Source organism: Trachypithecus francoisi, unplaced genomic scaffold (genome assembly GCF_009764315.1).
Source record: "Trachypithecus francoisi isolate TF-2019V2 unplaced genomic scaffold, Tfra_2.0 Lachesis_group17, whole genome shotgun sequence".
Taxonomy (NCBI): domain Eukaryota; kingdom Metazoa; phylum Chordata; class Mammalia; order Primates; family Cercopithecidae; genus Trachypithecus; species Trachypithecus francoisi.
Window position 1 is genome coordinate 36753271 of NW_022681462.1, and position 121896 is coordinate 36875166.

The 121896-nt window shown below is 45.9% G+C and overlaps 3 protein-coding genes and 1 pseudogene across 5 annotated transcripts; 2 read left to right on the top strand and 2 right to left on the bottom strand.

Annotated features, from left to right (window-relative positions):
* Window positions 1-28407: 28407 nt before the first annotated feature.
* On the bottom strand, window positions 28408-29321 carry LOC117062823 (annotated as a pseudogene).
* A 46510-nt stretch (window positions 29322-75831) lies between these two features.
* MAT2A (methionine adenosyltransferase 2A) lies at window positions 75832-83371 on the top strand. Its single transcript, XM_033175299.1, has 9 exons — window positions 75832-77180; window positions 78896-78973; window positions 79068-79190; window positions 79435-79547; window positions 79631-79774; window positions 79949-80167; window positions 80670-80852; window positions 81008-81141; window positions 81763-83371. Exons 1-9 carry the CDS (start codon window positions 77090-77092, stop codon window positions 81863-81865), a joined length of 1188 nt encoding a protein of 395 aa, XP_033031190.1. The 5' UTR covers window positions 75832-77089; the 3' UTR covers window positions 81866-83371.
* Window positions 83372-87074: 3703 nt separating this feature from the next.
* GGCX (gamma-glutamyl carboxylase) lies at window positions 87075-99993 on the bottom strand. 3 transcript variants are annotated; one of them, XM_033175301.1, is made up of 15 exons: window positions 99443-99993; window positions 98872-99042; window positions 96947-97105; window positions 96462-96627; window positions 94204-94282; window positions 93516-93622; window positions 92180-92343; window positions 91269-91534; window positions 90985-91116; window positions 90461-90612; window positions 89841-90010; window positions 89509-89639; window positions 88956-89103; window positions 88582-88771; window positions 87075-88163 (listed from the first exon to the last, which is right to left on the bottom strand). In XM_033175301.1, the coding sequence occupies exons 1-15, from the start codon at window positions 99483-99485 to the stop codon at window positions 87971-87973; spliced, it is 2271 nt and encodes a 756-aa protein (XP_033031192.1). In that variant the 5' UTR covers window positions 99486-99993; the 3' UTR covers window positions 87075-87970. The 3 variants fall into 3 exon arrangements, with proteins under 3 accessions (XP_033031192.1, XP_033031191.1, XP_033031193.1); XM_033175300.1 differs by having other exon boundaries at window positions 87089-88163; window positions 88582-88777; XM_033175302.1 differs by lacking the exon at window positions 98872-99042 and having other exon boundaries at window positions 87089-88163; window positions 88582-88777.
* Window positions 99994-116738: 16745 nt separating this feature from the next.
* Window positions 116739-121610, top strand: VAMP8 (vesicle associated membrane protein 8). Its single transcript, XM_033175323.1, has 3 exons — window positions 116739-116893; window positions 118255-118413; window positions 121155-121610. Exons 1-3 carry the CDS (start codon window positions 116891-116893, stop codon window positions 121293-121295), a joined length of 303 nt encoding a protein of 100 aa, XP_033031214.1. The 5' UTR covers window positions 116739-116890; the 3' UTR covers window positions 121296-121610.
* The last annotated feature ends 286 nt before the right edge of the window (window positions 121611-121896 follow it).

Sequence of the window (121896 nt, forward strand, 5' to 3'; positions counted from 1 at the left end):
CTGGCTTCACCACTCACCAGCAGGGGACAGACAAGCAGGAAGGGACAAGGAGATCAGAGGGCAGGAGTGGAAGCAGGGTGGGAAGAAGGGGGAATTGGGACCCTGGGAGCAGTGACAGGTAAGATAAGGTAGGAGGAAGGTATAGAGAGCTATGAAAAATAACTCAGGCTGAGGAATTTGGACCCAACAAAGGAAGCCTGAGAGTGGGTTGGAGACACTGCAGGTGGGGAGGCTGCTTAGGGATGATGAAGGATTTTTAGCAGAGGTAACTCAAAGAGCAATGCAGTGTGAAGGTTACAGGACCGGGAGGAGTCTGAGTTCACTCCCAAGGTGAGTGGCCAGTGACTGGGTGAGAAGTGGTGGCTCTTTGGAGGCTCAGGAAGAGGGAAAGGACAGGATGGGCTCAATTCTGGTTGTTGAGACTTGGCTGGGAACAGGTCTACGAGCTATAATGTACCAGAGGAGACTGTCAAGATTATCAAGACAGATGTTTCCATGAGGAGACGCCAGTGAGGGAAACAGAGGGTGGAGGAAGAGGCACAGGACACCTCTCCAGCGTAGACTTTCCACTGCCCCTAGACCAAGCCTGCACTCCCCGGCCAGGTGTGCAGGGCCCTCCACATCCCAGGCCTACTCACCTCTTCCTGCTTTCTCTCTCACTTGGGGAGGCCCTCCACTCCCAGGGGACTGTGCCTCCTCCAGCACTAACTCTTCAGTCACACCACTTTACTTGCCTCCATGGGCTGGGCTGCCATCTTCCCTGATGGTCTCATGCTTCCCAATCCTCAGCTGCATTGTCTGTTCTGGAGCACCTGATGCCTGGAGCCACAGCAGTGGGCACACAGCATAATCCCCACAAACAGCCCTTGACTTGACTTCCCTTTTCGGCTCTCCTCTCACCACCCAATCCTCAGCTCTGTCAGCCTCACTCCCTGCTGATGGCTGAGCTTGTCTCAGAGTTGTAGGTAACCTTAGCGTTTGTGCCACACATTGCTGACCAGGGGCAGACTCAGCTGTGTTAGGCTGGTTCAGACTCCTCCAGCAGTCACATAGATCAGCTTTAATGTGCCCACGAATCCCTGGGCTTCTTGTTTAAATACGCATTCCAGTGGGTGAGCCTGGGATAAGCTGGAGATCTGTGTTTCTAACAAGCTCCCAGGTGACACTGATGACCACACTTTGAGTAACGAAGACATGGAGGACTTTTGGCTTCAGTTTTCACATTCACCAGAGAGGGCTCTGACCACTTCACTGGGTTACCACGGAATCAAATGAATTAGTGTTTGTGAAAAGAAAACAAAAACCAAAGGTGCCGGCCAAATGTCAGATTCACCATCTATCCCATGTCTTGCTGCCAGGATGAAGGTAATAAATACACAAAAGGCCTTGATTGCTTAGCAGATGCCCAACAAATGTTAGGTTCTCCTCCCCCAGAGCCTTCAAGTTTGAACTCAGCTGCTGAATGGGCTCTCAGCTCATGACTTCATTCCTCTGCTCACTCCACTTATTGGATCTGCTGTCACTCTGGCTTGGCCTTGATCATATCTCCCCATCCCCTCCCATCAGCCCCACCATAACACCACTTTTTTTTTTTTTTTTTTAGACAGGACCTCATTCAGTTGCCCGGCTGGAGTGTGGTAGTATGATCATGGCTCACTGCAGCCTCAAATTCCCACCTCAACCTCCTGAATGTGTGGGACTACAGGCACAAGCCACCACACCTGGCTAATTATTTGTGTAATAGAAATGGGGTCTTAGCCGGGCATGGTGGCTCACACCTGGAGTTCGAGACCAGCCTGACCATCATGGTGAAACCCTGTCTCTACTAAATACAAAAAATTAGTCAGGAATGGTGGCGCATGCCTGTAATCCCAGCTACTCTGGAGGTTGAGGCAGGAGAATCGCTTGAACCTGGGAGGCAGAGGTTGCAGTGAGCTGAGATCGCACCACTGCACTACTGCAGTGAGAAATACTCTGTCTCAAAAACAAAATTAAAAAAATGTTTTTAAATAAATAAATAAAAGAAATGGGGTCTCACTATGTTGCTCAGGCTGGTCTTGAGCTCCTTGGCTCAAGTGACTCTCCTGCCTTGGCTTCCCAAAGTGCTGGGATTACAGGCATGAGCCACTGCACCCAGCCCACAGACGGTTTTTGATGTTTGTAACAGAGTTCCATGCTGACGCCAGCCTTTTCTGGGTGGGGTTTTATTCTGCCTGATTTGTGTGTCAACTTGACAGCCACAGCCCTCTCACTGCCCAATACAATAGGATAAATGTCACAGTCATTACCAGCAGCGGATGATTAAAATGGTGACTAATTGGATACCTGTGCCAAGGGAGAGGTAGGAGTTGAAAATAATTGCTAGGTTTCAAGCCTGGGAGGTACAAGAATGATGAGGTCATTTTGGAGCATTGAACCCTGGGGCCAACGTGGGTGAGACAACAGAGTGGAAGAGTTCCTCAGGCGGGTGGAAGTGTGGGACTGAAGGTGAGGGAGAGGTCGTGGGGGTTTACAGATACCCATAGAGATGTAATCGCTGGATCTGTGTAGAGAGAAAAGAGCAGAAGACTGAGGATAAGACATTTGGAAACATCTGTTTATTCATGTAGCCAAAATAAATTCCACAAGAGGGTCATTTTGGCCAGGCTCTCAAGCAGGCCATGTTTCTTCCCAGGTCCCAGATGGCTCCCATCCGGGCCCTAGCACAGAGGGGCATAGGGTGGCAGGCAGGAGGGCAGTGGGGTCTGGGCCTCACTTTCACAACAGGTCTCAAATTTAGACTCTTGATGTTATTTCCAAAAAGGATTATATCATACCTTCAGTCACAGACAGAGAGGCCCTGTCAGCTCCCTTGTCCCATCCAGGTATAGCAAGCATCAGGTTTCCTGTGAACATCAGTTCCCACTAGGAGCTGGGTAGGGTCCCTTTGCTAGGGATTGTCCTTCTCCATCTCTGTGACTGTGTGAGCCACCATGTGTGTAATGTGTCTCCACTGTCCCTGCCACACTGTCAGTCCCTCTTGGGACAGGGTCCTATTCCCACATACAATCACGGTGCTGTACTCCTCTTACCAAAATTAATTGGTAGAGGGGAACACCTGACTCAAACTGGACCAACGTGTCACTTAAAGGGGGTCAATGTGTCACTCTCCAGGGGTTTTGTTGCCCTGTTTGAGAGTCAAATGTATTTCCCTATGTAAAATTTAAAATAACAACAACAAAAAGGTGGCAGAAATCAATGAATATTTCCCCTCTGGAATCCACTAACATGCTGGTGGAGGAATTTGTAAATAGACATAAATGAATAAGAACAACGGGAACCTGTGAGGAGCTAGAGCAACAGATTTTGGAAGCTAGATATCGGTGATTACTGAGAAGACCTGAGAATGTTGAATACTGTCAGCTGCAGGAAAAAACAAGTGGCAACAAAGTAGTAACCCAAGAATCCCCTAAAAGCCTCCAGGTACCACCTGAAGCAAAGTTAAAGATGAGACTAAAAATGAAGACTCATTAAACGTCTATTTTAGAAACAGTTAGGGCTGGGCGCAATGGCTCACGCCTGTAATCCCACCGCTTTGGGAGGCCAAGGGCGGGGGGGTGGATCACCTGAGGTCCGAAGTTTGAGACCAGCCTGGCCAACATGGTGAAACCCAGTCTCTACTAAAAATACAAGAATCAGCTGGGCGCAGTAGCATGCACCTGTAATCCCAGTTACTTAGGAGGCTGAGGCAGGAGAATCGCTTGAACCCAGGAGGCGGAGGTTGCAGTGAGCTGAGATCGCGACACTGCACTCCAGCCTGGGTGACAGAGCAAGACTCTTGTCTCAAAAAAAAAAAAAAGAAGAAGAAGAAGAAGCAGTTAGACCTCAATCCCTCCCCCATTGCCCTCCAGTGAGTGACTGTCCCTCCTCCACCCCAGCAACAGACACTCGTGGCTTCTACTAGGAAAGGATAAAACTGAGGTTTTCTGTGCTAAGAGTCATCAGTTACAGTTGAGGTATTGGACTAGGATCACCCTTCACACTAAATGAAGATACCGACATCTCTTGTCCCCCACTCAGTAACCAGAATTCTGGCAGTCATATTTTTTCCATCTGGGCAGGAGATTGGAAGAAACATTTCCAGGAAATCTGACCAAGCCAATTTAAAAAAAAAAAAAAAAGAAAGAAAAGAAAAGAAAGCCGTGCAGATATCGACATCAGAGGTTTCCCAAAGAACTGGCCTAGCAGGATCATCTACTGTGAAGTCCGCAGTGGACAAGCCCCCATGTGTCCATGGGGCTTCCAACTGGTTTTTCTGCACCCCACTCTTTTCTTTTTTCTAAGTTTTATTTTTTTTAAAGACTAGTCAAATGCAGCAATGAGAAGGGAAGAAAGAGTAGAACAAGGAGTTTGATCTGTAAGTGACTATGAACAATCAATTCAGATAACTCACTACCTTCAGATCAGTCAATGTACCTCACTCTTTAAAAATGTATGCAGACAAGAAATCCCCAGGATGGTGACCAATTGAGATCCCAAAATCCTCCTAAATGGAAGGCCTAGGCCAGGTTGTGGTGGCTCATGCCTGTAATCCCGACATTTTGGGAGGCTGAGGCAGGTGGACCGCTTGAGATCAGGAGTTTGAGACCAGCCTGGCCAACATGGTGAAACCCTGTCTCCACAAAAAAATACAAAAATTAGCTGGACATGGTGGTGAGCCCAGCCCATGGCCCACCAGCCACGCTCTTGGGGCACAAACAATACTCTTAAGTCTTTATTAGTAAGGACATTTCTCCAGGCACCTGAGAAGAAGGTTCAGAGTTCATGTGGCCTAGAATAACACCTTGTGATAGTGAGGGCGTAGACAGGCAAGAACACTTCCCTGAACTGTCAGTAAGAATGTGCAACTAGGTGGGCCTCTCTGGCAAGCAACTTGGTAATACACACAAAACACTTTCAGAATTTACATTCCCTTTGACACAGCAATTCTTCTAGAAATTTCTATGGAAGAAATAATTAAAGATGCTAGCAAAACTGTTTATACTAGCAAAAAAACTAGAAATGACCTATCTAACAATAGAGAATTTGCCAACACATTTATATGATGGAATTAGAGTCAGCTGGCAACATCCACTGTAGTAGTTTTAAAACAAATTTTGAGTGGGTGTGTCAATAGGTAAAATTTATTTTTATTATGGAGTAACCATTTTGATTAAATTTTTTTTCAGGTTTTTTTTTTTTCTTTTCTTTTTTGAGACAGAGTTTCGCTCTGTCACCCAGACTGGAGTGCAATAGCACAATCTCGGCTCACTGTAACCTCCGCCTCCTGAGTTCAAGCCATTCTCCTGCCTCAGCCTCCCGAGTAGCTGGGACTATAGGCACGCGCCACCACGCCTGGCTAATTTTTGTATTTTTAGTAGAGATGGGGTTTCACCATGTTGGCCAGGCAGGCCTTGAACTCCTGACCTCAGGTGATCTGCCCGCCTCAGCTTCCCAAAGTGCTGGGCGAGATTACAGGCATGAGCCACCGTGCCTGGCCCATTTTGGTTAAGTTTTAAGAGGTACAGAAATTTAAATTAAGTTATTATACATACTGTGAAAGTTGTTGATAATAAAAGGAAATTTCAGTTTGTCACAAATACAGTAGTTTTTCTAAATTGCATGTAAATACATCTCTTCAAAGATAGAGACTGTGCTGCCCACAAATCTCCTGCAGTGCATTTGTTTCACTTTTCAAATAAACTCCGCACAGGTAGTGCATCTGCTGTTACACAGCAAATTATAATCTGCATCACACATTGCATTTTCAGGTACTGAATTACTAATGTGTCTTTACTACAGCCAATTATATTTACAAGGTACTTCAACTAGAACATACTATTATAGTATAGATATTACTTAAATCATATTCCTAAGGCTACGAACATATTAATAAAGTACATTACACATATATTTGTGAAATTCTGATACCTTTGAATAGCAATAGATTGATACAGAATAAACCAGAAAATCTAGTAATCTGGCTTATCCTATAACATAACCATGGTCTTGGTCTATGTGTCTGGTCTACACATAGATATTGAACTTTCACTGTATTATAAAAATTTGAAGCATACCAAAATTTTTCAAGGAAAAAAGTAAAAAACAAAAATAAAATAAATTTGATCTAAATTATTCCACTCAGAATAATTCACTGTTGACATTTAGTGACTATCATTCCAGATGTTTCTATGTAAATATACAGACAAAAATGAGAATGAAAGATTGTGTGTGTTTGTGTGTGTGCACATGTGTAGGTGATAAAGAGAAATAGTTTACAGAGAATGTAAACACCCATGATAGCAGTACAAAAAAATGAGATCACATTTTCTTTTTTTTTTTTTGACACAGAGTCTCTCTCTGTTGTCCAGGCTGTAGTGCAGTGGCATGATCTTGGCTCACTGCAAGCTCCACCTCCCGGGTTCAAGTGATTTCTCTGCCTCAGCCTCCCAAGTAGCTGGAATTACAGGCGCTCGCTATCATGCCCAACTAATTTTTGTATTTTTAGTAGAGACAGGGTTTTGCCAAGTTGGCCAGGCTAATCTCGAACTTCTGACCTCAGGCGATCTGCCCGCCTCAGCCTTCCAAAGTACTGGGATTAAAGGCGTGAACCACTGCGCCCAGGCCCACTTTTTTTTTTCTTTTTTTTAGATGGAGTCTCGCTGTCGCCCAGGCTGGAGTGCAGTGGCTCAATAGCTCACTGCAAGCTCCACCTCCTGGGATCAAGTGCTGGGATTATAGGCGTGAGCCACCCCGCCTGGCCACATTTTCTTAAAAAACAAAAGCATGACTTTTTTTTTTTTGAGATGGAGTCTCACTTTGTCGCCCAGGCTGGAGTGCAGTGGTGCTATCTCAGCTCGCTGCAACTTCCACCTCCCACATTCAAGCAATTCTCTGCCTCAGCCTCCTGAGTAGCTCGGATTACAGGCGCCTGCCACCAAGCCATGCTAATTTTTGTGTTTTTAGTAGAGACGGAGTTTTACCATTTTGGCCAGGCTGGTCTTGAACTACTGACCTCATGAATCACCCACCTCGGCCTCCCAAAGCACTGGCATTACAGGCATGAGCCACCGCACCTGGCCCTTTTTAATTTTTAAAATCTTTTTGACTCTTTTGTGATAACACTTAGCTTAAAACACAAACACATTGTACAGCTTTACAAAAATATTTTCTTTCTTTTCATCTTCATTTTATAAGCTTTCTGTTTTTTCTCTTTTTTTTTTTTGAGACAGAGTCTCCCTCTGTAGCCCAGGCTGAAATGCAACGGCACGATCTCGGCTCACTGCAACCTCCACCTCCCAGTTCAAGCAATTCTACTGCCTCAGTCTCCTGAGTAGCTGGGATTACAGATTACAGACATGCGCCACCATGCCCGCTAACCTTGGTATTTTTAGTGGAGACGGGGTTTCACCATGTTGGTCAGGCTGGTCTTGAACTCCTGACCTTGTGATCTGCCTGCCTCAGCCTCCCAAAGTGCTGGGATTACAGGTGTGAGCCACCACGCCTGGCCTTCTTTTTTCTTTTTTGAGACAGGGTCTCACTCTATTATCCAGGCCAGAATGCAGTCGCATTATCAGGGCTCACTGCAGCCTCAACCTCCTGGGCTCAGGTGATCCACCCACCTCAGCCCTCCACCTTCCACCCAGTGGCTGGGAGTACAGATGAGTACCGCCACGCTGGCCTAATTTTTAAAGTTTTCTTTGTAGAGACAAGGTCTTGCTATGTTGCCTAGGCTAGTCTCGAACTCCCAGGCTCAAGCAATACTCTCACCTCAGACTCCCAAAGTGCTGGGATTACAGGTATGAGCCACCATGCCTAGTCAAAAGTTTTTTGTTTTGTTTTGTTTTGTTTTTTGAGACAGGCTCTCCCTCTGTTGCTCAGGCTGGTGTGCAGTGGCTCAATATTGGCTCACTGCAACCTCAACCTCCTGAGCTCAAGCGATCCTCTCACTTCAGCCACCTAAATAGTTTGGGACTATAGGCACACACCACCACACCTAGCTAAGCTTGCTTACTTTTTGTAGAAATGAGGTCTCACTATATTGCCCAGGCTAGTCTCAAACTCCTGAGCTCAAGTGTAATCCTAAAGTGTTGGGAAAAAAGTGACCAGGCATGGTGGCTCACACCTATAATCCCAGCACTTTGGGAGGCTGAGGTGGGAGCATCGTTTGAGCCCTGGAATTTGAGGTTGCAGTGAGCACTCTAGCCTGGGTGGTGACAGAGTAAGAACTTGCATCAAACAAACAAACAAACAAAAACAACTAAGACACACACACTCACATGAGCCTAGGCCTACACAGAGTCAGGATCATTGATATCCCTGTCTCCCACCTCCACATCTTGTCCCAGGCAACAGAAATTTTTCAGGTCTATTATAATCTTACTGGATCATCATCATATATGCAGTCCATTTTTTATCAAAACACTGTTATGCAGTACATGACTGTATGTATTAGTCTGTTCTCACATTGCTATAAAGAAATACCTGAGACTGGGTAATTTATAAAGAAAACAGGTTTAACTAGCTCCTGGTTCTGCAGCCTGTACAAGAAGCATGGCAGCTTCTGCTTGCCTTCTGGGGAGGTCTCAGGGAGCTTTCAGTCATGGTGGAAGGCAAAAGGGAAGCAGGCATTTTACATTTTACATGGTGGGAGCAAGAGGAAGACACAGAAGGGGAAAGATGCCACAAACTTGTAAACAACCAGATCTCATGATAACTCACTCACTATCACAAGAAGAGCTCTGAGGGAATGGTTCCAAACCATTCATGAGAAATTTGCCACTGTAATCCAGTCACCTCCCTCCAGGCCCTACCTCCAACACTGGGAATTACAATTTGACATGAGATTTGTTGGAGACACAGATCCAAATCATATTACTGTACTTCTATCATTTTAGTCTTTCATCATCTATACATTCTTTGAAATCATAAAGTATTTACTGGACTCTCTTTTCCACAAAGTAATCCTTATTCTGATGTATGTTTTTCATTTACTTTTTGCTTATGTGTCTTAGTCCATTTTGTGCTGCTATAAAAGAATATCTAAGACTGGGTAATTTATAAAAAGCAGGAAGTTATTGGCTCATGGTTCTAGTCCAAGAGCATGGTGCTGGCATCTGCTCAAAATTTGATGAGAGTCTTCTTACAGCATCATCCCATGGCAGAATGTGGAAGGGCAAGAGAGAGCAAGAGAGAGTGGTCAGGGAAGGGAGCCTAACTTGTCCTTTTATAAGTAGCATATTCCTGAAATAATAGCATTAATTTATTCCTGAGGACAGAGCCCTCATGACCTACTCACTTCTTAAAAATCCCACCTCTCAACACTGTTGCATTGGGAATCAAGATCCCAGTACATGAACTTTGGGGGACACATTTAAACTGTAGCAGGTGGGGACCACTTATGATCTAGGAGCAAAGTGAAGGAAGGGGGTTGGAAGTTTCACCATTTAGGGAACAAATTTACTTTTTTCCCCTCCATGGTTAACATTTGGTATTTAGCCTTCCAGACAGATACATACATAATTTTTCCTCACAAAATGAGATTACCATATACATGCTATTTTTTGTTGTTGTTGTTGTTGTTGTTGTTGTTTTTTGAGACAGAGTCTTGCTCTGTTGCCCAGCCTGGAATGCAGTGGCACCATCTCGGCTCACTGCAATCTGCGCCTCCCAGGTTCAAGCAATTCTTATGTCTCAGTCTTCTGAGCAGCTGGAATTACAGGCACACACCACCACACCCAGCTAATTCTTGTATTTTTAGTAGAGATGGGGTTTTGCCATGTTGGCCAGGCTGGTCTCGAACTCCTGACCTCAAGCAATTCACCTGCCTCAGCCTCCCAAAGTGCTGGGATTACAGGTGTGAGCCACTGTGCCCGGCCTTACATGCTATTTTGTAATCTGTTTTCTTCATGTCATACATGCCAAGCATGTTTTTATGTCATCAAATATACTACTCTCACATTATTTAAGTAGCATTCCATTGGCACGATATATCACATTTTGTTTAATCCAATCCCCTATTCATGGACATTTCTATTGTTTACAGTAATTTATTATTGGAGTCAAACTGATGCACAATTTTAATTTTAATTTTTTTGAGACATAGTCTCACTCTGCTGCCCAGACTGGAGTGCAGTGGTGCGATCTTGGTTGACCGCAACCTCCGCCTCCCAGGCTCAAGCCATTCTCCTGCCTCAACCTCCCAAGTAGCTGGGACCTCCGGCATGTGGCACCACACCCAGCTAATTTTTGTATTTTTAGTAGAGATGGGGTTGTACCGTGTTGGTCAGGCTGGTCTCGAACTCCTGACCTCAAGCGATCTGCCCACCTCGGCCTCCCAAAGTGCTAGAATTACAGGCTTGGCCACCGTGCCCAGCCAGACCTCCTCTTAATCCCTGTGTTTCTAATTCCACATAATTTTACTGGCGCCCTTAAGGTCTGTGTCCCCAAGTCCAGAGCATTTCAGATTTGGTTCCTTCAAGGCCCGAATCCCCAATTTCCTGCTTATGCTGGTGGTCACCCTGGTTTTTTTTTTTTTTTTTTTTTTGAGACGGAGTCTTGCTCTGTCGCCCAGGCTGGAGTGCAGTGGCCGGATCTCAGCTCACTGCAAGCTCCGCCTCCCAGGTTCATGCCATTCTCCTGCCTCAGCCTCCCGAGTAGCTGGGACTACAGGCGCCCGCCACCTCGCCCGGCTAGTTTTTTTGTATTTTTTAGTAGAGACGGGGTTTCACCATGTTAGCCAGGATGGTCTCGATCTCCTGACCTCGTGATCCGCCCGTCTCGGCCTCCCAAAGTGCTGGGATTACAGGCTTGAGCCACCGCGCCCGGCCAATCACCCTGGTTTTAATGAGTGGAGGAAGGGGCCTATGATCTAGCAATTCAATATTCAGCTGTTTACACTCCCACCTCACACACAGTCTCTGGTGCCTTCATGGAGTCTGCAGACGTGTCATACCATACCTTCCTGCATTTTGCTACCTTAGTTGCTTATCTCATCTACCGATGTTTCCTGAGTCATGTGGGTGCGGGTGAGGATTGGCCCTTTTCTATTCCTTCACTGGCTTTTCAGTAGGGTTTTGGGTGGGGGAGGATATAAATACGACCTTGTTTAACTGGAAGCTGCATTAATTATACAAAAATCTTTGTGATCATTGCTCATCTTTGAAAGAGACCAGTTATTGGTTAAAAATTAATCTAGAGAAAGATGAGGCAAGTGACCTGGAACAGACCACAGTTTTCAGCTTACTTTTTTTCTTCAAACGACTTATCACCAAATATGTTTTCTCCTCTGTCTTGGGCCATATCCCCCATTTTCAGGATGTAGGAGGTCAATGTAGCAACAGACCCTAAGATAGACTTTCTAATGATTGCTGTTCCCTTAGTCCTTCTTCTCTGACTCCCTCTCCAGCAGCAGTTTTCTCAGCTGGGAGGCTGAGACATAGATGGTTAACATGGATCTACACATAACTTCTCTGTTAGTTCCACCTCTCCCATTCCCTGCATCCTGCAGGGTAGAACTGACTTCTCTGGAGTCATTCCAGCTGCTTGCCTTTTGTGGTTCTAAACAATGGATCGTTAAGTTGGACCTTCCAGAACAGTGCCCTTATCTGTACTTGTCAGTTTGGAATTGTGCTGACACCTAGCCTTTGAAGCTAAAGACAGGTGCAGGAATGTTTAGCACTGTCTGTAATAGCAAAAAGCTGAAAACATACAAATGACTGTCACCAGGAGGATGAGTAAATACAACATCACATACTTATATCATCGAACACAATTCTTCAGTGAAAATGAAACTATCACTGTACACGGTAGTAGTTAGGGGTGTGTGTATGTGTGTGTGGTGGAGGGGGAGGGTGGTGGGCAGAGTCTCACTCTGTCCCCCAGGCTGGAGTGCAGTGGAGCAATCTCAGCTCACTGTAACAATCAATTCTCCTGCCTCAGCCTCCCGAGTAGCTGGGATAACAGGTGCACGCCACCATGCTTGGCTAATTTTTGTATTTTTGGTAGAGATGGGATTTCACTACGTTGGCCAGGCTTGTCTTGAACTCCTGATGTCAAGTGATCCGCCTGCCTCAGCCTCTCAAAGTGCCGGGATTACAGGTGTGCCACCACACCCGGCCGCAGTTGAGTCTTAAAAGCACACAGCTAAGTGAAAAAAGTTAGTCACAGAAGACTATATACTTGACTGAATGATTTCATTTATATAAAATGCAAAAGTTCCCTGGAACCGAAACATATTGTGTGGGAAAATATACAGGAAGAATAACACTCAGAAAAAGAAGGGAATCATTATTAAGTTACGTTCAGGATGGTAGTTATCACGGGCGGGAGAGGAAGAGGATGTGACTGAGGAGGGGCACACAGGAATCTTCAAAGTCACCAGTTAAATTCCATTTTCTTTTGTTTTGAGACAGGGTGTTGCTATGGTGTTCAAGCTGGCCTTGAACTCCCAGACTCAAGGGATCCTCCCACCTCAGCCTCCCAAGTAGCTGGGACTGCACGAGTACACCACCAAGCCCAGCTTCTATTTTCTTAAAGCTGGTTAATAGGTACATGTTTTCATTTTTGTTATTAGTCAAACTACACACATGTTAAGTACATTCTTTGTTGGAACTATATTTCCAACTAATAACTGGAGTGATTACTCTCTTTCCTCGTCTTTTAAAAGATGGAGTTGTTTCTCTTTTTCATTTTTGGAGGGTTTTAAGGTGGGGAGAGGAGTAAAAAATAAAATACTTTTTTTTTTTTGAGACAGTGTTTTGTTCTGTCACCCAAGCTAGAGTGCAGTGGAGCCATCTCAGCTCACTGTAACCTCTGCCTCTCAGGTTCAAGTGATGCTCGTGCCTCAGCCTCTTGAGTAGCTGGGATTATAGGCTCCTGCCACCAAGCCCAGCTAATTTTTGTATTTTTAGTAGAAACAGGGTTTCACCATGTTGGCCAGGCTGGTCTCGAACTCCTGACTTCAAGTGATCTGCCCGCCTCAGCCTCCCAAAGTTCTGGGATTACAGGTGTGAGCCACTGAGGCCGGTGTTGTTTGTTTGTCTGTTTGTTTTTGAAACAGAGTTTTGCTCTTCTCACCCAGGCTGGAGTTCAGTGGCACGATCTTGACTCACTGCAACCTCCGCCTCCTGGGTTCAAGCAATTCTCCTGTCTCAGACTCCCAAGGAGCTGGGATTACAGGTGCCTGCCACCATGGCCGGCTAACTTTTGTATTTTTAGTAGAGACGGGGTTTCGCCATGTTGGCCAGGCTGGTCTCGAACTCCTGATCTCAGGTGATCTGCCCACCTTGGCCTCCCAAAATGCTGGGATTACAGGTGTGAGTCACCATGCCTGGCCAAAAAATACCTTTATCACTCCCTCGCTCCAGCTGTCTATGACTTTCTCCAGGGGGTCAATAATTCACATACACAGCCTGTGAAGGCCCTGGCATTATGGACCTTGGATTTCCAAATAACACTGAAGAAAGCGAGTCCACGGAAAACTGATAATCAAGAAGCTTTATGACTTCCAGGATTGCTTATTATTAAACCCCTGAAAGGAAAATGGCTTTAATTCAGAAACTGGCTTGTGGAGTGGTGGCGGGGCAGTGGCGAGGCAGGGTTGATGCAACAGGAACCAGAGGAAGAAGCTACTGTGAGGGGAGGCCTACCCACATCCGGCGCCCGAGTGGACTGGCGCCACCTCAGCTGGCATGACATCTGCTGGAGCTGTGGGTATTTCTCCCACTCAGGAGCTCTGGATCTGTTGATGCCCGCATATGTGAATTGGGTCCCAGGGCTCTATGCCATGGGCTAGAAAAGGCTTCATGTCAGAACTTGGTGGATGGGGGTCGGGGAGGGGTGGGAGGTGGGGCAGGCACCATGTCAAGAAAGGTCAACAGAGTCTTGTGCCTGGGAGGGAATTTGGACTTTACCCTGAGAGAAATGAGAAACTGTTCAAGGGTTTCAGCCAGGAAAAGGCAGGATAATCTTTTTTTTTTTTTTCCCAGTAGGGTCTTGCTCTGTCACCCAGGCTGAAGTGCAGTGGTGCAATCGTAGCTCACTGCAGCCTCCACCTCCTGGGCTCAAGTGATCCTCCTGCCTCAGCTTCCTGAATAACTGGGACCACAGGTGCATGCCCTCACACATGGTTTATTTTTTATTAATATTGTTTTGTAAAGATGGGGTCTCACTGTGTGCCCAGTCTAGTCTCAAACTACTGGTCCCAAGCAAGCAAGCCTCCTGCCTCAACCTCCCACAGTGCTGGGATTACAGGTGTGAGCTACTGCACCTGGCCCAGGATAAGATTTGATTGAGAAAATACATAATGAAAAAATGCTACACACAGTAAAACCTCAGTGACTCATTTAAAGGAAGCTATACTGTATTCATCACATCAGCAGCTACATAGATTATGACAATGTCCATATGTAGGCAAAAGATATTTTCACTCTACAGACAATACTTAGGACATGTAAGGATTTAGGAACATTTGGCAAAGACCCTGTGCCCTAAGCCCCCACTCCCCTAGGGCTGAAGACTCACAGGTTAGGCATTCCTGATCCAGTTAATGGCAATGTTAAACTGTTCTTTTCTTTTTCTTTTTTGAGATGGAGTTTCACTCTTGTCACCCACCCAGGCTGGAGTGCAGTGGCGCAATCTTGGCTCACTGCAACCTCTACCTCCCAGGTCCAAGCAATTCTCCTGCCTCAGTCTCTGGAGTAACTGGGATTACAGATGCCTGCCACCATGCCCAGCTAATTTTTTGTATTTTCACATGTTGGCCAGGCTGGTCTCGAACTCATGACCCCACATGATCCACCCTCCTCGGCATCCCAGAGTGCTGGGATTACAGGTGTGAGCCAGTACCCCCGGCCTGAATTGCTCTTTTTGACAGCAATGAACAAGTTCAGCTTCATCTTTCCTTAGGTTCATAAGACCATGTCTCCAACATCAAAGGAAAGCATGCCTTCTTATTTGTTGTAAGGGACACACAACCAAGTTACCATTTAAATATATGTGGAAAATAAAAGAGGATCTAGTACTCAACATGTATTTATACTATTTAGGACTGTCAGCAAGACTCTATTGCCCATGTGATTTTATAAATAGTATTATGACAACAGTTTAGAATTTGTCTGACTGCACATTGACTCATTTAATCCTCACAATGCCTGCTGGGGTAGGTGCTGTTATTGCAGTTGGCATAAAATACAATTGATTATGTAATTTCTTATTGAATATTCATGTTCTATGATCAGTTCCATGAGAGCAGGAAGCTTGTCTTGTTTATCCTTGTATCCCTTTTGCCTACAACAGGGCCTGGTATGTGGTCAGCATTCAGAATGTATTTACTGAATAAATTTTGTATTCCCCTTTACAAGTGAGGACAGAAAGGCTTAGAGATGTTAAATAGCTTACCAACCGTTAGGTCACCAGCTAATCCAAACTCACATCTGTTGAACTTCATCTTCTTACCAGCTCTCAAGTAGTCTAAGGTTTTATAAAGATCACATAGCTTGGTCCAGTTCCTAGCTATTAAATAGAAAGCTATTGAGAGATTAACAAACACCTTTTTAAAGATTCTTCCTTTGTTTTTAACCATTCTGAAAACATCAAACAGAATTCAGAGGAGAGCAGTAGTGGAATGGTTGTGTTTAAACTTGCCATGTTTTATAAAGACATTACATTGAGAAATTCACACCTGGCATTTGAGAACAAAAGCTGGCATAGAACTTGGAGGAAGTATTGTTAGGAATTCACCCAATTAAATCTTCCTAAGCTTATTATCTATAAAGCTCATGTTTTATTAAAATATAGCTCATATGGCTTTATAGCTCTTTCACCTCAACTGAAATCTTTGGTAGGGTTGTTGGGGGGCCTCCAGTTTTCATAGGCCACCTGGTATTGATCATTCTTACTGCTAACACGGTGAAACCCTGTCTCTACTAAAAAAAATAATAATACAAAAAACTAGCCGGGCAAGGTGGCGGGCGCCTGTCATCCCAGCTACTCGGGAGGCTGAGGCAGGAGAATGGCGTAAACCCGGAAGGCGGAGCTTGCAGTGAGCTGAGATCCGGCCACTGCACTCCAGCCTGGGTGACAGAGCGAGACTCCATCTCAAAAAAAAAAAAAATAGTTGGCCAAGGAAGCCTGGGTCCTTGCCAGCCCCTTCACCACACCCAGCCCTGCCCCAGAACAAATTTCCTTACAAAATACCCAATACTCCAAGGCCTCTGGAAGAAGCATGGAAACCTAAGATTACCGTTTTCCATAGGAAGGATATTGAAGTAACTTTCACAAGTTACCTATGGTAAAAGAGGGAATGTAAAGTCTTGGAGAAAGGGCTCTAGTGGGAGTAAGTGACAAGTCCTGGCCTATTCCCATTCCATCCCATTTCTAGGCAGGAGTCTAGCCAAGCTGCCAGTTGGGCCCCAGCCAGACAAGACAAGAGCAACTGACATGTGAACATGCAGGTGTTACCCTGCCCAAGAGATGAGCCCAGACCTTGTCTTCTCTCTGGGTTCCATCACCCAGAGTGTGAAGAGAATGGGAACTCCAAAAAACCAGCCTGAGACTTCATACCTTCTCTCTCACTGCAATGTGGGCAGAGGCCCATGTGCAAAGGTCACAGGAACTTGAATTCCCTGTAGTTTTAGTAACTAATATTGGTATAGATTTTGACGGTACAACATTTTTTCACATGCATCTTTCCACTGAGGTTGATACACAAATATTACTGTCCCCAAATTAGAGATGAACAAAGAGATTTCATTACTTGTCTAAAGCTGTATCACTCCCTGCATATCCAGCCTCCTGGTGGACTATTGTTCAATCATGGGTTTGGCTTTCTTCCCTCTTCAAATCAATCATCTGTGACTTTTACATCACTAGCGCTCAATCTTTGGTGGATGCTACGTAGAGAATCTAAGGAACACTTTGGGTTCTCTTTCCAGAAAAAAGCACATCTATACACACACACACACACACACACACACATATACACGTCTGTTAGCTCTCAGGACTCTTGGTGATCCCCTGACAACCATAGACACAGGGCTGAGAATTCTTCTTTTATAAATAATGTATGTGAGACCAAAGGGACATAATAACCAAACATGGTGTAAACCATGATTGGATCCTGGTTCAAAAATTCAGCTACGGAACACATTTCAGGAACCACCATAAAAATGTGAATACGGTATATATATTAGGTTTCATTATGGAATTTTCTCAGGTGACTCAAGGGTAATTTTCTATGATGTGATAATAGTGTTTATTATTATCAGAGTATCCTGATTTTTAGGAGATACTTAAATATTTTGGGGTGACACAATATGAAGTTCTCAACGTATTTTCAAATGGTTCAGAAAAAAATATAGAAAGATACAAGATTGAACCACATGAAATTTGCAAATATATATATATATATATATATTTTTTTTTTTTTTGGCAGGGGATGGAGTTTCGCTCTTGTTGCCCAGGCTGCAGTACAATGGCAGGATCTCGACTCACTGCAACCTCCACCTCCCGGGTTCAAGCGATTCTCCTGCCTCAACCTCTCGAGTAGCTGGGATTACAGGCATGTGCCACCATGCCCGGGGAATTTTGTATTTTTAGTAGGGACGGGGTTTCTTCATGTTGGTCAGGCTGGTCTCGAGCCCCCAACCTCAGGTGATCCACCCATCTCAGCCTCCCAAAGTGCTGGGATTACAAGCGTGAGCCGATTTACAAGCACCCGGCTGATTTAACCTAATTTATAAAGGAAATTATAAAGGAAATATTGTAAACTATTAAAAGTAGTTTAATCTGGGTGGTAGTATATGGATGTTAATTGAAAAGTTATTTTAACTTTTCTGTACATTAGAAAATTTTGCATGATACATAAATTTTCATAATAAAATGTGGGGGGGAATAGTTTCTGTTTCTTTGTGATAGCTCTCAAATCTGCCACTATATTAGTTACCTATTACGGTGGAACATAACAGTTACCCAAAAATTTAGTGGTTTAAAACTACAAACATTTCTGGGTATAATCAAAAGAATTGAGAGCAAGGACTCAAAGAAACATCGCACACTCATATATTCATAGATCATTATTCACAATGTGCAAAAGAGGGAAGGAACCCAAGTGTCCCTCCACAGATGAGTGGATAAAGAAAATGTGGTATATACATACAATCGAATACTATTCGGCCATAAAAAGGAACATAAAAAGGAACAAAATTCTGACATGTGCTACAATCTGAATGAACCTTGTAGATAAGCCAAGTCACAAAAAGACTAATGCTATATGATTCTATTTATATGAGATAGCTAGAGTAGAATGGTGGTTGTCAACAGATGGGGAATGGGAGATGGGCAGCTATTTCTTAATGGGTAGAGTTTCAGTTGGTAAAGATGAAAAAGTTCTGGAGGTAGATGATGGTGGTGGTTGCACAACAATGTGAATGTATTTAAACCACTGAACTGTACACTTAACTTGTTCAAATGGGCCAGGCACAGCTAGGTGTAGTAGCTCGTGCCTGTAATTCCTGCACTTTTGGAGACCTAAGCGGGAGGATCACTGAGGCCAGGAGTTCAAGACCAGCTTGGGAAACATAGTGAGACCCATGTTTACAAAAATTAAAATTAAAAAATTATCTGGGCTTGCTGGCATGCACCTGTAGTCCTGGCTACTCAGGAGACTGAGATGAGAGGATCACTTGAGCCCAGGAGTTCGAGGCAGAAGTGAGCTATGATCATGCTACTGTATTCCAGCCTGGGAGCCTGGGCAACAGAGCAAGTGCATTCCAGCCTGGATGACAGAGCAAGACCTCAGCTCAAACAAACAAACAAACAAAAACCAACAACAACAACAACAACAAAAAACCCAAGAAACCTCAAAATTCCCATCTAGTTACTACATATAGGTCAAAGTTCAGTATCTTTGGGTGGCACAAAGGTCTTCTGAGCTGGTGACTTATAAACTAAAAAACAATCCATCCAAAATAGTGACTGAGAAGTATAGGTTAACATGGTGACAGCTCTCATTCAGCAAAAGGAAGAGTGGGAAGCATGCAGTTATCACTGGACCAAGTCCAACTGGGGAGGAGTGGAGGCTTCTAGCCACTGGTGTCACTGGCACCTTGGGTTATTGTAATCTCCCAGGATAGAAATAAAGGGAGATCGGTCAGGCGCGGTGGCTCACGCTTGTAATCCCAGCACTTTGGGAGGCCAAGGTGGGCGGATCTCAAGGTCAGGAGATCGAGACCATCCTGGTTAACATGGTGAAACTCGTCTCTACTAAAACTACAAAAAAATTAGCCAGGCATGATGGCGGGCACCTGTAGTCCCAGCTACTCGGGAGGCTGACGCAGGAGAATGGTGTGAACCCAGGAGGCGGAGCTTGCAGTGAGCTGACATCGCACCATTGCACTCCAGCCTGGGCAACAGAGCGAGACTCTGTCTCAAATAAATAAATAAATAAAGGGAGATTACCAGACACAGCAGCAAAGAAAAAGTTTATTTTAGCTTGTGCACAAGGGAGCCAGCACCAAGAAAGGAGAAGGCACAGGCTCCTCCCCAAGATTAGTCTGTGGGTTAGTCTTTCTACAAGGAAGGGTCACATCAGGGCGTGTAGAGGAGGGATTTTTCTAGTGCTTATGCAGTGCTAAACATGCTTCTTCATACATTGTATGTAGTATTAGCATTTTAAATCTCTACCCCTGGGCATGATTTTTAGCATTAAAATAAGAAAGGGGTAACTATAGTTGAAGTTTAAGTCTAACTGCACATGCAGGGCTCCAGAGAAATCCCTAGCCCCCTGAAATAGGAGCTTGTGGTTAATGGTTAATGGCTTCTTGAATCTTTTCTTATTGATTGGCTGAAAGTTAGATAAGCTAGAGCTTGAGTGAGGAACCGTTGTTTGTTTGTTTGTTTTGTAGGTACAGGGTCTCACTATGTTGCCCAGTCTGGCTTTGAACTCCAGCAATCCTTTGGCTAAGGCCTCCCAAAGTGCTGGGATTACAGGGACCAGCCACCACACCTGGCCCGTGAGACAAGGACTTTTACCCTCTTCCTCCAGATCATCTTAAAAGAGAGAACCAACCAGCCTGCCTGTCCACTGGCAGTGGGGTAAGCTGCCTGGTTAGCCCGTCTGGCAGCCCTAGGTTCTCCCATCTGGGAGAAGCAACCTAGTCTATTGTCCTTTGTGCTCCATGGCTCTGCCTTCTCTGAAGTTCCTCCCTGTCCCTTGTGCCCCATGGCCACATCTGAGTGGGCATGGACAGTACGCTTCTTGGAGCTGCACAGCATTTACATTGTTTACTGCTGGTGCCGATTTAGGGCCTGGGGTATGCCTTAAGGAGTTGAACTGCCACAGATTGTGGCAGACCAGTCTTGACATTTCTTTGGCAGTCTTGAGATTTATCAAGCTGTACTCTATGACTTGTAGGCTTTTATGTAAAGATGTTGTAATTCAATAATTTAAGAAAGGTGTGTGTTGGAAGCAATGGAATACAGTATGTCAAGGGAATGGCCGAGCATGGTGGCTCACGCTTATAATCTCAGCACTTTGTGAGGCCAAGGCAGGTGGATCACTTGAGGTCAGGAGTTCGAGATCAGCCTGGCCAACATGGTGAAACCCCATTTCTACTTAAAAAATACAAAAATTAGCCAGGCGTGGTGGTGGGCTCCTGTATTCCCAGCTACTCGGGAGGCTGAGGTGGGAGAATCACTTGAACCTGGGAGGCAGAGATTGCAGTGAGCCAAAAGTGTGCCATTGCACTCCAGCCAGGCGGCAGAGCGAGACCCTCTCTCAAAACAAAGAAACAAACAAACAGCATATGAAGAGGAGACAGATGGGCAGAGCAGAGACAGCAACTGCCAGATGAGGGTCTCTAGGGTTAAAAGAAATAATCTTGGTTCCAAGTGGAAGCAAAAATTTGGGAGCCTAGTAAGTTTTCAAGGAAACTCTTGTTGTGTGTGGTTGTGTGTGCTAAAAACTACATTATTTTAAAACCATCAAAACTAACCTATAATGTTGGAAGTCAGGAAAGTGATTACCTGTGAAGGGAGTAGTGACTGGAAGGCTTATGTTATGGCTGATGTTAGGTTTCTGGATCACACAGGTGTGATCACTTCATGAAATTTTATCAACCTGTACTCTATGATTTGTGTGTTTTCATGTACATATATCATCCATATTTTTGTGTGTGACTGTGATTTGTTTATTCTTATTGCTGTCTAGTATTGTATCATGTTAATATTACCACAAATTATGTATCCATTCCACTGTTTGATAGGTGTTTGGGGGTAGTCACCAGTTTAGTAAATGGCGCTGCTATGAATATTTTCAGGTTTGTCTTTTGATGAATTTACGTACGTGTTTCTGTTGGGTATTGTTCCAGCTACTATTACTGAATGACAAAGTGTCCCAAAATGTAATGGCACCAAACAACACTCATTTTATTACACTCATGGGCTCTGTGAGTGAGGAACTTGAACGGGGCATAGAAGGTATGGTTCGCTCTGCTCCACCTTGCCTGGGGCCTCAGTTGGGAAACCCAGATGGCTGGGGGTGACTTGAATGGCCAGGGCTGGAGTCATGGGGAGACTTCTTGCTCACAAATCTGGTGTCTGGGCTGGAATAACTCGAAGCCTGCCCTCACCTGGGACTAAACCTCAGGTTCCCTCTCCCTAGCCTGCCCCTGTGACTTAGACATCCTCACAGCAGGGTGGCCTTGATGTGGTCAAACTTCCTACCTAGAGGGCCAGAAATCTAAGAGCAAGTATTCTAGAAAGAAAACGGGCTGGGTGCAGTGGCTCACGCCTGTAATCCCAGCACTATGGGAGGCAGAGGGGGGTGGATCACCTGAGGTCAGGAGTTTGAGACCAGCCTGGCCAACATGGTGAAAACCCGTCTCTACTAAAAATACAAAAATATTAGCCGGGCATGGCGATGGGCGCCTGTAAACAAAACTGCACATACCCAGCACTGGAATTTCTGGGCCACAGAATTTCATATGCTCAGCTTTAGTGCTGCCAGCCAATTTTACAAAGCAATTATATCGACGTTACCACCGTGAGCAGTGTATGAGCGCTTTGGTTGGACTACATTCCTTCATTTTTCATTTTAGCTATTCTGGTGGCTGTGAAGTAGCAGCACGCTGTGATCTTAATTTGCATTTCCTTTGGATTTTCCTGATGCCTAATGATACAAGCTATAGTGGACTGAATGGTGGCTCTAAAAGATATCAGGTGCTCAAACTTCAGGAAGTAGTGAATGTTGCCTTACATGGTCAAGTTTTTGCAGCTGTGATTAAATTAAAGATTTTGAGATGGGATTATTCTGGATTATCTGGAGAGCACTAAATGTCATCATAGGTGTTTTTATAAGACAGAGTCAGAGGGAGATTAGATATTCACATAGAAGCTGAGGACAAGGCCAGGTGTGGTGGCTCACACCTGTAAGCCCAGCTGGGAGGCTGAGGCAGGTGGATCACTTGAGGCCAGGAGTTCAAAGCCAGCCTGGCCAACATGACAAACCCCCATCTCTTCTAAAAATACAAAAATTAGCCAGGCACGGTAGTGTGCTCCTGTAGTCCCAGCTACTTGGGAGGCTAAGGCATGAGAACCACTTGAACCTGGGAGGTGGAGGTTACAGTGAGCCAAGATCGCTCCACTGCATTCCAGGCTGGGTGACAGTGAGATTTCCGAGACTCCACCTCAAAAGAAAAAAAAAAGAAGTTGAGGGCAAGATGGAGGAGTGATCCAGCCACAAGCCAAAGGGAGCCAGGAACTACCAGCAGCCCCCAGAAGTTAAAAGTGCCAAGGAATGGATCTTCCTCAGAGCCTCCAGAGGGAGCATGTCCTTGCCAATACCTTGATTTTGGACTCCTTGTCTCCAGAACTTTGAGAAAAAATTTCTGCTGTTTTTAAGCCACCATGATTGTGGGAATTTGTCACAGCAGCCCCAGGAAACTAACACAAGCATATTTTTATTTGTTTTTTCACCGTTATTTTATCTTCCTTTATGAAGATAAAATATACTCATTCATGCATATTGCCTATTTTTTACTGGGCAGTCTGCCATTTGTTTATTGATTTTTAGGGTTTTAAAAATATATATTCTGGATATAAACTGAACTGGTTCAAGTTCTCCTGGAAGCAGAGATTGAGGTGGAGTTAGATGTGTCAAAGGAGCCAGGCGTGGTGGCATGGCCATGTACTCCCAGCTACTCAGGAGGCTGAGGCAGGAGAATCACTTGAGCCCAGGAGGTGAAGGCTGCAGTGACCTATGATTGTGCCACTGCACTCCATGCTGGGCAACAGAGCAAGACTCTGTCTCTTTTAAAAAAATGTTTTTCAGGCCAGGCACGATAGCTCACGCTTGTATTTCCAGTACTTTGGGAGGCCGAGGCAAGTGGATCACCTGAGGTCAGGAGTTCGAAACCTGCCTGGCCAACATGGTGAAACCCCATCTCCACTATAAATACAAAAATTAGCCAGGCGTGGTGGTGAGTGCCTGTAATCCCAGCTACTTGGGAGGCTGAGGCAGGAGAATCACTTGAACCCGGGAGGCGGAGGTTGCAGTGAGCTGAGATCATGCCACTGCTCTCCAGCCTAGACAATAGAGTGGGACTCAGTCTCAAAAAAAAATTAAACCTGGAAGCCAGGAGCCGTGGTATGTGTCTGTAGTCCCAGCTACTCAGGAGGCTGAGGCAGGAGGATCACTTGAGCCCAGGATTTCGAGTTCAATCTGAGTAACATAGCAAGACCCCGCCACTAAAAAATAAAAAATTAATAAAAAAGAAATTAAAGCAGAGAAATGTTAAATAATATTTATTAATTCATTAAAAAAACAAACTCATCTGTAATCCCAGCACTTTGGGAGGCTGAGATGGGCGGATCACGAGGTCAGGAGATCGAGACCATCCTGGCGAACACAGTGAAACCCCGTCTCTACTAAAAAAATGCAAAAAACTAGCTGGGCGAGGTGGCGGGCGCCTGTAGTCCCAGCTACTCAGGAGGCTGAGGCAGGAGAATGGCACAAACCTGGGAGGCGGAGCTTGCAGTGAGCTGAGATCCGGCCACTGCACTCTAGCCTGGGCGACACAGCCAGACTCCATCTCAAAAAACAAACAAACAAACAAACAAACTCATTACATGTTAACATCAGAGTGATGAGGCAAGGCATGGTGGCCCATGCCTGTAATCCCTGTACTCTAGGGGGCCGAGGTAGGCGGATCACTTGAGGTCAAGAGTTCAAGACCAGCCTGGCCAACATGGTGAAACCCCATCTCTACTAAAAATACAAAAAAATTATCCGGGAATGGTGGCAGGCGCCTGTAATCTCAGCTACTTGGGAGGTTAAGGCAGAAAAATCACTTGAATCCGGGAGGCGGAGGTTGCATTGAGCCAAGATCATGCCACTGCACTCCAGCCTGGGCAACAGAGCAAGACTCTATCTCTAAATAAATAAATAAATAAATGGGCCAGGCACAGTGGCTCACACCTGTAATCCCAGCACTTTGGGAGGCCAAGGTGGGCAGATCACCTGAGGTCAGGAGTTCGAGACCAGCCTGGCCAACATGGTGAAACCCCATCTCTACTAAAAATACAAAAATTAGCAGGCATGGTGGTGGGCCCCTGTAATCCCAGCTACTCGGGAAGCAGAGGCAGATGAATCACTTGAACTCGAGAGGTGGAGGTTGCAGTGAGCTGACATTGCACCATTGTACTCCAGCCTGGGCCACAAGAATGAAACTCCATCTCGAAAAATAAATAAATAATAAATAAATAAATAAATTTACATAACAAGTCTTACCTTTCTTCATTGCCATCTTGTTTTAACTGGGTCTTCACATTCTTCTTCCTTGGTTTGGGCAAATGATGCTACAGTATTTAGATCTGAAGTCTCAGCTCCATGCTTTTTTTTTTGAGACACAGTCTTGCTCTGTCACCCTCTCTGTAGTGCAGGGATGCAATCTCAGCTCACTGCAACCTCTGCCTCCTGGATTCATATCATTCTTGTGCCTCAGCCTCCCAAGTAGCTGGGATTACAAGCATACATCACCATGCCCAGCTAAATATTTTGTATTTTTAGTAAAGATGGGATTTGCCATGTTGGTTAGGCTGCTCTCAAACTTCTGGCTTCAGGTGATCTGCCAGCCTTGGCCTCCCAAAGTGCTGGGATTACAAGCATGAGCCACTGCCCCCAGCCAGCTCTGTGCTTTTGAGATATAAATTTTCTATCTTGTTCCACCTAAGAAGCATCCCTTTAGAAATCCAAATTTAGGGTTGCTTAGCTAACAATTGTTTAGGGCATTGAAATGGGCAATTGAAAGGCTGATAGTTTGAATGGGGAAAAGAAAAACTATTTGAAAGCTGGCAAATGAGAATTTGTTAAGGAAACTATAAGTTAAGGAAGCTCTAAGTTAAGGAAGCTCTAAGTTCTGCTTCTGTCTGTGTGTCTCTAAGTCTGTATGTGCTATGCATATGTGATGATATTTGGTAAATAAAGCTAGTTTTTAAATTATTAGTAAAATGTGCTAGGTGCAGTGGCTCATGCCTGTAATCCCAGCACTTTGGGAGGCCGAGGCGGGTGGATCATGAGGTCAGGAGACTTAGACCATCCTGGGTAACATAGTGAAACCCCGTCTCTACTTAAAAAAAAAAAATTACAAAAATTAGCTGGGCGTGGTGGCACGTGCCTGTAATCCCAGGTACTCGGGAAGCTGAGGCAGGAGAATCACTTGAACCTGGGAGGTGGAGGCTGCAGTGAGCTGAGATCATGTCACTGTACTCCAGCCCAGCGACAAAGCTAGACACCGTCTCAAAAATAAATAAATACATAAATAAAATAAAATAATTAGTAAAAATGAAATTGGAAGGCCACATGTGGTGGCTCACACTTGTAATCTCAGCATTTTGGGAGGCCAAAGTGGGCAGATTGCTTGAGCCCAAGAATTCAAGATCAGCCTGGGCAACATGGAAAAACTCTGTCTCTATAAAAAATACAAAAATTAGCCAGGCATAGTGGTGTGTGCCTATAGTCCCAGCTACTCAGGAGGCTGAGGTGGAAGGATCACCTGAGCCTGGGGAGGTTGAGGCTGCAGTGAGCCATGATCACTCCACTGCATGCCATCCTGGGCAACACTGGTCTCTGGAGAGTGAGACCCTATCTCCAGAAAAAAAAAGAAGAAAGAAATAAAGAAAAAAGAAAGAGAAAGAGAGAGAAAGAGAGAGAGAAAGAAAGAAAGAAAGGGAAAGAGAGAGAGAGAGAAAGAGAGAGAGAGGAGGGAGGGAGGGAAATTGGAACGGCTTCAGAATTGTCAGTTAAATATAATTGTTTTTGCCTGGGTCTACTGATCAGACAGGTTTACATAGTCTCTATTACTTTTTTTTTTTTTTTTTTTTTAAGACGGAGTCTCGCTCTGTCACCCAGGCTGGAGTGCAGTGGCTGGATCTCAGCTCACTGCAAGCTCCGCCTCCCGGGTTTACGCCATTCTCCTGCCTCAGCCTCCCGAGTAGCTGGGACTACAGGCGCCACCACCTCACCCGGCTAGTTTTTTGTAGTTTTTAGTAGAGACAGGGTTTCACCGTGTGAGCCAGGATGGTCTCGATCTCCTGACCTCGTGATCCGCCCATCTCAGCCTCCCAAAGTGCTGGGATTACAGGCTTGAGCCACCGCGCCCGGCTGTTTTTTGTTTTTGAGATGGAGTTTTGCTCTTGTTGCCCAGGCTGGAGTGCAAATGGTGAGATCTCAGCTCACCACAACCTCCATCTCCCAGGTTCAAGTGATTCTCCTGCCTCAGCCTTCCAAGCTGAACTACAGGTGTATGCCACCACATCCGGTTAATTTTTGTATTTGTAGTAGAGACAGGATTTCACCATGTTGGCCAGGCTGGTCTCGAACTCCTGACCTCAAGTGATCTGCTCACCTTGGCCTCCCAAAGCGCTGGGATTATAGGCGTGAGCCACCGCACCCAGCCTATTACATGTTTTAAAGTCATAAAACTGCTGCTCCTGTAATATTTCTTAAACTTGCTTGATTTGTCTGCGAGCTAAAGCTGTAAGGTCTGGCTGCTGGGCTTCCTGAAACCTTGCACACATCTTACTGTATGATTGTATTTGGTTTTGAGTCTCTGGATTCTGGGGTCTGGACAGGTGACCATAGTGAGGCCTGCAGAAATATGCATGTCCTCACTGTTTGGACTACCAGCTGCAAGGCAGAGCCAAACCCAATATGGCCCCATCATCCCTGGCTCAGCTGTGCTACCTGGTCGTGCTGGATGTGGTTTGATCCTCCAGGAATTTGCTTCACAGCTCTTTCCTCTGTCCCAAGCTCTATGCCTGATGTGTAAATTCAGGACCCAAAGGGCACAAAAAACCAAAAAACTACTAAATGTAAGGAAAACAACCCTGTATACAGCATGTATAAAGAAAAGCAAGATATATTTGGGGGGATAAAAGTTTTAAAGGCATTAAGATGTGCATTTGTTGAGAAAAAATAATTTAGTGTATTTAAGAAGTTATTTAAAGGTTTTCTTTGTTTGTTTGTTTTTGACAGGATCTCTCACTCTGTGACTCAGGCTAGAGTGCAGTGGAGCAATCATGGCTGACTGCAGCCTTGACCTGCCAGGCTCAAGCAGTCCTCTCACCTCAGCCTCTTGAGTAGCTGGACTACAGGTGTGTACTGCCACACCCAGCTGATTTTCTTTTCTTTTTTTCTTTTTTTTTCTTTTTGAGACAGAGTTTTGCTCTTGCTGCCCAGGCTGGAGTGCAATGGCTCCATCTCGGCTCACCACAACCTCTGCCTCCAGGGTTCAAGCAATTCTCCTGCCTCGGCCTCCTGAGTAGCTGGGATTACAGGCATGTGCCACCATGCCTGGCTAATTTTGTATTTTTAGTAGAGACAGAGTTTCTCCGTGTTGGTCAGGCTGGTCTTGAACTCCTGACCTCAGGTGATCCACCTGCCTCAGCCTCCCAAAGTGCTAGGATTACAGGCATGAGCCACTGTGCCTGGCTTACCCAGCTGATTTTGAAACTTTTTTTGTAAAGATGGAATCTCACAATGTTTCCCAGGCTGATCTCAAATTCCTTGGGCTCAAGTGATCCTCCTACCTCAGCCTCCCAAAGTGCTGGGGTTACAGGCATGAGCCACTGTGCCCCGCCTTAAAGGTTGTTTTTAAATGAAGAAAAAAGATATCAATAACATTAAATGAATGTAGAAAGTTGGGAAGAGAAAGAGAATAGAGAAAAAACGTATAAGAGATTATAAAAGGTTTGTGAAAATCTTGTGGGTCAAAAGCTGACTGAAACTGGATGGATTTATAAGGTTTTAATTATTTATTTATTTTAGAAAACTGATGTTTATTTTCCATCAACCTTATTTCCACATTGCTTAAGAGACTATAGAAGAGTAGCTTAAACCCACTCAGTGGTTGTTCCTACCCATTTAGTGGCCTGAGCAGTGGGTGCTGCAGACCAGTCTTCTGCGGCAGGCTGAGCACTCCACTCTTCAGTAGGAACCTGCTAAATAGGCACAGAGGGCACCTGCATGCCTTCAGACCAGTGTGCAACTTCAGGCTGAGTAGCAGTGAATTCAGGAGGGGGAGCAGTCTATTTACCCTGAAATTCCTTCTTGATCACAGCTTTTTCAGCAGCTCTTCCTTATCAACCTTCCTTCTCAATTGCTTCGGGATCTCTAAAAAAGTAGAGATCAGGTATAACCTCCCTTGGGTGTTCAATGGAGATGGTGTCATGCATGCTCAGACCTTCCCAGGCCAGCCTCCACATCAGACCCACTGAATGAGCTCTCTTGATGTATTTAATGGCTATGTCCATACAGTACAGAGGAGAATCTGTGTTACACAGAGCTATGGTAGGCAGGTTAACATAAAAGGCCTATGTAGGATGCCACTGGTCAGCTCTGGGACCAGTAACCACCAGAAGACATGGCCCCCAGAAGGTTGTCTGGATCTGGTTAGTGAAAGTTCCTAGAATGAAACAGCCAGCAACAGGAGTGGCTCCAACGGCAGCAACAACTTCAGCACAGCCAACCAGGTAGTGTTCCTGGAGGATGTGATGCTGACATCAGCGGGGTTTTCAATGGCACAAGCTGCCAGCAGAAGCTTCTCCAGATTTATGATGTCGATGCCATCACTTTTCCTTTGATAGATGTGCTGTTCCATTTGGAAGTCAAGGTTGGTGCTACCTAAGTGGCTTTCTGCTGCAAGGAACTTGAGGACACCCTTCTCCTTAATTTCCAGAACAATCAGGCTCCAAACATTGTAAAAGTTTCTCTTTAAGTTATGACAGGGCTGGACACAGTGTTTCATGCCTGTGATCCCAGCACTTGGAGAGGTTGAGGTATGAGGATTGCTCAAACCCAGGAGTTTGAGACCAGACCTGGTAGCATAGTGAGACCCCATCTCTATTTTAAATAAATAAATAAAAAGTTACGATGGGAATCCAGAACAATGGATCTATGGTCCCTTCTCTAAGTAGTGAGGAAAGGCAAGGTTTCATTAAAGTTAACTTTAGTATTGATAATACATTATACGGAACTAAAATTTGATTTTATTTTTTGAGTAAGAATTTTGTATTGTTTTGTTGTTTTTGTTTGTTTGTTTCGACAGTCTTACTCTGCTGCCAAGGCTGCAATGCCACGGCACAATCTCAGCTCACTGCAACCTGCACCCCCTGGGTTCAATCGATTCCCATGCCTCAGCCTCTCAAGTAGTTGGGATTACAGGCGTGGACCACCATGCTCAGCTAATTTTTTTTGTATTTTTGGCAGAGATGGGGTTTTACCACATTGGCCAGGCTGGTCTTGAACTCCTGACTTCAAGTGATCTGCCCGCCTCGGCCTCCCAAAGTGCTGGGATTACAGGCGTGAGCCACCAAGCCCAGCCTGTGTAGGATTAATAAGAGATAGTAAAATATTTTTGTTCACCTTTGAGTAAACTGCAAAAAACAAAAAACAGACACAAACAAATAAAAACGGAAGAGAAGAGACAGATTCTATCTCAGGCTGTCTTTATTAAGTCTTTCGATTGTTAGAAAAACAGACTCTTTTCTATCCAAGAATAAAGGTTTTTGCTTTTTAAAAACCTTTTAATTATCACTTTGGCTAAATAAATTTTATCCTATTTTTGTTGTTGTTTGTTTGTTTTTGAGATGGAGTCTCGCTCTGTCGCCCAGACTGATGTGCAGTGGTGCGATCTCGGCTCACTGCAACCTCTGACTCCCGGGCTCAGCAATTCTCCCGCCTCAGCCTCCTGCATAGCTGGGATTACAGGCACTCACCACTACACCCAGCTAATTTTTATATTTTTAGTAGAGACGAGTTTTCACCATGCTGGCCAGGCTGGCCTCGAACTCTCCTTCAGCCTCCCAAAGTGCTGGGATTACAGGCGTAGTCCACTGTGGCCAGCCTCCTATTTTGACTTTTAAAATTTTTGACAGGCTTCTCAAATCAAATTTTAAATTCAAAACAAAGTCTTTTAGGCCACAAACTAACTTTGCAATGCTACAGGGGGCCCCTCAGCGTCCAAAACAGAGATAATAAGCAGGCTTATTTAATATGTTCAGTGACGTGGGAAGCATTGTAAAATAAGAAATAATGTTTAACTTTCTTTCTTTTTTTTTTGTTTTGCTTTATTGTTTTTTAGAGACAAAGTTTTGCTCTTGTTGCCCAGGTTGGAGTGCCATGGCGCAATCTCGGCTCACTGCAACCTCCACCTCCCAAGTTCAAGTGATTCTCCTGCCTCAGCCTCCCGAGTAGCTGGGATTACAGGCATGCGCCACCACACCCGGCTAATTTTGTATTTTTAGTAGAGATGGGGTTTCTCCATGTTGGTCAGGCTGGTCTCAAACTCCCGATGTCAGGTGATCCACCCTCCTCAGCCTCCCAAAGTACTGGGATTACAGGCATGAGCCACCATGCCTGACCTGATGTTTAACTTTCAAATTACATTTTGGATATGTTATTAATGTAGGTTCCAAACATTGGCTGGGCACAGTGGCTCATGCCTGTAATCCCAGCACTTTGGGAGGCTGAGGTGGGTGGATCGCCTGAGGTCAGGAGTTTGAGACCAGCCTGGCCAACATGGTGAAAACCCATCTCTACTAAAAATACAAAAAAAGTAACTGAGCATGGTGGCAGGCACCTGTAATCCCAGCTACTCAGGAGGCTGAGGCAGGAGAATAGCTTGAACCTGGGAGATGGAGGTTGCAGTGAGCCAAGATCACACCATTGCACTCCAGCCGGGGCAACAAGAGAAAAACTTAGTCTCAAAAACAAACAAACAAACAAAAACATAAAACTGTATGAGTTTCCTAAAATTCTGATATGTCTCGGTATAAGTCACAGTTATGGCTGTTATGTTAAATTATTATAGTCCACAGAAATAACCAAATTTCCTTGTCAATTGGGTCTTTAACTATGGCTATTTTAAATTGTTTCCACAGTTACTTACTTAATTCTGATGCATTTTCTGAAAGTTCTTTACAAGCAAGTAAAATCACAGAGTGTTGTGTCTTCAAGGAGGTTCATGGAAAGAATATAAAGGACCTTGACAAGCACTTTTTTTTTTTTTAAGACAGAGTCTCATTCTGTCACCCAGACTGGAGTGCAATAGCATGATCTTGGCTCATTGAAACCTCTGCTTCCTAAGTAGCTGGGACTACAGGCATGTGCCACCAAGCCCAGCTAATTTTTGTATTTTTTTGTAGAGACAGGATTTTATCATGCTGCCCATGCTGGTCTTGAACTCCTGAACTCAAGTGATCTGCCCACCTCAGACTCCCAAAGTGATAGGATTACAAGTATGACCTACCATGCCTGGCCATTGCCGGATTTTCATGCTAAATCAGCAAGTACCAAAATTGTTAGTATACGCAGTTTGAATGAACTCCATGGTCCAAGTCAGATTACCTGTGATAACCCAGTTTTTATTTATTTACTTATTTTGAGACAAGGTCTGGCTCTATCACCCAGGCTGGAGTGCAGTGGTACAACTGAGGCTCACCGTAACCTCCTTCGTCACCCCTTCCCCACTCCCCACCTAAGCCCTGCAAGTAGCTGGGTCTACAGACATGCACCACCACACCTGGCTGGTTTTTGTACTTTTTGTAGAGATGGGGTTTCACCATGTTGCCCAGGCTGGTCTTGATCTTTGAGTTCAAAGGATCCATCTGTCTCGGCCTCCCAAAGTGGTGGGATTACAGGTGTGAGCCACCACACCAGGCCAACCCAGTTATTAAACAGTACTATTCACCTAAATTGGAAAAACAAAATTGGTATTGAAGAAGATATACACCCAATGTTAAGCATAAACTCATGGATAGCCTGGACAGCTGCCTCATCTTCCACTCTTTTTTTTTTTTTTTTTTTTTTTTTTTTTTTTTTTTTTTGAGACGGAGTCTTGCTCTGCCACCCAGGCTGGAGTGCAGTGGCCGGATCTCAGCTCACTGCAAGCTCCGCCTCACGGGTTTACGCCATTCTCCTGTCTCAGCCTCCGGAGTAGCTGGGACTACAGGCGCCCGCCACCTCGCCCGGCTAGTTTTTTGTATTTTTAGTAGAGACGGGGTTTCACCGTGTTAGCCAGGATGGTCTCGATCTCCTGACCTCGTGATCCGCCCGTCTCGGCCTCCCAAAGTGCTGGGATTACAGGCTTGAGCCACCGCGCCCGGCTCATCTTCCACTCTTAAAAGCTCTGTACTCCATGACACATTATGGTAGAGATTAAATGATCCAAATAGAAAATGTGTGCATGTGTGTGTGTGTATGTGTGTGTGTGGTGTGACTGTTTTAAATTGCTAAAATGGTTTTTGACCAATGTTTGGTTTGTGAAATCCATACTTCTGGGGAAACAATAAAAACTTCAGGTACACTTCTGCTACCTGATTGGCCATTTGAACATTTATAGAGGGAGTTCATTCAATTGTCATTCAGAATGCTCATTTTCTGGTTGTATAGAAGCTTTCACATGAAAGAAGTCTGATGATCTAACAGTAGCTAAAAGTTTGTTAGGAAATGTGTTTTTTTCAGGGGGCATTCCTCGAGAAATCTCCAGTGATAAAGGTATTTGTTTCATTGAACAAATTGTAAAACAGTTAAATAAGAAACTACAGATAAGGCTGGGCGCGGTGGCTCAAGCCTGTAATCCCAGCACTTTGGGAGGCCAAGACGGGCGGATCACGAGGTCAGGAGATCGAGACCATCCTGGCTAACATGGTGAAACCCTGTCTCTACTAAAAAATACAAAAAACTAGCCGGGCAAGGTGGCAGGCGCCTGTAGTCCCAGCTACTCAGGAGGCTGAGGCAGGAGAATGGCATAAACCCAGGAGGCGGAGCTTGTAGTGAGCTGAGATCGAGCCACTGCACTCCAGCCTGGGCGACAGAGCGAGACTCCGTCTCAAAAAGAAAAAAAAAAAAAGAAACTACAGATAAAATAGTACTAGGCAAAGCTAAGTAAATCAACTGGATTGCCTTGGTCAAAGGTATTGCAGATTGATGACAATTAGATCCACTTTCAGCAGAAAACATAAGTTGACCCTTTATAAAACAGTCACTGGAAAGCCTATGCCCCTAATGATAGAAACTCATGGCTGGACGTGGTGGCTCACACCTGTAACCCCAGGAGTTTGGGAGGCCGAGGCGGGTGGATCACCTGAGGTGAGGAGTTCCAAGCCAGCCTGGCTAACATGGTGAAACCCCATCTCCACAAAAATACAAAAATTAGCCAGGCATGGTGGTGCATGCGTGTAATCCCAGGTGCTCTGGAGGCTGAGGCAGGAGAATCCCTTGAACCCAGGATATGGAGACTGCAGTGAGCCGAGACTGGGCCACTGCACTTCAGCCTGGCTGACAGAGCGAGACTCTATCTCAAAACAAAAACAAAAACAAAAACAAAAACAAAACAAAACAAAACAAAACAAAAACTCATGTATCTTCTGCTCCTAAACTTTGATATGACTGACTGTGGCTTTAATGCATTATGCCAAAGTGCATTTTTACCAGGTAAAGGAAGCTTTTCATGATCCACTGACTGAGGACAATTAAATCCTTCATGATCTAGAACACAGAGATTGGGTCTTCTAGAAACAACAGAGAAAGACTACCCTTGCCACTCACACTGCAGCAAAACTTTAGGACCTTGAACCTTGGGTCTGTAATCTCACAACTCAGAAGGGCCCCTCCAGACTCTTGGAGCTGTATACCTGTTGGAGACCTTAAGGTAAAGCTAACCAGGGAAGTTTCTCCCCAGAAGCAGATGGAATCCTAGATGTGGAAAGCTTTCTCAAGATCACAGATCAAGACTTCTTTGCCATCATGAGACTCTTACCTCTCTTAATTTTTTTCCTTGCTTATGCCTCTGTGAAGATTAGAACTAGAAAAAGTTTTGTGTGGACCCATATATACCCAAGTATATATAAAAAAATACACTTTTATTTGTGGAGCATTTCACCTTACATGAGAAACCTTATGCATGAGCAACCTTATGCCTTGATGGATAGAAGATGAAGGGCCAAAGTGGGTGAGGAATTTTCATGGTACCTTTGTAGCTCCATAATCAGTCAGAAACAGAACATTGGTCTATTTCTTTTAACCTACATTATAGGTTGAAGCCAACATTGCCAGGAGGCCTTCACCCTTCTGAATGGGCATCATTTGTTAGGTTGCTTTTTGCATGATTTGGGGTAAATGAGGCAATGATTAGAAATTTGTCCCTCATAATAGGCTCTATAGCAGATTGTACTATAAACACTGTGCTAAAGACTTCTTTAAATTTCTTGCTAAAGTTGTGCTACATAATAGAACTGCTCTAGGCTACTTACTAGGTGAACAGAGAAGAATCCGTGCAGTTGCTGACTATATATATATATTTAGAGACAGGGTCTCACCATGTTGCCCAAGCTGGTTTCGAACTCCTGGGCTCAAGCAATCCTCTTGCCTGGGCCTCCCAAAGTGCTGGGTTGTAGGTGTGAGCCACCATACCCAGCCAATTGCTGACACTTCTTGTTGCACATGGATGAATACATCAGGTACTATAGAGATTCATTAGCAGGGGATTAACAAACTGGCTGCTTGGTTGAAACTCATGGACCCTTTATCAAGCTTATTCTTTAATCTATTTAATTTTAGTTGGTTTAGTTCATGGGGACCCTGGCTAAGCAGCATACTCCAAACTCTCGGTATTGTCCTTCTGGTAGTCATAATAGTCGTCTCCCTGGTGAGGAGATGTAAATATTTACATGCAGCCATCCATAGAATGTCAAATGGTCTCTCTTCAACTGGGATGACAAAATATCAAAGAAATACATAATCATGAGGACACTGTAATCTATGAAAGACATGTTGAGACCAGAAGCCCAAAATGATCATAACTGAGAATAGCAATTAGCGATGTTTTGCTCACACTCTCACTTAAGTGACAACATGACCAAAAGGGGAGAATTGTTCAACAAAATTATGGGAGGCCACTGTTTTGGATTGAACTCATGCACTAGTCCCCAACAGGCTAGAGTGGATCTAACCAAATGGAGTCCCTCATGCTAAATGCAACACAATCAAACTAAAACTTTAAGGAAGCATATGGATCCCCAAAGAAACCAGGAATTTTTTCTCCAGAAAAGAAGGGATTATAGTATAATAAAGAAGTCCTCTCTGCTCTAACCTTTACAAAAAGGTAATCTAAATTCTTCGTTCTCATCTTATAAAACACACTCTTCTGCTGTTTCTCAGTGGGATTTGAAACCAAGTAAGTCTACTTGCTATGGTGACAGAGTGACAGCAATATATAAAGTTTGGTCAACCTCTTCATTTTAGGAGGTTGAGGTTGACTAAAAGGAAAAAATTGTTCAATTAAGTTTAGCCTAAAGCTGCCTGCTTACATATTTTAAGTTTAGTCTGTATACATATTAAACTGTAACCTAACTGGATGTGTAAACAGACAGTACCAATCACTGAGTTTTAGCATATCACAGGTGGTCAACTGTTCAAACCATGTTCAAATAAGACAAACACTGATCTGTAACCAACATGGCTATTTCTATACCTCACTTCCATTTTCTTTTTCAATTTTACTTATTTATTTATTTAGAGACAGAGTCTTACTCTGTTGTACAGGCTGGAGTGCAGTGGTGCAATCTTGGCTCACGGCAAACTCCGCCTCCCAGGTTCAAGAGATTCTTCTGCCTTGGCCTCCTGAGTAGCTGGGCTTACAGATGTGCGCCACAATGCCTGGCTAATGTTTGTATTTTTAGTAGAGAAGGAGTTTCACCATTTGGCTAACCTGTTCTCAAACTCCTGACCTCAAATGATCCACCCACCTTGGCCTCCCAAAGTGCTGGAATTACAGGCCTGAGCCACCACGCCTGGTCTGATTTCCATTTTCTGTATGTCATTTTCCCTTTTTTGTTTTTGTTTTGTTTTGTTTTGTTTTGAGACAAAGTCTTGCTCTATCATCCTCCAGACTGGAGTGCAGTGGGATGATCGTGGCTCACTGCAATCACCACCTCCTAGCATCGAGCCATCCTCCCACTTTACCCTCCTGAGTAGCCAGAACTATAGGTGCACACCACCATGCCCAGCTAATTTTTTTTTTTTTTTTTTTTTTTTTTGTAGAGACAGGGTTTCAACATATTGCCCAAGCTGGTCTTGAACTCCTGGGCTCAGATGATCCGCTCTCCTTGGCCTCCCAAAGTGCTGGGATTAGAGGCGTGAGTCACCACGCCTGGCCCATTTTCCTTTTCCTGTCCATAAATTCCTCTCTGACCACATGGCAGCACCAGAATCCCTCTGGTTCAGGGAGTTACCGGATTCATGAATCATTCTTTACTCAATTAAACTCTGTTAACTTTAAAATGTCTGAACTTTTTCTGGCCGGGCATGGGGACTCATGCCTGTAATCCCAGGTTGGTGGATCACCTGAGGTCAGGAGTTTAAGACTAGCCTGGCCAACGTGGTGAAACCCCATCTCTACCGAAAATACAAAAATTAGCTGGGCATGGTGGCAGGTGCCTGTAATTCCAGCTACTTAGGCTGAGGCAACAGAATCGCTTGAACCCAGGAGGCAGAGGTTGCAGTGAGCTGAGATGGTGCCACTGCACTCCAGCCTGGGCGACAGAGGGAGACTCTGTCTCAAAAATAAATAAATAAAATTTTCTTTTAACATGTGTAAGACACTGGGTGTGGTAGCTCATGCCTATAATCCCAGCACTTTGGGAGGCCAAGGCGGGTGGATCACCTGAGGTCAGGAGTTTGAGACCAGCCTGACCAGCATGGTGAAACCCTGTCTCTACTAAAAAATACAAAAATTATCCGGGCATGGTGGCAAGTGCCTGTAATCCCGGCTACTCAGGAGGGTGAAGCAAGAAAATCACTTGAACCCGGGAGGAGGAGGTTGCAGTGAGCTGAGATCATGCCATTGCATTCCAGCCGGGGCAACAAAGCAAGACTCTGTCTCAAAAAAAAAACAAAAAACAAAACACGTGTAAGACGAAAGGTCTTATAGTTACTAATATAAACGAATTGAGAACCGAATGCTCCATTTGCCTGTCCTGCTGCTCTGGAGATGTCACCTCTCTCCTACTGCTTTTGAGGCCCAGGTTTTCAGTTATTCCCAGGCTCCTCTGTCATGTCGTCCTTGCCTTCCCTCAAGCACTCATGACCAAAGAATAAGTAGGCCAAGTAGATAACGTTCTTTAAAAAGAGTGCAGAGTTCCTGCCCTATTCATCTCCACTTTCCAAATACCTTTTGGCTTCAGCTTATCTCATTTTTGCAGCTTTAGGACCTAATGAAAACTGCCCATGAAGGAGCAGGCAGGTTCTCTCTTTGTGAAGAGGCTCCTTGTGCCTCCAGCTGGGGGAAGCACTAGAACTGCAGTAACAAGAAGAGTACCCAAGAAATCAAGTCTGTTTCCTTCCCCATTTTCAGAGGACTGTGGAGATCTCAAACAAAGCCAGCTAGGCACAGATTTCTTTAGAGCTTTGGGTTCTTTCCTGTACCAAACATTTTAAATTGCTATGCAAATTATAAATTCATTAGCTTTATCCTTTATGGCTTTTGGCTTTTCAGTCTTGCTTGGAAAGAAGTTTCCTAATCCCAATATATATTTTTTAAGTTCTTCTTTACTTATTTCTGGTACTTTCATGTTATTTAACTCCTCAATCCATTTGAGATTTATTCTGGGGCTCTTCCCCAAATTAATGGGTTAATTAATCCCTCTAACAGCATTTCTCCACTTTTTTGAAATGTCCCCTTTAAGAAGTAAAATATTCTTTTATTCCCATTGTTGTTTCTGAATTGGATTCTGTTCCATTGATTTATTCCGCTGATTCAGGGTAAGCACCACCTTGTTTTTATTCTTATAGCTTCAAGGTATCTTTTGATATCTAAAAGGACATCCTCTTGTTTTTCTTATTTTCCCAATTTTTCTTGGTTGTTTTATACTTTAGTTGTGCAAACTAGAGCAAGTTATATAAATCTGAATCTGTTTTTTCACCTGAAAAGGTTAAGGTTGTGGGCTCTGCAGCCTTTATATTGTCTGGGTACCAGTAAGGGTCCACGCAGGGAAACAGAGTCTTCTAGGGGGGGCCATCTGGTGGGATCTGAAACCCCATAGAAGCTGCCTGATGGGAGCTGAGATCATGGAGGGAGGGCCTGCAGGGTAGATGTGAGAGCCACCTAGGGACATAACTGTTGCCAGAGACACTACAGGAAGAAGAGAAAGAGAGAGAGATACCTTGGCTTCTCTCTACCTCCTCCCTCTCTCCCAGCTTTCCATTGGCTGAACCAACCTGGAAGCCAGAGAGCAAGGGAGCCTGGGAAACGCAGTTCTCTGTGATATAACACAAAGGCTCAGAAAGGCAGAGAATTAATTGGAGAGGAAAAGGCAGTTGACCACAGCCGTTTGTTAGTTGTGTGACCTTGAGGAAGTTAGTTAACCTCAGTTGCCTTAGTTTCCTCCTTCAAAAAGTGGAGATGAATAATAATAGTACTTTCCTCACAAGGCCATTGTGAGGATTAAATGCATTAATACATGTTACATGTTTTGTATTGTTTAATTTAATAAGTATTATTTATTATTATTGTATAAAATGAAGATAGCAATACCTATCTTGCAGACAACTATAAAATGTTTACAGGCCAGACGTGGTGGCTCATGCCTGTAGTCCCAACACTTCGTGAGGTCAAGACAGGAGGATCATTTGAGGTCAGGAGTTTAAGACTAGCCTGGGCAACACAGTGAGATCCAGTCCCTACAAAAAAATTTTAAATTGGGGTAAGGGGGAGGGTTTCAAATTTTAAAAAAATTAAAAATTAGCCTTGGCCAGGGATGGTGGCTCATGCCTCCCAGCTACTTGGGAGGCTGAAGTAGGCAGATCACCTGAGGTCGGGAGTTCAAGACCAGCCTGACCAACATGGAGAAACCTCATCTCTACTAAAAATACAAAATTAGCTGGGCATGGTGGTGCATGCCTGTAATCCCAGCTACTTGGGAGGGTGAGGCAGGAGAATCACTTGAACCTGGGAGGTGGTGGTTGCGGTGAGCTGAGATGGCGCCATTGCACTCCAGCCTGGGCAGCAAGGGAGAAACTCCACTTCAAAAAAAAAAAAAAAAAAATTAGCCATGTGTGGTGATGCATGCCTGTAGTCCTAATTACTCAGAAGGCTGAGGTGGGAAGATCACTTGGGCCTAGGAGTTCGAGGCTGCTGTGAGCCCTAATTGCACCACTGCACTCCATCCTGGGCGCCCCCAAAAGAGGTTTGCACCTTTGCACCATGTTGTGCATATAATACTAGGTACTTCATAAATGTTAGTCCCCCTTGTAGCCCAGTGCCTTACTGTGTGCTCACTAATGTCTGTAGCTGATAATAACAATGGCCTTGACCTGGGGAGGAAGAAGCCTCCCCAGAGTGGGAAGGGACATTCTTCTTGCACCGCCAGAGATCTAGGAGGACTCTGGAGGGCTGGGACTTCAGTAGTCCAGGCAATGCACACCCCTACATCGGCGTATATGAACACACACAGGGATGCATTTGGAGTCACATCTGCATTCTTTTCTGGAGCTTCTCTTCTTGATCACATTGGTGCCCCTTCTTTGATTTTAGCCTGATTTTTTTTTTCCTTTGGCTCATGCTGATAATTGTCTGTTTTTGCACTCACATACATGCTGCCAACTTTCATGAGCATACAACTTCCTGTGTGCATTAAATACTTTACCACCTATTGCCCCAACTGATCCTCCCAACAAGCCCCCCGATGCAGCCAGGGAAGCTTCACTATCCCCATTGAACAGTAGCAGAAGCCAAAACTTTGAGAGGACAGGTGTCCGAACAAAGGCCCACAGGGAGTAGACTGAGTAGTCAGGACTTGGGACGAGGCCTTCTCACTCTAGCTCAGGACTCTTCCTGCTAATATCCCAGGCTGCCTCCACAAGCATGTGTGAGTTAATGCACACACACACTCACACTAATACACCCACCCCTAAATACACACATAATAGATTCAATATCTCTGAAGGAAGGGTTCATGCCTTATCAATTTCCTGCTACAGATAAAGTACCTGGCAGCTGAAATATAATAAGTGATTGTGGAATTGAGTTGACCTTGACTGCTCCACTGGACCCCCTTAGAGGACTAACAGGGAGAATGCAGATGAGGACCACAGCCAGAGCCAGAGCCAGAGTCCAAGTCCATCTTGATAGAACTCAGACAAGACTTTGGCCCTCACTTCTGGGTCCATCCATGCCCTTTGTAGCACCCACAGAGCAGAGGGGCCTGGTCAGAAGGAGGGGCTGAGATGCCCAGGGAAATGGATCTGGCCATGTGAGCTGAGGCTTCTCTGAAGGTGAGTCGTAACCGACCCCGCCCTAGTAGTGGTGAATCGCGTGCCCTGCCCTGTTCTATGCGGCCGAGAGCAGTGTCTGAACCACGGGCGCCTTTTAACGCTGCAGGTTCTGCCGCAGGACGTGGAACACCTTCTTCTAGAGGGGCACGTGAGAACTCTGGCATGCTCCAAAACTACTGTGCTGGTCAACCAATTGCCTCAGCTTGCACCCACACTGGTCCCTGGCAACCACACTGGTCCCACACTGGCACCCACCCTGGTCCCTGGCAAGCCATTCTGCACAGAGGTTTTCACACACATGGGCATGGAGCACTGGCAGGAAGTACGTGACATTAGAAATTAGAAGCCCAAGCTAGTAACACAGATCACCATCAGGGCTTCACTTTTTGCCAGCCACTTCTACATAAATATATCTGGTTCTACCCTTCACTCAGCCAAGGCATGGGCGCTACTGACCTCTGACTCAACTCACTTCACTGGCCTCAGCTGTTAAACCTGCTCCCTTCTGATATTCTGCAGATGCTAAGCACGCAACTGGTTTGGTATGGCTTTGCATCCGTGCTCTTTCTCATAATCCATAGATGGGAGGCCACTGTGTCCTTTGGGTCTGCAGGACTTCTAGGGCAGGGGCACAGGGCAGGCCCAGCACAGGTGTCCAGGGAGCTGCTCACACTGCTGCTGTGTGCTCTTGGGAGTCCTGTTGGCTATCCCATTCTCCTCTCTGCCCACCGAGGTCACAGTGCCCTTGTGAGTAAGCAGGAGAAAGCAGGGTCATGAATTAGCAACTGGAAAGGATACATGCCAAAGGCCTTGCTGTGAAATTCAGGACCCCGCACCAGCTGCCCCAAGGTCCCTCTGGCTCATTTCCTCCTGTTCTTTCCTCACGTCACTCCTTATTTTTCCTGGAACACGCCAGGCCCACTCCTGCCCCAGGGCCTTTACATCACATGCCATCCAGAGAACCTGGTGCTCCCTTCCGGATTCCTGCTTAGCTTTTGTTCTAATGTCTTTTTCCTTTTTATTTTTATTTTTATTTTTTTGAATCATGGTCTTGCTTTGTCACCCAGGCTAGGCTGCAGTGGTGTGATCAATGCTCACTGTAGCTTGGAATACCTGACCTCAAGTGATCCTCCCGCCTTGGCCTACCAAGAGCTGGGATTACAGGCATGTGCCATGGTGTCCAACCCTAATGTTATTTACTCATTGAGGCTTTCCTTAGCTGATGTCTCTATAATTGCAAGCCCCCACTCCTCCCCACCCCCCACCATCTGCTTTTTCCTTGGTGCCTGTCACTGTCTATCTTATCTCATTGATGGTTGCTCTCCCCACCTCAGTGTTTTCATCTGTTTGCCTGCTGCTGCATCACCAGCACTGCAATGGTGTCAGTGATATCTGTTAGATGCATGAATGAGGGGGGCTGGACTGTGAGCTGATGAGGTTCTTGCTATGGCTGACTCCAGGCAGCCATGTGGTTTGGCCCAGTTCCACTCCCTTCTGGGTCTGACTCAATTCATCTGGGTAATGAGGAGGGCACATGAGCTGCTACGTAAGCTGCTCTCCAGCAGTAATAATTGATGAGTCCAGGCAGTATCCACTTACCATGCCAAAGAGGTCCAAGCAGCAGGCAACAGGGGAAGGGAGGCAGGAAGCAGCTGCCAGGATGACTAACTGGGATCTCATGTCATTGGCCCCACGTGCCAATCCTTACAGGCCTCAGCAAAGCTCAGGACTATTAGCTCCTGAGACTCACACAGTCTCCTTGCCTGACCTGTCCCTCAGTGACATTTGAAAAATAACTCAGTCAGGCGTGATGGCACACGTCTGTATTTCCAGTTACTTGGGAGGCTGAGGCGGGAAGATCACTTGTGCCCAGGAGGTTGAGGCTGCAGTGAGCCCTGATCACTCCACTGCATTCCAGCCTGAGCAACAGAGCAAGATTCTGACTCAACAAACAAACAAACAAAAAAGCAAAAGAAAAATAAAAAATAACTAATAACTTCATCTTCATCTTACAGTGGTGACACAGAGGCCTGAAGCAGGAATACAGGCTGACACCAGGCAGCCATGTGGTTGGGGCCAGTCCCGCTCCCTTCTAGGCCTGATTCAGTTCATCTGGCTAATGAGGAGGGCACATGAGCCTTCTGTACTGGCTGGGCCTGCTGCCTCAGTGACCACCAAGCCAATTGTGTGTTCCCCTTATTCAGCACCTTCATACCTTCATCCGGTTTTGCCCATCTGAGCTGAATCAATTCTTCCATCTTCACAGGGAGGTAGCCTTCTCTCAGTCCCCAAACCCTTGATAAGGGAACGCACCACCACCTCGCAAGCCTACCTGACTTGAGTGCATCACAGTTTTCCACCTAATTATTTGTTGTCCCAGATTGTTTCATGTATGTATGTCTGATCTCTCCATAAGACTGTAAACTTACTGAGGGCAGAGACGACACTTACCTTTCCATATCCTACACAGATTTAGCCTGGTGCCTATTCACTGGGTGATCAGTGATGAGTTTACCTGGATTTACTAATTTGTGATATTTACAAAGAATACATTTGGGAAAATGTATATTTGTTTACAGATGTTAAAAGGAAAATGTAAAATATAAGCTTGTATGTACAGCCTGATAATCAAAGTGTCAACTATGTGTTCATATGGGTAAAACTGAAAGGCAATTGGTAAAAATAAAAATAGTAGTGTGAGGGCTGTTAGATCACGAGTGATTTGTTTAAATAATCTGTGAATATTGTTACTGAATTGTTTATGAATTTCAAAGCTCTTTTTTTTTTTTATCCTAACCAGTAGACCACCAGGGATAAAATGATTTTTAAAAATACATAGAGGGCTTTAAGAGTCATTGAAACATTCCACTTTTGGATGTAAGCTCATTAAGTCTTTCTTAGTCAGCGACTACTAGGGAACGGTAACAGGGTGGGTGGGGGGCTTGGCAGTCTTTTAGAGACTTTACTCACGGAATATTTATACAAAAATAGCTGAGCAAAGGAGGAAAAATATTCAAAGTTGATTTTTTTGCCTGCAAACGTTAATTCCGTGGGGAAAGGACAGAAGATAAACAGTTTAAAATAACCAAATGAAATCATGTGAGCTTTTTTCTCTCTCTCAACAAGGATGGGATGTCCATGAAGTCTCTTGGAGCTTCCCGGTTTTTTCGTGCTCTGAAGCTCCAGCAGTGGGGAGTGGGGCTGAAAGAGGGAGACAGTGGTTGGTACGCCCATCCCTCCAGGCAGGGACTGCCCTGGCACAGGTTTCCTCTTGATTCCCTAACTGCTCTTTACATGTTTATTTTATCTCTATCAGACTGTGGGCTCTCACAGATGAAGACCATACTCTTCCTGCAAAATGCTCAGTCCCACAGCACATGTAATATCTAAGAGGAACCTGAGAGGTCACTGGTCTAATCTCCTCATCAGACAAGAGAGGACCAGACTCAGAGACAGGCACGTGACACAGTGACACAGCCAGGTTTCTTTGGGGGCCTGGTCTCAGAGAGCTCTGGACTGCTCAAGCCTGTCCTTGACAGTGGCACTGCTCAGCTTGGACATTCAGAGTGTCCTTCTGATACGAGTGTATTGAGTCGTCACCCCTGGGCTAGAAAGACGGCAAAACAAAGATGAGAAAAGTTCAAAAAACCAAGCTTCCTAACATTAAGGATATTATAATTCAGAGGGAAAGACAGGGCACGTCCACAGACAACCAGAATACAAAGCAGAAAGCAAGGATGAGTTGCAAGAGGCACATACCTAGCCGGGAAAGAGCCCGCTGGGGAGATGTACCAAAAAAGGCTCCAATGGCATTAAGCCAGCCCTTGAATGGGGATCAAAATGATGCAAATGAGGTCAGAGGCACTGAATCAGTTCATTTGTTTAACAAATACTTACTGATAATCATGTGCCAAACAAGGATCTAGATACTCAGGAAACATATCTCTACTAGCCTCATGGAGCTTACATTCAAACAAGGGTGGGGGAGAGACGCTAAACAAAATATATAAGTAAAAGTAGGTTAGATGGGCTGGTGGGAATGTAAAATGATGCAGCCATTGTGGAAAACTGTATGGTGGTTCCTCAAAAAATTAAACATAAAATTACCATTTGATGCACCAATTCCACTTCTGGGCATATACACAAAAGAATTGGCCGGGTGCAGTGGCTCATACCTGTAATCCCAGCACTTTGGGAGGCCGAGGTGGGCGGATCACGAGGTCAGGAGTTCAAGACCAGCCTGACCAACATGGTGAAACCCCATCTCTACTAAAAATACAAAAATTAGCCAGGCATGGTGGTGCATGCCTGTAGTCCCAACTACTCGAGAGGCTGAGTCAGGAGAATCGTTTGAACCCGGGAGGTGGAGGTTGCAGTGAGCCGAGATCTCACCACTGCATTCCAGCCTGGGCAACAGAGCGAGATTCCATCTCAAAAAAAAAAAAAAAAAAAAAATTGAAAGCAGGGACTCGAAGAGATATTTGTACACTCATGTTCATAGCAGCATTATTCACAATAGCCAAAAAGTAGAAGCAACTCAAATGTCCTTTGACAGATGAATGGATAAACAAACTATGGCATATACAGACCATGCAATATTATTCAGTCTTTTTTTTTTTTTTTTTTTTTGACATGGGGTTTTGCTCTTGTTGCCCAGACTGGAGTGCAACAGCGCAAACTCCGGCTCCCGGGTTCAAGTGATTCTCCTGCCTCAGCATCCAAAGTAGCTGGGATTACAGGCGTGCACCACCACACCCAGCTAATTTTGTATTTTTAGTAGAGGTGGGGTTCCACCATGTTAGTCAGGGTGGTCTCAAACTCCTGACCTCAGGTGATCCACCCGCCTCGGCCTCCCAAAGTGCTGGGATTACAGGCGTGAGCCACCGTGCCTGGCTAGTCAGTCTTAAAAAGGAACAGAATTCTGGCTGGACACGGTGGCTCACGCCTATAATCCCCACACTTTGGGAGGCTGAGGCAGGTGGATCACCTGAGGTCAGGAGTTCAAGACCAGCCTGATCAACATGGTGAAACTCTGTCTCTACTAAAAATATAAAAATTAGCCAGGTGTGGTGGCATGCACCTGTAGTCTCAGCTACTCAGGAGGCTGAGACAGGACAATTGCTTGAACCTGGGAGGCGGAGGTTGCAGTGAGCCGAGATTGCACTACTGCATTCCAGAATGGGTGACAGAGTAAGACTCTGCCTTAAAAAAAAAAAAAAAAAAGGAGGCTCGGCACAGTAGCTCATGCCTGTAATCCCAGCACTTTGGGAGGCCAAGGTGGGCGGATCACGAGGTCAGGAGATTGAGACCATCCTGGTTAACACAGTGAAACCCCGTCTCTACTAGAAAAGACAAAAAAATTAGCCGGGCGTGGTGGTGGGTGCCTGTAGTCCCAGCTACTTGGGAGGCTGAGGCAGGAGAATGGCGTGAACCCAGGAGGCGGAGCTTGCAGTGAGCGGAGATCGCGCCACTGCATTCCAGCCTGGATGACAGAGCGAGACTCCGTCTCAAAAAAAAAAAAAAAAAAAAAAGAGAGAAACAAAATTCTGACACAAGCTACCACAATCCTCAAAGACATTGTGCTAAGTGAAATAAACCAGACATAAAAGGACAAAGATTGGCCGGGCTCGGTGGCTGGCCGGGTGCAGTGGCTCATGCCTATAATCCCAGCACTCTGGGAGGCCAAGGCGGGTGGATCGCCAGAGGTCAGGAGCTCGAGACTAGCCTGGCCAACGTGGTGAAACCTCGTCAATACAAAAATTCGCAAGGCGTGGTGGAGGGTGCCTGTAATCCCAGCTACTTGGGAGGCTGAGGCAGGAGAATCGCTTCAACCCAAGAGGTGGAGGTTGCAGTAAGCCGAGATCACGCCACTTCACTCCAACCTGGACAACAGAGCAAGACTCCATCTCAAAAAAAAAAAAAAAAAAAGCATTACAGTTACATGAGGCACCTAGTGTAGTCAAATTCATAGAGATAGAAAGTAGAATGGTGGTTACCAAGGGCTGGGGGGAGTGGGGAACGGGGGGTTAGTGTTCAAAGAGTACAGAGCTTCAACAGTTGAGGAAGATGCAAAGGTCTGGAGATGGATAATGGTGATGGCTGCACAGCAACGTGAATCTAATTAATGCCACTGAACTGAACACTTACAAACTATTAAAATGGTAATTTTTGTGTGGTGTATATTTTACCACAGTGAAATAAGTAAACAAAATAATTGGGAAGGGAGTAGGTTAGATGGTTTAAGTGTTACGGGAAAAAAATGAATAAATCAGGGAAGAGGGATGGGGTACTGGAGTGAAGCATCAATTTTCAACAGGGCAGCCAGGGTGGCCAGGGAAAGTCTCACTGAGAAAGCAGCATATGAGTAAAGACCTGAAGGAGGTGAGGGAGTGAGCCATACAGCAATTTGGGGGAAGAGTGGTCCAAACAGAGGAATCAGCAAGTGCAAAGTTCCTGAAGCAGGAATGGCAATGGGGCCACTGTACTAGAGCCATTTTCTTTATTTTATTTTATTTTATTTTACTTTATTTTATTTTTTAGATGGAGTCTTGCTCTATTGCCAAGCTAGAGTGCAGTGGTGTGATCTTGGTTCACTGCAACCTCCGCTTTCTGGGCTCAAGCAATTCTCCTGCCTCAGCCTCCCGACCAGCTGGGATTAAAAGCATGTGCCACCACGCCCCTCTAATTTTGTATTTTTAGTAGAGATGGGGTTTCTCTATGTTGGTCAGGCTGGTTTCGAACTCCTGACCTCAGATGATCCACCCGCCTCGGCCTCCCAAAGTGCTGGGATTACAGGCGTGAGCCACTGCGCTCGGCCAACTCTGTGCCTCTTCAATCAGTTCCAGTGGTACCAGGGAAACTGCTTATGAGTGGAATTTAGAAAAATCTCCCCCAGCAGTGGGGGAAAATGCACAGTGCATGGAGCCTTATTTGGGTGGGGAGTTGGGGGAATGAATTTATTAATCTTATAGTGAAGTCACCTTAGATCCTAGTAGTTATGTTTCTTTCAGGAATATGACCACTCAGACCATAAGAGTGGATGTGACCACAGTTTCATTTCTCTGGAAATGATTCTGCCAGAACAGGAACTGAGAATTTTTTCTCTGTGACCTCTGGGGGAGTTTGTGTTCCATGAGAACATTGAGCTTTGCATTTCTCATCACACTGCTCTCATAGCTCTTGGGTTTGGAAGAGGTCACTGTCATCAAACTTTTTATGACTTTAGCCCTCAGAGAACCAAGGACAAAGGTGAATAAAGAACATATCCAAGGTAGAAAGCGCCAACACCCCTGAGATGTTTACTTTCCATAAAACCTGGAGTCTCACGCCAGAGGCATTACATAAAAATAAAGCCAGGGTAGCCAAGTGCAAACTGTAGAGTTATCAACAGTGATGTGAGATGAAGTCTTTTGTTCAAGATCCTTTACTTGCCAGATGCAAAAGATAGTAAAATGGATTCTTTTATTCTTGAAACTTTGCCAGCCTCGTGGCTAATGCCCACTACAGCTGCATTAAAGGCTCTGAGGATCTCTGCCAAGTTGTGTTGATGGCCAAGAACCAGCGATGATTTCAGGGGACCTTTCTCAACCTGCCAGCCCTGCCATCTTGGCCTAGCCCACAGGCCACTGCCTGACCCAGTCTGATTTATAGCTCCCATGGGATTGCTGTCAAAAAAGGATCCTGTGGGATCCTTCCATAGAGGCTAATACTCACAGAACGCTTTTAGAAAACGAACTTAAAGTTTAATGTTGAGGGATGTTGTGGGCCTAAGGGTGGTCCTGGAGGGACCTTCTCTGAAATTCTGTGCTAGGAGCCAGGACTCAGTGTGTCTCAGCCACAGTGTTGTGGAAAGAGCACAGGATTGAGGGACAAGAAGTCCAAGATCAGTTTTTCTTCAACTTTATTTCAGTATAACTGGCAACTAACAACTGTACATATTTAAGGTGTACAACTTAATTTTTCTTTTGGAGGGGGTGGGGGTGTTTGTTTGTTTGTTTCTTTTGTTTTGTTTCGAGATGGAGTTTTGCTCTTGTCGCCCAGGCTGGAGTGCAATGGTGTGATCTTGGCTCACTGCAACTTCCGCATCCTGGATTCCAGCAATTCTCGTGCCTCAGCCTCCCGAATAGCTGGGATTACTGCCACCTACCATCACGCCCGGCTAATTTTTGTATTTTTAGTACAGATGGGGTTTTACACATTGGCCAGGCTGGTCTCGAACTCCTGAACTCAGGTGATCCACCCTCCTCGGCCTCCCAAAGTGCTGGGATTATAGGCATGAGCCACCATGCCCAGCCTGTTTTTTGGGGTTTTTTTAGAGACAGGGCCTCTCTCTGCTGTCCAGGCTGACTACAGTGGTGCAATCTCAGCTACACTGCAACCTCCACCTCCCAGGCTCAAGTGATCCTCCTGCCTCAGCCTCCCAAGTATCTGGGACTATAGGTGCATGCCCCACACCTGGCTACTTTTTTTTTTTTTTTTTTTTTTTTATTTTTTATCTTTTTTGAGACGGAGTCTCGCTCTGTCACCCAAGCTGGAGTGCACTGGCCAGATCTCAGCTCACTGCAATCTCTGCCTCCCAGGTTCATGCCATTCTCCTGCCTCAGCCTCCCCGAGTAGCTGGGACTACAGGCACCCGCCACCTCGCCCGGCTAGTTTTTTGTATTTTTTAGTAGAGACGGGGTTTCACTGTGTTAGCCAGGATGGTCTCGATCTCCTGACCTTGTGATCCGCCCGCCTCGGCCTCCCAAAGTGCTGGGATTACAGGCTTGAGCCACCGCGCCCGGCCTACTTTTTTATTTTTTGTAGAGATGAGGTCTATGTTGCCCAGGCTGGTCTCGAACTCCTAGGCTCAAATGATCCTCCCACCTCAGCCCCGAAAAGTGCTGGGATTACAGGCATCAGCCATCATGCTGGTCCAACTTAATGTTTTGATATAGGTATACATTATGAAACAATCACCACAATCAAGACTATTAACATGTTCATCACCTCACATAATTATCTATTCATTATTATTATTATTATTTTGAGACCGAGTCTCCCTCTGTCACCCATGCTGGAGTGCAGTAGCACGATCTTGGCTCACTGCAGCCTCTACCCCCAGGTTCAAGTGATTCTTGTGCCTCAGCCTCCCAAGTAGCTGGGATTACAGGCATGTGCCACCATGCCCGGCTAATTTTTGTATTTTTAGTAGAGTCAAGGTTTCGCTATGTTGGCCAGGCTGGTCTTGAACACCTGGCCTCTAGTGATCTACAAGCCTTGGCCTCTCACATTGTTGAGATTACAGGCATGAACCACCAGGCCTGACCTATTATTTTTTCTTTTGCTTTGTTTTGTTTTGTTAGAGTCTCACTCTGTCACCCAGGATAGGGTACAGTGGCAGGATCTTGGCTCACTGTAACCTCTGCCTCCCGGGTTCAAGTGATTCTCCAGCCTCGGTCTCCCAAAATGCTGGATTACAGGTGTGAGCCACCCCGCCCAGCCCTACTATTATTTTTTAAAAGGAAGTCTGAGGTTTACTCATGGATTCACCTCTGTGCTGAATATCTTCTGTTGCCTACTCCACCTGGGAGCCACTCCCTACTCTCTCTCTTCAGTGCCCAGGAGGCTGACCTGTGTAGAAACCTCAACAGGCTCCCTTGAACTCTGGCTTCCAGTAAGGCCAACAAGGGTCTCCGTTAGGGGATTAGAGGGGTTGGGTGTTAATTATCCTGAGTTCTTAGACCTAGGAGGTCTCTGTGCAGTAATACTATAGGCCTCTCCAGTTCTGGTGACCTAGCCCTCCTTCCTCCCTGCGTGGCAGGCCTATGTAGCTCCCCACAACAACACACTGTCCCTGTGGCTTCCCTGCACCCTGCCCCTACTTTTGTAAAGAGTTCCTTTATTAGGTTCTGCTGAAATCACCCAACTGGAGTGTGCCCTCTGTTTCTTGCCAAGACCCTGACCAATGCAGCCACCCATGAGTCCAGTGACCCTGGTCACCACTTAGGCGCCGTGGCTTTGGTTTCTTCATCTTTATTTATTTATTTTTAATTTTTTTATTATTAAAAAATTTGTTTTTATTTTTATTACTTTTGGGTTTTTTTGAGATGGAGTCTCGCTCTGTGACCTAGGCTGGAGTGCACTGGCAAGATTTCGGCTCACTGCAACCTCCACCCTCTGGGTTCAAGTGATTCTCTGGCCTCAGCCTCCGGAGTAGCTGGGATTACAGGTACCTGCCACCACGCCTGGCTAATTTTTGTATTTTTAGTAGAGACGGGGTTTCACCATGTAGGCCAGGCTGCTCTTGAACTCCTGACCTCAAGTGATGTGCCCACCTTGGCCTCCCAAAATGCTGGGATTACAGGCGTGAGCCACCGCGCCTAGCCTAAAATGCCAGTTCTTACACACTTGCTTCACGGCTCTTTCACAAGGATTATGATAGATACAAAGCGCTAAACAAACATAATCTTCTTTTTTAAAAAAAAAAAAAAAGATAATGTGCTTTCTAAGTATCACAATTCCAGAATGCCTAAAAATAACAAGTTGTCTTTTATATCAAGATACTGCTGCCAATATTCAATGGCTCAAATATGAACTTTGAGCAGTTTTTCTAAAATTCACAATGGTTTTTACTGAGTACCCAAAAGGCTAAACTAGATTTCACTCTGATAAACATAATCATATTACGTGACCCAATAATATTAAGTCCTAAAATCTATCCCAACTCAGGCAGATAAGAGAGCTAAGATAAAAACATTTTTAATATTTTGTACTCAACAGGGCAGTAATGATTTGTATTTTATTAGAAAAACTCTAAAGACATTTGCATATTTTTCATTTTAGAAAAATAAAAACAGATTTGTTATCACCATTGGCTACCAAGACATGGTGCTGGAAAAATATATATTGCTAGATTTGAAAGATAGGTCCCCACTTTAAGTGCAAGTTTTGATGCATTCTGTGCAATCTTAAGCAAAGCATTTAATCCCTCTAATTTTTTTTTTTATCAGGTCTGTATTCAGGTGAGAGTCTCTCACTTAAATATTAGATCAAAGTGAAAGTCCTTTGTAACTGAAATTGGGCTATTTGTAATTGATCCCCCAAGGCTTCTTTAAATACTGTCATCTCTGATTATTCTTATCTGATTAAGATATGGAGAGGAGGCACTGAGGGCTGCCCTGATTTGAGATTCACAGGGGAATGGCCCTAAGTCTTTGAGGAAGACAGTGAGGGGACCAGGCAGAAGGAGGGCCAGAAGTCCCAATTGAATTGACCTAGTAGTTTTTTTGTTTGTGTTTTTTAAAATCGAGTCTCACTCTGTCATCCAGACTGGAGTGCAGTGGCGAGATCTTGGCTCACTGCAACCTCCACCTCCTGGGTTCAAGCAATTCTCCTGCCTCATCCTCCTGAGTAGCTGAGACTACGGGTGTGTGCTATCACACCAGGTTAATTTTTGTATTTTTAGTAGAGATGAGGTTTCACCATGTTGGCCAGGCTGGTCTCGAACTCCTGACCTCAGGTGATCTGGCCACCTCAGCCTCCCAAAATGCTGGGATTATAGGCATGAGGCACCACACCCAGCCTGACCTAGCATTTAAGAGTTTTTAGCCATGCTATGTTGGCTACGGTTCAGACACAGAAGTGAGCTCAGGGGTGAGTAAGACAAAGGCCTTGCCTTCAAGGACTTTACTCTATAGCTAGGGAGCTCAATGTAACATGAGGAAATTTAGTGTGGTTCACACAAAGAGCTTTTCAGGACGCAAGGGAGAGGCTGAGCCTCAAGTGGAGCCTGGGTCCGAGAGGGGACATGACACCTGTGCAGGGAGGAGGCTGGCTGTGGGGAGGGGCAAATGACTTTAGGAAGGTAGGACTGAGTGGGGCTGCCCAGGTCTTCAAAGTCAAGCTTGACAAAGTTTGCATTCAATGCATTAAGAAATAGAAGACTACTGTGCATTTTTTAGCAAAACAATACCAAGGTAAGGCCAGGCAAGGTTGCTCAGCCTGTAATCCCAGCACTTTGAGAGACTGAGAGGGGTGGATCACCTGAGATCAGGAGTTCGAGACCAGACTTGCCAACATGGTGAAACCCCATCTCTACTAAAAATACAAAAATTAGCTGGGCCTGGTGGCGGGTGCCTGTAATCCCAGCTACTCGGGAGGCTGAAGCAGGAGAATTGCTTGAACCCAGGAGGTGGAGGTTGCAGTGAGCCGAGATCACACCACTGCACTCCAGCCTGGGTGACAGAGCAAGACTCCTTTTAAAAAAAACATCCCAGGGTGAAAGTGAATTTTTAAGAAAATAGGTTTTGGCCCGGCATGGTGGCTCACGCCAATAATCCTAGCACTTTGGGAGGCCGACTCAGTGGATCATCTGAAGTCAGGAGTTTGAGATCAGCCTGGCCAACATGGTGAAACCCCATCTCCACTGAAAATACAAAAATTAGCTGGGTGTGGTAGTGTGCACCTGTAGTACCAGCTACTCAGGAGGCTGAGGCAGGAGAATCGTTCGAATCCAGGAGGGAGAGGTTGCAGTGGCCTGAAATAGTGCCACTGCACTCCAGCCTGGTCGACAGAGCCAGCCTCTGTCCCAAAAAAAACAAAAAACAAAAAAACGGGGTGGGGGTGGAGGCAGGGAATGGGTTTTGCAGCGATGGGCAGGATGAAGTGGCAAGAATGCAGGGGAAAAAAAATAACACCAAGCAGATTTTTTTTCACTACTTTTATTTCTTATTTTATTTATTTATTTATTTATTTATTTTGAGATGGAGTCTCGCTCTGTCACCCAGGCTGGGGTGCAGTGGTGCAATCTCGGCTCACTGCAAGCTCCGCCTCCTGGGTTCACGCCACTCTCCTGCCTCAGCCTCCCGAGTAGCTGGGACTACAGGCGCCCGCCACCATGCCCGGCTAATCATTTGTATTTTTAGTAGAGATGGGGTTTCACTGTGTTAGCCAGGATGGTCTCGACTCCTGACCTCGTGATCCGCCTGCCTCGGCCTCCCAAAGTGCTGGGATTACAGGCATGAGCCACCGTGTCCGGACTTTTTTTCACTCCTTTAAAGACAACTAGATACTTGCAGTGTAACCCATGAATTAGGATGGGTGGTTTTACTCCTCTCACAGAAAAGTCCTTCCCAGAATAATGTATGTTCTCCCTTTACATTTTTTTAAAACCAAGGTGTAAAATCAAGCAATGCTCTCCCTTTAAACATTGTTTATCTACCCTTCGGAACAAGAAGCTTGTGCTATTGTGAGGTGACTGTCATGGCACTACAGGTTCCAAATCATATGGGGACTTTGCTCAGTACCCTGTAGATTCACAATCACAGATTTCCACTCCTCACAGTCCAGCTACAAAAAAATATATTGTATAGACATTTATATGTGTGTGTATGGGCATTTTTTAAAAAACATTCGTGCTTATGCAATATTAACCCATTGGTATTTCAGAGATGGTGACAGAGGTCTGATCTGGCACCCTTAGTTTCTTTGGGAATCAGCGTTCCTTTATCAACTCACCCTCCAGACTTGGTTTAGCAGCAGAAGCCTATCCGGCTCTCCCAGGCACAGGCTTCGGCCCTTCCTGCACAGCCTCGGAAGTGCCTGGATCGCCTCCATCAGCAGCTAACGACCTTCTGTCTCAAGTTCAAGTTGTTTGTTTACCTTTCCTAGACTGAGTCATTAAAAGAAATGTATTAGTTTACTTCTTCAACTTCTCTGTTCTCTAGAATTTAGCTTCCTTATTTTACACATGAGATAAAAGAGTTATACTGGATATTTTGTAGCAGATTGGGGGTGGGGGATGACGGTGGGGGGAGACAGAAGGAGGGCCTGATCTGCAATAGAAAAAGACAGAATGATTCTTGTATTAATGTTTGTTTTTCATTTATTTTTTTTCCCTGCATGATCATGTTCACCATCATGTCCTGAAAGGCAACACCTATGGGCAGAGAAGATGCGGAAGGGCCTGCCCCACCTGAGTGCCATCACCCCTGCACTCTGGGGGTTGGCAATCCAGCTGGGCAGCATGCATAGAATGACCTGGATTTTCTGGGCCAGAATAGAAGTCAAGAGGAAGGGGAGATGCACAAAGGCCAAGGTAGTCAGAGAAGGTTTAAATGAGAAGAGGCCCTGAAAGGTGTGTGGGACCTGGAAACAGCAGAGTGGTGGGTTCTGGGCAGGGAGACATCCAAAGTGAAGCTGTGGCCGGGCACGATGGCTCACGCCTGTAATCCCAGCACTTTGAGAGGCTGAGGTGGGCAGATAACCTGAGGTCAGGAGTTCAAGACCAGCCTGGCCAACATGGTAAAACCGTAAAAATATTTTCTAAAAATAGAAAAATTAGCGGGGCATGCGCGTCCCTGTAATTCCAGCTACTCAGAAGGCTGCGGCAGAAGAATCGCTTGAATCCAGGAGGCGGAGATTGCAGTGACCCGAGATCCTGCGACTGCACTCCAGCCTGGGCAATAGAGGGAGAGATTCCATCTCAAAAAAAAAAAAAGATGGCTAGGCGTGGTGGCTCACACCTGTAATCGCAGCACTTTGGGAGGCCGAGGCGGGCAGATCACGAGGTCAGGAGATAGAGACCATCCTGGCTAACACAGTGAAACCCCATCTCTTCTAAAAATACAAAAAAATTAGCTGGGCGTGGTGGCGGGCACCTGTAGTCCCAGCTACTTGGGAGGCTGAGGCAGCAGAATGGCGTGAACCCAGGAAACGGAGCTTGCAGTGAGCCGAGATTGCGCCACTGCACTTCAGCCTCGGTGACAGAGCGAGACTCGGTCTCAAAAAAAAAAAAGAAAGAAACAAAAGGAAAATGAAGCTGCAGAGGCCAAGACGGGCTGGATGTATCTAAAGAATGTGGCATGTTGGGGGGCTGGGAATGCAGAGACGGGGTGATGGGTGATAACCTGGGAAAGCAGAGCCTTGTCACAGAGCAGGCACTTGGAACCCAGGGTCTCTGGCCAGCTTCAGGGGTCCTGAGCCCTGAAACTGTGCTTCAAATGGGGTGTGTTTATGCAAGCTTCTGCAGAGATGGCCATAGGAGTCAAAGGAGTTTGGATTTACGTGCCTTGGCTAAAGGTTCTGGTTTCTATGGAAACCAATGAGTTTGGGAGTGCAGAAGAAGCGAGGTATCACGGGAAAAACAGTTTTTAGATGTGGGTTTTGTTGTTGCTATTGTTTTATTTTTTATTTTTTATTTATTTATTTTTTTCTGAGACGGAGTCTTGCTCTGTCAGCCAGGCTAGAGTGGAGTGGCGAGATCTCAGCTCACCCCAACCTCTGCTCCCAGGTTTAAGCAATTCTCCTGCCTCAGCCTCCGGAGTAGCTGGGAGGGACTACAGGTGCATACCATCATGCCTGGCTAATTTTTGTATTTTTAGTAGAGACAGGGTTTCGGCATGTTGGCCAGGCTGGTCTCGAACTCCTGACCTCAGGTGATCCACCTGCCTCAGCCTCCCAAAGTGCTAGGATTACAGGCGTGAGCCACTCCGCCCAGCCTAGTTTTTTTTTTAAAGATTAATCCAGGAATGGTGAGTTAGAATGGAGAGGAACTCAGATGGGGAAACTAAGTTTCAGTCCCTTTTGGTATAGGCATGACGTGAAAAAAGGTCCCAAAACAATGAAGGAATGGGCAGGAGAAACATCAGAAAAGATGAATTGGCAAGATTTTATGACTGCATGTGATAGGAGAAAAAGAATGTCCCAGTGACCCACAGGTGACTAAGATTTTAGCCTAGGCAAGGTGTAACTAGGTTTCTGCATAATACTAGCTTATTTCTATAAGTTATTGTTTTTTGGGTTTTTTGTTTTTGTTTTTGTTTTGAGACAGAGTCTTGCTCTGTCACCCAGGCTGGAGTACGGTGGTGTGATCTTGGCTCACTGCAACCTCCATATCCTGGATTCAAGCAGTTCTTGTGCCTCAGCCTCCTGAGTAGCTGGAATTACAGACATGGGCCACCACGCCCAGTTAATTTTTGTACTAGTAGAGATGAGGTTTTTTCATGTTGCCAGGCTGATCTTGAACTCTTGGCTTCAAGTGATCCATCTACTTCGGCCTCCCAAAGTACTGGGATTACAGGCATGAGCCACCGCTCTCGGCCTAACTTACTGATTTTAACAAGAGGTTTTGCTTACAAATTGTACCAATCACAATTTCTGGAGGATCATTTTCTTGAGGGATCAGGGTGCCTTCTCAAAAGGATGTATGAGAGGTCAATAAACTTTGAACTCCTTCCTAGACAGGAAAGTTATGCCAGGACACCCTATCGAGCTGACAGTGTCAAAATAGGTCAGTTTCCAGGAGAAAGTCATGAAAGGCCTTAGGGATTCATTCATTGGTTTTCACTATTATATCCTTCTTTTAAATTATTATTATAAAGACAATGCGTAGAGTAGAAAAAATAAGAGAAAGGATTTCTACTTTTGGCTTTAGCAAATAGATCCCTGAACAATACTACTGACTGAAGTAACAAAATGCTCAAAAAAGTTTAATATTTATTGAAAGTCTACTACAATCAAGATAATTTTGAATTTTAAAACAATGAGGTTTTTTTTTTTTTTTTTTTTTTGAGACGGAGTCTTGCTCTGTCTCCCAGGCTGCAGTGCAGTGGCGCAATCTTGGCTTACTGCAATCTCCACCTCTCAGGTCCCAGCAATTTCTGCCTCAGCCTCCCAAGTAGCTAGGATTACAGGCACGAGCCACCATGCCCAGCTTAACAATGACTTTTAAAAAAAATTGAGATGAGGGTCTCACTATGTTGCCCAGGCCGGTCTCAAGCTCCTGGGTTCAAGTGATCCTCCCTTGCCCTTCCAAAGTGCTGAGATTACAGGCATGAGCCACTGTGCCCAGCCAAAACAATAATTTTTAAAGGCAAGCTATAATAAGGAAATTAATTTAAATTCCAATTTCACTTAGTTGAGGAAATATTAAAATTTTTATTAGCCTGAAAATAAAATAAGTGGATTAGTCAAAAACACTGCTTGTTTCCAGATACCTGTTTGGTTTTCACTGGGGTGTTTTGGCTTTGGGTCAACAGAGTTTGCTCTTGTCTGTATGGCTCTGAGTAGTGCCTGTAAGATGGAGAGAACACTACAGATGAGATCCGCCGAATCATCTAGGCCAAGTTGTCACCTTTTGCTCCCAGAAGTATGGCCACTGTGGTACAAGCTGACAAGCTTCTTCCTGGCCCTGCCTCAAAGTTCCTTTCCAACAGGTCTGATAGATCCCAAAGATGAATGCAGCAGGGCCTGAGGCTTGGGACTACATGGGAAGATGGAGAACTCCCCCGGAAAAACAATCGAACATCATAAAGATAAGTTGACAATGTGCAAACTTTAGGACCCAGAAATATCCCCAGAGAAACTCTTGACCATGGACCCCAGCAGTCACACACAAAAACGTTCATAGCAGCATCTGCGTGGCCAGGCGCGGTGGCTCACGCCTGTAATCCTAGCACTCTGGGAGGCTGAGGCGGGTGGATCACAAGGTCAGGAGTTTGAGACCTGCCTGGCCAACATGGTGAAACCCCGTCTCTATTAAACATACAAAAATTAGCCGGGCGTGGTGGCGGGTGCCTATAATCCCAGCTACTTGGGAGGCTGAGGCAGGAGAATCACTTGAACCCGGGGGGTGGAGGTTACAGCGAGCCAACATTGTGCCACTGCACTCCAGCCTGGACGACAGAGCAAGATTCCATCTCAAACAAACAAACAAATAAACAACAACAACAAAAAAACATAGCAGCACTTGCCAGTACTAGCAAAAAATCTCAAGGACAAGTATAGTGGCTCACACCTGTAATCCCAGCACTTTGGGGGGCCAAGATAGGTGGATCACTTGAGTCCAGGAGTTTGAGACCAGCCTGGGCAACATGGCGAAACCTGTGTCTAGAAAAAAAAAAAATTAGCCAGGCATGGTGGCACACGCCTGTGGTCCCAGCTACTTGGGAGGCTGAGGTGGGAGGATCACTTGAGCCTGGGAGGCAGCGGTTGCAGTGAGTCATGATCCTGCCACTGCACTCCAGCCTGAATGACAGAGCGAGACCCTGTCTCAAAAAAAAAAAAAAAAAAAAAAGGTAAACAACCCAAATGTCCATTGATAGGAGAATGGAGAAGAAAACAGCAGAAGGGTCACATGGTGAAATATGAGACAGCTACAGCTGCAGCAGAGATGTCACATACATCATGTGAAGAGGTGAGAATAGCAAACTGAAGAATACCTGCAGTATGATTTATTTTATACAATGTTCAAAAGCATGCAAAAACAGCATATTGTTTACAGATGCATATTTTGGAGGTAAAATTATGAAGAAAAGCAAGATAATTATAAACAAAATTTAGGAGGGGGATGGGATGGAGAAGGACAGGCAAAAGGGCTTTAATGGTGTTGGTTGCAATCTGTACCTTAAACTGGGTGTGGGTAGTAGGGTGTCCATTTTTTATACTCTGCTCATGTGATCTATTCTTTTGCAAGCATTTAACATTTAATTAAATTTTGAAAAACTAGATGTGGCAGAGGTCTCCTGAAAAAATATAATTACAAAATGTTATCCTCCTAATCCCAGAACTCAAAACTCATCAACTCTCTCTTTGTTTAACAGTCAAACAAACAAAAAAAAGACCAAGTTAACATATAGAGCAAATATAGATGGAGAAAAATGACCCAAGTGCCTGAATTTCTCTGTCTTCTCGATCACATTTGTCTTTTAGCAATTTTTTTTTTTTTTTTTTGAGACGGAGTCTCACTCTGTCGCCTAGGCTGGAGTGCAGTGGCGCCATCTCAGCTCACTGCAACCTCCGCCTTCCAGGTTCAAGCAATTCTCCTGCCTCAGTCTCCCAAGTAGCTGGGACTACAGGCGAGCACCACTACGCCCAGCTAACTTTTGCATTTTCAGTAGAGACGGGGTTTCACCATGTTGGCCAGGCTGGTCTCGAATGCTTGCCCTCAGGTGATCCACCCACTTTGGTCTCCCAAAGTGCTGGGATTACAGGTGTGAGCCACCGTGCCCAGCCTAGCAATTTTAAAAAATATTTAGGCCAGGCACAGTGGCTCACCCCTGTAATCCCACCACTTTGGGAGGCCAAGGCAGGCAGATCACCTGAGTTCAGGAGCACAAGATCAGCATGGCCAAAATGGTGAAACCCCATCTCTACAAAAAATGCAAAAATTAGCTGGGCGTGGTGGCAGGCGTCTGTAATCCCACCTACTTGGGAGGCTGAGACAGGAGAATCTCGTGAACCCAGGAGACCGAGGTTGCAGTGAGATCATGCCACTGGCACTCCAGCCAAACTCTGTCTCAAAAAAAAAAAAAAAAAATTCATTCATTATTGTAGTCACAAATACTTCTTCAGCATCTCATAAACTAAGCAATAAAGATAAACAAGGACAGATGCTGCACAGCAAAAGCACTGGAGGCTGGAGGAACACAGGGCAGCCACAGGCAACCGGGCCTTGGGACATGTACTTCATTTATTTACTTCATTTTTGTAGAGATGGGGTCTTGCTGTATTGCCCAGGCTGGTCTCAGACTCCCGGACTCAAGTGATCCCACCTTGGCCTCCCAAAGTGTTTGGATTACAGACATGAGCCACCACCCCCACTGGGATCCGTACTTTAGAACAGAGTGGTCCCCTAAACTTTTTGGCACCAGGAACCAGTTTTGTGGAAGATAATTTCTCCATAGACGGGTTGGTAAGGGGGATGATTTGTGGATGATTCAAGCACATTACACTTATTGTACACTTTCTTTCTTTCTTTCTTGAGACGAACTCTTGCTGTCACCAGGCTGGAGTACAGTGCAGTGATCGCCGTGATCTTGGCTCACTGCAATCTCCACCTCCTAGGTTCAAGTGATTCTCCTGCCTCAGTCTCCTGAGTAGCTAGGACTACAGGTGCTCACTACCACGACCAGCTAATTTTTATATTTTTAGTAGAGATGGGGTTTCACCATGTTGGCCAGGCTGGTCTCAATCTCTTGACCTTGTGATCCACCTGCCTTGGCCTCCCAAAGTGCTGGGATTACAGGCGTGAGGCATGAGCCACCACGCCTGGCCTATGCACTTTATTTCTATTATTACATTGTACTATGTAATGAAATAATATACAACTCACCATAATGTAGAATCAGTGGGAGCCCTGAGCTTATTTTCTTGCAACTGGATGGTCCCATCTGGGAGGATGGGAGACAGTGATAGATCATCAGGCATTAGATTCTCATAAGGAGCACATAACCTGGATCCCTCATGTGCTCAGTTCACAGTAGGGTTCCAGCTCCTATGAGCATCCAGTGCTGCTGCTGAGCTGACAAAAAACAGAGTTCAGGTGGTAACGCAAACCATGGGGAGCGGCTGTAAATACAAATAAAGTTTGCTTACTGGCCTGTGCTCACCTCCTGCTGTGCAGCCTGGTTCCTAACAGGGCACAGACTGGTATTGGGGTGGGGGATTGGGGACCCCCTGCTTTAGAGAGTAATAAGAGCAGATGTCTGTTGCATGGCAGGCCATGTTCTAAGCATTTTACATATTCCATACAACAAGTAGGAATTCACTGGGCCCTCACCTTACAACAATCCTAATGAGGTAGGTGTTATCATGATCCCCATCTCACAGAAGAGGAAATTGATAGGCACAGAGGGGTCGAGTGACCATCCATAAGGTCACACAGCTTATAAGTGCTGAGCCAGGATTCAAAGTCTGACACACTGGTGTTCCTGACCACCACACTCTGCTGCCCCTCATGCTTCCCTGAGAAGGTGACACTCTGGCTGAGACCTGAGCGATGAACAGCAGTCAGGCAACAGTAGAGGAGGGAGATGGATGAAAGGCCAGGCAGAGGGGGATGGATGAAAGGTCACCTGAAGGTCATACAAGGAGCTAAAATAAATATTTAGTCACATAGAGTGTGAAAGATCCGTCCAGCTAAGAATAGTCCTCCTTCCTTTCTTTTCTTTTGGACCTTGGCTGAAAAGGGCAGTGCAGGGATGAGGCGAGGTCTGGGGGAGGTGGTTTGAGCTCTGTGGTCATTTTCTCTGGGTAAGAGGCAGAGCTTGGTGCCAGGATCTGAGGGCTTCTAAAGGCCCTGGCAACAGCTACCAGGGCTCCTGGGAAAGTCCACAGGCATCCAGGACCCTGCAGCCTTGGCAGCCCCTCAATCCCCTTGGCCTTGTTTCCCAAAGGACCCAACATCAATCAGGCACAAGAACCTAAAGCACGACCTAGCAAACAGCTGGCAAACTATTTTTAAAATCCAATTTAAAGTTGTATATGTATAAGCTCCAGTGGATTTCTCTGGGGAATTCTATCTTTCAAGTGGAAAAATTTTTTTGTTAAGTCAAATAAGGTAATCTCTATTTTGATTCCCATCAAACCCCAGTGTGGGGCCCTGCAGCAAACGGTAAGTGCTAATCCACTTTAAGCACAAGCAAGTCAGAGCTTGGGAGTCAGCGAGCCTCCAGGATCCAGAGAGAAAGGTCAGGACTGCTGATATTTATCATGTTAACACTGTTAGTGTGCGTTTGACTCTGTCCAGCACAGGAAAAGAAAGAAAAGACATGAATTTTGGCTGCTGGAGCGGAGGAAAGCCAGGCTTCCGGGATCTGCCCATAAGTTGTGCAGCTCCTTAAACCTTAGATTCCCCCTAGCTCTCTTCCAAAAAAATAAATACATAAATAGAGGAACCAAAAGAGACAAGAGGGAGAGAGCAGGGTTCTGAGGCAGGAAATGGAGCAGTGACAGCGAGAGGCAGGGCAGAGGGATGGGGAGGCATCAGGCCCAGCACTCCACAGCCTGCTAGGCTAAGCTCAGCCATGGCCTTTTTGTGATTCTGCAGCCACCAAGCTTAGGCCTCAGGCGCCGATGGAGTGATAAAGCATCTTGTGCCAGGGCTAGCAGCACAGTGTACCCTGCAAGGTCGGCAGCTCTTTGCTTCTCCCAACAAACACCTTTTTCTGCATTCAGCAACCCAGATTTATTTGTCTAGGCTTTTCATCTTTCTGAGATCTAAAGTCACAAATTGGACAGGTAGATCTAGAGAAGGATTTCTCCTACATTTTCTCCCCTACAGTGCATTTTGCAAATGTCATTGCTCCTGCCTCACAGTTTCTGTCTAAACACAAACAAAACATAAACTTTAGGATAATCTAAAAGGACCCTTGGCTACCTGGGGGGGTCAGATCTGCTGTGGCTACCCTTTCCCCCACTCTGCCCCCACCAGTCATGTTCCAAGCAGGCAAGGTATTGAGACATTGGAAGGAGAGAGCAATGCTGGACAGACATCCTGGGGTGGAGAGGGGAGTGTCCCAGAGTGAAGAGAGAGAACTAGAAGGAAGCTCCTGACAGAAACACTTTGTAATTTGCCTACCATGAAGGGGTCCACAGAGGTTACAGGAGGCTGCTTACAGGAAAAAAGGCAGTTCCACTGGCAGAAGAGTAGGGCAGGGAGTCCTACCTGCCCCTTCTGTCTGCAGTCATGATGTATGTGATCATAGTTTCACCAGAAAGTTCATGTTCAAGTCTAACCATTTAAAAAGTCATTCTTGGCTGAGCGTGGTGGCTCATGCCTGTAATCCTGACAGTTTGGAAGGCTGAGGCAGGTGAATTGCTTGAGCCCAGGTATTCAAGACCAGCCAAGGCAACATGGCGAGACCCCCGTCTCTACAGAAAAATACAAAAATTAGCTGGACGTGGTGGCACACACCTGTAGTCCCACCTACTTGGAAGACTGAAGTGGGAGGATTGCTTGAGCCCAGGTCAAGGCTGTGATTATGCCACTGCACTCCAGCCTGGGTGACAGAGTGAAACTCTGTCTCTAAATAAATAAATAAATAAAAATTTAAAAATATATGGCAGTGGTCATAAACTGCTTATAACTGCATGCAACAGTATGGATAAATCTAGCAGATATGATATTGATAAAAAAGCCAGACACAAAAAATATACTATTTTTGGTCCATTTTTAAAAATTATAAAAACAGCAAAAACTAAACTATTAATTAGATTAGTTTAACTAATCTGATCTTCCTGGAGAAGCAGATAAAAAGTATAGGCCAGGCACAGTGGCTCACGCCTGTGATCCTAGCACTTTGGGAGGCTGAGGTGGGTGGATCACCTGAGGCCAAAACCAGCCTGGCCAACATGGTAAAACCTCGTCTCTACTAAAAATACAAAAATTAGCCAGGCATGGTAGTGGGCGCCCATCATCCCAGCTATGTGGGAGGCTGAAGCAGGAAAATTATTTGAACCCAGGAGGTGGAGGTTGTGGTGAGCCAAGGTCACACCACTGCACTCCATCCTGGTTGACAGAGTGAGACTCCGTCTCAAAAAAAAAAAAAGAAGGGGGGTGGTAAAAGAGTTCAAAGAGAGCTCTGGGGTGCCGCCATGCTTGGTTTCTTCTTCGTCTGGATGCTAGTTGTATGAGGTGTGCTAGTTTGTGGAAATTCTGTGATCTATACACTTCCCAATATGTACCTTTTCCTGCATGGATGCTGTATATCAATAAGAAAAAATTAAGGATGAAAAAGCCATCATGCATGGTATCAAGCTTATTGAAGGAGACAGTGAGATAATTTTAGTTCAGCATGGCAAATGCTGTAACAGGGAAATACATGATGTGTGTTATTAGCAATACAGAAAAGGAGGAACAAGTATCTCAGGCTCAGAGATGCAATAGGGTCATGGGGGCCTCCCGAAGAGACACTAGAGCAAAACAGGAGCTGAACCTCATCCTCAGAGGCTGAATACAATGCTTGAAAAAGAAGATGAGTATGGTTTCAGGCACATTGATGGAGGGAAAGATAAGATGTTAGAGGCACTCATCCCCGAGGGCCTTGTTTGGTCCTTGAAGTAGGAAGAGGAGATTGGCCACAAAGACGAGAGTGGAAGTGAGAGAGGAGAAGTGAAGCATATAAATGATATTCGAATCATTTAGAATAATTGGTGAATGAGAGCCAGAGCCCACCAAAGAGAAGTTTAAGGAAAAAAACTGACGGTTGCCATGGAAGTGTAAATCGTGAATTTGGAGGAATTTGGAGTGGAGTTATTCTTATTGGCTGAGTGGCCTTTTTCAGGAAGAGAAACAGAAAATCCAGAGGTGGGGTTTTAGTGGGCAGATGTGGCAAGAGCAGGAGAATTGGCACTGGTGAGGAGTGGCCTAAAAAACCAGCCATGGTGTCCAGCCAGGAGCACAGAACAGTCATCTGTGACCCCACTCCCTCCTGGTTTTCCTCTCCTGGATCTGATCACTCCTTCTCAGCCTTACTGCCGGGTTCCTCTTCTTCCACCCAACCCTTAAGGGTAAGGTGATCTCTAGGGTCCCACTCATTTGGTCTACACAATTTCTGTATATTGAGTTTCAACTGCCACTTTCTCTGATTTTGCTGTGTCTTCAAAAGCAAACTGCTCCACGTCTCATCTACATCATCCATCTTCTACCCAGAATTCTTGGAGCACTAGATAAATAGATCTGCTCAGTGTGTTCACATGCAGCATGTTCCTCAACTCATCATTTTCTTTTTTTCTTTTTATTTATTTATTATTATTATTATTATTATTATTATTATTATTTTTGAGACGGAGTCTCGCTCTGTCACCCAGGCTGGAGTGCAGTGGCGCTATCTGGGCTCACTGCAAGCTCCGCTCCTGGGTTCACGCCACTCTCCTGCCTCAGCCTCCTGAGTAGCTGGGACTACAGGTGCCTGCCACCACGCTCAGCTAATTTTTTTGTATTTTTAGTAGAGACAGGGTTTCACTGTGTTAGCCAGGTTGATCTCGATCTCCTGACCTCATGATCCGCCCACCTCGGCCTTCCAAAGTGCTGGGATTACAGGTGTGAGCAACCGCGCCCGGCCAAAAATACGCTTTTTAAAATGAGACTTACATTCACCTAGTATAGAAAATTCAAGGCCGGGCGCGGTGGCTCAAGCCTGTAATCCCAGCACTTTGGGAGGCCGAGATGGGCGGATCACGAGGTCAGGAGATCGAGACCATCCTGGCTAATACGGTGAAACCCCGTCTCTACTAAAGAATACAAAAAACTAGCCGGGCGACGAGGCGGGCGCCTGTAGTCCCAGCTACTTGGGAGGTGGAGGCAGGAGAATGGCGTGAACCTGGGAGGCGGAGCTTGCAGTGAGCTGAGATCTGGCCACCGCACTCCAGCCTGGGCGACAGAGCCAGACTCCGTCTCAAAAAAAAAAAAAAAAAAAAGAAAATTCAAATAATATAGAAAAGTGCCAAATAAAAAGCAAAATTTACCTTCTCCCTCCAGTCCCCAGTGCCACTCTCCAAACGCTACCACCACTTGTTTTGAATCCTTCCTGAAAAGTCTACATATACCTGTATATCTCTTTTTTAATCTAACACAAATGAGATCATATTACCTTGCATATTGTTTTCTGGCATAACATATTTAAAAGAACTTTCCCTATCAGCATATATACTCCTACTCCTATTTCAGTGATTGCATACTTTTCCATTATATGGATATATTTAACCAGTCTCCTGCTGATGGATGTCTAAGTGCTTTCCAGTTTTTTGTTATTACAATGTTTCAGTGAACATCCTTGCACATGATTTTGGCATAATTTTGCCAGCACAATTACCACTAGGCAAATTCCTAGTGGTAGAATTGCTGAGTCAACCAGTACCTGCACTCAAAATGTTGACAGACATTGCTAAATTACCCTCCAGAAGACCTGAATCTATTTGTACACTCCCAGCATGTATGAGGGTGTCTATTTCTCCATAATCTTGTAAATACTGGGCATTACAAAATTTTTATTTGTTTTCTAATATGATGAAAAAAGGAAACTCATTCTGCTTTACATTTCTTTGACTACGAGCGAGGCTGAATATCTTTTCACATACTTATTGACTATTTGTATTTCTTGTAATCTGTTCACATCCTCTGCCTGTATGGTGGTTACTTTATGAGTCCAGGTGTCTGAACCATTGTCTATTGACCTAGGGAAGTTAATAGAGTGACAGAACTCCATGAATTTCACCCTTTCCCAAGTAGGAGCCTCAGTCAATCAAAGAAGATTGAACAGCCCTAAAATGTTCAAGTAAGGGACTGCTCGCTCCTGGTGCTTTCTGTCCATTGGTGCTTAGCTGACCACCTGACTGCTAGAAACTCCTTGATCATCCAGAGCTTTCAAGTTGGAGCAGTCGGCTGGGTGCGGTGGCTCACGTCTGTAAAACCAGCACTTTGGGAGGCTGAAGCAGGCGGATCACGAGGTCAGGAGATCGAGATCATCCTGGCTAACACGGTGAAACCCCGTCTCTACTAAATATACAAAAAATTAGCCAGGCATGATGGCACATGCCTGTAGTCCCAGCTACTCAGGAGGCTGAGGCAGGAGAATGGCGTGAACCTCGAAGGCGGAGCTTTCAGTGAGCCAAGATCGCACCACTGCACTCCAGCCTGGGCGACAGAGCGACACTCCTCTCAAAAAAAAAACAAAAAACTTGGAGCAGTCACCATCTTCTCCCTTCTCCCATTTGGTGCATAACATCAGGAACAGGTGGCAAGGGAACTGACCAGGCCCAGAGCCATTTGTCTCTTTGGGAACTAACTGCAGCGGCACAAATCAATAAGCTTTGACCCAGTACTTCTACTCTGACCTATTATTCTACTTTGGGAAATCTTTCCTAAAGAAATAATTCCAAATATAAAAAAAACTTCTATGCACAAGAAGTTCATTTACAGTGTTAAGTAATGGAAAACTAACTTCAAACAGCCTGTATGTACAACACTCAGGAATTGCTCAGAAAATCCTTTGAATTTATTATCATGGAGTGGTTAATGATTACAAATATAAAGACAGGGTGATGACAGAAAAATGCTAATAATACAATGATTTAACATTTGATGAAACTAATACATTTACACTATTTACATACAAATATATTTAAATTATACTTTTTAAAAACCCAAAAGGGATGTTAACAGCAGTTTTGCTAAAGAACTGGCAGTATAGGTCTTTTTCTCTTATTTTTCCAAACATAAAAAGACAATTTTTGTAATTGAGATATAATTCACATAAAACTCACCTTTTTGCTGTATGTCAGTGATGTTTAGTATATTCATAGCATTTTGTAACCATTACCACTATGTAATTCCAGAACATCTTTATCTCCCCAAAAAGAAACTCCATACTCATTAGCAGTTACTCTCCATTCCCTTCTTCCACCAGCCCCTGGCCACCACAAATCTACTTTTTGTTTCTATGGATTTGATTTTCCTATACTGGCTTTTTTTTTTGAAACAGGGTCTTACTCTGTCATCCAGGCTGGAGTGCTGTGGCACAATCACAGCTCACTGCAGCCTCAACCTCCCAGGCTCAGGTGATCCTCCCACCTCAGCCTCCCTATTAGCTGGGACTACAGGCGTGTGCCAACCACGTCTGGCTAATTTGTGTATTTTTTCTAGAAATGGGGTTTCACCATGTTGCCCAGGCTGGACTCAAACTCCTGAGCTCAAGTGATCCTTCTATCTTGGCCTCCCAAAGTTCTGGGATGACAAGATGAGCTACTGCACCCAGCCCAGACATTTCATATACATGGAACTACACATTGTAAGGTTTTTGTCACTGATTTTTTTCACTTAGCATAATGTCTTCAAGATCCATCTATGTTGGCCGGGCATGGTGGCTCATGCCTGTAATCCCAGCACTTTGGGAGGCAAGGCGGTCAGGAGTTCGAGACCGGTCTGGCCAACATGGTGAAACTCCATATCTACTAAAAATATAAAAAACTAGCCAGGCATGATGGCAGGCACCTGTAATCCCGGCTACTTGGGAGGCTGAGGCAGGAGAATTGCTTGAACCCGGGAGGCGGAGTTTTGCAGTGAGCCAAGTTCATGCCACTGCACTCCAGCCTGGGTGACAGAGGGAGACTCTGTCTCAGAAAAAAAAGAAAAAGAAAAAGAAAAAGAAAAAAGATTCATCCATGTTGTGGCATGTATCAGTACTTTATTCCTTTTTATGGCCAAATAATATTCCATTATATGGATATACCACATTATATTTATCCACTCATCAGTTGATGTACATTTGGTTGCTTCTACCTTTTGACTACAATGAAAAGTTGCTATGAACATTTGTGTACAAGTTTTTGTGTAAACATGTGTTGCAGCTCTCTTGAGTATATACCTAGGAGTGGGCTTGCTGGGTCATATAGTAACTGTTTAACTTTTTAAGAAACTACAGAACTGTTTTCCAATGTGGCTGCACCAGTTTACATTCCCACCAGCAGTGTACATGTGTTCCAATTTCTCCACATCCTTGTTAACACTTGTTAGATTCAGGATTTGTCAACATTTTCTCTCATTCTGTGGGCTGTCTTTTCGCTTTCTTGATAGTGTCTGTTAACACCAAAGAAGTTTTTAATTTTGATGAGGTCCAATTTAGCTCATCTTTCTTTGGCTGCTTATGTTTTTGGTGTCATTTCTAAGAAACCAAGATCATGGGCCGGGTGCAGTAGCTCACACCTGTAATCTTAGCACTTTGGGAGGCCAAGGCGGGCCAATCACCTGAAGTTAGGAGTTCAAGACCTGCCTGGCCAACATGGCGAAATCCCATCTAAATTAGCCTGGCATGGTGGTAGGTGCCTGTAATCCCAGCTACTCGGGAGACTGAGGCAGGAGAATCGCTTGAACCCAGGAGGCAGAGGTTGTAGTGAGCCAAGATTGCACCACTGCACTCTGGCCTAGGTGACAGAGTGAGACTCCATCTCAAAAAAAAAATCATGGCGCTGGGCGCGGTGGCTCATGCCTGTAATCCCAGCACTTTGGGAGGCTGAGGCGTGCGGATCACAAGGTCAGGAGATCGAGACCATCCTGGCTAACACAGTGAAAACCTGTCTCTACTAAAAATACAAAAAATTAGCCGGGCGTGGTGGTGGGCACCTGTAGTCCCAGCTGCTTGGGAGGCTGAGGCAGGAGAATGGCGTGAACCCAGGAGGTGGAACTTGCAGTGAGCCGAGATGGCACCACTGCATTCCAGCCTGGGCAAGAGTGTCTCAAAAATAAATAAATAAATAAAAAGAAATCATGGCAGGAGGCCAAGGGCAGAGGGTCAGAGCCTGGCAGTGCCAGTGTTGGTGGCAGCAGTAGGCCTGGCATGGGCAGGATTCCAGGGAGAGTGCAGAGTCTGTACACACCAGGCCATGCCCACAAGGGCTACTCATCAGGTAACTTATGACAGGTAGTTCTCAAGGCCCAGCCAGACTGCAGACACCATGAGTGCAGTCCAATCTCCAAGTAAGATTCTCAAACTAAAGGAATGCCTAGGACAGTATTGCCCCTGGATATAGAGTATCTCAGGACACCGAAGCTTAGGCTGGGACTGTGACAGTATCCACGATATGTGTGGAGGTGGGGGTGTCTATTGTGTATATTTTGCATATTTAAAAAATAAAAAGTTCAATGGTCCATCAGGTGACAAATGACTTCAGAAGAATCAACACAATGAACAATGAAGCATGGGTTGGCTGTCCTTCTTTTCACAGAGGGCTCTGCAGTGGTGATGGCACCTCTGAGGCAGGTTATCTGGTATTTGGGAGCTTCCCCATAGAAGGTGTGCCATGGAAAATGCTTGCTTTGGCCAGGCATGATGGCTCATGCCTGTAGTCCCAGCACTTTGGGAGGCTGAGGTAGGCAGATCGCCTGAGCTCAGTTGTTCGAGACCAACCTGAGCAGTATGGTGAAACCCTCTATCTACAAAAAAAGATATAAAAATTAGCCAGGTATGGTGGCATGTGCCTGTAGTTCTAGCTACCCAGGAAGCTGAGGTGGGAGGATTGCTTGAGCCCGGGAGGTTGCAGTGAGCCAAGATTACAACACTACATAGAGAGAGAGACCATGTCTAAAAAAAAAAAAAGAAAAGCCTTCTTTCCTTGCACTGGGGGAGCTCAGTAGGCTGAACCACTGCCGCCTGGCTGCTGTAGCCTCTTTATTCACCACACTCCACCCCTAGAGATAACTCACATTTGCTGCTAATCTTTTTTGGTTAACTTGCAGAAATTATTCTTACAAATTTTTACAATTTCAAATAACATGAGTTAGTACAGGAAAAGTATAAATCCCACCCACAGAGATACTCTGTGGCATGCAGATTCCCAGAATTTATTCTATGAACCAAAAAAATATACACTTGTGGCTAGGCATGGTGGCTCATGCCTGTAATCCCAGCACTTTGTGAGGCTGAGGCAGGCAGATCACTTGAGATCAGAAGTTCGAGACCAGCCTGGCCAACACAGTGAAACCCCGTCTCTACTAAAAATCCAAAAAATTAGCCAGGTGTAATGGCGGGCATCTGTAATCCCAGCTACTTGGGAGGCTAAGACACCAGAATTGCTTGAACCTGGGAGGCAAAGCTTGCAGTAAGCTGAGACTGCACCACTACACTCCAGCCTGGGTGACAGAATGAGACTCTGTATCCAAAATACATACATTTGGTTTTTTCGTTTTTTGGTTTTGTGTGTGTGTGTTTTTTTTGAGCAGTCTCGCTCTGTCGCCCAGGCTGGAGTGCAGTGGTGCAAGCTCCACTCACTGCAACCTTTGCCTCCCAGGTTCAGGAGGCTGGCACTTCACTACAGCAGTGGATCATGTGTAGTATATTTGCAGGTTTTGAGCAATTTTATCAACCAGGTACTTGTCCAGTAAGGGTCATTTTCTATCTAGGCACAGGACCACCTGCAAGGAGAGCAGATGACAGCATTCCCAAGTATCTTCTGCCCCTAGAGTAAAGGTGAAGATCCATACAGACACACAGTCATGGCACCACCTCCTCTTTAGGTCTGATTAATTTGCTAGAGAGGGCCAGGCATGGTGGCTCATGCCTGTAATCCCAGCACTTTGGGAGGTGGAGGTGGGCAGATCACCCGAGGTCGGGAATTCGAGACCAGCCTGGCCAACGTGGCAAAACCCAGTCTCTATTAAAAATACAAAAATTAGCTGGGCATGGTGGCAAGCGCCTATAATCCCAGCTACTCGTAGGCTGAGGCAGCAGAATCACTTGAACTTGGGAGCGGAGGCTGCAGTGAGCTGAGATCGCACCACTTCACTCCAGCCTGGGTGGAAGAGCGAAACTCTGTCTCAAAAAAAAAATTTTTTTTTTGCTAGAGTGGGTCACAGAACTCAGGGAAGCACTTGCTCATGTTTACTGGTTATTTTAAAGGATACAAACAAACAGCCAGATGAAGAGATACAGAGGGTGAGGTCTGGAAGGGTCCCAAGTGTAGGAGCTTCTGTTCCCATGGAGTTGGGGTGTGCCACCCTCCTGGCACGTGGATGAGTTCTTACTCACTTTCCTGTCAGCCTCCAGCTGTTCAGCTCTCCAGAAGCTCTCTGAACCCAGTTCTCCTGGGTTTTTATGGAAGCTTCACGACCTTAGCATTCCTTGTCCCAGGGTATGGGGTAGGACCATCTCTGGAATGAGGGTGTTGCGGCCCACCATCAGAAAGGCAGGGCAAGATTCAAGTCCTGCCTTGGGGCCGGTGAAAGAGAGGCAGGAAAAAGTCAGAGAGATTCTGTTTCCTGAGGCCTGTTCCTGAGTCCTAACACTCCCAACATTATAACAAAAGACTGTATAACAAGAGCTATGGGAGTTACGAGCCAGGAACCATGGATAAAAACATATATAGATTCACACATATATTAACATCACATCTATCAACGAGGTTGAGCATTTTTTTCATATGTTTATTGCAATTTGCATTTTCTCCTTGGTGAGCTACCTACTTACTTTATGTTGTGTATATTTTCCCACAGTAAAAGAGAAGGAAATGATTTACAGCTCTACATAGTATCCTAGAGAGATGGTCATGAAAATTGTTAAGAAAAAAAAAATCCATATTTCTCTGAATAGTAAGATGCGTGCGTGTGTGTGCTCACAAAAAAAGGAATGGGAGGATATAAACCAAATTGTTAATACTAATGACCTCAGGGAGTATGCACTATTTATTGTTTGGCTATAAGAAGGGGCATGAATTTAGAGGTCAGACCAGGCTCAAGTCCCTAGCTCCATTACTGATTTGATGTGTGACATGGACGAATAACCTGCCACTTTCTTCATCTGTAAAACAGGAAGAGAAATAGAGCTATTGTGAGGAGTAGATATTACAGCAGTGCCTGTCACAATAAAGTGTAGCTATTGTCATCATATTATAATTTCCTTCTTCACTGTACCGTATCTATTCTTCCATTTAGGACTTCTTTATTGGGACTGTAAAATTATTTAAGTATCAAAAGAGAAAAACATAGAAATAAAAAGCAAAATACAAAAAGCCTAATAATGAGGGAGTTCACATAGGACTTGTTTCTGATTCCACTAGAACTAGCTTGTCTCTGAGGCCATCCAAGGTATCTAAGCTTTGCCTCTAAAGGACTGGCACAAATTTGAAGACATGTGACCTACATTTCTTTCTTCTTGGCCTGTCTTCACATAGAAGGTGCTCTTAAGACACATAGCCTAGGAGCCTCCTTCTCAACATCTCCACAGCTTCCCTTGCTCTTTGCTATCCCTATTGTCACCTTCCTCTTTTCTTCTGCCACATCAACAGCTTCTTGCACTGCAAATGTTTTCTGGAACTCTCTCCCTGACTGACAGGCTGATAAGGAGTTATTTTATTTGCTGTTTGAGTTACAAATACCATTTTTATCCAATCTCAACTTTGCCTTTTTTGTAGGGCTACTGCTACATTAATGTTCTCTGGCTTGAGAAATCTAAAGCCTTTAGGCAGTGATTAGATTTTTCCTATGTGCTTTACAACACTTCACATTCAACAAATTCATTAATGATAAACAGGAAATAAACCAATAATTTCTCCTGGTTTAGTTCACCCTTAGGACACTCATCTATGATATCAGAAATCTTATTCCTGTCAGAACAGGATGGCCATGTGCTTTCCTGTTAACAAACAAGTCTTAATTTTATTAATTACAATACTTACGACTAAAACAAAGCAGGACCTCTTTCCATCGATTTCACATGATTGTCAGAGTCTCTTATTTCTCTTCTTCCTTCTGCCATCTTTTTTTTGTTTGTTTGGTTGGTTGGTTTTTTTTTAGACGAGTCTCGCTCTGTCACCCAGGCTGGAGTGCAGTGGGGCGATCTTGGCTCACTGCAAGCTCCGCCTCCCGGGTTCACGTCAGTCTCCTGCCTCAGCCTCCTGAGTAGCTGGGACTACGGGCGCCCACCACCATGCCCGGCTAATTTTTTGTATTTTCAGTAGAGACGGGGTTTCACCGTGTTAGCCAGGATGGTCTCGATCTCCTGACCTCGTGATCTGCCCGCCTCAGCCTCCCAAAGTGCTGCGATTACAGGCATGAGCCACCGCGCCCGGCCCCCTTCTGCCATCTTTACATTCATTCACCTTTCATTTCCTTCCCTTCCTTTCTTGTCTCTCCCTCTTGAACATTTCTAAGCACCTTGTGTGTGCCAGGCATTCAGTAACAAAGCTTGAGCAAAACAGCCCACCTTCTCATTATCATGGAACTTACAAGCCTAACTGGGAACTGGAGACATTCATCAATCAATCACCAAATCTATAATTTTAAACGGCACTTAGTGCCATGAAAGAAAACACTTTGTGACAAATCTGTGTAGACGAAGGCTTCATCCAGGAAGTGGTAGCTGAGCTCGAGTGAGAAGGATGGGGACTTAGCCAGGCATCTCCCCACATTTAGAGCGCCTAGTGGGCAGAGACCAGGATTGTCATAGCGTTTGCTCCTGGGTCTGGCTCACAGATGTGCTCGTAAATATTTGTGGAAGGGAGGAAGGGACAATACGAATAATATAAAATACATGAAAATGTGTCCTGCTTTGTTTTGATAGTATGCAATTAATAAAAATAACTGCTACTAACTAAAAAAAAAAAATTCTAAAGTAGAAGACAGAAAGGGGAGTGTGGCACAAGACAAGGTTGTAGAAGTAGCAGCCAAATCACACCGGGGCCTTGAGTATGAAGAGATTTCAGTCTGTATCCCAACAACAATTGAAAGCCACTGAAAAGTAAATCACAGGAAATAGAGCTAATTTATTTACAGCTTACATTAAAATAAATTATGTACTGGATACTGTGCTAGACTCTACTTGCACTATTTTAATCCTTGAAACAATCCTATGATGTACTATTAATATTCCAATTTTACAGAATGAGGATGCTGAGGCATAGAGAGGTCGTGACTCCAAACCCCTACTCTTACTGTATTACACCTACACACTATTCACAAGTGAGAGAAGTAGGTAAGCAACTATATACAGCTAGTTCTCATCTCCTTGGCAGGCCTAGCCCCACTGTGGAGTTGGTAGCACAGGGGTATCAGGATTTAATGAGCCAATCATTGACTTTACGCCCCTTGTTCTGACTCCCTAATAAAATAACCTTCTAATTATATTCTGGCTTCCCATATAGATTTTTCTGCTGGGAAATAATGCACTGACCAGTCTACACACGCATTTTGTTCCAGTTGACAATTTTATTGCTCATTGTAAGTTAATTGGCATTCTGCTTAAAAAAAGATAACAAACAAAAAAATTTAATAGTCTTATACAGTTGCTTTCCCATGAAGGGTTAGCTTGAAAAGTAAAAAGCAACGAATAAAAATATCATGATCTATTGTCTCTTTTGTGGTCGAACCTTTTCTTGCTGGCTGCTTTGAGCGACCGTGGATGTGGTCACTGAGTATGGTGATAAGCCCTTTCTTTACCTTCTTTGTCTGTGTTCCCAGCAGAGCTCAAGTGCTTCCTTTGTTTCCCGCTGAACCTTTAGCAAATCCCACCTTTCCTCCCTCACCGGCGGAGAGGATTGTTCTAGGGAATGCACCTCGTTCTACTGCCTCCAGCAGTAGGCAGCTGGAGACTGGTACTAGGGGTCTCCTTCACCTCCCCAGCGTAAAGTGCATCCCATGCTAGGCGCAGGCCGTTCTCTGAGAACCTCATTAAATCCGGCGTTCTTGTCACGCGCTCCGCTCAGGGCCACCAGGCCATCAGACCCTGACCAGACTTGCACTGAGACCCCCGCCCCCAAGGCGGGCTCCCTCCAGTCGGGACACCCTACTCCTTGCTGGCTCAATTTTTGTTTCGCTCTTTTTCCCTGTCTATAATTCCTTTATTGGGCAAAACTGGGACAAACGCAGGTGGACATTTTAAAGTGAAAGCTCAATGAAACAGCCCATTCCACGCCGTCGGGAGATGTACTTAAGCACATCCAAAGGAACTAATAGCCCCCACCCACCAAAAAAGAAATGTTCGTTCCATATTCTCCTTAACAGAGGATTGAAACATAGATTTTTCCCCCCTTCAAGGGCACAGTTAGGCCATAGGGCAAGGACGGCCTTGGGAGCGGCCTCCTTTCTCTCTGGGGGGAAAGGCTGGAGCGCTGCCTCCACTTTAAGTCCAAAAGGGAGAAGGGCGAGGGTCCCTCAGAAACTTTAGCGCAGGGGAGCGGGGAGGAGGGCGACTGTTTGAATCTATGGCAGCACCCTCATTAATCTGCTTTCTGGCCATCTTCAGCAGAACCATTCACCAGGAAATGACTAGAAGGCGGGCCGGCGCTCCTCAGATTTCCCGGGGCCGGCAGCAAGCCGGGCGGGGACGCCGAAGGAAGACCGTGAGGAGTCCTCACTGGCCAGCCAAGATGGCCACCTTCACATGGCCGACCGCCACCGGCTCCCTGCCACCCGGCATCTAGGGGCGGGGCGGCCAGAAAGACCCTAGCCGAGGCACAAAAACTCTGCGATTCCCGCCGCCTCCGCTGGGGGACGCGACCTCCGGGAAAGCTATCCCGGCCAACGGTCGGAAGGGAGGTGCCATGTCACAGCACAGGGGAGCGGGTCCGGCAAGCCCCAGTCGCTTTTTCTCCCACATCAAACAAGGAAAAGCAAAAACCCCCGTCTTCTCGCGTCTGCATTTTTCCCCTAGCTCTAGCGGCTCAATATAACTAAACGGTCTCTGGAAGACCGGGTTGCGTCGGCCCCTCCCGCGGCCGCGCAGTGTGGTTCAGCCCGGGCTCCGCGGGGAGCGCTGCCCTTCCTCCCCCGACCCCCGCGCAAGTGGTGCATTGGCGCGCGGCCCCGAGAGGCGGGGCCCGAGCCGGGCGCGCGCGGGCGCTCCTCTATAAATACGGGGCTGCGCCGCCCGCCGCTTCGTTCGCTCCGCGCTGCCCGCTTTCTCTGAGTAGGACGCTGTCCGCAGCTTGCGCATTTCGCAGCCGCTGCCGCCTCGCCGCTGCTCCTTCGCAACGCCACTTCCACTCACCGACACCAACATGAACCGACAGCTCAACGGCTTCCATGAGGCGTTCATCGAGGAGGGCACGTTCCTCTTCACCTCAGAGTCGGTGGGGGAAGGCCACCCAGGTGAGGGGACGACCTGAAGCGAAGCGTGGGGCGGGGCGGAAGGCAGCGCCGAGGTCCGGCCGCCGGCGGGTCCCGCGCGGGTCGTCCTCGTCCCCCCGGTGGTGGGAAAATCGGCGACCGCGCGCTTTCCTCGTGGCGCCGCCAGGGCCTGGCGCGTGGCCGCCGCTCCTCTTCCCCCTCCCTTTCCTCTTTTCCCCTCTCCACTCCTCCCCTTCCATTTGGTCGCGCGCCTCGGCATGCGGAACGTTCCAGAAAACGAGAAGGGCGGGGGCTGTGGTCGCTAACGTGTTCTAGCCGGGAAGGGAGGGCACTGTTAACCCCTCCAGGTCCTGCCGTCTGACAAACCTGGAGTGGGCGACCCGAGCCTCCTCGCGTGCTCGCGTCCGGCCCTCGGGAGCGCGCGCCCCGCATTGCAGCGGAGACCACGTGTTTGCCGCATGTGGTATCTGGGCGAAGGGGAGCCGTGGGCTTCCCCGGCTCTCCTGACCCTCGGTTTGAGGGGTGGGGGGGTGGGGGGCCCATGCCTCGCGACGTCGTCTGGCTCCACTGCCTCAGTGGTTAGGTCTTGAGCACACACTGGAGAATATACGCACATGCCCTTCTGCAGATATGGCCTTGCTTTCAAGGTGATGGCCTCTGACTAAATATAGCGCATGTGGAAGAAGGCAGTCCTTATTTGGACCCCTTGTGAAAAGGATGGGAAGTATGAATTAGGAGCTGCCATTGCTTTGGGTTCCCTTTTAAATTCTTCGGTGCTGCCCTTAGGCAGGGTTTTACTTCAGACTTTGTCCCCTTAACCGCCATTATGGGGATCAGTTGGGACGTGAAGGAGGAGTAAAGCTATTTCCAGGAACTGAAAATCTAAGCCTGGGCATATTGGCTAGTAAAGATGTTTATTTGGCTCCTAAATTAGGCTGTTTCTGCCCTTAGAATGACCGCAGTAGCTATCTGGTGGCTTTAGGGTCTGGTCAGTTTACTGTGCCCATGATGAAATCCCCTAAGTAACTTAGCGATAAGAGAGGACAAACCCAGGATCTAGATGAGTGCTGAAGGTTAGCTGTTACACCAGTTAGTAGTAGACTGAAGAGTTAATTCTGCAGTCTGGCTTCCACGTTATGTTTGGATTCTGTTTTGGGTGGTTATAGAAAATTGAGAAAAACGAACTTGAATTGGGGGATATTTATTTGTTTCTTCCTCCTAAACAGTAGATGAGAAAGCAGGGAGAAGTTGTACATGGATACGTTTGAGCATTTTCTACACTGTTGAGCTTTTGTTTCCCGCCTCTTAATAACAAGATCAGATAATTGCCATTTTAGTCACAAAATGCCTTTCCTTTAATTGTTTAATTGAATTCTCTTGTTGCTCATTATAATTGGTGCTCCTTAAGATTAGGGAAACTGGCCTGTGGCCTCAGTTCTACCAGAACCCCAGGTGCACAGGGGTTTGGTACAGTTGTGGAAGTGAATATGATATAGGGCAAATTCTGTTATTTAAAGGAGATAGGACTAACAGTTCACCTTTCTGGTGGTAGGTTAGATTTATAATGCAAACTTTGAATTTTAGGGGTAAAGTGCATATACAATGAATTAAGATGTATTAAGCATGTTTCTTTAAAACCTCCAAAGATTTTACAGATAGTTACAGGGAGGGAGCTTGCATATATAGATACTTTGTTTAAAGTTAAATAAATTGAGCCAGGAATTTCTCTTTTCCAGATAAGATTTGTGACCAGATCAGTGATGCTGTCCTTGATGCCCACCTTCAACAGGATCCTGATGCCAAAGTAGCTTGTGGTAGGTTTAGAATGGGTTTATCAGCTGGTGGAAAGATAGCATAAAAATTATTTTTATAGAAGTGATGCTTGAGTTGAATGTCTCTTTTTATTAGAAACTGTTGCTAAAACTGGAATGATCCTTCTTGCTGGGGAAATTACATCCAGAGCTGCTGTTGACTACCAGAAAGTGGTTCGTGAAGCTGTTAAACACATTGGATACGATGATTCTTCCAAAGGTGTGTTTTAATAATTTTGCTCATTTTTTTCTAGGTAATAGCTAGTGAGATTTGAAGAAACTCCAGTTCTTGCTAATCCTAAACTCAAGTTGTATTTTACTATACACTATGCCCTATTCTGTTCATTCTCTAAAAGGTATATTTAGGTATATTTGATTTCTTCTGCAGTGTTTAGAATTCCATATAATTGCTGTAATCAGGAGGTATTTCTAGGACCTAAACAAGATGTGTTTTTTGCTTATAGGGTTTGACTACAAGACTTGTAATGTGCTGGTAGCGTTGGAGCAACAGTCACCAGATATTGCTCAAGGTGTTCATCTTGACAGAAATGAAGAAGATATTGGTGCTGGAGACCAGGTATCTTGGTGTAGAGGCTGTTTTAATCTCTTCTAACATTAAATTCTGGAGCTTGATCACATTGGTGACTTTTCCTTCTTTAGGGCTTAATGTTTGGCTATGCCACTGATGAAACTGAGGAGTGTATGCCTTTAACCATTGTCTTGGCACACAAGCTAAATGCCAAACTGGCAGAACTGCGCCGTAATGGCACTTTGCCTTGGTTACGCCCTGATTCTAAAACTCAAGTAAGTGATGATCTTAAAGCTTGGTTGTCTCATTACCTCAGCATAGAGGATCCATAATTTTGATAATAGCTAACTGAAAAAGCATTTGTTTTGCTGTATTGTAACTTCAGGTAGAGAAACAAATACAAAGCTATTGTTTGGTATACTGTTCTGATGACCTGTGTTGCCTTCAAGGTTACTGTGCAGTATATGCAGGATCGAGGTGCTGTGCTTCCCATCAGAGTCCATACAATTGTTATATCTGTTCAGCATGATGAAGAGGTTTGTCTTGATGAGATGAGGGATGCCCTAAAGGAGAAAGTCATCAAAGCAGTTGTGCCTGCAAAATACCTTGATGAGGATACAATCTACCACCTACAGCCAAGTGGCAGATTTGTTATTGGTGGGCCTCAGGTAATGTCATTTCATTGCATTTTTCTTTTTTTTTTTTTTTTGAGGCGGAGCCTCGCTCTGTCGCCCGGACTGGAGTGCAGTGGCCAGATCTCAGCTCACTGCAAGCTCCGCCTCCCGGGTTTATGCCATTCTCCTGCCTCAGCCTCCCGAGTAGCTGGGACCACAGGTGCCCGCCACCTCGCCCGGCTAGTTTTTGTATTTTTAGTAGAGACAGGGTTTCACCGTGTTAGCCAGGATGGTCTCGATTTCCTGACCTTGTGATCCGCCCGTCTCGGCCTCCCAAAGTGCTGGGATTACAGGCTTGAGCCACCGCGCCCGGCCTTCATTGCATTTTTCTAGATTTTTGATGGTTACTTAAAATTTTGGCCACTACATTTTTTTCAGGCTTTCTGAAACCTACATGTGAATCATCGGAGGATACTTGCTGAGTGAATTCAGAATAGGCAACCGTATCCACTTGGAAAGCACTAGGCATAAAGTAATTTAAATCCTGTAATTTCAGGGTGATGCTGGTTTGACTGGACGGAAAATCATTGTGGACACTTATGGCGGTTGGGGTGCTCATGGAGGAGGTGCCTTTTCAGGAAAGGATTATACCAAGGTTGACCGTTCAGCTGCTTATGCTGCTCGTTGGGTGGCAAAATCCCTTGTTAAAGGAGGTCTGTGCCGGAGGGTTCTTGTTCAGGTATATACTCTTTATATGACTGCAACGATTAAAAGTCATGTAAGTGGGAGGGTATTTAGTAGTAATCTACTTAACTGCTTGTTTTATACCAATGTATTACACCAGTATGTGGGTCTTTTCAATCACTGATTCTTATGACATTTGAATCCTTTTAGGTCTCTTATGCTATTGGAGTTTCTCATCCATTATCTATCTCCATTTTCCATTATGGTACCTCTCAGAAGAGTGAGAGAGAGCTATTAGAGATTGTGAAGAAGAATTTCGATCTCCGCCCTGGGGTCATTGTCAGGTAAAGATGGTAAAGCCTATTGCTAGTCAAGTATTGAGGGTGTGGGTGTGTATATATGTACTTAAAGCTGAGGAGGTGAAGGTGTGAAGGAAGACTCCTCAAATGGAAATATATTTTCATTCCTAGAACAGTTTTGAACTGCTGCCTTAGTTAAGACTCAGTTATTAGAAAAATTTAAAATTATGGTGCTCCATGGCTTAGGCTAACCACTCTAGAGAATCTTCCAGATTTGGTATTTGAGAGCTTTGTGCTCTTACCTAAGGGTGTTAAGAAAATAGAGATAAAGTGGGATGCTCAAGGCTTGTTACAATGTAAAAACCATGGTAGGGTGTGGGCAGCGGGACCTTGGTAAGTATTTGATCTCAGATGAGCTTTTTGACAATTGAAATTTCTCAGAATAATGACAAGTTTTCGTATTTGTTGAGCCAGGGACGGAAAAACAACTATAGTTACTGTGCAAGGAGTTTGGACACCAGGGAAGTAACACTTTTGCCACAAATTTTTTTCCTAGCATATCCCAGAGAACTCATTTGCCAGAGCTCTTGAAAATGAGTCTTGCTGATTGTTTTGCTTTATTTTAATTTATTGCTACATATTAAGTTACGGACTTGTATATTCCAGGGATCTGGATCTGAAGAAGCCAATTTATCAGAGGACTGCAGCCTATGGCCACTTTGGTAGGGACAGCTTCCCATGGGAAGTGCCCAAAAAGCTTAAATATTGAAAGTGTTAGCCTTTTTTCCCCAGACTTGTTGGCGTAGGCTACAGAGAAGCCTTCAAGCTCTGAGGGAAAGGGCCCTCCTTCCTAAATTTTCCTGTCCTCTTTCAGCTCCTGATCACTTGCAGTCACTCTAGTCAATGACATGAATTTTAGCTTTTGTGGGGGACTGTAAGTTGGGCTTGCTATTCTGTCCCTAGGTGTTTTGTTCACCATTATAATGAATTTAGTGAGCATAGGTGATCCATGTAACTGCCTAGAAACAACACTGTAGTAAATAATGCTTTGAAATTGAACCTTTGTGCCCTATCACCCAACGCTCCAAAGTCATAATGGCATTGACTTTCCCACCAGATGCTGAAAATGTCCTTGTAATGTGCACGTAAAGTACTTGTAGTTCCACTTACAGCCTGTCTGGCAAAGCCACAGCCCTGTCAGCATGAATTTGTAATGTCTTGAGCTCTATTATGAATGTGAAGCTTTCCCCTTACCCTCCCTGTAACTTGATCCACTTCTAATTATGTAGCTCTTTTGTCAGGGAGTGTTCCCTATCCAATCAATCTTGCATGTAACGCAAGTTCCCAGTTGGAGCTCTAGCCTGACATCAAAAAAAGGCAGTTACCATTAAACCATCTCCCTGGTGCTTATGCTCTTAATTGCCACCTCTAACAGCACCAAATCAAAATCTCTCCACTTTCAGCTGTCTTTTGGAGGACGTACGTAATAAGGTTTTAATTTAGTAAACCAATCCTATGCATGGTTTCAGCACTAGCCAAACCTCACCAACTCCTAGTTCTAGAAAAACAGGCACTTGGCAGCCTTGTGATGTCATACAGAGAAGTCACAGGGCAGTACCTGAGGGTCTGTAGGTTGCACACTTTGGTACCAGATAACTTTTTTTTTTTCTTTATAAGAAAGCCTGAGTACTCCACACTGCACAATAACTCCTCCCAGGGTTTTAACTTTGTTTTATTTTCAAAACCAGGTCCAATGAGCTTTCTGAACAGCTGGTGTAGCTACAGAGAAACCAGCTTCCTTCAGAGAGCAGTGCTTTTTGGCGGGGAGGAGGAAATCCCTTCATACTTGAACGTTTTCTAATTGCTTATTTATTGTATTCTGGGGTATGGCGTAAGTACAGAGAAGCCATCACCTCAGATGGCAGCTTTTAAAAGATTTTTTTTTTTTCTCTCAACACCATGATTCCTTTAACATGTTTCCAGCATTCCCAGGTAGGCCAAGGTGTCCTACAGAAAAACCTTGGGTTAGACCTACAGGGGGTCTGGCTGGTGTTAACAGAAGGGAGGGCAGAGCTGGTGCGGCTGGCCATGGAGAAAGCTGACTTGGCTGGTGTGGTACAGAGAAGCCAGCTTGTTTACATGCTTATTCCATGACTGCTTGCCCTAAGCAGAAAGTGCCTTTCAGGATCTATTTTTGGAGGTTTATTACGTATGTCTGGTTCTCAATTCCAACAGTTTAATGAAGATCTAAATAAAATGCTAGGTTCTACCTTAACTGTGTCTGTTACTCATTTCTGTTACAGTGCTTTGGGGCCAGGCATGGTAGTACATGCCTGTAATCCCAACACTTCGAAAGGCTGAGGTAGGAGGATCACTTGAACATAGAAGTTGGAAGCTGTAGCAAACCATTATCAAGCCACTGCGCTCTAGCCTGGGTGACAGACTTTGGCTCTTAAAAAATGCTATCATACGAATATGACCTGAGAATCTGTGTATCTCTAACCCTCAATTGCAATCCATAATTAGCCATAATTAAGGAATCCCTAGACCCACTGTAGGCATTTAAAGGCCTAAGCAAGATTTGGTCCTACTGTACTTAGGCCAAAATTCATGTGTCCTTATTGCAGTAGCCATTCAATGCCATTTTTAAGTTTTCAGCCAAGATGCAGAGCTTCAAACTATTGAAGGCATAAAACCCACTAAAAGTGGGTAATGTCCAAGTCCTGACAATTTAAGCCTATTAATCTGCATACATTTTTAAATTATGAGCTTCGTTTTAAGGGCTGTAGTTTCATGTTCCCATTTGAGAAGTTCTAAAGCATGATTTCTAGTTTATCTTGCAGAGATAAATATGCAGATGAAATTAAAACAAAATGCTATCAATTTCCAAAGGCTCAAATTTCATTTATGGCAGGTTGTATAGAAAATCCATAGACCACACTGGCCTTGAACATAGGAGCTACATTCTTGGAATACATTTCTAGCAGCATCTGAATGGTAGTCCAGCTTTTTACTCCTCTGCAGATGTAGAGCCAGGGAATGCTTGCTTATGCCTGCTTGCATGGAGACTTGAAATCTGGAGGCTGTACACCGTGGCTCACACCTGTAGTCCCAGCACTTTGGGAGGCCAAGGTGGGCAAATCACGAGACCATCCTGGCTAACAGTGAAACCCCATCTCTACTAAAAATGCAAAAAATTAGCTGGGCATAGTGGTGGCTACCTGTAGTCCCAGCTACTCATGGGAGGCTAAGGTAGGAGAATGGTGTGAACCTGAGGGGCAGGGCTTGCAGTGAGCTGAAATCGCACCACCACACTCCGGCCTGGGCAACAGAGTGACTCCGTCTAAAAAAAAGTCTTGGAAATCTGGGCATGGTAGCTCACGCCTGTAATCCCCGTGCTTTGGGAGGCTGATGGGGGTGGATCACCTGAGGTCAAGACTGGCAAACTGAAACCCCGACTCGACCAAAAATACAAAAATTAGCTGGGTGTGGTGGCAGGTGCCTGTAATCACAGCTACTCAGAGGGCTGAGGCAGGAGAATCGCTTGAACCCAGGAGGCAGAGGTTGCAGTGAGCTGAGATGGCACCACTGTACTCCAGCCTGGGCCAGAGCAAGGCTCCTCAAAAAACTTGGAAATCTGTTGGGAAGTAGGGGGAGGGCAAGGTTAAAACCTCTGCAGGTGTATCAGTTAGACTTGTTCCAACTTGAGAACCTGAATTTTGCATGTAATTGAAATGTTCCAGAACAAGTCAGTTTCATAAAGGAGTTTTTAGATACCAAATACACTGCAGATAACCATATTGGCTACATTCGGGGAAATGAGCATGGATAGGTGCCTATAAGTTGGTAGACAGCATAAGTTTTCAAAAGTAACCGCTTTAAGGTTATGTTCAGTATTTGCTAAGTAAACAGATTCCCCAACCTTCAAGGAGCTTGTGGACTAAGGGGATAGTGTCCTGCCCAGCCTAGGGGAAAAGTATCCTAAAGGTAGTTAAGGTGGTGGGTGAACATTAGGCCACAGAGAACAGAAGCAAAGGAGGGAAAGCATAACAGCAGGGGATGATAAGGGTGATTATAAATAATCAAAGCATGAAGTATGACTTAAGGGAATGTCTTTAGGTTGAAAATTCTGTATATAACCTGTCTTTCTAAAGTTTCAAAGGGGATGGATACCCATCAGGGGCAAAGATCCAAATCCCGAGAGTAGAATGAGGAGGATGTATACTAAAGTCTTTTGGCTAAAAGGACGTGAATAGCCCATTTTTAGAATGGCTACAGTTGCAACCCAACTCTACCTCACCGAACAGCCTTTATTTCCACCTCACCCTACCCCCAACATTTTCCTTGGAAAAATCGGTCAGAGAGTTGGTATACTAACAGTCTGAGGAAGGTAGCATCCTTGCCTGTATTCAGAAAAATACTTTTCCAAGTGTCTTCTGCCAAATAACTCTTGGGACTTTTGTTACCAGTCAAGTAGGTACAGAGAGTTTGGGAAACAGAAGGAAAGAGCTAAACTTGCTGGCAAATGACATAGTGCCAAGTATCTTCTATCGTGTTACTATGAGAAAAGATCTGCAAAAGAATTGAAAATCAGCATCCCTCCCACGCATTCTTACAAAGTAATCAGGGGACCCTGCACCACAGCCATTGCTTGCCCATACAATACCTTGAATGAATTAGGGATTTTCCACCAAACCCCACTTGACCTCCTCAGTGGTGGGGGAGGGAGGCAATCTGCTTGACAACTAACATGTCGGCCTTGTCTGGTCTATCCCTAACTAATGCTAATACAAGGGTTGAAAATACAGATATAGGTAGTGATGAAAACAGATTTGGCTGGGTGTGGTGGCTCATACCTGTAATCCCAGCACTTTGGGAGGCCAAGGCAGGTGGATAGGTCAGGAGTTTGAGACCAGCCTGGCCAATGTGGGAAACTCTGTCTCTACTAAAAATACAAAAATTAGTTGGGTGTGGTGGTGGGCACCTGTAGTCCCAGCTACATGGGAGGCTGAAGTGGGAGAATCGCTTAAACCCAGGAGGTGGAGGCTGCAGTGAGCCAAGATCATGCCACTGAACTCCAGCCTGAGTGATAGAGTGAAACCCTGCCTTTAAAAAAAAAATAGATTTAAGAGGTATCCAGGAGGTAAAATTGATGGGACTTGGCAATTATAAGATGCAAGGAAAAGGGAAGAGTCAAGGCTGATGACCTAGAGATAACAGCTTGGTTAAGGTATAGAGCTGCCATTCAATAATAAAGAATAAGCAAGTCTGAGTTGGGGGTGAATGTAAGTTCTGTTTAGGATGAACTGAGCTTGACAGCTCTGTGGGATATCCAGGTGGAACTTAGACCTATATGTCTAGGGCACAGGAAAGAAACTTAGCATCATTGGAAATCCTGAAGTAGACACAATCATCTGAAGTATGTACAGTGAAAAGGTAGTGGCTTAGGAAAGAACCCTGGGAACACTGTCCAAGGAGGAGTAGGGGAGAGTATGAGAAGAGAAGCCTGCAAAAAGAGATGCAATTATTTACAGAAGTTACTGAGACTGCCAATTTACTACCAGTCCCTGCTACAAGTCCATGAGCTCCCAAAGCAGGGATCCTTCCTTATAACCCTGCATTCTCGGTTCCTCGCTCAGTGCCAACCCTTTTAATTTTCACTGAACTGAGGAGCTTTCTGAGTTACCCTTGTACACCCAAATGTACAAAATGTCTAAGCATTCCCTAATCCCTTACTAAATTTGGTTAATTCTTACTTTACCTCCCCTTCTGCTCACTAAAGGCTAGAATAATACCAAATACTAAGCTTATTTTTAGAGAAAATCTAGCAATCATCTAGATTTCCTTATTTAACTTTAATGCTGCTATTCTGACTGCTCTCATAAGTCAGAGTTTTGCTAGTGAAACATTTACTGGGTGTATACAGATAATAGGAACAAAGAAGGAACCAAAATTGCAAGGAAGATAAATTCATGTGTATTTACAACCTGACCACCATCCAATTATACTTTTAATTAAGAAAACACGTTTTAAGCTATGTTATTTCAGATTATCAGTGATGCTGAAAATTACAAGTGGTAGGGTGCGGGACCTTAAGTCAAATAGACATTAAGTTCAGACCATGAGTCCATCCCTCACTAGCTGTTATGTCTTTGGGCAAATTATTTTACTTCTCAGCCTAATGTAGTAAGGCAGGTAACACTGCTCACACGGTGTGTAGCACAGAGCAAACACTTGGGAACGGTTAGCTACTCATCGTGGTATATTAAATTGCTTTTCCCCAAGGGCCACTTTATTTATTTATTTTGAGACGAAGTCTTGCTCTGTTGCCCAGGCTGGAGTGCAGTGGCTCGATCTCAGCTCACTGCAACCTCCGCCTCCCAGGCCCAAGTGATTCTCATGCCTCAATCTCGTGGGTAGTTAGATTACAGGCACCTGCCACCACATCCGGCTAATTTTTGTATTTTTAGTAGAGATGGGGATTTTGCCATGTTGGCCAGGCTGGTCTCGAACTCCTGGTCTTAAGTGATCTGCCCGCCTCAGCCTCCCAAAATGCTGGGATTATGGGCATAAGCCATGGCACCCAGGCCCCAAAAAGCCACTTTAAACCTTACTCTTACCATCTTATCCTAGGAAGACAGTTTCACATTGCTTCTAACCTCCTCCTGGCCTCTCAGTCTTGGGTTGTTAAATCTTATTTGCTTTATTTCCTTGGTTCCTCTAAGTTATAATCTTGGAGTTAAAAACAGCTTTAGACCAAAAAAAAAAAAAAAATGCAAAAAAATTTTGAGAATTTTTTTCAAATAAACGTCCATTGCATAGAATGGGTCTGTGACTGGCTGCTTCTACATCTACACCCAACATCTGGCCCCCTTCAGAACTCTGAGTGGACAGGATCAGGATTTGACTCAGGAGGATTAGGATGTGAAGAATCCATGTTTGAAGGACTCGGTTCTCCAACTGGCTCAAAGGGTCTCAAGTTTGCATAAGTCACCTCCTGGGCCAGCTGCTCCAGGGAAGGGCGGCCTAATATCAGATTTCGAAGTGAGATACAAGTCATCAGGAAGCTGAAAAACGGGAAAAAGCAGACCAAGTTCAAACTCCTGTTTCACCAGAAGAATTTCAGCTAAAGCCCTTAGAAGGCACCTGGTCCTCGCTCTTCCCACACAGGCATATATGGGAATCTCGCCCCAAGTGACCCTCCATCTCCCAGCTGGAAGGGTACTCCTACAGTCTGGTAGAGGATTCCAGGATAGGGTAGGAACAGCCCACAGAGAGGCTAGAGATAAGCTAAGGCAGAACAAGAAAGCAGGCCATCAGATACAGGCCACTTATTCTTCCAGTAAATCAAGGAGAATGGCAGAAAAAGCTATCTAGAGCTAAACTGTCCTTTCCTGTATGAGTCTCTAGTGTTAACCCCCACAAGGGAAAGTTACCAAGCTTGCCAACATATGATGGCAATGACAAATACTGTTGTGAACTTACCTGCGGCGAAAGACATAGAGCTTTCGCAACAAGAAGTGGAAGAATCGCTCGTGGAAAGGAGTATTTCGCCGGCGTTCAATCTCCTGGAGTCTTTGTTGGCGTCTGAGAAAGGTCTGAACCAGAGGTGTTGGCTCAGGGCCCCCTTTTACTTCCCCTTCCAACAGAGGCTGCAGCTCTGGGGGTAGAGGCCCTGTTTCTGCCCGGAAGACAGAAAAAAGGAATCACTGAGATGGATCACTCTCTCCCCTTAGAACTCCCCTTCTGCCAGCTAGAGACTTCAAGTTCACTCTTGAATGGCTAGAACATCATTCATAACCCTGACTTCTTGAAACCAGGGGCTATGGCTATCTCAGTCCAAATGTTCATACACTCACCACTTCCATTCTCCACCTTTTCCTTTAATTCTTGCAGATATGCCAGGTCTTGCTCCAGTGCAAGCTCTGTAGTGTTGACATAAACGTACATGTAGCAAGAAGGGCTAGGTGATGTCGTATACACCTTATGGTACTCACCAGCAGGCAACTGACAAGGGAGAAGAAATGAATAAATTTCATCAGCTTTTCTCTAGCCAGCCTATGGCCTCTCTACTCTGACTCTTGGCTTCTTTCTACTCAATTGTGTTTTGGAATTGAAAGTAACTGACCTCTAGAATCCTGGATGAGGCTATTCACAGTCCGAGGGGCCCTTGTTTTTTGAGCTCCACTGCATTACTGCTATGGTAAAATATTTTCAGTCTATAATAAATGAACCTTGCTCTTTTAAGCTTTCTGCCATTGTTTTTTAAATTGTTAGAGATGGGGTCTCACTATGTTGCTCAGGCTGACTGTGAATTCCTGGCTTCCCACCTCAGCCTCCTAAGAAGCTGGGATTACTGGTGTAAGCCACTGCGCTCAGCTCTTTCTGCTGTTGTTAATCCCAGCAAAATACCTGCATTTTTTCTCCCTCTCGAAGAGTCTGGTTCTTCTGTTCTGCCACAAGCTCCACGGTCACTTCCCCCTGCAGCAGCTGGATGCTAGTGTTGCCCAGGTCTTCACTCACAAAATTTTCCAAGTGCAGTCCTGCCAGACCAACAGAGTTCATCATTCCACCCTATGGTAGAGTGAACTCACTCCCAGCCAGAACAGAGACATCACACCTTTACCACCATCATCTCCTTAGGTTTCAAAAACATTCCCTCTCCCCTCCCACCACATGGAATGTCCCTAGCCAAGGAAGTCAGAAGGAAAGACAGAAAAGCCTCTCCTCACTTTCCTCCATACCAGGGAAATCTGCAATGAAGACCACCTCAGTGTGGTTGTCCAGGCTGCTCTTGATTTCCTGTAACTTGGCCCTCCAGGGAGACAGGTCCATCAAGAGTGGTTGCACCCAGGATGTGCGCTGAAAGGGGGACCAAGCGGCCTGCACGATGTCCACACGAGGGTCAAAAATCCTTAGGAAAGAAAACCATGTTCTAAGGACATCACAGCCACCCACACACCAGAACTTCCAGTTCTGTCCCTTTCATCATTCCCAAGGACAGGGAATAGAAGTAGAAGAAATGGCCTATGTCAAGTAGAAGAAAATGGCATGTTATTGCCAGTCCAGGGCAGAGAGAGAAGGCAGAAGAGATCTGGAGCACTGGGAATAATGGGGGTTAGCGGCTACCTGAGAAGGCATTGTGTTAACAGTGTTTAAAAGAACAAGTCAACTCACTTTTCTCCTGGATGATGGTGCCCCCTGCTGGAAGCAACCAGCTATGCCCACAACCAGATCAATGGGGACATGCACTAGAGGAAGGACAGCCTTTTAAGCAAGACAAATACCAGGAAGCAAGGGCTGTTCATCTTGGTAAAAAGAACTGTGCTTCATTTTTTTCCCACTCTCTGCTCCCCTTGCCCACCTCTGCTGGAAGCGGTCATTGATGGAGACCCAAATATCAAAGTAGATCTGGGGCTCAGTGACATTATACTTGGGAAGCAGGCGGCTCAGGCAAGTGGCATATTGCTTCAGCATGTCTGCATGATCCTTCCATCGCCGGCTCTGTGTAAATACCTGCCCCAAACCCCCATATTAGTCCCACCATATCATTATCAACTTCCAAGACAGGTCATGCACTGCCAATGGCACAATGAGATCCCTGCCTGCTGCCCATTCTGGCTAGAAAAAAATGGAACTTGCCTTTGGGAATGAATTTTTCATTGCTGGGCTAGTGGTGCTTACTTTTCCTAAATCTAATCTCAGTTCAAGGAAATGAATGACATTGCCCTATCTCAACCCACACAAAAGATAGTTCAATCTGGCTCTTGAGAAAAGGCAAAGCAGATTCAAATTTGTTTTGCTTTATGGTGTGTGTAAGACAAAACCAGACCCCAAAGCACAAGTGGGCTCTGAAGAACAGTAAACTGTCAGCATCAGACATCTCACCCCAGGGTTAAGGTAGCCCAGTTCGCCAGTGCGGCCATCACGGTAGGTGATCTTCACGTGCTGGTGGGAGCGGGAGTGCACCATCATGTCCCAGGAATAGCCGTACAGCCCATTTGTCCAGTTGTTATAGCCCTGGGAAGGCAGCGCAGAGGGGATTCAGCTCAATGCTTCTCACACTGACCCCATCCCCTACCAAGAAGGGGCTGCAAAACCAGCCCTTCTTTCCCAACTGTTGTCATCCGTCCCTTTCTAAGCCCAGGGTACACTCCACAGCCCCTACAAACCTGGGTGAGAAAATGAGAATAGGGCAGGAATAGCTGCTCCAGGAGATAGAGCAGAGTGAAGGCAGCTCCCAGCTGATGGCGCAGCCCTGGTTTCTGGCCACCTTTGCCCTGGCTCCTCTTATACACACAGGAAACACTGGGCTGAGGGGCTGCCTTGAGGGGCAACAGTTCTTGCAACCTTTGGGGGCAGTGGGACACCAGCTTCCGAGGCCACTCAGGGGAACAGAAGACAGGGCTGCTGGCCAGCATGACGTAGGAGAACATACCTAGGAAAGCAGGGAGAAAATACAAATTTCAGGAGGAGTTTGGGCCTCTTCAACCCTGTTCCCTTAGGAGACTTCTCCCAGGTGTTTCACTGAAAAGGAAAGCAGTTCTTTTTTTTTTTTTTTTGAGAGATTCTTGCTGTTGCCCAGGCTGGAGTGCAGTGGCATGATCTCAGCTCACTGCAACCTCTGCCTCCTGGGTTCAAGCAATTCTCTTGCCTCAGCCTCCCAAGTAGCTGGGATTACAGACATGCGCCACCATGCTCAGCTAAGTTTTGTATTTTTAGTAGAGACAGGGTTTCACCATATTGGCCAGGCCGGTCTCAAACCCCTGACCTCAGGTGATCCACCCGCCTCTGCGTCCCAAAGTGCTAGGATTACAAACGTGAACCACCATGCCCAGCCGGAAAGTAGTTCTTAACTGTAAGATATTTGTTCTTCCTGGAGATTCCTTACTGTACAACATACTGAGCCCAGAAGTCCCAATCCTCTTATCCCCATTTATGCCTACTTCATAGTGACTACCCTGGGTTCAATTTAGCTACTGCTCACACCACCCTCTCCCACTCCCAAACAATGCCTCTGGCTATTAGCATCCCTTCCTGCAGAACTATGGTTCCTGTTTCCTACCAGGCTACAGGTACTGACCAATGCTGAAAAGCTGGGAATTCATGCAGTGGAAGTAGGACACAAAGAAGAGGCCAATGGATCTTGAGGCATCAAAAAAGAGCAGGAAACCAGCTGAGAGGTCAAGCAGCAGCCCACCCCAGTGCACGACCAGCAGGCTAGTCAGCTCCTCGGACAACAACAGTCTGCAAACATATGGAGAAAGTTCAAGCACCAGCCCACTGGAGAACACATCAGTCAAAGCACATTCACAGCATGAATGTGCCTTGGCTACTCCAGTGGCTGGATAGATGCCTAAGGTACATAATCCACCCATGAAGACACTCCTCTAGGTTATTTGTTGTTGTTGTTCAAATGAAGTTTCACTCTGTCACCTAGGCTGGAAGGCAGTGGCATGATCATGGCACACTGTAGCTTCAAACTCCTGGGCTCAAGCAATCCTCCTGCCTCAGCCTCCCAAGTAGCTGGGACCACAGGCACAAGCCACCATGCCTGTTTTTTAAATTTTTTTTGTAGAGACAGGGTCTTATGTTGCTCAGGCTGGTCTTGAACTCCTGGGCTCAAGCAATCCTTCCACCCCAGCATCCCAAAGTGCCGGGATTACAGGAATGAGCTACCATGCCCAGCCCCCTCTACATTTTCACAACTTTAGGTGTTCAATGTTTTCTAACATATCCTTTGTAATAAGCAAGGGCAAATCTCCTAGGACAAAATTTGACTGAGATATGTGTGTGTTGTGGAAGGCAGATTCCCCACGGAGGTCATGAATGAGAGGAAACGTTAAAAGGTAAATGCTTGGCTAACATAATAATGAAGTCAAACTCCAGGGACTGGAAAATAACAGGGAAGAAGAAAGAGAATAAAGTAAAACAAGAGGAAAGAAAAAATGGGAAGAAGACAGAAATCAGAGAGGTGACCCTTTGTTTTGTGGAAATGGTAATAATGGTTTTGTCAGAGCCTACACAGTGAGTGCCCATCTTCTCAGTACATCAGCTGCAGGGCTCTGGTGGGAGGCTACAGTGGCAAGGCAAGGACACAGACACCATCCAAGGCAGTTGCTGAGAGCACTGGCTCACTCACCAAGTCAGCCAGTTCTGGCTCTTTCCTTTCCTTTTTAAATTTCTTTTCCTTTCTTGCCCATCTATACCATATATCTCCCAAGAGCAGCTAGGGCTCAGTCTTTTGATACCACTACTGCTTCTTCTGACTCTGCTTCTGCTGAATAGGGAGATGAGTGGACAAAGGAAGGCATGTGGCAAATTCAGGCAAAGTAGGAACAGGTGCCATTACTGAGAGAGATGAGTCACCTGCTCTGTCCCCATGCCTCCAAGAGGCCTCCACCCTGACTGCCACTCACTTGAAGGGACTGAAGAGCCAGTGCCGGGACAAATATTCCATGGAATAGCCTTCAACCCAGTCTGCATCCAGCTTTTTCACACCCGCAATGAAGTACACAATGAAGATCTGAAAATAAAATGTAACACAAAGTTCAAGCCAAAAGAATATTTTCTACAGATAGGCAAGAATAAAATAAGGAGCATATAGTTAGGACAACTTTAATCCATGCTCCTGAGTTACAGTCCTTGACCCAAATATTATAGTCCTTGACCCAAATAATCTACTTACATATTTTTTAAATGAATAAAATAAATACTGATCTGAGTCCAGGGCCCAAGGAAGAATAGACCCCGTCTTCTATTCATTCATCTCAGAAATTCACTCATCCAACCAGCATTTATTGACATCCAACCAATGCCAGCGACAGTATCAGGAACCAAGGAAGAAGTCATAAAGCACAGACTGAATCCTTTCTCTTTGTCATGAAGATTCCAATCTAGCAGGGACAAAGCTCTAGTCTTTCCTTGACAAATGAGAGAATTCAGAGATTAAGGGATTGGAAAAAATGAGAAGCCAGCCTAGCTTTCCAGCAAAGGGTAAAAACAGAAGATCCAGGGAGGCAGCGGAGAGTGTAGTCTGGCAGTGGGATGGCCATGCTGACCACATGGCTGTCAAGGAGCTCCTCCCTCTCTCCTAAAATGCTGTACCTGGCCACGCAGCACTGCATAGTTCCAGAGGGGCACGTGGGCATTCCTCCTACGGGCATTCAGCAGACCGTCCACGGACCTATACCAAGGGAGGTAAACATAGGAGGGGTGCTGCTTAATCCAGCTATATCTCCAACTTTCCTTTTATACATGATAATCCTATCTATCCTGGGCACATCTCCCATATCCTCCCTGGTTATTCTGAGACCTTTTAGAATTATATGAGCAAATTCTAACGTGATTATACAAGTCATAGAAGAAATATTGCTATTAAGTTATAACAGCAAAAATTCAGTATTTCTTGTTAGCTCACAGTTGAGTTTGTTGTAATTGCTCAAATCAGGAAAAAAGGACTACAATACTAGAAAATTACTGAAAAAGGGAAGGAATTTGGAGTGTTTGAAAAGCTATGTGTGTGTAAATAAATATGCATTGTATTATCTTTAAAAAAAAAACAACACTTAACAGCAGAGTAACACACAACATAAACTAACGTTTCATAGACCTGGATGCCAGGATCCAGTATAAGAGGGTCCCTGCTAAAAGCTTGTATCCTGGAAGAGAACTGATAAACCCAGGCTACTAACACCAGATGTACTCTGGGGAAGCAGAAGCAAAGCATGTTTTCAAGAAGTAGAAGCTGGGAAAGAGGCAGCTTACACTGTGGTCAAGAGCACTGGACTCTGCAGTCAAGAACACCTGGACTTACTTCCATTTCTTAACCGCTAGCTGACCTTAGGCAAATTCTTCACTGTCCAATACTCAGCTTCTTTAAAAATGGAAACAGGCCAGGCTCAATAGCTCATGCCTATAATACCAACATTTTGGGAAGCTAAAGTGAGAGAATCGCTGGAGTCCAGGAGTTTGAGGTTGCAGTGAGCTATGACTGCACCACTGCACTCTGGCCTCGGAGAGAGAGCAAGACCCTGACTCCAAAAAACAAAATGTGAACAGCACCATCGACGTTATAGGGTTTTAATGAGGAAAAATTCTAAATATTTAGTATAGTGCCTGCCATGTGGAAAACCCTGAATAAATGATATGTGATTTTTTCAAAATGCATGAAGTCATAAAAATGGAATTTCTGACTAGCCTAAGCAACATAGTGAGATCCTGTCTCTACAAAAAATTTTAAAAATTAGCTGAGTGTGGAGGCACACACCTGTTGTTCCAGCTACTCTGGAGGCTGAGATGGAAGGATCACCTGAACCCAAGAAGGTTGAGGCTGCAGTGAGCTATGAGCACGCCACTGCACTCTAGCCTGGGTGACACAGTGAGACACCATCTCAACAAATACCCCTACAACAGAACTTTTCAGAGATATTCTATCAAAACTGACTCAATTCTCTAAGATCAGAGCTGGCCATTCTGAATGAGTTTCAAATTTTACCAAAGGGGTATTTGTATGTGTGTATTAACAAATAGGCCAGGCGCAGTGGCTCATGCCTGTAATCCCAGCACTTTGGGAGGTCGAGGTGGGAGGATTGCTTGAGCCCAGAAGTTCAAAACCAGCCTGGGCAACAAAGCGAGACCCCATCTCTATTTAAAAATAAATAAATAAAAAGAAAAATGAATAAAACTTAATGACTGTTAATGAATTCAATGTTTGAGATTTTTTTCCCCAAACTCATTTTACTGACACCTATTTTATTGCTTCTCACTGAACATATAAATAATCCTTAAGGTCATCTGCCCTGCCACCTCATCTCCAAATCCCTTCTCCAACTCCCCTGGGAGACAGTCACCTAAGCCAGAAATGGGGAAGGGTTACCTCCTCCCAGAACAGCAACAATGAGCAGCCCTGGTGGGCCCTCTTCTCTTGATGTGAACTCTGCCTCACAGCAACTTCTACTTTTGGCTCTAACTCTGCCCTTCTGGGCTCACACAGAGAAAGTCTGCTCCCTCTTCTACATAACCACCCTTAAAGTATCTGAAAACAGCTATGTCTGGCTTTAGTATTCTCTTTTTCTCTCCAAGAGGGTTACAAGAGGTGAATAAATCAAGGCACCTGGGGAGATATGGAAAGAATGAAGGGGTGGGATGGAGACATTTTGCTTTTTGTCATCCCAAGTGCTCCAACTAGTTGGCCCTTTCCCCTCCCAAATACACCCAGATCAAAGAGACCTTGGAACCATATTTTGCAAAGCATGACTGAAAATATCCCGACTGGGGCAAATTCTAGAACCTCACTGGGCCCCTATCTCTGATAACCATCCTGACCCAGCCAACCCCTCCCCTTTATCCCCCTAGATTCATACCAGTAGTGGTTTGCATCCATGAATGTCAGCTGAAAGGCCAACAACCCATACAGATAGGAGTGGTTGTTCCATGATGTCTTGTCCAGGAGAAACACATACCAGTATGGCAGCAGGAATAACACACAGCTTATCCGGTAGCACAGGCCCAGCATCATGCCCAGTGCCCCTGGGATTTGTAGGGAGAGGATTAAGAGGTCAAGAGATCACCACAGGCCCAGTTTCCCTGGGCCAGGATATGGTTGGAATTAAGAAAAATCAAGCATTGTATAATCAGGTAAAACTAAATGAAAATTAGATGTTATTTTAATATTTTAAAAAGAATTATGGGACAACAGCTCAGGTGACACACAGGTCAACAGCATGAAATTGATCACAGCAGAAGTGAAATAAGGTGCCAAAGACTTTGACCATTCACCAGCATGCTTCTATTTCTGTGTTTCTGGCAGGCCAGTCAATATTTCCATCTCTCCCACAGTTGCCCTCACCCAGAAACATGATGGTGTAGACAAGATACATCCAGTCAAGTGGCAGTGGGCGTAGGGCATCCAGCAAGGGGAAGCGGCACACATCCAGCCCATCAAGGTATTTTCGGTCCAGGGAGCTGAGCCCCCGCTCCTGGGGAATGTCTAGCACCATCAAGAACCCTAAGAAAGCAATAGGAGAGTTGGTCATTGGGCCTCACCTAAGGAAGCAGTAGAATACAGTGGAACACAGTTGAGTGTGCAGCTCCCGGGTCAGACTTCTTTTCTAACCTTGGCTCTCCCATTTATTCAGTATTAATTATTGAGTGCCTACTCTGCACAAGACTATATCAGTTGTGCCATCCAGAACAGCCCCTGCAGCTCAGTTAACCAATTCCCCATTTGTGAGAAGGGGAATATGTCACAGGACTACAGAGAGGATTAAATTAGGGAAATGCACAAAATGCTATAAAAACTGTTAAGGTCTTGACAGCTATGAAGATCCAACCTACTGAGCTTCAGAAAGTCCTCTGGGAGGCAGGGCATGGTGGCTCATGCCTGTAATCCCAGCACTTTGGGAGGCCGAGGAGGGCAGATCACTTGAGGTTGGGAGTTTAAGACCAGCCTGACCAACATGGAGAAACCCCGTCTCTACTAAAAATACAAAAAAATCAGCCAGGCGTGGTGCCGCATGCCTGTAATCCCAGCTACTCAGGAGGCTGAAGCAGGAGAATCACTTGAACCCGGAAGGTGGAGGTTGTGGTGAGCCAAGATCACACCATTGCACTCCAGCCTGGGCAACAAGATTGAAACTCCATCTCAAAAAAAAGAAAGAAAAGAAAAGAAGAAAAGAAAAGAGCTCTGGGAGTTCTTCTCAACCTTTTCTGCTTCCTGGCACACCCCGAAAACAGTTGCATTTCGTCAACACCCTGGGAATAAACAGAAGGGGCTACTCAGATCAGGAAGCCAGCTTGAGATAAGGCAGGGTTTCTCAACCTCAGGACTAGTCATATTTTGGGCTGGTTAATTATTTATTGAGATGGATTATCCAACACACTACAGGACATTTAGGAGCATCCCTGACCTCTATACAGATGCCAGCAGTCACCTATTCTTCCTCCCCCAACTTGTGACAACTAAAAATGTCTCTAAACATCGCCAAACGTCTCCCAAGGAGCAAAACTGCCTGCAGTTGAGAACTACTGGGATAAGGGGACTAATATCTCCGCACATCTGTAAACCATTCCAAGCACACCATGCTGCGGCCTCAGTTAAGAAGCTCTCAATTAGAGAGTCACACAGCCAAAATGTATGGCCCCGGTGACCCCCTGCTCTGTTTCTCTGAGTCCTCTGGGCAACCTCATGCCACAAGCAAAATGGGTCACTGCTGCCTGGCCTCTACATATCATATAGCCTCAGATCAAAGCATTTCTAGCTGGGCACAGTGGCTCATGCCATTAATCCCAGCACTTTGGGAGGCGGATGCGGGTGGATCACCTGAGGTCAGGAGTTTGAGACCAGCCTGGCTAACATGGTGAAACCCGTCTCTACTAAAAATACAAAAATAAAATAAAATAAAAAATTAGCCGGGTGTGGTGGGCGCCTGTAATCCCAGCTACTTGGGAGGCTGAGGCAGGAGAATCGTTTGAACCCGGGTGGCGGAGGTTACGGTGAGCCAAGATCGCGCCATTGCACTTCAGAATGGGCAACAAGAGCGAAAGTCCGTCTAAGAAAAAGAAATAAGAAAAAAAGCATTTCTGACCACCAAGTAAATCCTACCTGGAGGAGGCAAAGTAGGTTTAATCCTAAACTTCGAGAAGACCTCTTCTTTTATACCAATATCTTCAGCTCTGAGGAAAAGGGAGCTAAGTCTACTTGCAACCAAAAAACTGACGATTGTCATTCTCCCACTCCCAACCAAACTGCTCCCACCCATAAACTAGACTCACCAAAAAGAAAACGAAAGACAGCCAGGCTTGCAGGGTCCGCTGGTCGATTCAGCAGGGTCACCAGCCTCCGCCAGCTGGACAAATCTGTCCACTCAAAACCCAAGAGTTTCCCCATTCGGCTGCCCTGCCTGGGCCCTGAGATCAGTTCAGCCTTGTCTTTCTGTACTTTATCTGCAACCAATAATTGGAGAAAATGTGTGTGCGGGGGTGGGCTCCACCTCAAATCACAGAAATCACAGCACCAACGGCCCAGAGCTTCCGCCCACCCGGGTTGGCTCAATGAGGTTGCCTCAATGATCTGACTATAGGAAACATCCCTGCAGAGCAGCCCCTTCTCCAAGATACCCCAATGTCCCAAAACCCCTCAGACTACAGCCCCCTAACAGCAAAGTGTTCCCGAATATCATCATGTCCAGAAGCCGCAGGCTGCAAATGTCTCACAGCACTCCACGCCCCCTTCCCCACGGAGGCCCCCCCCTCACCAGGAGACATTGGGCGTCCTCCCGCCCCCGCCCCTCTGAGACCAGTGCTCCTCGGAACTCTCCGCCGGAGGGCGGGGTCCTAAGCCTACCTGAGCTGGGCGAAGTCCGCGCGGACCGGGCAGACACCGCCATTGCTCTGCCGAGGAGGAAGGTGGGTCACAGCAGCCGCGTCTGAACAGAAGCCGCCAGGAAAATTTGCTTCCCTAGGCTCCACCTCCCGACGCGTCAGCAGCTGTGCGGCCGGCCGCAAAGCGCCAGCACTGTCGTAAATACTACCCCCTACCGGCGGCGCCGGATTCCTTGCTTGGCGTCAGGGGGTGGAACGAGGAGCCTTGGGGCGGGGAAAGATACCCTCTAGTGCCGTTGGTCTCCAGGCGCACTGCTCGACTGGCATCTTATACCTTCCGAAGGGTGTTTTCTTTTTAAACACTGAAAAGAGTCTGAGTTCCCCAACTTCCTTGGGTCATCCCCGACACCATTAGTCCTCTCCGTCGCTCCGTCCCTGCGGTGCTCTCTGGTGTGAGGGATCGGGCGCAAAGGGCAAACTTTTTGTCAGAGATTGACGCCGAATTGAGGATGCGCCTGGAAGGGCGGCCCGGATTTTGAGCTATTGCAAGACCCCTTCACTTTTTTTTCCAGGAACTGCAAAGAACCGAGGTTTCAAAGCAGTAGGGGCCGGGCACTGCCCACGCTTGTAATCCCAGCAGTTTGGAAGGCCAAGGCGGGAGGATCGATAAAGAACAACAACAACAAAAAGGCAACAATATAAACAGAAAAACCACTGGAAAAAAAAGTTAGCTGTGTGTCGCGCGCTCCTGTGGTTTCAGCTACTCGGGAGGCTGAGGTGGGAGGTTCGCTTGAGCCCAGGAGTTCGAAGCTGCAGCGAGCTGTGATCGCACCACTGCACTCCAGCCTGGGCGACAGAGTGAGACCCTGTTTAAAAAAAAAAAAACCCGGGTGCAGCAGCTCACGCCTGTAATCCCAGCAGTTTGAGAGGCCGACGCGGGCAGATCATGAGGTCAGGAGTTCGAGACCAGCCTGGCCAACATGGTGAAACCCCGTCTGTACTAAAAATACGAAAGTTATCCGGGCATGGTGGCGCGCGCCTGTAATCCCAGCTACTCGGGAGGCTGAAGCAGGAGAATCACTTGAACCCAGGAGGCGGAGGTTGCAGTGAGCCAAGATTGCACCACTACATTCCAGCCTGGGCGACAGAGTGAGACTCCGTCTCAAAAAACAAACAAAAAGCGAAAAAGAAAGAGAAAGGAAAGAAAAGGCGGGAAGAAAAGAACGAAGGAAAATAAAAAGCAGCCGGGGAAACAGGAACAACATGACTGAAGAGGGGATACAGAGCAAGGGCAGTTAAGTAGAGTGTGGCCCATCAGAGAAGGTTCTCAGACGAGTCTGGAACAGAATTGTAATACCTAAATCCCTCCACTGGGATTAGCCATCAGGAAAAGAATAAGGCATCCCAGAGAAGTAGTTCTCAAACTGTTGGGTCTTGGGAACCATTTACAGTGTTAGAAATTATAGAAGATCCTAAAAGCTTTGTTTACGTGGATTATATCTTTTAATATTTGCCATATTAGAAATTTTTTTGGCTGGGCGCGGTGGCTCACGCCTGTAATCCCAGCACTTTGGGAGGACGAGGCAGGTGGATCACGAGGTCAGGAGATTGAGACCATCGTGGGTAACACGGTGAAACCCCGTCTCTACTAAAAAAACAAAAAATTAGCCGGGCGTGGTGGCAGGTGCCTGTAGTCCCAGCTACTCGGGAGGCTGAGGCAGGAGAATCGCTTGAACCCGGGAGATGGAGGTTGCAGTGAGCCCAGATTGCGCCACTGTACTCCAGCCAGGGTGAAAGGGCAATACTCTGTCTCAAAAAAAAAAAAAAAAAAAGCTTTCTAGCTTGTACTACAAAGGAAAAAAAATGGCATGTTTCTGTAGTCTCAGCTATTCCCAGCTTTTCTGGAGGCTGAGGCAAGACAATCACTTAGTTGAGGAGTTTGAGACCAGCCAGGGCGACATAATGGCATAATGGGATCCATCTCAAGGAAAAAAAAAAAGCTATCAAGCCATTAAAAAACATGGAGGAACCTTAAATTCATATTGCTAAGTGAAAGAAATCAATGTGGAAAGACTACAAACTATGATTCCATCTATATGACATACATACACATGTATATGACATATATATGTATATGTATGTATATGTATATGTATATATGTATTTTTTTGAGTCAAGGTCTTGCTATGTTGCCCAAGATGATCTTAAACTCCTGGTCTCAAGCAATCCTCCTGCTTCAGCCTTCCAAAGTGCTGGGATTACAGGCATGAGGCACTGCGTTTGGCCCCAACAGTATGATATTCTGAAAAGGCTAAACTATGGAGACAATAAAAAGATCAGTGACTGCCAGGGAGGTAGAGTTGGGGGGAGGAAGGAATGGTAGGTGGAGCACAGGGGAGTTTTACAGAAGTGAAACTATTTTGTATGATGTTGTAATAGTGTCATGGTGGATACATGTCACACGTGTGGAAACCCATAGAATGTACAATGCAAAAAGTAAAGCCTAATGTAACTTATGGACTTTGTTAACTATAATGTATCAATATGGACTATGTTTTTTTTTTTTTGAGACAGAGTTTCCCTCTTGTTGCCCAGGCTGGAGTGCAATGTCTTGGCTCACTGCAACCTCTGCCTCCTAGTTTAAAGCGATTCTCCTGCCTCAGCCTCCTGAGTAGCTGGGATTACAGGTATCCGCCTTCACGCCCAGCTAATTTTTTGTATTTTTAGTGAAGACGGGTTTTCACTATGTTGGCCAGGCTGGTCTTGAACTCCTGACCTCAGGTGATCCACTCGCCTCGGCCTCCCAAAGTGCTGGGATTACAGGCATGAGCCACCGCGCCTGGCTGGACTATGTTAATAGTATACCAATACTGGCTCATCAGTTGTAACAAATGTACCACACTAATGCAAAAGGTTAATAATAGGAGAAATGGGAGCCTGAAGGGGGATATGGGAACTCTCTGTACCTTCTTCTTCTTCTTTTTTTTTTTTGTTTTGTTTTGAGATGGAGTCTCCCTCTGTTGCCTAGGCTGGAGGGGCAGTGTCGCAATCTTGACTCACTGCAGCCTTGACCTTCTGGGCTCAAGTGATCCTCCCACCTCAGCCTCCCAAGTAGATGGACTACAGGCGTGCATCACTGCGCCTGGCTAATTTTTTTTATTTTTTGTAGAGATGGGGTTTCACCATGTTGCCCAGCCTGGTCTCAAACTCCTGAGCTCAAGTGATCCTTCCTCCTTGGCTTCCGAAAGTGCTGGGATTAAAGGCGTAAGCCATTGCTCCCAGCCTGGAATTCTCTGTACTTTCTGCTCAATTTTTCTGTAAGCCTAAAATTGTCCCTCCAAAATAGTCTGTCAGTTAATTACTTATTTATTTATTTTGAGATGGAGTCTCGCTCTGTCGCCAGGCTGGAGTGCAGTGGCACAATCTTGGCTCACTGCAACCTCCATTTCCCAGATTCAAATGATTCTCCTGAGTAGCTGGGACTACAGGCGCGCACCACCACGCTCAGCTAATTTTTTTTTTTTTTGAGACGGAGTCTTGCTCTGCCACCCAGGCTGGAGTGCAGTGGCCAGATCTCAGCTCACTGCAAGCTCCGCCTCCTGGGTTTATGCCATTCTCCTGCCTCAGCCTCCCGAGTAGCTGGGACTACAGGCGCCCGCCTCGTCGCCCGGCTAGTTTTTTGTATTTTTAAGTAGAGACAGGGTTTCACTGTATTAGCCAGGATGGTCTCGATCTCCTGACCTCGTGATCCGCCCGTCTCGGCCTCCCAAAGTGCTGGGATTACAGGCTTGAGCCACCGCGCCCAGCAATTTTTGTATTTTTAGTAAAGACAGGGTTTCACCATGTTGGCCAGGATGGTCTTGAGCTCTTAACCTCGTGATCCACCCGCCTCAGCCTCCCAAAGTGCTGGAATTACAGGTGTGAGCCACCTCGCCCTGATCCGCCCACCTCAGCCTCCCAAAGTGCTAGGATTACAGGTGTGAGCCACCTCACCCGGCCTAGTCTGTTAATTTAAAAACAACCATAGGCTAGGCACAGTGGCTCACACCTGTAATCCCAGCACTTTGGGAGGCTGAGGAGGGAGGATTACTTGAGCTCAGGAGTTCGAGACCAGCCTGTGCAACATGGTGACACCCTATCTCTACAAAAAATTACAAAAAATACAAAAAGTAGCCAGGTGCAGTGGTGCATGCCTGGAGTCCCAGCTACTTGGGAGGCTGAGGTGGGAGGACTGCTTGAGCTCGGGAGGTCGAGGCCACAGTGAGCTGCCACTGTGCCACTGCACTCCAGCCTGGACAATGGAGCAAGACCCTGTCTCAAAGAAAGAAAGAGAGAGAGAGGGCCGGGCGCGGTGGCTCAAGCCTGTAATCCCAGCACTTTGGGAGGCCGAGACGGGTGGATCACGAGGTCAGGAGATCGAGACCATCCTGGCTAACACGGTGAAACCCCGTTTCTACTAAAAAATACAAAAAAACAAGCCGGGCGACGTGGCGGGCGCCTGTAGTCCCAGCTACTTGGGAGGCTGAGGCAGGAGAATGGCGTAAACCCAGGAGGCGGGGCTTGCAGTGAGCTGAGATCCGGCCATTGCACTCCAGCCTGGGCGGCAGAGCGAGACTCCGTCTCAAAAAAAAAAAAAAAAAAAAAAAGAGAGCGAGGAAAAGAGAAAAAAGAAAAGAAAAAAATACGCTGTAATTGACTTACTGCTTGTATTCTTCTTCATCAAAGAATGCAATTGGACACTGCTTTTTTGGGTGTGTGCATCAAAGGGATACTTGAAAGTGAAAACAATGAGAGAAATATTTTAAAATCATGTCTAATGAGGGTCTAGTATCCAGAATATGTAAAGAACTCCTGCAACTCAACAATTAAAAAGACAGCCCAAATAAAAATAGGCAGAGGGGCTGGGCACAGTGGCTCACGCCCATAATCCCAAAACTTTGGGAGGCCAAGGTGGGAGAATCGCTTGAGGTCAGGAGTTTGAGACCAGCCTGTATGACATGGTGAAACCCCATCTCTACAAAAAAGTACAAAAACTGGCCAGGTGTGGTGTCCACCCCTAGTTAATTTTTTGTACAAATCTGGTTTCTCCATGTTGCCCAGGCTGGTCTCAAACTCCTGATCTCAAACAATCCTCCTACCCTGGCCTCCCAAAGTGTTTGGATTATGAGCATGAGCCACTGCACCAGGCCAAAGGTTAGTTTAATTGCACAAGTGCTTTTTCTTGACAAACCATGAGACAACTATTGTATGCAGAAGTGCTATAGGCATATTTCCCATTTCTTCACACAAAATATTAAAAAGACATGTACTGTAGGGTCAAGATTTAATACAATTAATAATTTGTACTGCTTCATCAAGGACTTTCTTTTTTTTTTTTTTTGAGACCGAGTCTTACTATGTTACCAGGCTGGAGTGCAGTGGCATGATCTTGGCTCACTGCAACCTCCGACCCAGGTTCAAGTGATTCTCCTGCCTCAGCCTCCCGAGTAGCTGGGATTACCGGCATGCACCCACCACGCCCAGCTAATTTTTGTATTTTTAGTAGAGATGAGGTTTTTACCATGTTGGCCAGGCTTGTCTTGAACTCCTGACCTCAGGCGATCCACCTGCCTCAGCCTCCCAAAGTGCTGGGATTACAGGTGTGAACCACCATGCCTGGCTTCAGGACATTCTTAATATAAAGTGGCACTTTTAAAAGTTGCAAGTGCATGGCATTGAGGAATACAATGGCTACTACTACAATTTGATGCCATCGTCTTCATTTCTGCTTAGTTGCCAGCACTTTTACCCACCATTGCTTTTGCATCATCAGTACAAATGGCAGCCGTTAAAAAGGCAAATACTACAGTAATTTTGTCTTTGAAGCTCTCAGGAGTTCCTAGGCCACACACCGAGAACTATTGTCCTAAAGGAAAAGAATGGCAGAGGTAGACACATAAAAGCGGCTATTGGTGCCAGACGGATTTGTAGCAGGAGGAATCACCAGGCAAACTGTGTTCCTGCTGTTGAGGATATAGCTCACTTCTAGGTTATCCTAACAGGCAAGGCAGATCAAGTCACTTTTTTTTTTTTTTTTTTGAGACCAAGTCTCACTCTGTTGCCCAGGCTGGAGTGCTGTGGCGCGATCTCGGCTCACTGCAACCTCTGCCTCCTGGGTTCAAGCGATTCTTCTGCCTCAGCCTCCTGAGTAGCTGGTATTACAGATGCCTGCCACCACGCCTAACCAGGCGTGATTTTTGTATTTTTAGTAGAGACGGGGTTTCACCATATTGACCAGGCTGGTCTAAAACTGCTGACTTCAAGTGATCCACCCGCCTTGGCTGCCCAAAGTGTTGGGATTACAGGCGTGAGCCACCATGCCTGGACCCATCTTTCTTTCTAGACACAGGGTCTCACTATGTTGCCCAGGCTGGAGTACAGTGGCTATTCACAGGTGCAATCCCACTACTGATCAGCATGGGAGTTTTGACCTGCTCTGTTTCCCACATGGGCCAGTTCACCCCTCCTTAGGCAACCTGGTGGTTCCTTGCTCCCAGGAGGTCACTATAATAATGTTGAGCTTAGTGCAGATACCCGATGGGCATAGCACACTATATAACTCCTGAGCTCTAGTGATCCTCCTGCCCCAACCTCCCAAGTAGCTGAGACTACAGGCACCTGCCACCACACCTGGCTTTTTTTTTTTTTTTTTGAGACAGGTTCTCACTCTGTCACCCAGGCTGAGTGGCATGATCACAGCTCACTGCAGACGACATCCTGGGTTCAAGTGATCACCTTGCCTCAGCCTACTGAGGAGCTGGGACTAGGCGTGCACCCCCATGCCCGGCTAATTTCTTGTATTTTGGAGAGACAATGTCTCACTATGTTGCCCATGCTGGTCTCAAACTCTTGAACACAAGTGATCCTCCCACCTTGGCCTCCCAAAGTGCTGGGATTATAGGCATGAGCCGTTGCTCCCAGTCTGAGATGGATTTCTTTTTTTTTTTTTTTTTTTTTTTTTTGAGACGGAGTCTCGCTCTGTCGCCCCGGCTGGAGTGCAGTGGCCGGATCTCAGCTCACTGCAAGCTCCGACTTCCGGGTTCACGACATTCTCCTGCCTCAGCCTCCCAAGTAGCTGGGACTATAGGCGCCCGCCACGTCGCCTGGCTAGTTTTTTGTATTTTTTAGTAGAGACGGGGTTTAACCATGTTAGCCAGGATGGTCTCGATCTCCTGACCTTGTGATCCGCCCGTTTCGGCCTCCCAAAGTGCTGGGATTACAGGCTTGAGCCACCGCGCCCGGCCTGAGATGGATTTCTTAATCCACTATCAAATACTGGCCCAAATGAATTCAGTTTGGCTTAGGACATTTGTATCAACTCTTCTAGGACTACTCAGTATTAATGCTTCCATTAAGTTTAGCATTTATGATCTGTTATGTGCTAAGGACTGAACAAGTTACAGAGAAGGAAAAATGACTAAATTGTAGCCTCTGTCCTCTAGGAGTTAAAGGGTAAGGAAACAGATGATAATAATAAAAGAATTTAAAAATAATAGGATAGTAATAACAGTAATAGAATATAGAAAGTCATAAATACTGTTAAATGAGTGCTATGGGAGCATTGAGGAAGAAATGAATTACACTAGAGAAATCAGGAAAGCTTTTTTTGAGACAGGGTCTTCGGGTCTCACTTGGGCTTTGAAGGATGAGTGCAGTTTTGAAAGGAGAGAGGGAAATCACGTTCTTTTCAAAATTTTTTTTAATTTAAAAAATATTTGGCCGGGCGCGGTGGCTCAAGCCTGTAATCCCAGCACTTTGGGAGGCCGAGACGGGTGGATCACAAGGTCAGGAGATCGAGACCATCCTGGCTAATACGGTGAAACCCCGTCTCTTCTAAAGAATATAAAAAACTAGCCGGGCGGCGAGGTGGGCGCCTGTAGTCCCAGCTACTTGGGAGGTGGAGGCAGGAGAATGGCGTAAACCCGGGAGGTGGAGCTTGCAGTGAGCTGAGATCCAGCCACCGCACTCCAGCCTGGGCGACAGAGCCAGACTCCGTCTCAAAAAAAAAATATTTTGGCCAGCCCCGGTGACTCACACCTGTAATCCCGGCACTTCGGGAGGCCAAGGCAGGTGGATCATCTGAGGTCAGGAGTTCAAGACCAGCCTGGCCAACATGGTGAAACCCCATCTCTACTAAAAATAAAAAAATTAGCCAGGCATGGTTGTGCATGCCTGTAATTCCAGTTACTTGGGAGGCTGAGGCAGGAGAACTGCTTAAACCCAGGAGGTGGAGGTTGCATTGAGCTGAGATCGTGCCACTGCACTCCAGCCTGGGTGACAGAGTAAGATTCCATTTCTAAAATAAGATAAAATAAAATAAAAATAAAATCGGCCGGGCGCGGTGGCTCATGCCTGCAATCCCAGCACTTTGGGAGGTCGAGGCGGACAGATCATGAGCTCAAGAGATCAAGACCATCCTGGCCAACATAATGAAACCCTGTGTCTACTAAAAAAATACAAAATTTAGCTGGGCATGGTGGCAGGCGCCTGTAGTTCTAGCTACTCTGGAGGCTGAGGCCGAAGAATCGCTTAAACCCTGGAGGCGGAGTTTGCAGTGAGCTGAGATCACGCCACTGCAGTCCAGTCTGGCGACAGAATGAGACTCTGTCTCAAAAATTAAATAAAATAAAATAATAAAATAAAAAATATTTTGTAGAGACAGGGTCTCATTATGTTGACCAGACTCATCTGGAACTCCTGCCCTCAAGGCATCCTCCTGCCTTGGCCTCCCAAACTGATGTGATTACAGGCATGAGCCACCTCACCCAGCTGGAAATCAAAAGCTCTTAATAGTCTTGGGTGAACGAGAGTATTCTGTGTAGGAAACATACAGCTAATAGCCGGGCGCAGTGGCTCACACCTGTAATCCCAGCATTTAGGGAGGCCGAGGCGGGTGGATCACGAGGTCAGGAGTTCAAGATTAGCCTGGCCAAGATGTTGAAACCCCGTCTCTACTAAAAATACAAAAATTAGCCAGGCGTGGCATCGAGCGCCTGTAATCCTAGCTACTTGGGAGGCTGAGGCAGAGAATTGCTTGAACCTGGGAGGCAGAGGTTGCAGCGAGCCGAGATTGCACCACTGCACTCCAGCCTAGAGACAGAGTGAGACTCTGTCTCAAAAAAAAAAAGGAATAGAAAAAAGAAAAATACAGCTAATAAATGAACTTGCTAACTCAGTACCTCCAGTTTTTCCTTTCAGGACCAATATACAAAGATTTGTAATATTTAGCATTCATTTATCCATAAAATAGGCCAAAGTTTAGGAAAGAAATTTCTCTATAAATGTTTTCCAACAAAAATCATCTTTCTCTGCACTGTGGAGAAAGAAGCTTTCTTTCAGACTTCTCAGTTCAATATCTGAAAACTTTAGTGAGTTGCCTACATGTATAGGACATATGTCATATACTACAAAGGGTATCAAAGGACTCAGTCCCTGCCTGCGTTTATAGGACTTAATGTGTTGGAGGGGGTCAAATATGTAAGACAGTGTGTGAAAGATTCTTCAAAAGAAATAAAATGTGATGGAGATCAGAACAGGAACAAGTTAGCTTCAGTGGGGAAATCTCTAAAGCTTCATGGAGGCTATGTCTTAAATGTGAATAGAATTGTCTTAAGCAGTGATGAGTGAAGGCTTTAGGCAAAGGTATAGAAGGGAGATGGTGTACGATGTTTGAGAAAGGATGTGTAATTTGGTTGACTGGAGGGCTGGGAGGTGAATCTAATGGGAGAGAAGTTTAGAAAAGCAGGTTGAGAACAGTCTTGGAATGCCATTCTAAGAAGTCTGGGCTTTATCCTGGAGGCAGGATGTAGCACACAATATGTGTTTCTGGAAGACAGCGATCAACCACAGAGGAATAGATGGGAAAAGAAAGGTGAATTTAGAGGGGATTGGAATTGTCCAGGGAGGAGATCATGCTGCTGGCATTAACCAGGAGGCAGGAGCTGGTGGACCAAGGAGGTGGTGGATATGAGAGGCATGACCAAGAATGAACCAATTGCCTGATTTTTGTGCCCTTGTAAATAAATAAATAAATAAAGTATGAACTAAGGCTTGGTGATGACCTTGCATGTGGAGCATGCTTTGTGGTTCCTAGCTTGAGAAACAGGTAGAATGGGATCCCACCCAGGAGGAGGAATGTGGAGAAAAGATAAAGGGTTTGGTTTGGGTGTTGGACACATCCGTGAACTGTCCAGGGCATTGGAGAAGCAGCATTGGTAGTTGAGGGAGAGGCCCAGGCTAGACATAATATATTTGGGGATTGTCCACAAATGGCTATTGAAGCCGTAGAGGCACTGCACTTCCTTATAGGGAGACCAGGGTTTCTCAGCCTCAAAACAATTGCCATTTTGGTCCAGATTCTTTCTTGTGAGAGGGTGTCCTTTGCATTGTAGGATATTTTAGCAACATCCTTAGCCTCAACCCACCAGACACTAGTAGCACCCCTACCCCCAGCTGTGACAACCCAAAATGTCTCCAGACATTGTGAAATGACACCTGAAAGGCAAAATCACCCCACTGAGAAACACTGCTCTAAAACGGAGCTGGTTCTCTTCAGAAGTCGGAAGATGACCAAGGGGCCGGGCACAGTGGCTCGGGCCTGTAATCACAGCACTTTGGGAGGCCGAGGCGGGCGGATCATGGGGTCAGAAGATCAAGACCAACCTGGCTAACACGGTGAAACCCTGTCTCTACTAAAAATACAAAAAATTAGTCGGGTGTGGTAGCACGTGCCTGTAGTCCCAGCTATTCAGGAGGCTGAGGCAGGAGAATCGCTTGAACCTGGGAGGCGGAGGTGGCAGTGAGCCAAGATAGTGCCACTGCACTCCAGCCTGGGTGATAGAGTGAGACTTCGTCGAAAGGAAGGAAGGAGGAAGGAAGGAAGGAAGGAAGGAAGGAGAGGAAGGAGAGGAAGGAAAGGAAAAGGAAAAAGGAAAGAAAGGAAGAAAGGAAGGAAGGAAGAAAGAAAGAGGGAGGAAGGAAGGAAAGAAGGAAGGAAGGAAAGAAAGAAAAAGAAGGAAAGAAAGAAAAGGAAAGAAGGAAAGAAGGAAAGAAAGAAAGAAAGAAAAGAAAGAAAAGGAAGGAAGGAAAGAGAAAGAAAGAAAAGAAAAGAAAGAAAGAAAAGAAAGAAAGAAGGAAATAAGGAAAGAAGGAAGGAAAGAAAGAAAGAAAGAAAGAAAGAGAGAAAGAGAAAGAAAGAAAGAAAGATGGCCAAGGGCAGAATCTCTGGGTTCTAGGGGCACATTCAGAGAGTAAAAGGGAACATTAGGAGACAGGTGGGATGGCCACCAGTGTAACAGGCTATAGAGAAAAGGTTTGGAAACAGAAGTAAACCTTTGCAGTGGTGAGAACTTCATGATCCTTCAGGAAGCAGGTTCGGTTGAGTCTCCTGAATGTACCTTTTCCTTGTTCTCCAGCTTTTCTCCTCTGAGATATAGGAGTAAACTGCCCAACTGAGGCATAAATCAGAAGACTGGGATATATGCCAAGGTTTATGTACCTGAAAGTTTGCTTGGTTCCCTTTTCAGGGTGGTAATAGTCCCTTTCTCTTTGTTTCTCATTCAGTTTTCTCCATTAGTCTCCTTTTTATTTTTCTTTCTTTTTCTTTCTTTTTTTTTTTTTTTGAGACGGGGTTTTGCTCTTGTTGCCCAGGCTGGAGTGCAATGGCGCAATCTCGGCTCACTGCAACCTTCGCCTCCCCAGTTCAAGCGATTCTCCTGCCTCAGCCTCCTAAGTAGCTGGGACTAGAGGAATGTGCCACCATGTCCAGCTAATTTTTTGTATTAAGTAGAGACAAGGTTTCACCATGTTGGCTAGGCTGGTCTTGAACTCCTGACCTCAGATGATCCACCTGCCTTGGCCCCCCAAAGTGCTGGGATTACAGGTGTGGGCCACTGTGCCCCACCTTTTTTTTTTTTTGAGATGGGGTCTGGCCCTGGCTCTGTGACCCAGATTGGAGTGCAGTAGGGCACGATCTCAGCTCACTGCAGCCTCCATCTCCAAGGTTCAAGCAATCCTCCCACCTCAGCCTCCCACAGTGGCTGGGACTACAGGTGTGTGTCACCATGCCTAGCGAATCTTTACATTTTCAGTAGAGATGGGGTTTTGCAGTATTAGCCAGGCTGGTCTTTAACTCTCCGTCTCAAGAAATCCGCCAGCCTCAGCCTCCCAAAGTACTGGGATTACAGGCATGAACCACCGCACCCAGCCTATTCTTAATCCCATTTTGCAAATGAAGTGACTTGCCTGAAACTGCACAGCCAGGGGTAGTAGTGTAGAAGAGTAGGAGGTCAGATGTCACCCTAGTCTTTTGATCACACAGGGAATTGCTAGGAAGTTGGGGCTTTATCCTGGAGGCAGGGTGGAGCATACTTAAATACCTGTTTTGGGAAGATAGCAATCAGTCACAGAGGAGTAGATGAGAAAAGAAAGGTGAGTTTAGAGGGAATTGGAATTGTCCAGGGAAGAGATCATGGTGGCATTAACTAGGAGGAAGGGGCTGGCATGGAAAGGAGGAGGTGTATATGAGAGGTACGACCGAGAATAAACCAAGATTTGGTCCATTGCTTCTTGGGCTACAACTCCTACGACCTAGCAGTTTAGCAGTTTTTCCTTACAAAGTCACTTTACAGAAAAGAAAAAAAAAAAAAAAAAAAAAAAAAAAAAAAAATATATATATATATATATATATATATATGTAAATAAAATGTTTGAGGCTGGGGCGGTGGCTTACGCCTGTAATCCCAGCACTTTGGAAGGCTGAGGTGGGCAGATTACTTGAGGTCAGGAGTTCAAGACCAGCCTGCCTAACATGGTGAAACCCTGTCTCTACTGAAAATAAAAAAATTAGCTGAGTGTAGTGGCGCAGGCCTGTATTCCCAGCTACTTGGGAGGCTGAGGCAGAAGAATCACTTGAACCCAGGAGGCGGAGGTTGCAGTGAGCCAAGACTGCGTCACTACACTCCAGCTTGGGCAACAAGAGTGAAACTCCTTCTCAAAAAAAGAAAAAGCAAAAAGAAAAAGACAGGGTCTCACTATGGTGGTCAGGCTGGTCTTGAAATCCCAGGCTCAAGCAGTCCTCTCACCTCAGCCTCCCAAAGTGCTGGGATTACAGGTGTGAGCCACTGCACCTGGTCTACTGAGTTTTTTTTTTTTTTTTTTTTTGAGACAGAGTCTCGCTCTGTCACCCAGGCTAGAGCGCAGTGGCCGGATCTCAGCTCACTGCAAGCTCCGCCTCCCGGGTTCACGCCATTCTCCTGCCTCAGCCTCCCGAGTAGCTGGGACTACAGGTGCCCACCACCTCGCCTGGCTAGTTTTTTGTATTTTTTTAGTAGAGACGGAGTTTCACCGTGTTAGCCAGAATGGTCTCGATCTCCTAACCTCGTGATCCACCCGTCTCGGCCTCCCAAAGTGCTGGGATTACAGGCTTGAGCCACCGCGCCCGGCCAAGGTCTACTGAGTTTTTTGAGTGCTAAGCACAGATGATGAGGTAACTGAGGCTTACAGTTGTTATGTGAGTTTGTCCCAGGTCACGTAAATATTAAGGTATGGATCAGCCACCATGCCCAGCAATAAGCCACTTTACAATATGTATTTTAACGTTTTTTACTAATCACATAATTTACATTTTTCTACTGGCCAAATTTTAAAAGTAAGAGAAACAGGGCTGGGTGCAGTGGCTTATGCCTGAAATGCCCACACTTTGGGAGGCTGAGGCAGGAGGATTGCTTGAAACCAGCTACAATGAGCTATGATTGTCACCTAGGTTGGAGTGCAGTGGTGCAATCTCGGCTCACTGCAACCTCCACTCCCCGGGTTCAAGTGATTCTGTTGCCTCAGCCTCCCGAGTAGCTGGGATTACAGGCAATCACCATTACGTCCTGCTAATTTTTTTATTTTTAGTAGAGACGAGGTTTCACCATGTTGGCCAGGCTGGTCTTGATCTCCTGACCTCATGATCAGCCCACCTCAGCCTCCCAAAGTGCTGGGATTACAGGCGTGAGCCACCATCCCTGGCCGAAATTATTTGTATTAATCTTTATTTAACTCAATATAGCCAAACATTATTGCACCACATAATCAATATATAAAATTATTATTATTATTATCATTTTTAGTGACAGGGTCTAGCTCTGTCACCAGGCTGGAGTGCAGTGGCACTATCATAGCTCACTGCTCTCTCACACCCCTGGGCTCAAGTGATCCATCTGTGCTAGCTCTCCAAGCAGCTAAGACTATGGACATGCACCACCATGCCTGGCTAATTTTATTTTATTATTTATTTATTTATTTATTTGTTTGTTTATTTATTTATTTTGAGACAGAGTCTCACTCTTGTTGCCCAGGCTGGAGTGCAATGGTGCGATCTTGGCTCACCGCAACCTCCGCCTCCTGGGTTCAAGCAATTCTCCTTCCTCAGCCTCTGAGTAGCTAGGATTACAGGCATGTGCCACCATGCCTGGCTAATTTTGTATTTTTAGTAGAGACAGTGTTTCTCCATGTTGGTCAGGCTGGTCTCGAGCTCCCGACCTCAGGTGATCTGCCCGTCTTGGCCTCCCAAAGTGCTGGGATTACAGGTGTGAGCCACGACGCCCAGCCAATTTTATTTTTTTATTTTACTTTATTTTTATTTTTTACATTATTATTATTATTATTATTATTATTATTATTATTGTTATTGTTAGAGACAGAGTCTCACTCTGTCACCCAGGCTGAATTGCAAGGGTGTGATCTTGGCTCACTGCAACCTCCGCGTCCAGGGTTCAAGCAATTCTCCTGCCTCAGCCTCCTGAGTAGCTGGGATTACAGGCATGCGCCACCATGCCCAGCAAATTTTGTATTTTTAGTAGAGATGGGTTTTGACATGTTGATCAGGCTGGTTTCGAACTCCTGACCTCAGGTGATCCACTGCCTCAGCATCCCAATGTGCTGGGATTATAGGCGTGGGCCACTGCGTCCAGCAGTTTTATTTTTTTATAGAGACAGGGTCTTGATATGTTGCCTGGGCTTATATATAATATTTGCTGAGCGTGGTGGGTTATGCCTATAATCCCAGCACTTTGGGAGGTTGAGATGGGAGAATCGCTTGAGGTTTGGAGTTTGAGACCAGTTTGGGCAACTCAGCAAGACACTGTCTCCAAAAAAAAAAAAAAAACTAGCTGGACATGGTGGCCCTTGCCTGTAGTCCCAGCTGACTGGGGAGTGTGAGGTGGGGAGATTGCTTGAGCCCAGGAGTTCAAGACTGCAGTGAGCTTGAACACACTGCACTGCACTCTAACCTGGATGATAGAGTGGGACCCTGCCTCTAAAAACAACAACAACAAAAAGCTACAGGGGTCCGAAGTTTATTTAAAGCCTTTAAAAAGGTATTTGTGGCTGGGCGGGTGGCTCACGCCTGCAATCCCAGCACTTTGGGAGGCCGAGGCAGGTAGATCACCTGAGGTCAGGTGTTCAAGACCACCCTGGCTAACATGGTGAGACCCTGTCTCTACTAAAAATACAAAAAAAAATTAGCCGTGCCTGGTGGCATGCACCTGTAGTCCCAGCTACTAGGGAGGCTGAAGCAGGAGAATCATTTGAACCTGGGAGGCAGAGGCTGCAGTGAGCCGAGATAGCGCCATTGCACTCCAGCCTGGGTGACAAGAGAGAAACGTCCCAAAAAAAAAAAAAAAAGTTTTGTGTCTGGATATGGTGGCTCACACCTGTGATCCCAGCACTTTGGGAAGCCGAGGAGGGAGGATTACTTGAGAACAGGAGTTTGAGACAAGCCTGGGCAACATAGTAAGACCCCCATCTCTACGAAAAGTTTTAAAATAAATTAGCCAGACATGGTGGTTTGCACCTGTAGTTTCAGTTACTGGGGAGGCTGAGGCAGGATGATCGCTGTAGCCCCGGAGTTCAAGGCTACAGTGTGCTACGATCATGCCACTGGACTCTAGCCTGGGTGACAGAAGGAGACCATCTCAAGAAAACAAAACAAAATAAACAAACAAAAAAAGTACTTGTTGGAAAAGCTGACGTTTCCTCCTTGGAACTGATTTCTTCTGGAATGGGTCAAGAATGTTCGTTCCCTTCTGAATGTCCCTGTTATTGTTCTTCTGTCTTGATAAACACTGTCAAGGAAGAACAGATTTTCTCCGGCCTGGAGCCAGGTTAGTGGAAAAGTCCTTTGCCTTGGGCCCCCTGCTCTGGTACACCAGGGCAGTCTTCTGATCACTGATCACTGACTGGGATCAATTACCTCTGTGGTGGCCCCTGAAGGGAAATGCAGAATTGCTGAACTCTGGAAGGGAAGGAGAGGTTTGGTGAGCCATCATTACAGACACTGTGCTAGTGGCAGTGCATTGCACATGCTATCTTTTTTTTTGAGACAGAGTCTTGCTCTTGTTGCCCAGGCTGGAGTGCAATGGCATGGTCTCAGCTCACTGCACTCTCTGTCTCCCAGGTTCAAGCGATTCTCCTGCCTCAGCCTCCTGAGTAGCTGGGATTACAGGCACCTGCCACCATGCCTGGCTAATTATTTTGTATTTTTAGTAGAGACTGGGTTTTGCCATGTTGGCCAGGCTGGTCTCGAACTCCTGACCTCAAGTGATCTGCCTGCCTTGGCCTCCCAAAGTGCTGGGATTACAGGCATGAGCCACCATGCCCGGCCTCTTTTTGCTTCTTACCAGCACTGTCTGAGCTAAGCATCAGCACCTGCAAACTCCACAGAGGTGAAAAGGTTCACTCAGGGGCCTGTAACTAGTAACCCAGAGCTTTCAGAATCAGAGCCCAGGATCACAGTATTCCAGACTTCAGGGGTTTTAGTGTTTTCTGTCACTGAGGGACCTGAGAACAAGTGTTATCCAGCAAGAAATTTTCATAACTGCATTTTGTTTCCCTGTGAGCCAGGCCTGGCATGGTTGATCTCTGTCTCTAGAAACTGGAGTCAGATATTCAAGACATTAAAAGGAGATGGCTGGTGGGGCGTCATGGCTCCTAGGACTTTGGGAGGTTGAGGTGGGAGGATCGTCTGAGCCCAGGAGTTTGAGACCAGCCTGGGCAACATGGTGAGACCTCCTCTCTATTTAAAAAAAAAACCAAAAAAGAGAGAGAGATGGCTACTCTTTCTAGATCAGGAGGTCCAGCCTCAGGAAACCTTGGAGGGCTGCTTGATCTTTCTTTTCTAATTCCTGAAAAGTTAGAAGACCTTTAGCATCTGAGATCCCTATTACTCTAAGCTTAAGCTCTTGTTTGGGAAGCCACTGGGTGGACAGTGAAGAGTGCCCGCCTACCTGGGGAAACCTGAGTTAGGTGTGGCTGGAGCGACTCGAGATGCGAGGTGGGCGGGGGCAGGCTGAAAGCTGGAGCAAGCAGGAAGTGAGCTGACGGCCACCCTGGGAGGAAGCCGACTAGGCGAATTCACCTGCTGATCGGCCTGGGCTGCTCTTGAGACATGGTGAGCGAACTGGAAACTAGGAAAGGGCTGATTTAAAGAGGAGCCAGAAGGGGCTCGGGACTGGGGGTTGGCTGTGTGGGGGGAGGAGAGTTGGTGGCAAAGTTAGAGGGCTGGGCCAGTGCTGCCTGTGGCCTCTCCTCTTTGACAACTTGGCTGCAAATAGCGCTGAACCGTCCTAGCAGGTGTTTCCACTCCTTCTTCCTCCCTCCCCTGACCTCTGTGCTAGTGGGGAGCTGGGCTTCCGTGCCAGTGCCAATGGGGGCTCCGAATTCCAGGCAAAGTGTTGTTGTGCCTTCCTCCTCCAGGGAGCCCGAGGCGGGTGTTGTGACACCACCAGGCAGTGCCTGGGCAGTTTCCAGTTCAGATTCCAGCCCAGCGGCAGGAGCTCTCCTCTCTGGCCTTTCACTTTATCCCTACACAGAAACACAAAGGATTTGTGTGTCCACTGAGTCCTTTGGGTGTCCTTTCTCCATTAACATGAAGAAGAGAACTAAGGGTTTATAAGATAACCAGAAGTTGGTTCTCTGTGAGAAGCTAGTTCTGACCCATGCCACTGGCCTGTTTTTGGAGGTCAAGGAGGGAGGAGCTTAATAATATTTTTCTCTCCTTGTTCAAAAACCTTGTCATGAAGCCTCTGAGATGAGACATCAGCCAGGGAGGACTAGTCCTCCATTTCCCCCAATACCCAGGCGGGTATTTTTATTTAATATCTGCATAAGCAGGTGGTTGCTTGGTGCCTGCGCGTGGTGCCCAGTGGTGGGGAAAGCAGAAGTGTGCGGCTCAACGGCTCTGGGCACCTTCTGGGGTACTTGGTTGCCTGTTGTTCTGGGTCACAGCAGCAATGGCATTGCGGCCAGGGCCATGTTCCAGCAGCTATTTAGAGGGGCAGATGGGTGAGGCTGGGTGAGGGTGTTTTGCTGGCCAGCACAGACACTTTCAATGAGGATCCCGAGAAATCAGGAAACGGGGGTGGCTCCGGGAATTGTAAATAGTGGTAGGCTCTGCCCTGGAAAGGGAACATTGTGAGATGCTGGCTCTGCTGTATTCTATGGCCTTCTCTAGGGAGCAAGGAAGCAGCGGGGAGAGATTTAGTGATGTGCTGCTTTTCTTTGTCAGGGGCCCTAACAATCCTGAAAGAAGTTTGATCTAGTCTCTTTAGCATCACATCTCACCTTCTGGGGCTTACAAATGCATTTATTTTTGATTACACAAGTAATACCTGAAAACATTCTCTTTGTAAACATTTCAAGCATTTTACAAAAAGCTGAAGTCTGCCTGAGGCCTTACCCTCCCCAGACCTCTGAGGCCAAGTCTCCAGTTCCCCCACCACTTGGTCTAATTAACCCTGTGTTGCTGCGCAGGAGGAAGCCAGTGAAGGTGGAGGAAATGATCGCGTGCGGAACCTGCAGAGTGAGGTGGAGGGAGTTAAGAATATTATGACCCAGAATGTGGAGCGGATCCTGGCCCGAGGGGAAAACTTGGAACATCTCCGCAACAAGACAGAGGATCTGGAAGCCACAGTGAGACAGGGACCCCACTGGGGGCTGGAGGAAAAGAAGGAGGGAGGGGATTTCTTTTTGGTGGGGCAAAATGAACAGGAGGGTCCGAAGTGTGACATTTCTGTTGCCTTTCACCTGGTTGGGGAGCTGATGTGAGCTGAGTCTCCACTTCTGAATCTGCTCTGCTCCACAGATTGTTATGGATCCCAGGGAATGGATCCCATGACTGAGGTCCCATGACTATGGCAGCTCACCCACAGAGGCATGTTCTGAGACCGATAGCTCAGTCAGCCCATGCATTCTCAGGCTTCTCTCCTGGGAAACTTGTTTTCCCTTTGAAGCCTGCCCATGACAATCATTTGGATCTGACCTTCCCAGGGCAGAAGTATTGGCTTTGAGGAAACCCCCACATGTGGCCTCTAGCCTTCTCTAGGAGCTATTAGACAAGGGGTGGGAAATTGCTGGCATCTTGCTGAGTTGGCTTTAAAAAGAAGGGGGAAAGAGCAGAGAAATGCTTTGATCCCAGGGTCCCCTGCTAGATGAAGGCTAAAATAATATCTCCCACACATCTTGCTAGACCTCATTCTTCTCTCTCTCCAGCCAGGGCCTGAGGCCAGCTGTTTCAGGGAGGAAGTAACTCCAAAGTTGAGCAAAGTCTGGAGCCTCAGGTTTTGTGTCCAGCTGGGAAGCTGGCTCTGGCTTTCTTAGTCCTGTGTGAACTCTTGGCTCTTGGGTATTGCTCCCTTGTCTCCCTGGGGCTCATTGCTTGTTTCTGTAGCTTAATTGTAGCTTAATTGGGGAGCACGGCCCCGGGATTTTTTTTTTTTTTTTTTTTAATAGAGCCTCACTCTGTTGCCCAGGCTAGAGTGGTGCAATCTCGGCTCACTGCAACCTTCGCCTCCTGGGTTCAAATGATTCTCTTGCCTCAGCCTCCTGAGTAGCTGGGATTACAGTATGCACCACCACACCTGGCTAATTTTTGTATTTTCAGTAGAGACGAAGTTTTGCCATGTTGGCCAGGCTGGTCTCGAACTCCTGACCTCAGGTGATTCACCTACCTTGGCCTCTCAAAGTGCTGGGATTACAGACTTGAGTCACCATGCCTGGACAAGCACTAGGAAATTTAGTGTCTATAACTCGAATTGCTGGGCATGGGGAAGAGTGCATGGAGGAGGAGGAGTTCCCTTACTTCCAACCCTCTGTACTGTCCTGGTCCCTCCTCCAGCCTCAGCAGTCACGATGGGGCAAGGAGTCCTGGAGCTGGGAGATGTGCCCACCTGGAGCCTGCATCCCTCAGTCCCAGGATCTGCCCTCCCAAGGGCAGACTGGGGGGGCAGATTGTGCTGCCAGTGTTGTACCCCTGGGTGTAAGCAGGTGTCAGGGACCCCTCAGTGTGCATGACAGTGCAGGGGTTAGAAGAGAATGGGGACCCCTAGTCATATCTAGGTGGAGACTTCCTAGGATCCTGAGAATTCTAAATTTCAACCCGGCCTTCCAGATTTTTAGGAAGGTACATTTGTCAAGGTAGGCAAGATAGAGCATTTTTTTTTTTTTTTGAGATGGAGTCTCGCTCTGTTACCCAGGCTGGAGTGCATTGGTGTGATCTCGGCTCACTGCGACCTCCGCCTCCCAGGTTCAAGTGATCCTCCTGCTTCAGCCTCCCAAGTAGCTGGGATTACAAGCACCCACCACTATGCCTGGCTAATTTTTTTGTATTTTTAGTAGAGAGGGGGTTTCACAATGTTGGCCAGGCTGGTCATGAACTCCTGACCTCAGGAGATCCATCTGCCTCAGCCTCCCAAAGTGCTGGGATTATAGGTGTGAGCCACCGTGCCCGACCAGAGCATATTTTATTTAGCAGTTTGCTACCTCAGCTTACAGTGTCAGTATTAAGATGTATGGCTTGAGCTGAGCATGGTGGCATGTGCCTATAATCCCAGCACTAGGGAGGCTGAAGTGGGAGGATTGCTTGAGCCCTGGACATGGAGGCTACAGTAAGCCAAGATTGTGCCACTGCACTTCAGCCTGGGTGACAGAGCTAGACCCTGTCTCAAAAAACCAACAAACAAGGCCAGGTGCCGTGGCTCATGCCTGTAATCCCAGCACTTTGGGAGGCCAAAGCAGGTGGATCACCTGAGGTCAAGTGTTCAAGATCAGCCTGGCCAACATGGTGAAACCCCATCTCTACTAAAGATACAAAAATTAGCTGGACATGGTGGTGCACGCCTGTAATCCCAGCTACTCAGGAGGCTGAGATAGGAGAATCACTTGAACCCGGAAGGTGGAGGTTGCAGTGAACTGAGATTGCGCCACTGCATTCCAGCCTGGGCAGCAGAGTGAAACTCTGTCTCAAGAAAACAAAAACAAACAAACAAACAAACAAACAGATATCTGGCTTGTAGGCCGGGCACAGTGGCTCACACCTGTAATCCCACCTCAGGAGGGCGGATTACTTGAGGTCAAGAGTTCAAGACCAGCCTGGCCAACATGGTGAAATCTCGTCTCTACTAAAAATACAAAAGTTAGCTGGGTGTGGTGGTGTAATCCCAGCTAGTCAGGAGGCTGAGGCAGGAGAATCACTTGAACCCAGGAGGTGGAGGCTGCAGTGAGCCAAGATCGAGCCACTGCCTGGGCGACAGAGCAAGACTCCATCTCAAAAAAACAAAAACAAAAAAGTTTGGCCTGTGGGTTGCACTTGTACTTATACTGTTGTTCCAGTGGGAGGATCCACTGGGTCACTCACTCTGCCTTTTCCCCAACAGTCTGAGCACTTCAAGACGACATCGCAGAAGGTGGCTCGGAAATTCTGGTGGAAGAATGTGAAGATGATTGTCCTTATCTGCGTGATTGTTTTTATCATCATTCTCTTCATTGTGCTCTTTGCCACTGGTGCCTTCTCTTAAGTAATAGGGAACCTCTCCCACCTGCCCTTCTCGTCAGGGACAACCCTCTGTAAATGGGTGCCAAGAGGGTCTCCTTTCCTGTCCTCCTCTACAGAGAATGCTGCTCGGTCCTCCTACCCCTCTCCCCGAGGCCCTGGTGCCTTGTAGTATGCCCCAGAGGGTAACTTGGTCCCCCAGAAGGACAGAAAAAAGACAGCTGGACTGTGGATGCATTTCATGGGTCCTTAGAGTGGGCTGGAGAAACCTAGAGGGCCCAGCATGTGGCTGGGAAAGTGCTGGTGGCCAGTGGGCAATAAAGACCTTTCAGTATCCCTATATGTGTGAGTCACTTTCTCTCTTCCCATTTTGCCTTTGGCTTTTCTATTTCTTGTCTTCCCAAGGATACCTTCTGGCTGAAATTCTCTCATTTGAGGTCCAAGTGGTTTGAAGGGCAAAGAGTATATGTTTAGAGAAGAAAGATGTCTTTCTTTATTCCTCCCGGTTCCATTCATTGTCACAGGTCTCAAGAACAAGAATTTTCTGGGAGTTTTGGCATATGGAAAATTCAAAACCTTTATAGCATTTTGAGGTGGTATGTAAGATTTTTAAGTGTTCCCATTGG

Excerpts from the sequence above, each read along its gene's own strand:
- MAT2A (XM_033175299.1), top strand. The coding sequence starts at position 77,090 with ATGAACCGACAGCTCAACGGCTTCCATGAGGCGTTCATCGAGGAGGGC. Across the intron at positions 78,974-79,067 it reads TGATGCCAAAGTAGCTTGTG|AAACTGTTGCTAAAACTGGA; the intron begins GTAGGTTTAGAA and ends TCTTTTTATTAG. Across the intron at positions 79,548-79,630 it reads ATATTGGTGCTGGAGACCAG|GGCTTAATGTTTGGCTATGC; the intron begins GTATCTTGGTGT and ends TTCCTTCTTTAG.
- GGCX (XM_033175300.1), bottom strand. The coding sequence starts at position 99,485 with ATGGCGGTGTCTGCCCGGTCCGCGCGGACTTCGCCCAGCTCAG. Across the intron at positions 99,043-99,442 it reads GCGGACTTCGCCCAGCTCAG|ATAAAGTACAGAAAGACAAG; the intron begins GTAGGCTTAGGA and ends TATTGGTTGCAG. Across the intron at positions 90,011-90,460 it reads AATGACCGCTTCCAGCAGAG|GATTTTTGACCCTCGTGTGG; the intron begins GTGGGCAAGGGG and ends TTCTTTCCTAAG.
- VAMP8 (XM_033175323.1), top strand. Across the intron at positions 118,414-121,154 it reads CAGAGGATCTGGAAGCCACA|TCTGAGCACTTCAAGACGAC; the intron begins GTGAGACAGGGA and ends TTTCCCCAACAG.